Source organism: Triturus cristatus, chromosome 1_1, assembly GCF_964204655.1.
Source record: "Triturus cristatus chromosome 1_1, aTriCri1.1, whole genome shotgun sequence".
Taxonomy (NCBI): domain Eukaryota; kingdom Metazoa; phylum Chordata; class Amphibia; order Caudata; family Salamandridae; genus Triturus; species Triturus cristatus.
In genome coordinates, this window is record NC_140579.1 from 247,534,032 (window position 1) to 247,678,210 (window position 144,179).

Genomic DNA, 144,179 nt, shown 5'->3' on the forward strand with positions numbered 1-144,179 from the left:
CCCCCAGCACGACCCAGTAAACTACCAGAACACCACTGCACTGCCCTAAAACACCACCCCCAGCACGACCCCCTACACTGCCCGAACACCACTGCACTGCCCTAAATCCTAAAACACCACCCCCAGCACAACGCCCAACCCCCAACACGACCCCATAAAGTGCCCGAACACCACTGCACTGCCCTATACCTCGAAAGACCACCCCCTGCAAGACCCCCTACACTGCCCGAACACCACTGCACTGCCCTAAACCCTGTAACACCACCCCCAGAACAACCCCCTACACAGTCCGAACACCACTACGCTGCCCTAAACCCTGAAACACCACCCACAGCGCGACCCACTACACTGCACGAACACCACTGCACTGCCCTAAACTCTAAAACACCACACCCAGCGCCAACCCCTACACTGCCCGAACACCACTGCACTGTCGTATACCCTGAAACACCAGCCCCAGCACGACCCCCTACAATGCCCGAACACCACTGCACTGCCCTAAACCCTGAAATATCAGCCCCAGCACGACTCCCTACAATGCCTGAACACCACTGCCCTAAAACCTGAAACACCACGCCCAGCAAGACCCCCTACACTTCCCAAACACCAATGACCTAAACCCTGAAACACCACCCCCAGCATGCCCCCTTCTCTGCCTGAACACCACTGCACTGCCCCAAACCCTGAAACACTACCCCATGCACGACCCCCTACACTGCCATAAACCCTGAAACGCCATCCCCAGCATGACCCCCTACACTGCCTGAACACCACTGAACTGCCCTAAACCCTAAAACACCACCCTTAGCAAGACCCCCTACACTGCCCGAACACCACTGCACCACTGCCCTAAACCCTGAAACACCACCCCCTTCACGACCCTCTACACTGCCCAAACACCATTGCCCTAAACCCTGAAACACCACCCCCTGCAAGACCCCCTACACTGCCCGAACACCACTGCACTGCCCTAAACCCTGAAACACCATCCCCTGCACGACCCACTACACTGCCCAAACACCACTGCACTGCCCTAAACCCTGAAACACAACCCCCAGCACGACCCAGTAAACTACCAGAACACCACTGCACTGCCCTAAAACACCACCCCCAGCACGACCCCCTACACTGCCCGAACACCACTGCACTGCCCTAAACCCTGTAACTCCACCCCCAGAACAACCCCCTACACAGTCCGAACACCACTGCGCTGCCCTAAACCCTGAAACACCACCCCCAGCGCGACCCACTACACTGCACGAACACCACTGCACTGCCCTAAACTCTAAAACACCACCCCCAGCACCAACCCCTACACTGCCCGAACACCACTGCACTGTCGTATACCCTGAAACACCAGCCCCAGCACGACCCCTACAATGCCCAAACACCACTGCACTGCCCTAAACCCTGAAATATCAGCCCCAGCACGACTCCCTACAATGCCTGAACACCACTACCCTAAAACCTGAAACACCACGCCCAGCAAGACCCCCTACACTTCCCAAACACCAATGACCTAAACCCTGAAACACCACCCCCAGCATAACCCCTTCTCTGCCTGAACACCACTGCACTGCCCCAAACCCTGAAACACTACCCCATGCAGGTCCCCCTACACTGCCCTAAACCCTGAAACACCATCCCCAGCAAGACCCCCTACTCTGCCTGAACACCACAGCACTAAACCCTGAAACACCACCCCCAGCAGGACCCCCTACACTGCCCGAATACCACTGCCCTAAACTCTGAAACACCACCCCCTACGGGACCCCCTACACTGCCCAAACACCACTGCACCACTGCCCTAAACCTTGAAACACCACCCCCAGCGTGACCCACTACACTGCACGAACACCTCTGCGCTGCCCTAAACCCTGAAACACCAACCCCAGCGCGACCCTAAACCCTAAAACACCACCCCCAGCGTGACCCACTACACTGCACGAACACCACTGCACTGCCCTAAACTCTAAAACACCACCCCCAGCATGACCCCCTACACTGCCCGAACACCACTACACTGCCCTAAACCCTAAAGCACCAGCCCAGCACGACCCCCTACACTGCTCGAACACCACTGCACTGCCCTAAAACCTGAATAACCCCTACACTGCCCGAATACCACTGTACTGCCCTAAACCCTGAAACAGCCCCAGAATGACCCCCTACACTGCCCGAAGACCAATGCCCTAAACCCAGAAACACCACCCCCAGCACAACCCCCTACACTGCCTTAACACCAGTGCACTATCCTAAACCCTAAAACACCACCCCCAGCATGACCCCCTACACTTCTCGAACACCACTGCCCTATACCTGAAACACCCTCCCCAGCAAGATACCCTACACTGTCCGAATACCACTGCCGTAAACCCTGAAACACCACCCCCTGCAATACCCCCTACACTGCCCGAACACCACTGCACCACTGCCCTAAACCCTGAAATACCACCCCCTGCATGACCCCCTACACTGCCTGAACACAACTGCCCTAAGCCCAGAATCACCACCCCCTGCAAGACCCCCTACACTGTCCGAACACCACTGCACTGCCCTAAACCCTGGAACACCACCCCCAGCACAACCCCCTACACTGTCAGAACACCTCTGCGCTGCCCTAAACCCTGAAACACCAACCCCCGCGCGACCCACTACACTGCACGAACACCACTGCACTGCCCTAAACTCTAAAACACCACTCCCAGCACCACCCCCTACAATGCCGGAACACCACTGCACTACCCTAAACCCTGAAATATCAGCCCCAGCACGACTCCCTACAATGCCTGAACACCACTGCCCTAAAACCTGAAACACCACACCCAGCAAGACCCCCTACACTGCCCAAACACCAATGACCTAAACCCTGAAACACCACCCCCAGCATGCCCCCTTCCCTGCCTGAACACCACTGCACTGTCCCAAACCCTGAAACACTACCCCATGCACGACCCCCTACACTGCCCTAAACCCTGAAACACCATCCCCAGCAAGACCCCCTACACTGCCTGAACACCACAGCACTGCCCTAAACCCTGAAACACCACCCCTGCAAGACCCCCTACACTGCCTGAACACCACTGCACTGCCCTAAACCCTAAAACACCACCCCCTACACTGTCCGAACACCACTGCGCTGCCCTAAACCCTAAAACACCACCCCCAGCGCGACCCACTCCACTGCACGAACACCACTGCACTGCCCTGAACTCTAAAACACCACCCCCAGCACCACCCCCTACACTGCCCGAACACCACTGCACTGCCCTATACCCTGAAACACCAGCCCCAGCACGACCCCCTACAATGCCCGAACACCACTGCACTGCCCTAAACCCTGAAATATTAGCCCCAGCACGTCTCCCTTCACTGCCTGAACACCACTGCCATAAAAACCTGAAACACCACGCCCAGCAAGACCCCCTACACTGCCCAGACACCAATGACCTAAACCCTGAAACACCACCCCCAGCATGCCCCCTTCTCTGCCTGAACACCACTGCACTGCCCCAAACCCTGGACCACTACCCCATGCACGACTCCCTACACAGCCCTAAACCCTGAAACACCATCCCCAGCAAGACCCCCTACACTGCCTGAACACCACTGCACTGCCCTAAACCCGTGAAACACCACCCCCTATGTGACCCCCTACACTGCCCGAGCACCACTGCCCTATACCCTGAAACACCCTCCCCAGCAAGATCCCCTACACTGCCCGAATACAACTGCCCTAAACTCTGAAACACCATACCCTGCACGACCCACTACACTGCCCAGACACGACTGCACTGCCCTAAACCCTGAAACACCATTCCCTGCACAACCCCCGACACTGTCCGAACACCACTGCACTGCCCTAATCCCTGAAACACCACCCCCAGCATGACCCCTTACACTGCCCGAACAGCACTGCACTGCCCTAAACCCTGAAACACCACCCACAGCATGTCCCCCTACACTGCCCGAACACCACTGCACTGCCCTAAACCCTGAAACACCAGCTCGACAACCTACACTGCCCGAACGCCACTGCACTCCCCTAATCCCTGAAACACCAGCCCCAGCACAACCCCATACACTGCCCGAACACCACTGCACTGCCCTAAACCCTGAAACACCAGCCCCAGCACAAACCCCTACACTGCCCGAACACCACAGCCCTACCCTAAACCTTAAAACAACAGCCACAGCACAACCCCCTACACTGCCTGAACCCCACTGCACTGCCCTAAACCCTAAAACACCAGCCTCTACATGACCCACTACACCGCCCGAACACCACTGCACTGCCCTAAACCCTGAAACACCCCTACACTGCCCGAACACCACTGCACTGCCCTATAACCTGAAACACCACCCCCAGCAAAACCCCCTACACTGTCCGAACACCACTGACCTAAATCCTGAAACCCTAAAACACCACCCCCAGCATGACCACCTACACTGCCAGACTACCACTACCCTGCCCTAAACCCTAAAACACCCCTGCACTGCCCAAACACCACTGCACTGCCCTAATCTCTGAAACACCCCCCTCAGCACGACCCCCTACACTTCCCAAAAACCACTGCACTGCCCTAAACCCTAAAACACCACACCCAGCACGACCCCCTACACTGCCCAAACACCACTGCACTGCCCTAAACCCTTAAACACAACCCCAGCACGACCACCTACACTACCTGAACACCACTGCACTGCCCTAAACCCAAAAACACCCCCGACACGACCCCTACACTGCCCGAACACCACTGCACTGCCCTAAACCCTGAAATACCAGCCCTAGCATGACCCCTACTCTGCCCGAACACCACTGCACTGCCCTAAACACTGAAACACCACCCCCAGCACCACCATCTACACTGCCCGAACACCACTGCGCTGCCCTATACCCTGAAACACCAGCCCCAGCACGACCCCCTACAATGCCCGAAGACCACTGCACTGCCCTAGACCCTGAAATATCAGCCCCAGCACGACTCCCTACACTGCCTGAACACCACTGCCCTAAAACCTGAAACACCACCCCCAGCAAGAACCCCTACACTGCCCAAACACCACTGACCTAAACCCTGATACACCACCCCCAGCATATCCCCTTCTCTGCCTGAACACCACCGCACTGCCCCAAACCCTGAAACACTACCCCATGCACGACCCCCTACACTGCCCTAAACCCTGAAACACCACCCCAGCAAGATCCCCTACACTGCCTGAACACCACTGCACTGCCCTAAACCCTGAAACACCACCCCCAGCAGGACCCCCTACACTGCCTGAACACCACTGCCCTAAACTCTGAAACACCACCCCCTAAGGGACCCCCTACACAGCCCGAACACCACTGCACCACTGCCCTAAACATTGAAACACCACCCCCTGCACGACCCTTTACACTGCCCGAACACCACTGCCCTAAACCCTGAAACGCCACCCCCTGCAAGACCCCCTACACTGCCTGAACACAACAGCACTGACCGAAACCCTGAAAAACCATCCCCCGCACGACCCACTACACTGCCCAAACACCACTGCACTGCACTAAGCCCTGAAACACAACCCCCAGCACGACCCACTAAACTACCTGAACACCACTGCACTGCCCTAAAACACCACCCCCAGCACGACCCCCTACACTGCCCGACCACCACTGCACTGCCCTAAACCCTAAAACACCACCCCCAGCACAACGCCCAACCCCCAACATGACCCCCTACACTGCCCGAACACCACTGCACTGCCCTATACCCTGAAAGACCACCCCCTGCAAGACCCCCTACACTGCCCGAACACCACTGCACTGCCCTAAACCCTGAAACACCACCCCCTGCACAACCCCCTACACTGTCCGAACACCACGGTGCTGCCCTAAACCCTAAAACACCACACCCAGCACGACCCACTACACTGCACGAACACCACTGCACTGCCCTAAACTCTAAAACACCACCCCCAGCATGACCCCCTACACTGCCCAAATACCACTACACTGCCCTAAACCCTAAAACACCAGCCCAGCACGACCCCCTATACTGCTCAAACACCACTGCACTGCCCTAAAGCCTGAATCACCCCTACACTGCCCGAACACCACTGTACTGCCCTAAACCCTGAATCAGCCCCAGCATGACCCCCTACACTGCCCGAACACCAATGCCCTAAACCCAGAAACACCACCCCCAGCACAACCCCCTACACTGCCAGAACACCAGTGCACTATCCTAAACCCTAAAACACCACCCCCAGCATGACTCCCTACACTGCCCGAACACCACTGCCCTATACCCTGAAACACCCTCCCCAGCAAGATCCCCTACACTGCCTGAATACCACTGCCCTAAACCCTGAAACACCACCCCCTGCAAGACCCCCTACATTGCCCGAAAACCACTGCACTGCCCTAAACCCTGAAACACGACCCACTGCACAACCCCATACACTGCCCTATCACCACTGCACTGCCCTAAACCCTGAAACACCACCCCCAGCATGACCCCCGACACTGCCTGAACACCACTGCACTGCCCTAAACCCTAAAACACCACCCTTAGCACGACCCTCTACACTGCCTGAACACCACTGCACCACTGCCCTAAACCCTGAAACACCACCCCCTGCAGGACCCTCTACACTGCCTGAACACCATTGCAATAAACCCTGAAACACCACCCCCTGCAAGACCCCCTACACTGCCCGAACACAACTGCACTGCCCTAAACCCTGAAACACCATCCCCTGCACGACCCACTACACTGCCCAAACACCACTGCACTGCCCTAAACCCTGAAACACAACCCCCAGCATGACCCAGTAAACTACCAGAACACCACTGCACTGCCCTAAAACTCCACCCCCAGCACGACCCCCTACACTGCCCGAACACCACTGCACTGCCCTAAACCCTAAAACACCACCCCCAGCACAATGCCCAACCCCCAACACGACCCCATACAGTGCCCGAACACCACGGCACTGCCCTATACCCTGAAAGACCACCCCCTGCAAGACCCCCTACACTGCCCGAACACCACTGCACTGCCCTAAACCCTGAAACACCACCCCCAGCATGACCCCCGACACTGCCTGAACACCACTGCACTGCCCTAAACCCTAAAACACCACCCTTAGCACAACCCTCTACACTGCCTGAACACCACTGCACCACTGCCCTAAACCCTGAAACACCACCCCCTGCAGGACCCTCTACACTGCCTGAACACCATTGCAATAAACCCTGAAACACCACCCCCTGCAAGACCCCCTACACTGCCCGAACACAACTGCACTGCCCTAAACCCTGAAACACCATCCCCTGCACGACCCACTACACTGCCCAAACACCACTGCACTGCCCTAAACCCTGAAACACAACCCCCAGCATGACCCAGTAAACTACCAGAACACCACTGCACTGCCCTAAAACTCCACCCCCAGCACGACCCCCTACACTGCCCGAACACCACTGCACTGCCCTAAACCCTAAAACACCACCCCCAGCACAACGCCCAACCCCCAACACGACCCCATACAGTGCCCGAACACCACTGCACTGCCCTATACCCTGAAAGACCACCCCCTGCAAGACCCCCTACACTGCCCGAACACCACTGCACTGCCCTAAACCCTGAAACACCACCCCCAGCACAACCCCCTACACTGTCCGAACACCAATGCGCTGCCCTAAACCCTGAAACACCACCCCCAGCGCGACCCACTACACTGCACGAACACCACTGCACTGCCCTAAACTCTAAAACACCACCCCCAGCACCACCCCCTACACTGCCCGAACACCACTGCACTGCCCTATACCCTGAAACACCAGCCCCAGCACGACCCCCTACAATGCCCGAACACCACTGCACTGCCCTAAACCCTGAAATATCAGCCCCAGCATGACTCCCTACACTGCCTGAACACCACTGCCCTAAAACCTGAAACACCACGCCCAGCAAGACCCCCTACACTGCCCAAACACCAATGACCTAAACCCTGAAACACCACCCCCAGCATGCCCCCTTCTCTGCCTGAACACCACTGCACTGCCCCAAACCCTGAAACACTACCCCATGCACGACCCCCTACACTGCCCTAAACCCTGAAACACCATCCCCAGCAAGACCCTTTACACTGCCTGAACACCACAGCACTGCCCTAAACCCTGAAACACCACCCCTGCAAGACCCCCTACACTGCCTGAACACCACTGCACTGCCCTAAACCCTAAAACACCACCCCCTACACTGTCCGAACACCACTGCGCTGCCCTAAACCCTAAAACACCACCCCCAGCGCGACCCACTCCACTGCACGAACACCACTGCACTGCCCTGAACTCTAAAACACCACCCCCAGCACCACCCCCTACACTGCCCGAACACCACTGCACTGCCCTATACCCTGAAACACCAGCCCCAGCACGACCCCCTACAATGCCCGAACACCACTGCACTGCCCTAAACCCTGAAATATCAGCCCCAGCACGTCTCCCTTCACTGCCTGAACACCACTGCCATAAAAACCTGAAACACCACGCCCAGCAAGACCCCCTACACTGCCCAAACACCAATGACCTAAACCCTGAAACACCACCCCCAGCATGCCCCCTTCTCTGCCTGAACACCACTGCACTGCCCCAAACCCTGGACCACTACCCCATGCACGACTCCCTACACAGCCCTAAACCCTGAAACACCATCCCCAGCAAGACCCCCTACACTGCCTGAACACCACTGCACTGCCCTAAACCCGTGAAACACCACTCCTATGGGACCCCCTACACTGCCCGAGCACCACTGCCCTATACCCTGAAACACCCTCCCCAGCAAGATCCCCTACACTGCCCGAATACAACTGCCCTAAACTCTGAAACACCATACCCTGCACGACCCACTACACTGCCCAGACACGACTGCACTGCCCTAAACCCTGAAACACCATTCCCTGCACAACCCCCGACACTGTCCGAACACCACTGCACTGCCCTAATCCCTGAAACACCACCCCCAGCATGACCCCTTACACTGCCCGAACAGCACTGCACTGCCCTAAACCCTGAAACACCACCCACAGCATGTCCCCCTACACTGCCCGAACACCACTGCACTGCCCTAAACCCTGAAACACCAGCTCGACACCCTACACTGCCCGAACGCCACTGCACTCCCCTAATCCCTGAAACACCAGCCCCAGCACAACCCCATACACTGCCCGAACACCACTGCACTGCCCTAAACCCTGAAACACCAGCCCCAGCACAAACCCCTACACTGCCCGAACACCACAGCCCTACCCTAAACCTTAAAACAACAGCCACAGCACAACCCCCTACACTGCCTGAACCCCACTGCACTGCCCTAAACCCTAAAACACCAGCCTCTGCATGACCCACTACACCGCCCGAACACCACTGCACTGCCCTAAACCCTGAAACACCCCTACACAGCCCGAACACCACTGCACTGCCCTATAACCTGAAACACCACCCCCAGCAAAACCCCCTACACTGTCCGAACACCACTGACCTAAATCCTGAAACCCTAAAACACCACCCCCAGCATGACCACCTACACTGCCAGACTACCACTACCCTGCCCTAAACCCTAAAACACCCCTGCACTGCCCGAACACCACTGCACTGCCCTAATCTCTGAAACAACCCCTCAGCACGACCCCCTACACTGCCCAAAAACCACTGCACTGCCCTAAACCCTAAAACACCACACCCAGCATGACCCCCTACACTGCCCAAACACCACTGCACTGCCCTAAACCCTTAAACACAACCCCAGCACGACCACCTACACTACCTGAACACCACTGCACTGCCCTAAACCCTAAAACACCCCCGACATGACCCCTACACTGCCCGAACACCACTGCACTGCCCTAAACCCTGAAATACCAGCCCTAGCACGACCCCTACTCTGCCCGAACACCACTGCACTGCCCTAAACACTGAAACACCAACCCCAGCACCACCATCTACACTGCCCGAACACCACTGCGCTGCCCTATACCCTGAAACACCAGCCCCAGCACGACCCCCTACAATGCCCGAAGACCACTGCACTGCCCTAGACCCTGAAATATCAGCCCCAGCACGACTCCCTACACTGCCTGAACACCACTGCCCTAAAACCTGAAACACCACCCCCAGCAAGAACCCCTACACTGCCCAAACACCACTGACCTAAACCCTGAAACACCACCCCCAGCATACCCCCTTCTCTGCCTGAACACCACCGCACTGCCCCAAACCCTGAAACACTACCCCATGCACGACCCCCTACACTGCCCTAAACCCTGAAACACCACCCCAGCAAGATCCCCTACACTGCCTGAACACCACTGCACTGCCCTAAACCCTGAAACACCACCCCCAGCAGGACCCCCTACACTGCCCGAACACCACTGCCCTATACCCTGAAACACCCTCCCCAGCAAGATCCCCTACACTGCCCGAATACCACTACTCTAAACCCTGAAACACCACCCCCTGCAATACCCCTACACTGCCCGAGCACCACTGCACCACTGGCCTAATCCCTGAAATACCACCCCCTGCATGGCCCCCTACACTGCCTGAACACCACTGCCCTAAGCCCAGAATCACCACCCCCTGCAAGTCCCCCTACACTGCCCAAACACCACTGCACTGCCCTAAACCCTGAAACACAACCCCCTGCACGACCCACTAAACTACCAGAACACCACTGCACTGCCCTAAAACACCACCCTCAGCACGACCCCCTACACTGCCCGAACACCACTGTACTGCCCTAAACCCTAAAACACCACCCCCAGCACAACGCCCAACCCCCAACACGACCCCCTACAGTGCCCGAACACCAAGGCACTGCCCTATACCCTGAAAGACCAACCCCTGCAAGACCCCCTAAACTGCCTGAACACCACTGCACTGCCCTAAATCCTGAAACACCACCCCCTGCACAACCCCTACACTGTCCGAACACCACTGCGCTGCCCTAAACCCTGAAACACCACCCTCAGTGCGACCCACTACACTGCACGAACACCACTGCACTGCCGTAAACTCTAAAACACCACCCCCAGCACCACCCTCTACACTGCCCGAACACCACTGCACTGCCCTATACCCTGAAACACCAGCCCCAGCACGACCCCCTACAATGCCCGAACACCAATGCACTGCCCTAAACCCTGAAATATCAGCCCCAGCATGACTCCCTACACTGCCTGAACACCACTGCCCTAAAACCTGAAACACCACGCCCAGCAAGACCCCCTACACTGCCCAAACACCAATGACCTAAACCCTGAAACACCACCCCCAGCATGCCCCCTTCTCTGCCTGAACACCACTGCAATGCCCCAAACCCTGAAACACTACCCCATGCACGACCCCCTACACTGCCCTAAACCCTGAAACACCATCCCCAGCAAGACCCCCTACACTGCCTGGACACCACAGCACTGCCCTAAACCCTGAAACACCACCCCCAGCAGGACCCCCTACACTGCCCGAACACCACTGCCCTATACCCTGAAACACCCTCCCCAGCAAGATCCCCTACACTGCCCGAATACCACTGCCCTAAACTCTGATACACCACCCCCTACGGGACCCCCTACACTGCCCGAACACCACTGCACCACTGCCCTAAACCTTGAAACACCACCCCCTGCACGACCCTCTACACTGCCCGAACACCACTGCTCTAAACCCTGAAACGCTATCCCCTGCAAGACCCCATACACTGCCCGAACACAACAGCACTGCCCTAAACCCTGAAACACCATCCCCTGCACGACCCACTACACTGCCCAAACACCACTGCACTGCCCTAAACCCTGAAACACAACCCCCAGCACGACCCACTAAACTACCTGAACTCCACTGCACTGCCATAAAACACCACCCCCAGCATGACCCCCTACACTGCCCGAACACCACAGCACTGCCCTATACCCTGAAAGACCACCCCCTGCAAGACCCCCTACACTGCCCGAACACCAATTCACTGCCCTAAACCCTGAAACACCACCCCCTGCACAACCCCCTACACTGTCCGAACACCACTCCGCTGCCCTAAACCCTAAAACACCATCCCCAGCGCAACCCACTACACTGCACGAACACCACTGCACTGCCCTCATCTCTAAAACACCACCCCCAGCATGATCCCCTACACTGCCCGAACACCACTACACTGCCCTAAACCCTAAAGCACCAGCCCAGCATGACCCCCTACACTGCCCTAAACCCTGAATCACCTCTACACTGCCCGAACACCACTGTACTGCCCTAAACCCTGAAACAGCCCCAGCATAACCCCCTACACTGCCCGAACACCAATGCCCTAAACCAGAAACACCACCCCCAGCACAACCCCCTACACTGCCAGAACACCAGTGCACTATCCTAAACCCTAAAACACCACCCCCAGCATGACCCCCTACACTGCCCGAACACCACTGCTCTATACCCTGAAACACCCTCCCCAGCAAGATCCCCTACACTGCTTGAATACCACTGCCCTAAACCCTGAAACACCACCCACTGCAATACCCCCTACACTGCCCGAACACCACTGCACCACTGCCCTAAACCCTGAAATACCACCCCCTGCATGACCCCCTACACTGCCTGAACACCACTGCCCTAAGCCCAGAATCACCACCCCCTGCAAGACCCCCTACACTGCCCGAAAACCACTGCACTGCCCTAAACCCTGAAACACCACCCCCTGCACGACCCCATATACTGCACTGCCCTAAACCCTGAAACACCACCCCCAGCATGACCCCCTACACTGCCTGAACACCACTGAACTGCCCTAAACCCTAAAACACCACCCTTAGCACGACCCCCTGCACTGCCCGAACACCTCTGCACCACTGCCCTAAACCCTGAAACACCACCCCCTTCACGACCCTCTACACTGCCCAAACACCATTGCCCTAAACCCTGAAACACCACCCCCTGCAAGACCCCCTACACTGCCCGAACACTACTGCACTGCCCTAAACCCTGAAACACCATCCCCTGCTCGACCCACTACACTGCCCAAACACCACTGCACTGCCCTAAACCCTGAAACACAACCCCCAGCACGACCCAGTAAACTACCAGAACACCACTGCACTGCCCTAAAACACCACCCCAAGCACGACCCCCTACACTGCCCGAACACCACTGCACTGCCCTAAATCCTAAAACACCACCCCCAGCACAACGCCCAACCCCCAACACGACCCCATAAAGTGCCCGAACACCACTGCACTGCCCTATACCTCGAAAGACCACCCCCTGCAAGACCCCCTACACTGCCCGAACACCACTGCACTGCCCTAAACCCTGTAACACCACCCCCAGAACAACCCCCTACACAGTCCGAACACCACTGCGCTGCCCTAAACCCTGAAACACCACCCCCAGTGGGACCCACTACACTGCACGAACACCACTGCACTGCCCTAAACTCTAAAACACCACCCCCAGCACCAACCCCTACACTGCCCGAACACCACTGCACTGCCGTATACCCTGAAACACCAGCCCCAGCACGACCCCCTACAATGCCCGAACACCACTGCACTGCCCTAAACCCTGAAATATCAGCCCCAGCACGACTCCCTACAATGCCTGAACACCACTGCCCTAAAACCTGAAACACCACACCCAGCAAGACCCCCTACACTTCCCAAACACCAATGACCTAAACCCTGAAACACCACCCCCAGCATGGACCCTTCTCTGCCTGAACACCACTGCACTGCCCCAAACCCTGAAACACTACCCTATACACGACCCCCTACACTGCCCTAAACCCTGAAACTCCATCCCCAGCAAGACCCCCTACTCTGCCTGAACACCACAGCACTAAACCCAGAAACACCACCCCAGCAGGACCCCCTACACTGCCCGAACATCACTGCCCTATACCCTGAAACACCCTCCCCAGCAAGATCCCCTTCACTGCCCGAATACCACTGCCCTAAACTCTGAAACACCACCCCCTACGGGACCCCCTACACTGCCCGAACACCACTGCACCACTGCCCTAAACCTTGAAACACCACCCCCTGCATGACCCTCTACACTGCCCGAACACCACTGCCATAAACCCTGAAACGCCACCCCCTGCAAGACCCCCTACACTGCCCGAACACAACAGCACTGCCCTAAACCCTGAAACACCAACCCTGCATGACCCACTACACTGCCCAAACACCACTGCACTGCCCTAAACTCTGAAACACAAACCCCAGCACGACCCACTAAACTACCTGAACACCACTGCACTGCCCTAAAACACCACCCCCAGCACGACCGCCTACACTGCCGAACACCACTGCACTGCCCTATACCCTAAAGGACCACCCCCTGCAAGACCCCCTACACTGCCCGAACACCACTGCACTGCCCTAAACCCTGAAACACCACCCCCTACACAACCCCCCACACTGTCCGAACACCACTGCGCTGCCCTAAACACTAAAACACCACCCCCAGCGTGACCCACTACACTGTGCGAACACCACTGCACTGCCCTAAACTCCAAAACACCACCCCCAGCATGACCCCCTACACTGCCCGAACACCACTACACTGCCCTAAACCCTAAAGCACCAGCCCAGCACGACCCCCTACACTGCTCGAACACCACTGCACTGCCCTAAAACCTGAATCACCCCTACACTGCCCGAAAACCACTGTACTGCCCTAAACCCTGAAACAGCCCCAGAATGACCCCCTACACTGCCTGTAGACCAATGCCCTAAACCCAGAAACACCACCCCCAGCACAACCCCCTACACTGCCATAACACCAGTGCACTATCCTAATTCCTAAAACACCACCCCCATCATGACCCCCTACACTTCCCGAACACCACTGCCCTATACCTGAAACACCCTCCCCAGCAAGATCCCCTACACTGTCCGAATACCACTGCCGTAAACCCTGAAACACCACCCCCTGCAATACCCCCTACACTGCCCAAACACCACTGCACCACTGCCCTAAACCCTGAAATACCACCCCCTGCATGACCCCCTACACTGCCTGAACACAACTGCCCTAAGCCCAGAATCACCACCCCCTGCAAGACCCCCTACACTGTCCGAACACCACTGCACTGCCCTAAACCCTGGAACACCACCCCCATCACAACCCCCTACACTGTCAGAATACCTCTGCGCTGCCCTAAACCCTGAAAAACTAACCCCAGCGCGACCCACTACACTGCCCGAACACCACTGCACTGCAGTATACCCTGAAAAACCAGCCCCAGCATGACCCCCTACAATGCCCGAACACCACTGCACTACCCTAAACCCTGAAATATCAGCCCCAGCACGACTCCCTACAATGCCTGAACACCTCTGCCCTAAAACCTGAAACACCACGCCCAGCAAGACCCCCTACACTGCCCAAACACCAATGACCTAAACCCTGAAACACCACCCCAGCATGCTCCTTCTCTGCCTGAACACCACTGCACTGCCCCAAACCCTGAAACACTACCCCTGCACGACCCCCTACACTGCCCTAAACCCTGAAACACCATCCCCAGCAAGACCCCCTACACTGCCTGAACACCACAGTACTGCCCTAAACTCTGAAACACCACCCCCAGCAGGACCCCCTACACTGCCCGAACACCACTGCCCTATACCCTGAAACACCCCCCCAGCAAGATCCCCTACACTGCCCGAATACCACTGCCCTAAACTCTGAAACACCACCCCCTAAGGGACCCCCTACACAGCCCGAACACCACTGCACCACTGCCCTAAACCTTGAAACACCACCCCCTTCACGACCCTCTACACTGCCCGAACACCACTGCCCTAAACCCTGATACGCCACCCCCTGCAAGACCCCCTACACTGCCCGAACACAACAGCACTGCCCTAAACCCTGAAACACCATCCCCTGCACGACCCACTACACTGCCCAAACACCACTGCACTGCCCTAAACCCTGAAACACAACCCCCAGCACGACCCACTAAACTACCTGAACACCACTGCACTGCCCTAAAACACCACCCCAGCACGACCCCCTACACTGCCAGAACCCCACTGCACTGCCCTAAACCCTAAAACACCACCCCCAGCACAACGCCCAACCCCCAACATGACCCCCTACACTGCACGAACACCACTGCACTGCCCTATACCCTGAAAGACCACCCCCTGCAAGACCCCCTACACTGCCCGAACACCACTGCACTGCCCTAAACCCTGAAACACCACCCCCTGCACAACCCCCTACACTGTCCGAACACCACTGCGCTGCATTAAACCCTAAAACACCACCCCCAGCATGACCCACTACACTGCACGAACACCACTGCACTGCCCTAAACTCTAAAACACCACCCCCAGCATGACCCCCTACACTGCCCAAATACCACTACACTGCCCTAAACCCTAAAGCACCAGCCCAGCACGACCCCTACACTGCTCGAACACCACTGCACTGCCCTAAACCCTGAATCACCCCTACACTGCCCGAACACCACTGTACTGCCCTAAACCCTGAAACAGCCCCAGCATGAACCCCTACACTGCCCAAACACCAATGCCCTAAACCCAGAAACACCACCCCCAGCACAACCCCCTACACTGCCAGAACACCAGTGCACTATCCTAAACCCTAAAACACCACCCCCAGCATGACCCCCTACACTGCCCGAACACCACTGCCCTATACCCTGAAACACCCTCCCCAGCAAGATCCCCTACACTGCCCAAATACCACTGCCCTAAACCCTGAAACGCCACCCCCTGCAATACCCCCTACACTGCCCAAACACCACTGCACCACTGCCCTAAACCCTGAAATACCACCCCCTGCATGACCCCCTACACTGCCTGAACACCACTGCCCTAAGCCCAGAATCACCAACCCCTGCAAGACCCCCTACACTGCCCAAAAACCACTGCACTGCCCTAAACCCTGAAACACCACTCCCTGCACGACCCCATACATTGCCTGATCACCACTGCACTGCCCTAAACCCTGAAACACCACCCCCAGCATGACCCCCTACATTGCCTGAACACCACTGCACTGCCCTAAACCCTAAAACACCACCCTTAGCACGACCCTCTACACTGCCTGAACACCACTGCACTACTGCCCTAAACCCTGAAACACCACCCCCTGCACGACCCTCTACACTGCCCGAACACCATTGCAATAAACCCTGAAACACCACCCCCAGCACGACCCACTACACTGCACGAACACCACTGCACTGCCCTAAACTCTAAAACACCACCCCCAGCATGACCCCCTACACTGCCCAAATACCACTACACTGCCCTAAACCCTAAAGCACCAGCCCAGCACGACCCCCTACACTGCTCGAACACCACTGCACTGCCCTAAACCCTGAATCACCCCTACACTGCCCGAACACCACTGTACTGCCCTAAACCGTGAAACAGCCCCAGCATGAACCCCTACACTGCCCAAACACCAATGCCCTAAACCAGAAACACCACCCCCTGCACAACCCCCTACACTGCCAGAACACCAGTGCGCTATCCTAAACCCTAAAACACCACCCCCAGCATGACCCCCTCCACTGCCCGAACACGACTGCCCTATACCCTGAAACACCCTCCCCAGCAAGATCCCCTACACTGCCCAAATACCACTGCCCTAAACCCTGAAACGCCACCCCCTGCAATACCCCCTACACTGCCCAAACACCACTGCACCACTGCCCTAAACCCTGAAATACCACCCCCTGCATGACCCCCTACACTGCCCGAACACCACTGCACTGCCCTAAACCCTGAAACACCACCCCCTGCACAACCCCCTACACTGTCCGAACACCACTGCGCTGCATTAAACCCTAAAACACCACCCCCAGCATGACCCACTACACTGCACGAACACCACTGCACTGCCCTAAACTCTAAAACACCACCCCCAGCATGACCCCCTACACTGCCCAAATACCACTACACTGCCCTAAACCCTACAGCACCAGCCCAGCACGACCCCTACACTGCTCGAACACAACTGCACTGCCCTAAACCCTGAATCACCCCTACACTGCCCGAACACCACTGTACTGCCCTAAACCCTGAAACAGCCCCAGCATGAACCCCTACACTGCCCAAACACCAATGCCCTAAACCCAGAAACACCACCCCCAGCACAACCCCCTACACTGCCAGAACACCAGTGCACTATCCTAAACCCTAAAACACCACCCCCAGCATGACCCCCTACACTGCCCGAACACCACTGCCCTATCCCCTAAACACCCTCCCTAGCAAGATCCCCTACACTGCCCAAATACCACTGCCCTAAACCCTGAAACGCCACCCCCTGCAATACCCCCTACACTGCCCAAACACCACTGCACCACTGCCCTAAACCCTGAAATACCACCCCCTGCATGACCCCCTACACTGCCTGAACACCACTGCCCTAAGCCCAGAATCACCAACCCCTGCAAGACCCCCTACACTGCCCGAAAACCACTGCACTGCCCTAAACCCTGAAACACCACCCCCTGCACGACCCCATACATTGCCTGATCACCACTGCACTGCCCTAAACCCTGAAACACCACCCCCAGCATGACCCCCTACACTGCCTGAACACCACTGCACTGCCCTAAACCCTAAAACACCACCCTTAGCACGACCCTCTACACTGCCTGAACACCACTGCACTACTGCCCTAAACCCTGAAACACCACCCCCTGCACGACCCTCTACACTGCCCGAACACCATTGCAATAAACCCTGAAACACCACCCCCAGCACGACCCACTACACTGCACGAACACCACTGCACTGCCCTAAACTCTAAAACACCACCCCCAGCATGACCCCCTACACTGCCCAAATACCACTACACTGCCCTAAACCCTAAAGCACCAGCCCAGCACGACCCCCTACACTGCTCGAACACCACTGCACTGCCCTAAACCCTGAATCACCCCTACACTGCCCGAACACCACTGTACTGCCCTAAACCGTGAAACAGCCCCAGCATGAACCCCTACACTGCCCAAACACCAATGCCCTAAACCAGAAACACCACCCCCTGCACAACCCCCTACACTGCCAGAACACCAGTGCGCTATCCTAAACCCTAAAACACCACCCCCAGCATGACCCCCTACACTGCCCGAACACGACTGCCCTATACCCTGAAACACCCTCCCCAGCAAGATCCCCTACACTGCCCAAATACCACTGCCCTAAACCCTGAAACGCCACCCCCTGCAATACCCCCTACACTGCCCAAACACCACTGCACCACTGCCCTAAACCCTGAAATACCACCCCCTGCATGACCCCCTACACTGCCTGAACACCACTGCCCTAAGCCCAGAATCACCAACCCCTGCAAGACCCCCTACACTGCCCGAAAACCACTGCACTGCCCTAAACCCTGAAACACCACCCCCTGCACGACCCCATACATTGCCTGATCACCACTGCACTGCCCTAAACCCTGAAACACCACCCCCAGCATGATCCCCTGAATGAATGAATGAATGAATTTTGGGACTTTTATAGCGCATGGCTGCCCGGAAGCGTCCCAGCGCTGAGATTGCAGACAAACACCTGAGGGTAGAAGCAGACGGGGAGAGGGGAGAGGTTATTGCGGAAAGAGGTGGGTTTTGAGAAGTTTTCGGAATCTCATGTGATTAGGCTCAGACCGGAGTTGGATTGGAAGAGAATTCCAGAGGGTTGCAGCGATCACCGAAAAACGGCGTCCACCGGTTCGAGCTCTTTTAATTCGTTGGACCTTTGCCAAGTTGCTCTGCGCTGATCGTAAGGGTCTATTAGGTAAGTATGGGCAGATCATAGATTTCAACATTGGGGGTCCTTGATTTTGCATGGCTCTGTGGGTGGTACATAAGGTTTTAAATTTGACCCTTTCTCGGATCGGCAGCCAGTGCAATGCCTTTAGGGCAGGCTTGGCTGAAACTCTGCGGGATGTTCCCGTGAGTATCCTTGCAGCGGCATTTTGTGTTCGCTGCAGGACATTGAGCGTAGCTTCAGGGGCGGCCAAAAAAAGGGCATTGCAGTAGTCTAATCTTGACAGTATTAGACCTTGCATGAGCATTTTTTGTGAGGTTGTGGGGAGTAGTGGAAGAATCTTCCTAGTTGATCGAAGTAGACCAACACAGGTGCCGGCTGTTTTTTTTGCCTGTGTTGTCATGGAGAGATTCTGTTCCAGCCAGAACCCTAGACTTTTAATTTCAGTCTTGGGCTGGGGGAGGGGTCCTAGGCATGAAGGCCACATCGCAATGGGGAGAGATGGTAGTTGTTGTCCCAGGAGCATAAGCTCGGTCTTTGAGCCGTTGAGCTTAAGCCTTGAATTGGCCATCCAAACGTATATGCCTTCTAGGCAGTCATGGAGGTTTTTGATTTTTTCTTCTTCAAGTGAGAATGATACGATCATTTGGGTGTCGTCAGCGTAGGTGACGGCTTTAATCCCAAATGGGGTGACCACATCCTCCAGGGGGGCCATATATGTGTTAAAGAGTGTAGGGCTCAGTGAAGAGCCCTGTGGAACCCCGCACTGGAGGGAAAGAATATCTGATCGAACATTCCCTTCACAAACCTGGAAGGTATGGTTTTCTAGGAAAGATGAGAGCCAACAGAGTGCAGTGCCTCTCACTCCTAGCTCAGATAGTCGTTGGATAAGGATCTTGTGGTCCACCGTATCAAATGCAGCGCTTAGATCCAGGAGGAGCAGTAAAACCGATCCCCCTGAATCCAAGATGCATCTGGCCTCCTCTACCACTTTCAGGAGGGCTGTCTCGGTCCCCTGGCCTGGACGGAAGCCTGTTTGTGAGGGTCGAAGGAGATTATTGGATTCGAGGAAGGCTGACAATTGCTGGTTGACTGCCTTCTCTGCGATCTTACTCATGCCAGGCAAGAGGGAGATCGGTCGGAGGTTGGATAGATCTGAGGGGTCATGGCCTACACTGCCGGAACACCACTGCACTGCCCTAAACCCTAAAACACCACCCTTAGCACGACCCTCTACACTGCCTGAACACCACTGCACTACTGCCCTAAACCCTGAAACACCACCCCCTGCACGACCCTCTACACTGCCCGAACACCATTGCAATAAACCCTGAAACACCACCCCCAGCACGACCCACTACACTGCACGAACACCACTGCACTGCCCTAAACTCTAAAACACCACCCCCAGCATGACCCCCTACACTGCCCAAATACCACTACACTGCCCTAAACCCTAAAGCACCAGCCCAGCACGACCCCTACACTGCTCGAACACCACTGCACTGCCCTAAACCCTGAATCACCCCTACACTGCCCGAGCACCACTGTACTGCCCTAAACCCTGAAACAGCCCCAGCATGACCCCCTACACTGCCCGAACACCAATGCCCTAAACCCAGAAACACCACCCCCAGCACAACCCCCTACACTGCCAGAACACCAGTGCACTATCCTAAACCCTAAAACACCACCCCCAGCATGACTCCCTACACTGCCCGAACACCACTGCCCTATACCCTGAAACACCCTCCCCAGCAAGATCCCCTACACTGCCTGAATACCACTGCCCTAAACCCTGAAACGCCACCCCCTGCAATACCCCCTACACTGCCCAAACACCACTGCACCACTGCCCTAAACCCTGAAATACCACCCCCTGCATGACCCCCTACACTGCCTGAACACCACTGCCCTAAGCCCAGAATCACCAACCCCTGCAAGACCCCCTACACTGCCCGAAAACCACTGCTCTGCCCTAAACCCTGAAACACCACCCCCTGCACGACCCCATACACTGCCCGATCACCACTGCACTGCCCTAAACACTGAAACACCACCCCCAGCATTGAGGAAATTAAAATATTATAAGGCCTATGTGTCCCCGTGTGTTCCCCACCACTCATGTGCACATACATGTAACCTGTGTATTTCCCCTCCTTGGCCTGTCTATCATGATGCTTATGCTATAACGTGGCCTGCCATAATCCAGTCTCCCATGAGAGAAACGACAAATCTGCTCTGAGGCCTACACGTTTTGCATCATGTTTTCCCGCATTTCCATTATTGTGGCTCAGCCAGAGCCGAAAAGAAGTTTCAGGCCTCAGAACGCTCTGAAAGCTGCAGCTGCGTATCCTTGGCCTTGCACACTTGGGCCTCAGCCAAAGGGGCCCCGACCGAGGTGCCGAGACAGTATTGAGCACGGTTATCTGCTTACTCCTACCGAAACCACATTCCTGCCTGGAGAAGGAGGGATAAACATGACCCATCTGCAAAGGAGAAAGCCTAGCCTTCCTGTCTCTTTTTGTGCGATTACAAAGCTCACGTCAGTGAAAAGCCCATAGCCCCCATGTAAGACTTCAGCAGTAAACGAAGAAATAAATGCCACATTGGCTCTTGGTGATGGGCAACCTAGGTCACGAATCAGTCCCTGCTCCAGACTTTAGATATCAGATAATACAAGATGTGCTGGTCGCCCTGACACTGAAGGCCTCACTTCCAGACTCCAGACTCCCCGGTTGCATAGCAACCCTTTCACACGTCAGTTACACGTCATGCTCGAGTTGAGCACAAGTAAGGCAAAGTTCCAGTAAAGTTCCAGCTGATCACGCAACCCCCTCCAGGTATCCACCCACCTATGACACTTACCTATTTTCACCGAGTGGACGCCCACCTTCACGCCTACTTACACACCCACATGCTCTTATCTCATTCTCTCTTGCTCCGCCTGAAGCACTACTGCTTACGTATATTATTACAACGTATATATACTGTACTCTGCGAATAAAGTTTGAGAATATATTTTTGAGAATCCTGGTCCTGATCCCTTGTGGTGATGGAACTATTCTCCCTATAACTCGAGTTATTTGAATAAAGCCCTTTTTGAACCTGATACCACGGACTCAGCCTCTTGCTTCATGCATGATCATATTGATATATAGAAATTCAGAGCGCGTAATATTTTATTTACGACATTAATGGCGCCCGAATAGGGACAAATCTCCTTCCCCATGCGCCGGAGATGAAGGTCCAGTTTTGCCCCCTTCCACAGCCGTGACGGACTTCGAGTGTACACGCCGCAGGTTTTCCCGCCAACTCCCTCAGGCCAACGAAGGAGACGGACTGCGACCAGGCATCCATACGAGGCGGTGAGGATTGCGGATCGTCCCGACCCAGAGCCCACCCTGCGAGAGAGCTGTGTCCGAGGTTTCTAGAGATCCACCTAGGATACGCCATTCCCTGCGCAGCGTCAAGTGTCCGAGGCCTTCAAGTTCAAGTTCAAGTTCTGCTTCCCGGTGAGTTTCTCATGGGGGTTGCAATAATGACGGGTTCATTTAATGAACACGGTAAAGACGTGTCTCACTTGTGAGACCGGTATGTTCAAGAGCATGCATTCAAGAATTAATGTTTTCAAGAATTAAAGTCCAAGTTTTCAGGTGCACCGATATAACTGTATGAATGTTATTGTCTTAGTAAGGTTCAGTTAGGTTTGAATGTGTCAGGTTTTTGTGTAAATTTGTTTCATTGTGATTTTTGGTTTTTTTGTTCATTGTGATTTTTGTTTTCGGTTACATGCCAACATGCCGTTATTTTCAAAACTGCGTAAGATATGTACCAGGAAAGGTGTACTAGAGGAACCAGTTAACATTCCGCCTAGAGACACACCTGGACATTACATGTACTGTAAGCATGGTTTAGATGCCGTGTTGTTTTTAGAACTATGGGTGGATTACACGAAGGATTTAGAGACAAAGTATAAATGGCCCATTACGGGAACGTGGGATGCGGAATGCATTATGAAGGTAGAGGAAGAGATATGGAAGAGAAAATCTAGATCTGCTCAGAAGGATGCCATTGAGTTATGGCGCAAGGAGTCACATAGAAGAACAGAGAAAGAGTTCCACAAAGCAGAGAGAAGTAGACAGGAGTCCGAAAAAGCCCAAGAAGAGAAATTACAGGAAGAAGGGGAGCGGGTAAAAAGAGAGCAGGCTGAAAGAGAAAGAAATACTGTCGTTGCTGGTATTTATCCCGTCCTCTCAGAGGAACTAGCAAAAGTGACCCCAGTAGAAAGACCAGTTAGAGTGCCACCGCAAGTACCCCGAAAAATAAAACAAACAGCATCCGAAACGTTCATTAACACCTACCTAGAGGAATCCCCACCAGCATACGTGGATGGATTTTTCCCTGCACCCCCAACGCAAGAACAACTCCAGGAGCTCGAGGACGGCGGGGAGGGAGGATCCGGGGCAACATCAGGAGGGGGGCCGACAGTAAAAGTAGACATCTCCGAATGTATATATGACCCAGATCCAGGAAAGGGCAGAATGCTCGTGTTTTCACTACGGCTTAGATGAGCAGTCGCAGATTTGGAAAAATTACCAGATATGGATAAACATCTAAAGAAAATGTACACATTCATAAGAACAGGGGAAGGTTCTGAGTGTATAGCAGAAGCTGTACAAAATAGAAAGGTAATTATTAAGAACTATATCCTTCGCTTCCTAATTAATTGTCTGATCAGGGAAAAAGACGAAGGCGACGGGGACGTAGACCGTTGTTATATTGGTTGGACTGATCGCATAGATGCCGGTCAGCATGATAAATCAGGCCAGACAGACAACATGTTGACCAAAATTCGAAAGGCAATAATAGCGTCACACGAAGGAGGCCCGAACGAAAAGGCTGAGTTATCATCTGTTGACGAAGCAGGGGACAAAGACAGAATACATTATGTGGGCCGTGCCCGGCGATTCGAAAGGCCCAAGGGCCTCAATCACCGTAAACAGGGAACTGCCATAAAAGAAAGATATTCCCTTGAAAGTTTGTTCCAGATCACCGAAAAAGCGGTGAATAAATGGCTAGGTAACGATCAGCCCCTCACCCCGACCGAAAATGAATTAGCACGGTCAGCCACCCTGTGGATATCCCAATATGATATATATAATAATGATATCGTAGCACAAACGTTCTTGAGCCTCCCACCAAACGAACAGCGCATAGCTGGTGTTTACATGGTCCAACATTTGATCACGTTATATGAGAGTCAATATTCTGGTCCTGGTCTATTGTATAAGTTGCTGGACGACATAATACTAGACAGATGGATGAACATGAGTACTGAACTGATTAATGTCATCCTGGATCAGCGACACAAGTATATAGTATACGTGACTAGATCCCTTCTTCCCGCTCCACCACAGGTTAAGGGACAGTCATACGACAAGCTGAACCCCCTACGAGAGGTTCATCCTGTAAAGGATGCAAACAATGAACTGCAACGGGTGTATGTCTACACCCCCTTGTCGAAATTAGAGATACTGGAAATGAAAAAAATGTTACCATCCCATGATAAAGACCCGGGGGGTTTTCACCGAGAACTAAAGGACATTCTTCGCTTAGGAGAATATACATATGCTGACATTCTAAAGTTATTAAAAGTACTATTGCCTGCTGGTATTTACGAGAAGCTGAAAGGACAGGACTGGGAGGTGGGAGAGAAAAGGCTCAGCTGGGATCTGTTGGAAAGAGAGGAAGAGGGAAGAGGCCCGGGGGTTGGTCTGGGTCCCCGAGCTAAAGACCTACCTGAACTCCTTGTACAAGTTTTGCCCAGATTACTAATTACCAAGAAAGAAGACTGGGATGCTATTTCAGCCTGTAAACAGAAACCAGACGAGGACACTAGCAATTTTTACTCTAGGTTTGAGAAATGTTTCACTATCAATAGTGGTCTTAAGCCCGGTAGTGATTCATATCCCCATCTTTTCGTGAGCAAACTAGTAGAAAATTCCCTACCAGAGGTGAAGTATAGGGTACTGAAGGTTGAGAGTACTTGGCAAGCAAACAGCCCTTCACAAATGTTACAGATGTTACAATACCACCAGAACAGAATTAGAGAAGAACACGACCAGGACAAGAGACGCATGAGAGACACAAAGATGAAGATGCTGGTGGCCCAATCGACACCGGCAAACACAAACACGAACAAGAATAGCACGAAACAAAGTAATGGGACCTGTAATTATTGCAAGAAGCCAGGCCACTTCGTAAATGAATGTGCGGTCCTGAAACACAATATAGCGATAGGTAAAACAAAGCCACGTCCTTATCCTCCCAAAGAAAATAACACACATCAGACATCAGATACATTTCCACCGCCGCCGCCGCCTGTCCATGCACCTGCACCAGCCCACGCCACAACACAAATGTATGAGCACGCAGAATACCAAGCATATTCGTGAAGAAGCCCAGAGAGGGAATTCGACTTGCCCCTTATTCCAGTTCCTGTGGACCAAGCGGGTCCCTATGTGCATGCACGTTTACTAGGAAAAAATAAAAAGTTTTTGATTGACACTGGGGCAAGTAGAACTACCATCAGTCATTCTGAGGTTCCAGGGGCACCCCTCTCGGGCTCAAAGAGTATATCCCTGGGCTTTTCAGGAAAACCTATTATTAATGAGGTTTCAGAACCAGTCTCTTTAGGAGTTGGTCCACTAATACATACAACAGACTTACTGCTTACTAAATCATGTCCAGAAAACTTACTCGGCATAAAAACGTTAAAGAAACTGGGGGCAATTATCTGTTGCTCGCCAGAAGGAGTGCGACTGTATTTACGTGATTTCAAGGGACATTTTGTTATGAAAGATATTGACATCAGGCTTCAAAATGTACCACAGCACCTATGGGCACAAGGCCCGACTGACGTAGGTTTCATGAACATTACACCATACCAGGTCACCCTCAAGGAAGGAGTGGTGCTGCCACGGATTAGACAATATAAAATTCCACCTGAAGCTGAAGTAGGGTTGCTGAAAATTATCGATGAACTCATCGCACAAGGGGTGGTGATAGAGACAGATTCAAACATATGCAATTCACCTGTTCTTCCTATTCTTAAAAGAACTGATCCCAATGCATCACCTGTCTATAGATTAGTTGTGGACCTGCGAGAATTAAACAAATGTGTGGTGCCACAGCACCCTGTGGTCCCGGACATTTCTTCATTATTGACTGCCATTGATGCGAAGGCTACGTTCTTTACAGTTATCGATCTGAAGAACGCCTTTTTCAGTATCCCAATACATCCGGACAGCCAATATCTTTTTGGTTTCAGTTTAAAAGGCCGCAGCTTCAGATTCACAAGAGCACCACAGGGCTTCACGGAAAGTCCTAGCATCTACAGTCAGGCACTCAAAAGACAACTAGACAGTATTCATATGCCTACCACTACAGCACTGATACAGTATGTAGATGACATTCTCATTACTGCACGATCGGAAACTGACTGTGAAAATGCATCACTCACTGTTTTACATTTCCTAGCTGACAAGGGGCACAAAGTGTCCCCTTCGAAGTTACAATTCTGTGAACAGCAAGTGGCGTACCTTGGGCACTTGCTATCCAAGGAGGGTAGGCGACTGACACCAGAACGTATTCAATTGATTTCTGGCCTTTCACAGCCCAAGACACAAAAGGAGGTACGTGCATTCATTGGCCTCACTTCATATTGCAGGCAGTGGATTCCCCAGTATGCTCACATAGCCAAGCCCCTAATACAGTTGACGACACAGGAGGTAGCTTCTACTAAAGTCCTCCCTTGGACACAAGAACACACTGTGGCATTTGAAGAATTAAAAAGAGCTTTATGTCAAGAACCAGTTTTAGCGATCCCTGATTACAACAAATCTTTTATGCTTTTTGTGACAGAGCGAGATGGAACAGCACTATCTGTCCTAACACAAAATCATGCAGGAAAACACAAGCCCTGTGCTTATTTCTCTAGTACATTGGACCCAGTAGCACAGGCTTTGCCTGCGTGCCTAAAATCTGTTGCAGCAACAGCCTTAGCCATAAGACAAAGTGACTCGATAGTACTGGGCCACCCCCTGACAGTACAAGTACCACACGCAGTAGAGGTTCTCTTGAACCGAACACAAACACAACACCTGACTGTAGCGAGACTGACAGGTTATGAGCTGACGTTATTTCAACCACACATAGAGATCAGACGATGCAACATACTGAATTCTGCTACTCTTTTGCCCTCCAGTACAGAAAACGTTTCCCCACATGACTGTGTTGAAGTGATACATACCGTGACTAAACCAAGACAAGACTTGACAGATGTTGCACTCCCAGACCCTGACCTAACACTCTATGTTGACGGCTCATGCATGAGGACGGGGGCGGGAGAATTAGTGGCAGCATATGCAGTGACCACTGCTACTGAAATCATAGAGACTAAAAGAATAGACATACTGTCAGCACAAGCAGCACAAGCAGCAGAGCTCATCGCTCTGACACAAGCGTGCATAAGAGCTAAGCACCTGAGAGTAAACATTTACACTGACTCACAATACGCATATGGGGTAGTTCATGACTTTGGAGTACTATGGAGGGAAAGCGGTTTCTTGACCTCTCACGGGGCCAAGATACAGCATGGCCCCCTTATTCAAGCCCTTCTGGATGCTATACATTTACCAACAGCCATAGCGATCCTGAAATGCAAAGCACATACTAAAGTCATAGATACCATTTCCCAAGGCAATGATCTGGCAGACCGAACAGCTAAACAGACAGCTCAGACCCCACTAGACATGACAAAATCACAGGTACCATTAATGACCAAAGCCATGACAGTCAGGGATCCTTCCAAGGATGTACAAGACATACAGACACATGCTACTCTAGACGAATTGAAGAAATGGTCGGAACAAGGAGGGGTACTGACTGATCAGGGTTGGATGACTAAGGGCAAAGAAACATGGTTTCTTCCTGATGCGATGGTACAAGTGATCATAAATACCGCACATAGTCCTGCACACCTAGGAGAGAAAGCAATGCTAGACAGCTTGCAGAATATATGGTTCAACAAGCACCTACGTGCAGCAGCGAAACAAAAGGTCAGAACATGTATGATCTGTTGCCAATTCAATCCAGGTAAAGGCATTCCGATGGAACAAGGTGGATTCCATCCACCTGACCACCCTTTTGAAGTCCTCCAAATGGATTATATCCAAATGGACAGATGCAGAGGTTACAAATATGTCCTGGTAGTAGTATGTTCACTATCAAGATGGACAGAGGCCTATCCAGTCCCTGATTATACTGCTGTAACTACCGCCAGACAATTGGTACGAGAGTTTTTCCCACGTTATGGATTACCGCGTGTCGTATATTCCGACAACGGTCAGCCTTTCTCCTCTGAACTCATGAAACAGGTGTCCCTTCTGTTAGGATATAACTGGAAGTTCCATTGTGTACGACATCCTGAGGCAGCTGGCCTTGTAGAAAGACACAATCAGACTTTAAAGATAAAACTAGCAAAGATATGCGCAGACAAAGGTGTAGATTGGATGGTAGCCCTGCCGGTTGCCCTCTTTTACATGTGAATGGTAGCCCATTCTAGAACAGGCTTATCTCCCTATGAAGTGGTCTTTGGTAGACCACCGAATATGTGGGGCACTCCAATGCCTAAAAAGATCACTGATGTTGATAGTAACATGCTGACAGATTACCTGGCTTCCTTGATGTCTGCACTACTCTCTTGTCGTTCGCAGGTTGCTGCCGCCTTCCCTGACAACACCCAGGTCAAGGAACATTCCCTCGTTCCTGGGGATTACGTAGTAATACGGAACTTTGATAGAACGAGCCCTCTTGAGCCAAGGTGGAAGACGCCCAAGTTGGTATTATTGACCACGAGGACCGCTGTTAAAGTCGAAGGACGGAAAGGATGGGTTCATCTTCATCATTGTAAACGCTACTTTGGAAATAACGATTCGTTTAAAAAGGACATAAACTTTTCAGACTTTGAGCCCCCTTTACTAGAGGAGACTCCCCAGCAGGAGTACAAAGCTAAACTTAGATCTAAAAAGTCAGAACCCGTTTGATCAATTAAGTCCACTAGGTGGTGAAGCGGTTGAACATGTATTCTGGCTTGCATAAGATCTTGGATACTACTGATGAGAAAAAGAGCAAGATGAAAAGCAAATACTGTAAAATATTACGTGGTAGATGTATAGTGACTTTGATTTTTTTATTTCTTCTGTGCATCACGATGATATGTATCAGCTTAATACTACATGCTATTTTTCCTCCTATTGCCTCACTCTTACACTCTCCTACTAATGATACCATAAAGCACACATTTAGTGATCTGCCATCCCATGAGCTATCATATCGACTTGCCTTACGCAACAATACCTTTATTCAGATGCTGCACCATTCACATCAGACTAGCAATGCTACAGACTGCTGGGTCTGTGGCCGGCTTCCCCCGTATCAGAAGGTGAAGGGAGTGTTGCCTCTTTTCCCTTTTCCATTCTCCCATAATGGTTCTTGCGGAGCATGGTTTGCCTTAATGACATCCATCAACGGTGATGCCAAAGAATGTCAAGACAAGGAGTGTAGGGGCGACTGGGTATGGGGTAACTTGAATAAAGTCATGAATAAAGCATGTTTCCCAGATGAAGAAGGTTTTCCCCAAAGGAAAGGTACAGATCTAGAAAATGAAGAGTATCTGCAAGGAAATGCGACCCTCGACTTTATAGTGTTGAATGTCAAGCCCATACACAATTTAGGTCCATCCTCAATCACAGTCCTGCCAGTAAAAGGGAACTTGTGTGTCAGAAAAGAAGGCTCAGTACATTTGGGGCACAGCGAGTTTAACACTATAATAGTGTTTAAAGACAAAGGAAAGTCTTACTTCAGAGCATCACGACACACCTACTTTATTTGTGGCCAGACAGCCTATGTGCAACTGCCCTTAGACTGGGGTGGGACGTGCTATATATCATTCCTTTTACCACCCGTTTTCTTGGCCCCATCGGACTATCATCAAAATCTCCAACTAGCACTTATCAGACACAGACGAGGGCTCGATGCCTCCGGCATTGACCAGACTGAAACAGCTTGGGAGCAATATACAGATTTCAACAAAGGATTCTTTTTCTTCATAGGTCCCGTCCAGAATAGTAAACTTATCCGCAGACTAACAAGGATTCTAGAAACAGTTGCTAATGAGACTGCATCAGCCCTGGGGAACTTGACCCAGGAACAGTCTGCTATGAGAATGGTCGTTCTTCAGAATCGTCTTGTTCTTGACGTCATCCTAGCGGATAGGGGCGGGGCCTGTAGGGTCACCGGTTCCAGCTGTTGCGTTTTCATTCCTAATAACGCACCGTCTGTATACAAAGCAATAACAAGACTCCACAAGATTGCCCAAAGCATACACCAAGACCCAGGCACGTGGACTTGGTCCAGTTGGCTCTGGGAAATAATATCAGCATGGGGATGGAAAGTGTTGACAGTCTGTGGACTAATACTACTGATGATATTCAGTTGTTGCCTATGTCTGCAGTGTGGCCCGGCCATTTGCGGCCTGTGTGCTGCTGCATGTGTTCCACATCCCCATTTACAGAGCATTGAAAATGGTAAAATAATGCTGCAAGAACAGATTGACTGTCTCATGAGAATAGATATGACATGAGGGTCCACCAGGGGACAAGGAGGGAATGAGGAAATTAAAATATTATAAGGCCTATGTGTCCCCGTGTGTTCCCCACCACTCATGTACACATACATGTAACCTGTGTATTTCCCCTCCATGGCCTGTCTATCATGATGCTTATGCTATAACGTGGCCTGCCATAATCCAGTCTCCCATGAGAGAAACGACAAATCTGCTCTGAGGCCTACACGTTTTGCATCATGTTTTCCCGCAATTCCATTATTGTGGCTCAGCCAGAGCCGAAAAGAGGTTTCAGGCCTCAGAACGCTCTGAAAGCTGCAGCTGCGTATCCTTGGCCTTGCACACTTGGGCCTCAGCCAAAGGGGCCCCGACCGAGGTGCCGAGACAGTATTGAGCACGGTTATCTGCTTACTCCTACCGAAACCACATTCCTGCCTGGAGAAGGAGGGATAAACATGACCCATCTGCAAAGGAAAAAGCCTAGCCTTCCTGTCTCTTTTTGTGCGATTACAAAGCTCACGTCAGTGAAAAGCCCATAGCCCCCATGTAAGACTTCAGCAGTAAACGAAGAAATAAATGCCACATTGGCTCTTGGTGATGGGCAACCTAGGTCACGAATCAGTCCCTGCTCCAGACTTTAGATATCAGATAATACAAGATGTGCTGGTCGCCCTGACACTGAAGGCCTCACTTCCAGACTCCAGACTCCCCGGTTGCATAGCAACCCTTTCACACGTCAGTTACACGTCATGCTCGAGTTGAGCACAAGTAAGGCAAAGTTCCAGTAAAGTTCCAGCTGATCACGCAACCCCCTCCAGGTATCCACCCACCTATGACACTTACCTATTTTCACCGAGTGGACGCCCACCTTCACGCCTACTTACACACCCACATGCTCTTATCTCATTCTCTCTTGCTCCGCCTGAAGCACTCCTGCTTACGTATATTATTACAACGTATATATACTGTACTCTGCGCATAAAAATTGAGAATATATTTTTGAGAATCCTGGTCCTGATCCCTTGTGGTGATGGAACTATTCTCCCTATAACTCGAGTTATTTGAATAAAGCCCTTTTTGAACCTGATACCACGGACTCAGCCTCTTGCTTCATGCATGATCATATTGATATATAGAAATTCAGAGCGCGTAATATTTTATTTACGACAGCATGACCCCCTACACTGCCTGAACACCACTGCACTGCCCTAAACCCTAAAACACCACCCTTAGTACGACCCTCTACACTGCCTGAACACCACTGCACCACTGCCCTAAACCCTGAAACACCACCCCCTGCAAGACCCCCTACACTGCCCGAACACCACTGCACTGCCCTAAAGCCTGAAACACCATCCCCTGCCCGACCCACTACACTGCCCAATCACCACTGCACTGCCCTAAACCCTGAAACACAACCCCCAGCACGACCCAGTAAACTACCAGAACACCACTGCAGTGCCCTAAAACACCACCCCCAGCACGACCCCCTACACTGCCCGAACACCACTGCACTGCCCTAAACCCTAAAACACCACCCCCAGCACAACGCCCAACCCCCAACACGACCCCATACAGTGCCCGAACACCACTGCACTGCCCTATACCCTGAAAGACCACCCCCTGCAAGACCCCCTACACTGCCCGAACACCACTGCACTGCCCTAAACCATGAAACACCACCCCCAGAACAACCCCCTACACTGTCCGAACACCACTGCGCTGCCCTAAACCCTGAAACACCACCCCCAGCGCGACCCACTACACTGCACGAACACCACTGCACTGCCCTAAACTCTAAAACACCACCCCCAGCACCACCCCCTACACTGCCCGAACACCACTGCACTGCCCTATACCCTGAAACACCAGCCCCAGCACGACCCCCTACAATGCCCGAACACCACTGCACTGCCCTAAACCCTGAAATATCAGCCCCAGCACGACTCCCTACACTGCCTGAACACCACTGCCCTAAAACCTGAAACACCACGCCCAGCAAGACCCCCTACACTGCCCAAACACCAATGACCTAAACCCTGAAACACCACCCCCAGCATGCCCCCTTCTCTGCCTCAACACCACTGCACTGCCCCAAACCCTGAAACACTACCCCATACACAACCCCCTACACTGCCCTAAACCCTGAAACACCATCCCCAGCAAGACCCCCTACACTGCCTGAACACCACAGCACTGCCATAAACCCTGAAACACAACCCCCAGCAGGACCCCCTACACTGCCCGAACACCACTGCCCTATACCCTGAAACACCCTTCCCCAGCAAGATCCCTTACACTGCCCGAAAACCACTGCCCTAAACTCTGAAACACCACCCCCTGCGGGACCCCCTACACTGCCCGAACACCACTACACCACTGCCCTAAACCTTGAAACACCACCCCCTGAACGACCCTCTACACTGCCCGAACACCACTGCCCTAAACCCTGAAACGCCATCCCCTGCAAGACCCCCTACACTGCCCAAACACCACTGCACTGCCCTAAACCCTGAAACACAACCCCCAGCACGACCCACTAAACTACCTGAACACCACTGCACTGCCCTAAAACACCACCCCCAGCACAACCCCCTACACTGCCCGAACACCACTGCACTGCCCTAAACCCTAAAACACCACCCCCAGCACAACGCCCAACTCCCAGCACGACCCCCCACAGCACTGCCCTATACCCTGAAAGACCACCCCCTGCAAGACCCCTTACACTGCCCGAACACCAATGCACTGCCCTAAACCCTGAAACACTACCCCCTGCAGAACCCCCTACACTGTCCGAACACCACTGCGCTGCCCTAAACCTTAAAACACCACCCCCAGCATGAACCCCTACACTGCCCGAACACCACTACACTGCCCTAAACCCTAAAGCACCAGCCCAGCACGACCCCCTACACTGCTCGAACACAACTGCACTGCCCTAAACCCTGAATCACCTCTAAACTGCCCGAACACCAATGCCCTAAACCCAGACACACCACCCCCAGCACAACCCCCTACACTGCCAGAACACCAGTGCACTATCCTAAACTCTAAAAAAAAAACAGCATGACCCCCTACACTGCCCGAACACCACTGCCCTATACCCTGAAACACCCTCCCCAGCAAGATCCCCTACACTGCCCGAATACCACTGCCCTAAACCCTGAAGCACCACCCCCTGCAATACACCCTACACTGCCCGAACACCACTGCACCACTGCCCTAAACCCTGAAATACCACCCCCTGCATACCCCCTACACTGCCTGAACACCACTGCCCTAAGCCCAGAATCACCACCCCCTGCAAGACCCCCTACACTTCCCGAAAACCACTGCACTGCCCTAAACCCTGAAACACCACCCCCTGCACGACCCCATACACTGCCCGATCACCACTGCACTGCCCTAAACCCTGAAACACCACCCCCAGCATGACCCCCTACACTGCCTGAACACCACTGCACTGCCCTAAACCCTAAAACACCACCCTTAGCATGACCCCCTACACTGCCCGAACACCACTGCAACACTGCCCTAAACCCTGAAACACCATCCCCTGCACGACCCACTACACTGCCCAAACACCACTGCACTGCCCCAAACCCTGAAACACTACCCCATGCACGACCCCCTACACTGCCCTAAACCCTGAAACACCATCGACAGCAAGACCCCCTACACTGCCTGAACACCACAGCACTGCCCTAAACCCTGAAACACCACCCCCAGCAGGACCCCCTACACTGCCCGAACACCACTGCCCTATACCCTGAAACACCCTTCCCCAGTAAGATCCCTTACACTGGCCAAAAACCACTGCCCTAAACTTTGACACACCACCCCCTGCGGGACCCCCTACACTGCCCGAACACCACTACACCACTGCCCTAAACCTTGAAACACCACCCCCTGAACGACCCTCTACACTGCCCGAACACCACTGCCCTAAACCCTGAAATGCCATCCCCTGCAAGACCCCCTACACTGCCCAAACACCACTGCCCTAAACCCTGAAACACAACCCCCAGCACGACCCACTAAACTACCTGAACACCACTGCACTGCCCTAAAACACCACCCCCAGCACGACCCCCTACACTGCCCGAACACCACTGCACTGCCCTAAACCCTAAAACACCACCCCCAGCACAACGCCCAACCCCCAACACGACCCCCTACACTGCCCACACACCACAGCACTGCCCTATACCCTGAAAGACCACCCCCTGCAAGACCCCCTACACTGCCCGAACACCAATGCACTGCCCTAAACCCTGAAACACCACCCCCTGCAGAACCCCCTACACTGTCCGAACACCACTGCGCTGCCCTAAACCCTAAAACACCACCCCCAGCATGAACCCCTACACTGCCCGAACACCACTACACTGCCCTAAACCCTGAATCACCTCTACACTGCCCGAACACCACTGTACTGCCCTATACCCTGAAACAGCCCCAGCATGACCCCTACACTGCCCGAACACCAATGCCCTAAACCCAGAAACACCACCCCCAGCACAACCCCCTACACTGCCAGAACACCAGTGCACTATCCTAAACTCTAAAAAAAAAACAGCATGACCCCCTACACTGCCCGAACACCACTGCCCTATACCCTGAAACACCCTCCCCAGCAAGATCCCCTACACTGCCCGAATACCACTGCCCTAAACCCTGAAGCACCACCCCCTGCAATACACCCTACACTGCCCGAACACCACTGCACCACTGCCCTAAACCCTGAAATACCACCCCCTGCATACCCCCTACACTGCCTGAACACCACTGCCCTAAGCCCAGAATCACCACCCCCTGCAAGACCCCCTACACTTCCCGAAAACCACTGCACTGCCCTAAACCCTGAAACACCACCCCCTGCACGACCCCATACACTGCCCGATCACCACTGCACTGCCCTAAACCCTGAAACACCACCCCCAGCATGACCCCCTACACTGCCTGAACACCACTGCACTGCCCTAAACCCTAAAACACCACCCTTAGCATGACCCCCTACACTGCCCGAACACCACTGCAACACTGCCCTAAACCCTGAAACACCATCCCCTGCACGACCCACTACACTGCCCAAACACCACTGCACTGCCCCAAACCCTGAAACACTACCCCATGCACGACCCCCTACACTGCCCTAAACCCTGAAACACCATCGACAGCAAGACCCCCTACACTGCCTGAACACCACAGCACTGCCCTAAACCCTGAAACACCACCCCCAGCAGGACCCCCTACACTGCCCGAACACCACTGCCCTATACCCTGAAACACCCTTCCCCAGTAAGATCCCTTACACTGCCCAAAAACCACTGCCCTAAACTTTGACACACCACCCCCTGCGGGACCCCCTACACTGCCCGAACACCACTACACCACTGCCCTAAACCTTGAAACACCACCCCCTGAACGACCCTCTACACTGCCCGAACACCACTGCCCTAAACCCTGAAATGCCATCCCCTGCAAGACCCCCCACACTGCCCAAACACCACTGCCCTAAACCCTGAAACACAACCCCCAGCACGACCCACTAAACTACCTGAACACCACTGCACTGCCCTAAAACACCACCCCCAGCACGACCCCCTACACTGCCCGAACACCACTGCACTGCCCTAAACCCTAAAACACCACCCCCAGCACAACGCCCAACCCCCAACACGACCCCCTACACTGCCCACACACCACAGCACTGCCCTATACCCTGAAAGACCACCCCCTGCAAGACCCCCTACACTGCCCGAACACCAATGCACTGCCCTAAACCCTGAAACACCACCCCCTGCAGAACCCCCTACACTGTCCGAACACCACTGCGCTGCCCTAAACCCTAAAACACCACCCCAGGCATGAACCCCTACACTGCCCGAACACCACAACACTGCCCTAAACCCTAAAGCACCAGCCCAGCATGACCCCCTACACTGCTCGAACACCACTGCACTGCCCTAAACCCTGAATCACCTCTTGTTACAGTCTGTTGTAACAACCATGCTCGAACCCATCTGGAAGAATCACCTTGTAATTATGTACAGAAATAGTAATGTTAGTTTGTTTTCCTTTGTACGTTTTGCCAATGCTTGTTGTTAAACTGTGCATCAGTCTTGAATGACAAAAACTCGATGGCAATAATGGTAAAGTCTTTTCATTGGTCTTGTGTGCTAAAACTCCTCACAGGTGCACGTTTTGGTAGCAATGAAATCATTAGGCTTTTGTCTTTTGCTCCTGCTGCTGTAAACGTGGGGCACATGGAATAATTCTTATTTGCACAGTTTAGAGGCGCACGTTACAGAACATGCTGTATTTCTGACAGTTGTGCTCACGTTCCCTTCAGACAGTTGAGCTCACTTTCCCTACTCACGTTCCCTGCAGGCAAACCAGCATTAAACCAAACACGTGGAACACTGGTTCCTCCGCATGCTAACCCCACCCTCCAGCTACTGTATTTAAAGCCTGAAACCCCTACAAAAGTGCTTACGCTCGTTTTTCTACCAACGCTTACCTGAAGGCAGAAAACTCTCCTCTGTGATCCTGCATCGGCTCCCGAGTCCTGCGAGGCATCCGGTCCGGTTCCAAAGTTCTTCCCTCGTTGCCACGGAGACGCCTCATGCTTCCCTTCTGCAAATCTGGAGTCACATTAAAAAGATTCCTACGGAGAAAAGGAAACAAAAGAGAAAGCATTCAGCAATCAGTGAGTAACCGGCTGGCTACTACAAAATAACTGTAAGTTTCTCGGACATCGTTTCATTATTCTAGTTTAACTAATACTTGGCCAAGTGTTAGAGTTAGTGATTAAACAAGCACAGAACAATGCAAATATAAAAGACAATACTTATCTAAAGTGGATTTTCACTCTGGCGCAGCGCATTCTCCTAATCCAAGGTGCAAAAAATCAACCCTACAGAACAGAAAAAAGAGACATTTGGATTGATAACTTTTGGCATTTCTTAGACTATTACTTGTGAGTATTTACAAAGCAACTTTGAGCATCATTCAACAGCACCTTGGCATAATCAGGTTAACCATTCAACAATAATCAAGAGTTTTACTTTTATCTTTGCAGATGTATATTCCACATTGTGTTCAGGTGTAGATCAGAATATTGGGCCAACAAGGTACTAAATATATGTAGATATATGTATATCTAATTCTTGCAAATCTTATGTGCTATGTGCTAAAATCATGTTGTTCTTTATTTATTACTAGAACTGTGTTTTCATGAGAAGCCTGACAAGAGAGCACAGAGCACACTGAAAGTCGGAGTGTCTTTTTGTTTATTATTTTGTCCCAATTCCCCCTTCCCTTAGGAACTTAACTTGGTCCAACTGTGTTAAATATTCAGTTGAGTCCAGAGAAAGTTCTTGGGGGAAGTCGAGAGCTATCCACGCATCTCTCAAGTTGAACAGCCTGCCTTTCAGGTGAGTGAAGGTTAACAGAAGCGTAAGCCTTCACAACAACTTAAGTTCTCCTTGAGAGATATGGATTCTGATACAGAGATCATTGATGGACAAGCAATGGCACAAGCACTGGCTGACGATGTTTTGCGAAATCAATCTTTAGCAGAGACTTTACAAAAAATGCAAATTGAAATGGAAAACTTGAGACATGAAAATTCAGAATTAAGACAGGAAGTTCTTCGTTTTAAACCAAGAGATTCTGTATGGGGAAAACCTGTTTTGTCTCCACATTTAGATTCATCCATGTTTGGTAGTAAGTCTAAAGTCTCTAAATCAGTCACGAGTCCTGATTCTGCTTCCTCACCAGTACAAGTAACGGTGGCCGTTCCTAATGTTGTTCCTTTGGCTGCTCCGGAACGCTATTTTGGCGATTCTGGAAAATTTACCATATTTCTCAGTCAATGTCAATTACATTTTACTTGTAAACCACAGTTATTTCCCACAGATGCTACTAAGGTAGCCTTTGTACTTTCCTATTTGGGAGGCACGGCTGCAAACTGGGCTATACCGTTTATCGATCGAGATGATCCCATTTTACATAACTGGTCAATGTTTAAAAACACCATGACTAAATTATTTGCAAAACATACATATGTGCAAGCCAGTGACAATGAGTTACTAAACTTAAAACAAGGTAAACAAGATTTACTAACTTATGTAACTCAATTTAACAGACTTTTGGCCGAAACTCAGTGGCCAGAAGAAAAGCGCACGTCGCTCTTTTATAGAGGGTTGCGTGATGACTTAAAAGATGCCTTGGCACTTATTGTGGACCTTCCTGAAGAGTATTCAGACTTTGTGGAGATGGTGGTCAAATTAGATCATCGAATAGGTGAAAGAAAAGGAGATAAAACCCGATTTGAACCAAGATTTTCAGTATATAAAAATGAGAAGAAGGAAAGTGATTCCAAGGTATCTGAGTCAGAACCTATGCAGATTGGGACAATTAAAGGACCCCTGTCAGTTGAGGAAAAGGATAGACGGAGAAAACTAAACCTTTGTTTATATTGTGCAAAATCCGGACATTTTGCAAAAGAATGTCCAATAAAACCTAAAGGGACAAAGAAAGTTAATTCCTTAGTCACAAACATTACAGGAGGACAGGAAAACTAACAAACTCGGCAAGAAGGGGGGTCTCTTGTACGAGTAAAGAATCGTTGTTGACCTCCAATGTTTCCACTAATGTGGTACCAAAAATACCTCGACATTTCATGATCCATGTAGTTTTGATAATTAGTACCCATGTGCGGCATTCCGTCCCAGTCTTATTAGATTGTGGGGCCACAGGGAATTTCATGGATATTAAAATGGCAGAAAAATTACAGATTCCAACTGAGTGGAAAACGCAACCCGAATCTGTGTGCGCAGTAGACGGGTCGGCTTTGTCTTCTGGGATGATTACCAAGAAAACAACTCCCTTGATTATGGTGTGTCAAAATGGACATACGGAAAGAATAGGCTTTGATTTAATTGATACACCTGCTTTTGGGTTAATTCTAGGAGTACCATGGTTAACTCAGCATAATCCTAAAATTAATTGGGCTTTGAGAACAGTAACTTTGGATTCCACTTTCTGTCGTGAGACTTGTTATCAAGAAGCACTCACTGAATCTATGACTATGTTACATTGTGCGGCTGCGCAAACGCAGGTGGTTCATCTACCAGTTGAATACCAAGAGTTTAAAGATGTTTTTGACCCAATAAAGGCTGGCTCTTTGCCACCACACAGGTCGTATGATTGTCGAATTGACCTAATACCCGGAGCTACCTTGCCTAACTCTAGAGTATATGCCCTCACAGAAGAGGAAACAAAATATTTGAGGACTTATCTTGATGAGTTATTGGCATCAGGGTTTATAAGACACTCTACCTCTCCTGTATCCTCGCCACTATTTTTTATTCCTAAACCTGATGGAAGTCTCCGCGCTTGTATTGACTACCGCGGATTAAACAAGGCCACAATAAAGAATAAATATCCATTGCCCTTAATACCTGTTCTCTTGGACCAATTACGTCATTCCACAATATACACAAAATTAGATTTGAGAGGTGCATATCACCTGGTTAGAGTTAAGGAAAACGATGAATGGAAGACCGCATTTAAAACTAAATTTGGCTTATTTGAATATGCAGTGATGCCTTTCGGTCTATGTAATGCACCCGCAGCATTTCAATTTTTTATTAATGAGGTGTTGCATGAATTCCTTGATGTTTGTGTCATTGTGTATATTGATGATATACTTATCTATTCAAAGACAAGAGCAGAACATGTGCAGCAAGTTAAAGCAGTGTTGCAGAAATTGTTGACAAACCATCTTTTTGCTAAACTTGAAAAATGTATTTTCAACACAGATACAGTGGATTTTCTTGGGTATTGTCTGTCCCCAGCAGGTATAATGATGGATGTTAAAAAGGTAAATGCTATTAAGGAGTGGCCAGAACCTACGACAGTTAAGGAAGTACAAAAGGTTTTAGGTTTTGCCAATTTTTATAGGCGTTTTATTCCTTGTTTTGCAGAAACTGTAGTACCTCTGACCAAATTGTTACATAAGGGACAAACGTTTGTATGGACAGAATGCACAGCTCAGGCGTTCAAAACCCTCAAAGAAAAGTTCACCTCTGCACCCTTATTAAAACACCCAGATCCAGATCTTCCATTTTTTGTAGAGGCAGATGCTTCACAGGTGGCGGTGGGAGCAGTATTATCTCAAAGGGACATCCAGGATGGTCAGCTACATCCTGTAGCTTTCTATTCTAAAAAACTGCTACCTGCTGAACAAAATTATACAGTGGCAGAGCGTGAACTGCTGGCAATCAAATTGGCTTTTACTGAATGGAGACACCACTTGATGGGCTCAAAATTCCCAGTCACTATATTTAGTGATCACAAAAATTTACAGTTTTTTAGTTCTGTAAGAGCTTTGACACCTCGACAGATGCGTTGGCTAAATTTTTTTAGTGCATTTGATTTTGTTATTACGTATCGACCAGGTGCACAGCAAATTCAGTCAGATGTCTTATCTAGATATGGGTACACAGCTGATTTAAAGAAAGAAGGAATTGGCCCTCCCATAATTCCTCCACAAAAAATTCTGGCTCCAATTATACAACAAGATTTTTTAAAACAAATCAGGGAGGAACATTTAAAAGTAACAGCCCAGGAGTGGTTAAAAAATCCTCACAATTCTATTCAAGATGGTTTAATGTACCATAATTCTTTGTTATATGTGCCAACTAAGAATTTACAAGAAAGAATTATATCTTGGCATCATGATTCTCTTTTAGCGGGGCATCCAGGATCACAAAAAACCTTGGAAAATTGCAAAAAACATTTTTGGTGGTCTTCCATGATTGAAGACATTAAAAGATATGTCAATTCCTGCCCCATCTGTGCAAGAAATAAATCTGTACACAAAGCACCCATGGGTTTATTACAGCCATTGCCAACTCCTCCGAGTCCCTGGCATACAATCAGTTTGGACTTCATTGTCAATCTTCCTAAGGCAAATATGTATACCACTATTTTGGTGGTAGTAGACTATTTGTCAAAAATGGCACATTTTATCCCTTTGATTAAACTCCCCACTGCAGCACAGTTGACAGATGTTTTTATTAAGGAAGTAGTGAGGTTACATGGATTACCAGCAAAAATCCTTTCGGACAGGGGGACTCAATTTACCTCAAAATTTTGGACCAATTTAGGAAAAAGTCTAAAAATGGATATAGCTCTTTCGACGGCCTTTCACCCAGAAACTGACGGCCAAACAGAAAGAGTTAATCAAACGTTATTGCAGACTCTACGCTGTTTAATGGCGGAATTCCCTACTGATTGGGATAAAATCTTACCTATTGCAGAATTCATTTATAATAACAATGTGCATTCTGCAACACAATGTACACCGTTTTATTTTTTACACGGGTATCATCCGCAAGCATTACCTATTTCTGTGACTCCCTCTTTAACACCAGGGGTCACAGAGCGACTCACCTCGTTACTGGACATACAAGCAAAAGCTATAAAACATTTAAATAAATACAAAGACTCTATGAAGAAGCAAGCGGATAAACATAGAATAGCTCCTCCGCTATATCAGGTAGGAGATAGTGTTTGGCTTTCTACTAAAAACTTGAAGTTGACAGGACCTAGAAAATTGATGCCAAGATATATAGGTCCATTTGTAATTGAAAAAATCATCAACCCAGTAACTGTTAAATTGGACTTACCCCAAGAATATCCTGTACACCCTGCTTTTCATGTATCCCTATTAAAACCCTACAATCCACAAACCAGATCAGAACCTCCACCCTCTCCTATTCAAGTTGACGGACATTTAGAATATGAAGTTCAGAAGATTTTAGATGCAAAAAGAATGCGAGGTAAATTGTATTATTTAATAGCCTGGAAAGGTTTTGATGCTACTGAGAACTCATGGGAACCAGCATCATATGTTCATGCTCCACGACTTTTGAGACAGTTTCACTTACGTTTCCCTCTCAAGCCACGTCCGGTGGGGCGCTCTTTGAGGGGAGCGACTGTTACAGTCTGTTGTAACAACCATGCTCGAACCCATCTGGAAGAATCACCTTGTAATTATGTACAGAAATAGTAATGTTAGTTTGTTTTCCTTTGTACGTTTTGCCAATGCTTGTTGTTAAACTGTGCATCAGTCTTGAATGACAAAAACTCGATGGCAATAATGGTAAAGTCTTTTCATTGGTCTTGTGTGCTAAAACTCCTCACAGGTGCACGTTTTGGTAGCAATGAAATCATTAGGCTTTTGTCTTTTGCTCCTGATGCTGTAAACGTGGGGCACATGGAATAATTCTTATTTGCACAGTTTAGAGGCGCACGTTACAGAACATGCTGTATTTCTGACAGTTGTGCTCACGTTCCCTTCAGACAGTTGAGCTCACGTTCCCTACTCACGTTCCCTGCAGGCAAACCAGCATTAAACCAAACACGTGGAACACTGGTTCCTCCGCATGCTAACCCCACCCTCCAGCTACTGTATTTAAAGCCTGAAACCCCTACAAAAGTGCTTACGCTCGTTTTTCTACCAACGCTTACCTGAAGGCAGAAAACTCTCCTCTGTGATCCTGCATCGGCTCCCGAGTCCTGCGAGGCATCCGGTCCGGTTCCAAAGTTCTTCCCTCGTTGCCACGGAGACGCCTCAAGCTTCCCTTCTGCAAATCTGGAGTCACATTAAAAAGATTCCTACGGAGAAAAGGAAACAAAAGAGAAAGCATTCAGCAATCAGTGAGTAACCGGCTGGCTACTACAAAATAACTGTAAGTTTCTCGGACATCGTTTCATTATTCTAGTTTAACTAATACTTGGCCAAGTGTTAGAGTTAGTGATTAAACAAGCACAGAACAATGCAAATATAAAAGACAATACTTATCTAAAGTGGATTTTCACTCTGGCGCAGCGCATTCTCCTAATCCAAGGTGCAAAAAATCAACCCTACAGAACAGAAAAAAGAGACATTTGGATTGATAACTTTTGGCATTTCTTAGACTATTACTTGTGAGTATTTACAAAGCAACTTTGAGCATCATTCAACAGCACCTTGGCATAATCAGGTTAACCATTCAACAATAATCAAGAGTTTTACTTTTATCTTTGCAGATGTATATTCCACATTGTGTTCAGGTGTAGATCAGAATATTGGGCCAACAAGGTACTAAATATATGTAGATATATGTATATCTAATTCTTGCAAATCTTATGTGCTATGTGCTAAAATCATGTTGTTCTTTATTTATTACTAGAACTGTGTTTTCATGAGAAGCCTGACAAGAGAGCACAGAGCACACTGAAAGTCGGAGTGTCTTTTTGTTTATTATTTTGTCCCAATTCCCCCTTCCCTTAGGAACTTAACTTGGTCCAACTGTGTTAAATATTCAGTTGAGTCCAGAGAAAGTTCTTGGGGGAAGTCGAGAGCTATCCACGCATCTCTCAAGTTGAACAGCCTGCCTTTCAGGTGAGTGAAGGTTAACACCTCTACACTGCCCGAACACCACTGTACTGCCCTATACCCTGAAACAGCCCCAGCATGACCCCTACACTGCCCGAACACCAATGCCCTAAACCCAGAAACACCACCCCCAGCACAACCCCCTACACTGCCAGAACACCAGTGCACTATCCTAAACTCTAAAAAAAAAAAACAGCATGACCCCCTACACTGCCCGAACACCACTGCCCTATACCCTGAAACACCCTCCCCAGCAAGATCCCCTACACTGCCCGAATACCACTGCCCTAAACCCTGAAGCACCACCCCCTGCAATACCCCCTACACTGCCCGAACACCACTGCACCACTGCCCTAAACCCTAAAATACCACCCCCTGCATGACCCCCTACACTGCCTGAACACCACTGCCCTAAGCCCAGAATCACCACCCCCTGCAAGACCCCCTACACTGCCCGAAAACCACTGCACTGCCCTAAACCCTGAAACACCACCCCCTGCACGACCCCATACACTGCCCGATCACCACTGCACTGCCCTAAACCCTGAAACACCACCCCCAGCATGACCCCCTACACTGCCTGAACACCACTGCACTGCCCTAAACCCCAAAACACCACCCTTAGCATGACCCCCTACACTGCCCGAACACCACTGCAACACTGCCCTAAACCCTGAAACACCATCCCCTGCATGACCCACTACACTGCCCAAACACCACTGCACTGCCCTAAACCCTGAAACACAACCCCAGCACAACCCAGTAAACTACCAGAGCACCACTGCACAGCCCTAAAACACCACCCCCAGCACGACCCCCTACACTGCCCGAACACCACTGCACTGCCCTAAACCGTAAAACACTACCCCCAGCACAATGCCCAACCCCCAACACGAACCCATACAGTGCCCGAACACCACTGCACTGCCCTATACCCTGAAAGACCACCCCCTGCAAGACCTCCTACACTGCCCGAACACTACTGCGCTGCCCTAAACCCTAAAACACCACCCTAGCACATCCCTCTACACTGGCCAAACACCACTGCACTGCTCTACACTCTGAAACACCAGCCCCCGCACGTCCCCCTACACTGCCTGAACACCACTGTACTGCCCTAAACCCTGAAACACCAGACCCAGCACGACCCCCTACACTGCCCGAACACCACTGTACTGCCCTAAACCCTGAAACACCACCCTCAGCAAGACCCCCTACACTGCCCGAACACCACTGCACTGCCCTAATCCCTGAATCACCACTCCCCTGCATGACCCCCTACACTGCCCAAACACCAATGACCTAAACCCTGAAACACCACCCCCAGCATGCCCCCTTCTCTGCCTGAACACCACTGCACTGCTCCAAACCCTGAAACACTACCCCATGCACGACCCCCTCACTGCCCTAAACCCAAAAACACCACCCCCAGCATGACCCCCTACACTGCCCAAACACCACTGCCCTATACCCTGAAACACCCTCCCCAGCAAGATCCCCTACACTGTCCGAATACCACTGCCCTAAACTCTGAAACACCACCCGCTATGGGACCCCCTACACTGCCCGAACACCACTGCACCACTGCCCTAAACCTGGAAACACCACCCCCTGCACGACCCTCTACACTGCCCGAACACCACTGCCCTAAACCCTGAAACGCCACCCCCTGCAAGACCCCTACACTACCCGAACACAACAGCACTGCCCTAAACCCTGAAACACCATCCCCTGCACGACCCACTACACTGCCCAAACATCACTGCACTGCCCTAAACCCTGAAACACAACCCCCAGCACGACACACTAAACTACCTGAACACCACTGCACTGCCCTAAAACACCACCCCCAGCATGCCCCCTACACTGCCCGAACACCACTGCACTGCCCTAAATCACCACCCCAGCACAACTCCCTACCCCCAACACGACCCCTAAACTGCCTGAACACCACTGCCCTGCCCTGTACCCTGAAAGACCACCCCCTGCAAGACCCCCTACACTGCCCGAACACCACTGCACTGCCCTAAACCCTGAAACACCCCCCCTACACAACCCCCTACACTGTCCGAACACCACTGCGTGGCCCTAAACCCTAAAACACCACCCCCAGCATGACCCCCTACTCTGCCCGAACACCACTACACTGCCCTAAACCCTAAAGCACCAGCCCAGCACGACCCCCTACACTGCTCGAACACCACTGCACTGCACTGCCCTAAACCCTGAATCACTCCTACTCTGCCCAAACACCACTGTACTGCCCTAAACCCTGAAACAGCCCCAGCATGACCCCCTACACTGCCCAAACACCAATGCCCTAAACCCAGAAACACCACCCCCAGCACAACCCCCTACACTGCCAGAACAACAGTGCACTATCCTAAACCCTAAAACACTACCCCCAGCATTACCACCTACACTTTCCGAACACCACTGCCCTATACCTTAAACACCCTCCCCAGCAAGATCCCCTTCAATGTCCGATTACCACTGCCATAAACACTGAAACACCACCCCCTGCAATACCCCCTACACTGCCCGAACACCACTGCACCACTGCCCTAAACCCTGAAATACCACCCCCTGCATGACCCCCTACACTGCCTGAACACAACTGCCCTAAGTCCAGAATCACCACCCCCTGCAAGACCCCCTACACTGTCCGAACACTTCTGCACTGCCCTAAACCCTGAAACACCACCCCAGCACAATCCCCTACACTGTCCGAACACCTCTGCGCTGCCCTAAACCCTGAAACACCACCCCCAGCGTGACCCACTACACTGCACGAACACCACTGCACTGCCCTAAACTCTAAAACACCACCCCCAGCACCACCCCCTACACTGCCCGAACACCACTGCACTGCCGTATACCCTGAAACACAAGCCCCAGCACGACCCCCTACAATGCCCGAACACCACTGCACTGCCCTAAACCCTGAAATATCAGCCCCAGCATCACTCCCTACAATGCCTGAACACCACTGCCCTAAAACCTGAAACACCATGCCCAGCAAGACCCCCTACACTGCCCAAAGACCAATGACCTAAACCCTAAAGCACCAGCCCAGCATGACCCCCTACACTGCTCGAACACCACTGCACTGCCCTAAACCCTGAATCACCCCTACACTGCCCCAACACCACTGTACTGCCCTAAACCCTGAAACAGCCCCAGCATGACCCCCTACACTGCCCGAACACCAATGCCCTAAACCCAGAAACACCACCCCCAGCACAACCCCCTACACTGCCAGAACACCAGTGCACTATCCTAAACCCAAAAACACCACCCCCAGCATGACCCCCTACACTGCCCGAACACCACTGCCCTATACCCTGAAACACCCTCCCCAGCAAGATCCCCTACACTGTCCGAATACCACTGCCCTAAACCCTGAAACACCACCCCCTGCAATACCCCCTACACTGCCCAAACACCACTGCACCACTGCCCTAAACCCTGAAATACCACCCCCTGCATGACCCACTACACTGCCTGAACACCACTGCCCTAAGGCCAGAATCACCACCCCCTGCAAGACCCCCTACACTGCCCGAAAACCACTGCACTGCCCTAAACCCTGAAACACCACCCCCAGCACAATCCCCTACACTGTCCGAACACCTCTGCACTGCCCTAAACCCTGAAACACCACCCCCAGCGTGACCCACTGCACTGCACGAACACCACTGCACTGCCCTAAACTCTAAAACACCACCCCCAGCACCACCCCCTACACTGCCCGAACACCACTGCACTGCCATATACCCTGAAACACTAGCCCCAGCACGACCCCCTACAATGCCCGAACACCACTGCACTGCCCTAAACCCTGAAATATCAGCCCCAGCATGACTCCCTACAATGCCTGAACACCACTGCGCTAAAACCTGAAACACCACGCCCAGCAAGACCCCCTACACTGACAAAAAGACCATTGACCTAAACCCTGAAACACCACCCCCAGCATGCCCCTTCTCTGCCTGAACACCACTGCACTGCCCCAAACCCTGAAACACTACCCCCTGCACGACCCTCTACACTGCCCGAACACCACTGCCCTAAACCCTGAAACGCCACCCCCTGCAAGACCCCCTACACTGCCCGAACACAACAGCACTGCCCTAAACCCTGAAACACCATCCCCTGCACGACCCACTACACTGCCCAAACACCACTGCACTGCCCTAAACCCTGAAACACAACCCCCAGCACCACCCACTAAACTACATGAACACCACTGCACTGCCCTAAAACACCACCCCCAGCACGACACCCTACACTGCCAGAACACCACTGCACTGCCCTAAACCCTAAAACACCACCCCAGCACAATGCCCAACCCCCAACACGACCCCCTACACTGCCCGAACACCACTGCACTGCCCTATACCCTGAAAGACCACCCCCTGCAAGACCCTCTACACTGCCCGAACACCACTGCACTGCCCTAAACCCTGAAACACCACCCCCTGCACAACCCCCTACACGGTCCGAACACCACTGAGCTGCCCTAAACCCTAAAACACCACCCCCAACACAACCCACTACACTGCACGAACACCACTGCACTGCCCTAAACTCTAAAACACAACCCCCAACATGACCCCCTACACTGCCCTAATACTACTACACTGCCCTAAACCATAAAGCACCAGCCCAGCACGACCCCCTACACTGCTCGAACACCACTGCACTGCCCTAAACCCTGAATCACCCCTACACTGCCCGAACACCACTGTACTGCCCTAAACCCTGAAACAGCCCCCCTACACTGCCCGAACACCAATGCCCTAAACCCAGAAACACCACCCCCAGCACAACCCCCTACACTGCCAGAACACCAGTGCACTATCCTAAACCCAAAAACACCACCCCCAGCATGACCCCCTACACTGCCCGAACACCACTCCCCTATACCCTGAAACACCCTCCCCAGCAAGATCCCCTACACTGTCCGAATACCACTGCCCTAAACCCTGAAACACCACCCCCTGCAATACCCCCTACACTGCCCGAACACCACTGCACCACTGCCCTAAACCCTGAAATACCACCCCCTGCATGACCCACTACACTGCCTGAACACCACTGCCCTAAGCCCAGATTCACCACCCCCTGCAAGACCCCCTACACTGCCCGAAAAGCACTGCACTGCCCTAAAACCCTGAAACACCACCCCCTGCACGACTCATACACTGCCTGATCACCACTGCACTGCCCTAAACCCTGAAACACCACCTCCAGCATGACCCCCTACACTGCCTGAACACCACTGCACTGCCCTAAACCATAAACACCTGCCTTAGCACGAGCCCCTACACTGCCCGAACACCACTGCACTGCCCTAAACCCTGAAACACCATCCCCTGCACGACCCACTACACTGCCCAAACACCACTCCACTGCCCTAAAACACCACCCCCAGCACGACCCCCTACACTGCCCGAACACCACTACACTGCCCTAAACCCTAAAACACCACCCCCAGCACAACGCCCAACCCCCAACACGACCCCATACAGTGCCCGAACACCACTGCACTGCCCTATACCCTGAAAGACCACCCCCTGCAAGACCCGCTACACTGCCCGAACACCACTGCACTGCCCTAAACCCTGAAACACCACCCACAGCACAACCCCCTACAATGTCCAAACTCCACTGCGCTGCCCTAAACCCTGAAACACCACCCCCAGCGCGACCCACTACAGTGCACGAACACCACTGCACTGCCCTAAACTCTAATACACCACCCCCAGCACCACCCCTACACTGCCCGAACACCACTGCTCTGCCGTATACCCTGAACCACCAGCCCCAGCACGACCCCCTTCAATGCCCGAACACCACTGCACTGCCCTATACCCTGAAACACCCTCCCCAGCAAGATCCCCTACACTGTCCGAATACCACTGCCCTAAAACCTGAAACACAACCCCCTGCAATACCCCCTACACTGCCCGAACACCAGTGCACCACTGCCCTAAACCCTGAAATACCACCCCCTGCATGACCCACTACACTGCCTGAACACCACTGCCCTAAGCCCAGAATCACCACCCCCTGCAAGACCCCTACACTGCCCGAAAACAACCGCACTGCCCTAAACACTGAAACACCACCCCCTGCACGACTCATACACTGCCCGATCACCACTGCACTGCCCTAAACCCTGAAACACCACCCCCAGCATAACCCCCTACACTGCCTGAACACCACTGCACTGCCCTAAACCCTAAAACACCTGCCTTAGCACGACCCCCTACACTGCCCAAACACCACTACACTGCCCTAAACCCTGAAACACCATCCCATGCACGACCCACTGCACTGCCCTAAACCCTGAAACACAACCCCCAGCACGACCCAGTAAACTACCAGAACACCACTGCTCTGCCCTAAAACACCACCCCCAGCACGACCCCCTACACTGCCCGAACACCACTACACTGCCCTAAACCCTAAAACACCACCCCCAGCACAACGCCCAACCCCCAACATGACCCCATACAGTGCCCGAACACCACTGCACTGCCCTATACCCTGAAAGACCACCCCCTGCAAGACCCGCTACACTGCCCGAACACCACTGCACTGCCCTAAACCCTGAAACACCACCCCCAGCACAACCCCCTATACTGTCCGAACACCACTGCGCTGCCCTAAACCCTGAAACACCACCCCCAGCGCGACCCACTACTGTGCACGAACACCACTGCACTGCCCTAAACTCTAATACACCACCCCCAGCACCACCCCTACACTGCCCAAACACCACTGCACTGCCGTATACCCTGAAACACCAGCCCCAGCACGATCCCCTACAATGCCCGAACACCACTGCCCTAAAACCTGAAACACCACGCCCAGCAAGACCCCCTACACTGCCCAAACACCAATGACCTAAACCCTGAAACACCACCCCCAGCAAGACCCCCTACACTGCCTGAACACCACTGCACTGCCCTAAACCCTGAAACACCACCCCCAGCAGGACCCCCTACACTGCCTGAACACTACTGCCCTATAACCTGAAACACCCTTCCCAGCAAGATCCCCTAGACTGCCCAAATACCACTGCCCTAAACTCTGAAACACCACCCCCTACGGGACCCCCTACACTGCCCGAACACCACTGCCCTAAACCTTGAAATACCACCCCCTGCACGACCCTCTACACTGCCTGAACACCACTGCCCTAAACCCTGAAACGCCACCCCCTACAAGACCCCCTACACTGCCCGAACACAACAGCACTGCCCTAAACCCTGAAACACCATCCCCTGCCTGACGCACTACACTGCCCAAACACCACTGCACTGCCCTAAACCCTGAAGCACAACGCCCAGCATGACCCACTAAACTACCCGAACACCACTGCACTGCCCTAAAACACCACCCCCAGCACAACCCCCTACACTGCCCGAACACCACTGCACTAAGCCCTAAAACACCACCCCCCAAGCACAACTCCCTACCCCCAACATGACCCCCTACACTGCCCGAACACCACTGCACTGCCCTATACCCTGAAATACCACCCCCTGCAAGACACCCAACACTGCCCGAACACCACTGCACTGCCCTAAACCACCACCCCCTGCACAACACCCTACACTGTCCGAACACAACTGCGCTCCCCTAAACCCTGAATCACCCCTACACTGCCCGAACACCACTGTACTGTCCTAAACCCTGAAACAGCCCCAGCATGACCCCCTACACTGCCCGAAAACCAATGCCCTAAACCCAGAAACACCACCCCCAGCAAGACCCCCTACACTGCCCTAAACCCTGAAACACCATCCCCTGCACGACCCACTACACTGCCCAAACACCACTGCACTGCCCTAAACCCTGAAACACAACCCCCAGCACGACCCAGTAAACTACAAGAACACCACTGCACTGCCCTAAAACATCACCCCCAGCACGACCCCCTACACTGCCCGAACACCACTGCACTGCCCTAAACCCTAAAACACCACCCCCAGCACAACGCTCAACCGCCAACACGACCCCATACAGTGCCCGAACACCACTGCACTGCCCTATACCCTGAAAGACCACCCCCTGCAAAACCCCCTACATTGCCCGAACACCACTGCACTGCCCTAAACCCTGAAACACCACCCCCAGCACAACCCCTTACACTGTCCGAACACCACTGTGTTGCCCTAAACCCTGAAACACCACCCCCGGCGCGACCCACTACACTGCACGAACACCACTGCACTGCCCTAAACTCTAAAACACCACCCCCAGCACCACCCCTACACTGCCCGAACACCACTGCACTGCCGTATACCCTAAAACACCAGCCCCAGCACGACCCCCTACAATTCCCGAACACCACTGCACCGCCCTAAACCCTGAAATATCAGCCCCAGCACGACTCCCTACAATGCCTGAACACCACTGCCCTAAAACCTGAAACACCACGCCCAGCAAGACCCCCTACAATGCCCAAACACCAATGACCTAAACCCTGAAACACCACCCCCAGCAAGACCCCCTACACTGCCTGAACACCACTGCACTGCCCTAAACCCTGAAACACCACCCCCAGCAGGACCCCCTACACTGCCCAAACACCACTGCCCTATAATCTGAAACACCCTCCTCAGCAAGATCCCCTACACTGCCCGAATGCCACTGCCCTAAACTCTGAAACACCACCCCCTACGGGACCCCCTACACTGCCCGAACACCACTGCACCACTGCCGTAAACCTTGAAACACCACCCCCTGCATGACCCTCTACACTGCCCGAACACCACTGCCCTAAACCCTGAAACGCCACCCCCTGCAAGACCCCCTACACTGCCCGAACACAACAGCACTGCCCTAAACCCTGAAACACCATCCCCTGCACGACCCACTACACTGCCCAAACACCACTGCACTGCCCTAAACCCTGAATCACAAACCCCAGCACAACCCACTAAACTACCCGAACACCACTGCACTGCCCTAAAACACCACCCCCAGCACGACCCCCTACACTGCCCGAACACCACTGCACTGCCGTAAGCCCTAAAACACCACCCCCAGCACAATGCCCAACCCCCAACATGATCCCCTACACTGCCCGAACACCACTGCACTGCCCTATACCCTGAAAGACCACTGTTAGAATCCGGGGTCTCTGGTTGGCGCAGGTATGCACTTGCGACAAGCAGGAACCCTTTCCTCTAAGTCAGGGCGTAGGATTACCTCTTTAAAAATAACCCCTGCTCACCCTCTAGGTAACGTGGCGCGAGCAGTCAGGCTAGATTTCCAGAGGGCATTAGGTTAAGCGTTCAAGATATCCCACACAATAATCACCACCCCACCACACAAAGACACAAGGCTGTATTTATATCAAAATAAAGTTCTTTATATAAAAGATTTCTTCAAGCAGGATGTCAAAATACAGTTTGTTCACTTAAATAAGGTTCCAGTTACTTTTAAATGCTTTTAGGCAGTCCAGAGTTCTTAAAATGGCACTTTTCTATTCAAAATAAGCTTCTTTGGGGTATTGTGCACTTCGTAGCGCCCCCTCGTAGGTACACGTCGTACACGTTCGGGACGTCTCGTGCCAAACCTCACGCTTCCTGCGTGAGCGACGGCAATGCTTTTGGTGCTGTACGGTCCGTACAGATGCAGGGACGCGCCGCACACGGACGGCAGAGCAGGTACGGCTCGTACAAAGGTCAGTACGGCTCGTACAAAGGCGCGCTGGTCACAATACCTTGGTTCTTTGTAGAGGAGGTTCGTGGCGGCCTCGTAGTCCCGCACAAAGGTGTCCCACGTCGCGATTCAGTCCCGGATCTCCAGGGGACGGTGAGGCTTCGTGGGGCGCTCGGGGAGGATCTCAGTGGCCACGATGATTTCAGGAGCGGGAGGGGCGGCTCGGGAGTGATTCTTAGCGCTTGGCAGCGCTGTCGGCTTTCCTCAGGGTGGCGAACCAGCTGCTCGGTGCCCTCACAGGGATCTCAACTGCACAGGGTCACAGAGGCTCGGCGTTTGGACGTCCGGGGTCTCTTCTTTGCATTGCGAGCTATGGCTCGGGGGCAGTTGCTTGCTGGGCTAGGGCCAGGTAGGCCGGCCTTGGCAGTGATCACAGCAGCCCCGGTGGCAGACGTCGCGGTGCTCGGAGAGAGAGGGGAGCACACAGGTTCTCTGGGGGTCAGCGTGACAGGATCACCTCCAGCAGCTCCTCTTTTCCTTGGGGGAAGGTAGTGCCCACTGTTCCTGGGGCGCAGTTCAGGGGGCAAGTTCACCAGCAAGCCCTTGGAGATTGTTCAAAGCACAAGTTGATTCAATAGTCTTTTCCTTTAGTCTTTTCCTCTCCTTCTTGCAGCAAGGCACCCACCGCAGGCCAGTCTCACAGGTCAGAGACAGTAGTCCTCCATGCAGCTTTCCCAGGTCCTTCCCTCCAAGCAGAGTTTCTTGTTGGCGCAAACAGGATCTGATTTCTTAGAAGCAGGGCTCCTTCTTTTATAGCACAATTCTTTTGTTCTTTGTCGCCAGGGGGCCTGGGCCTGGCTCAGTCCAGTTTTGGAGCACTTTGTTGTGGTGACTCTGCTCTTTCCTTTCAGCATCAGGGCAGAAACATCAGCCGCTCCACAGGGGGCGGAGCCGGCATTGTGGTGGCAGAGCACAGGTCTATTCAGAGTCAAAGGTGTACTCCTCCCACCCATCCTGGTGTAATCTTTCTACCCACCACCTGGCAGCCAGCCTGTCTCCTGGAATTCCCCAGCCCTGCTCCTTTACTGTTACTAGGCAGAACACACACACACAGCAGAGGCGGACTGAAATGGCCAGGTCAGTAAATACTAACTTTCTAAAAGTATTATTTACAAACAAAGGATATTAAAATAAACTTTACTAAAATAAGTATTTTATTATTCTGAGTTCAGGCATACTAAACTTGACTTTCTACCATGCTCTCTGAGTCCACTGGGATTACAGCGTGTAGTAATTCCAGCAGCCCATTCTGGCCTATGGAGAGCAGGTAGCCTTCAATAGTGAAAAACGAAAATGGCTGTAATTCACTATTAGGGCATGCCACATACATCAGGGCATGTCCTACCTTATACCTACAATGCACCCTGCCCTTGGGCCTACCAGAGGGGTGTCTAATATGTAGTTAAGGGAAGGTTCGGGGACTGGCAAGTAGGTGCACTTGCGCAATCAGCGCGACAGTACCAGACCGCGCGCAGGTTCTGCAGTGGCAGACCCTAGACACATTTTACTAGGCCGCTTCTGTGGGTGGCACAACCAGTGCTGCAAGCCCACCAGCAGCATTTGTATTTACAAGCCCTGGCACTCCTGGTGCACTTTACTAGGGCTGATAGTAAACCAAATAAGCCAAACACGGACACCAATCAATGTATACATTTTTCCAAAGGGAGCACTTGCACTGTGACACTGATTAGCAGTGGCACAGTGCCCTGAGTAGCTAACACCAACAAAACACAATGAAGCACATCAGCAAAAAGTGGAAGGGAAACTCACGCCATGGTGCCAGGTCTAACAACCACCCCCTGCAAGACCCCCTACACTGCCCAAACACCACTGCACTGCCCTAAACCCTGAAACACCACCCCCTGCACAACCCCCTACACTGTCCGAACACCACTGCGCTGCCCTAAACCCTGAAGCTCCACCCCCAGCGTGACCCACTACACTGCACGAACACCACTGCTCTGCCCTAAACTCTAAAACACCACCCCCAGCAAGACCCCCTACACTGCCCGAACACCACTACACTGCCCTAAAGCACCAGCCCAGCAGGACCCCCTACACTGCTCGAACACCATTGCACTGCCCTAAACCCTGAATCACCCCTACACTGCCTGAACACCACTGTACTGCCCTAAACCCTGAAACAGCCCCAGCAGACCCCCTACACTGCCCGAACACCAATGCCCTAAACCCAGAAACACCACCCCCAGCACAACCCCCTACACTGCCAGAACACCAGTGCACTATCCTAAACCCAAAAACACCACCCCCAGCATGACCCCCTACACTGCCCGAACACCACTGCCCTATACCCTGAAACACCCTCCCCAGCAAGATCCCCTACACTGTCCGAATACCACTGCCCTAAACCCTGAAACACCACCCCCTGCAATACCCCTTACACTGCCCGAACACCTCTGCACCACTGCCCTAAACCCTGAAATACCACCCCCTGCATGACCCACTACACTGCCTGAACACCACTGCCCTAAGCCCAGATTCACCACCCCCTGCAAGACCCCCTACACTGCCCGAAAAGCACTGCACTGCCCTAAACCCTGAAACACCACCCCCTGCACGACTCATACACTGCCTGATCACCACTGCACTGCCCTAAACCCTGAAACACCACCTCCAGCATGACCCCCTACACTGCCTGAACACCACTGCACTGCCCTAAACCATAAAAAACCTGCCTTAGCACGAGCTCCTACACTGCCCGAACACCACTGCACTGCCCTAAACCCTGAAACACCATCCCCTGCACGACCCACTACACTGCCCAAACACCACTCCACTGCCCTAAAACACCCCCCCCAGCACGAACCCCTACACTGCCCGAACACCACTACACTGCCCTAAACCCTAAAACACCACCCCCAGCACAATGCACAACCCCCAACACGACCCCATACAGTGCCCGAACACCACTGCACTGCCCTATACCCTGAAAGACCACCCCCTGCAAGACCCGCTACACTGCCCGAACACCACTGCACTGCCCTAAACCCTGAAACACCACCCACAGCACAACCCCCTACAATGTCCGAACTCCACTGCGCTGCCCTAAACCCTGAAACACCACCCCCAGCGTGACCCACTACAGTGCACGAACACCACTGCACTGCCCTAAACTCTAATACACCACCCCCAGCACCACCCCTACACTGCCCGAACACCACTGCTCTGCCGTATACCCTGAACCACCAGCCCCAGCACGACCCCCTTCAATGCCCGAACACCACTGCACTGCCCTATACCCTGAAACACCCTCCCCAGCAAGATCCCCTACACTGTCCGAATACCACTGCCCTAAAACCTGAAACACCACCCCCTGCAATACCCCCTACACTGCCCGAACACCAGTGCACCACTGCCCTAAACCCTGAAATACCACCCCCTGCATGACCCACTACACTGCCTGAACACCACTGCCCTAAGCCCAGAATCACCACCCCCTGCAAGACCCCTACACTGCCCGAAAACAACTGCACTGCCCTAAACACTGAAACACCACCCCCTGCACGACTCATACACTGCCCGATCACCACTGCACTGCCCTAAACCCTGAAACACCACCCCCAGCATGACCCCCTACACTGCCTGAACACCACTGCACTGCCCTAAACCCTAAAACACCTGCCTTAGCACGACCCCCTACACTGCCCAAACACCACTGCACTGCCCTAAACCCTGAAACACCATCCCATGCACGACCCACTGCACTGCCCTAAACCCTGAAACACAACCCCCAGCACGACCCAGTAAACTACCAGAACACCACTGCACTGCCCTAAAACACCACCCCCAGCACGACCCCCTACACTGCCCGAACACCACTACACTGCCCTAAACCCTAAAACACCACCCCCAGCACAACGCCCAACCCCCAACATGACCCCATACAGTGCCCGAACACCACTGCACTGCCCTATACCCTGAAAGACCACCCCCTGCAAGACCCGCTACACTGCCCGAACACCACTGCACTGCCCTAAACCCTGAAACACCACCCCCAGCACAACCCCCTACACTGTCCGAACACCACTGCGCTGCCCTAAACCCTGAAACACCACCCCCAGCGCGACCCACTACTGTGCACGAACACCACTGCACTGCCCTAAACTCTAATACACCACCCCCAGCACCACCCCTACACTGCCCAAACACCACTGCACTGCCGTATACCCTGAAACACCAGCCCCAGCACGATCCCCTACAATGCCCGAACACCACTGCACTGCCCTAAACCCTGAAATATCAGCCCCAGCACGACTCCCTACAATGCCTGAACACCACTGCCCTAAAACCTGAAACACCACGCCCAGCAAGACCCCCTACACTGCCCAAACACCAATGACCTAAACCCTGAAACACCACCCCCAGCAAGACCCCCTACACTGCCTGAACACCACTGCACTGCCCTAAACCCTGAAACACCACCCCCAGCAGGACCCCCTACACTGCCTGAACACTACTGCCCTATAACCTGAAACACCCTTCCCAGCAAGATCCCCTAGACTGCCCGAATACCACTGCCCTAAACTCTGAAACACCACCCCCTACGGGACCCCCTACACTGCCCGAACACCACTGCCCTAAACCTTGAAATACCACCCCCTGCACGACCCTCTACACTGCCTGAACACCACTGCCCTAAACCCTGAAACGCCACCCCCTGCAAGACCCCCTACACTGCCCGAACACAACAGCACTGCCCTAAACCCTGAAACACCATCCCCTGCCTGACGCACTACACTGCCCAAACACCACTGCACTGCCCTAAACCCTGAAGCACAACCCCCAGCATGACCCACTAAACTACCCGAACACCACTGCACTGCCCTAAAACACCACCCCCAGCACAACCCCCTACACTGCCCGAACACCACTGCACTAAGCCCTAAAACACCACCCCCCAAGCACAACTCCCTACCCCCAACATGACCCCCTACACTGCCCGAACACCACTGCACTGCCCTATACCCTGAAAGACAACCCCCTGCAAGACACCCAACACTGCCCGAACACCACTGCACTGCCCTAAACCACCACCCCCTGCACAACACCCTACACTGTCCGAACACAACTGCGCTCCCCTAAACCCTGAATCACCCCTACACTGCCCGAACACCACTGTACTGTCCTAAACCCTGAAACAGCCCCAGCATGACCCCCTACACTGCCCGAACACCAATGCCCTAAACCCAGAAACACCACCCCCAGCAAGACCCCCTACACTGCCCTAAACTCTGAAACACCATCCCCTGCACGACCCACTACACTGCCCAAACACCACTGCACTGCCCTAAACCCTGAAACACAACCCCCAGCACGACCCAGTAAACTACAAGAACACCACTGCACTGCCCTAAAACATCACCCCCAGCACGACCCCCTACACTGCCCGAACACCACTGCACTGCCCTAAACCCTAAAACACCACCCCCAGCACAACGCTCAACTGCAAACACGACCCCATACAGTGCCCGAACACCACTGCACTGCCCTATACCCTGAAAGACCACCCCCTGCAAAACCCCCTACATTGCCCGAACACCACTGCACTGCCCTAAACCCTGAAACACCACCCCCAGCACAACCCCTTACACTGTCCGAACACCACTGTGTTGCCCTAAACCCTGAAACACCACCCCCGGCGCGACCCACTACACTGCACGAACACCACTGCACTGCCCTAAACTCTAAAACACCACCCCCAGCACCACCCCTACACTGCCCGAACACCACTGCACTGCCGTATACCCTAAAACACCAGCCCCAGCACGACCCCCTACAATTCCCGAACACCACTGCACTGCCCTAAACCCTGAAATATCAGCCCCAGCACTGTGGAATCTGAAATATAAGCAAGAAATGAATCCACACAAACGGTCCTCAGTCAAGGGTAAGATAACAGCGTTTATTAGAAACCAACAACAGATTAGCGTGCAGCACGGGGGCACCCAGCAAAGTCACTGAGTGCCCAAAGATGTGACATTGGTGATAGCTTTTATAAGCCAAAACCACAAAGGATACGGCATCATCACATACGTAGCACAAATTAAGCATAGTTCATTTGACCAATTTGCAAGGGCCTAGATAGTTATATACCATTTAAGGTCCGAAAAGTACTGTTGCAGACTGCGTGACCTAGGTCTGCTTCTGGGACTTTCCACTGTAATGTAAGATAAAGGTCTGGTGCTTTTTCAGTTAATAGTTGCAACATAATAGAATGTCCCAGACATATTACAAAATGTGCTATGCTGAAATGTCTGTGTCTACATGAGCATCTTCTGTATTATTCTTGATCGAACCGTGTGTTACAAAAGCTGTGTCTCTGAAGCGAATGGTAAAGTACAGGCATTTTGTGCACTGCTCTCCATGTCAACTTAGCAGGGCCTAGAAGCTTACAGCATTTGGTATCATACAAAAAAGATGGCTTCTACATTGCCCCATCTGATACCAAATCACTATCTTCTAACCCCCCACCTCCCTGCCGGCCATTGATGAACAGTATTTCAATTGTTTTTTTTGCAAATATTATTATCAGTGCAGTCACTTTTATCCCTGGGACTGGTGTCAATATGGCTCCTAACACTGATGGCCATGTTCTGTCCCTTCTTCTTGTACTGGGCATTGTTCCTTTCTTTCACTTTTTAGTTAATGTCTCTGATAAGACCAGATCAGATCTCTTCTATTGCATAAATCACGCAATCCAAAATGTCAAGTCAAATGTCTGCTATTTCTTGTGCTATTGTTTGATGTCCAAAAAAGTGGGGAACAAGATGTCTTGCAAGATCAGGTCTCTTAACACACTCAATAGCGGAGTATTTGGCACAGTTAGTTCCAGCACACTATTTAATTTTATTCCAGGACACAAGAACCTCATATGAATTATTAGTTGTTACTCTTCTACCCTCACTTGTATAGATCTAAGCCTTCCAGATCTTGTTGCTGGCATTTGTCGTAATTGGTGTGTACTTAGGTAGTTACATACTCTTAACCAAGTGTTCAATTCAGTTCTTTGATGTTCCAAAGCCTTGTTTTTGATATCTAACTAGCGGGTGATGCACCTCCTAGGGGTCTATTGGTGCAGACACCAGTCAACCATTTAGAAGAAAACGTTGGTGCCTTGATGGTGTACTGTCAGAGGTTACTAGCACATGACAGTTGGCACTCCCTTGGAAAGTAGCTGGTACAGACGTCTTTGGAGTGATGATACCCAGAGGCCTGGGCTTGTTGTGCGCATTATGTTACTGCCTCTGGTGTCTTCTGTTTTCTGTTGGAGGCCCAGCCTGCCCGAGCAGGTGTCTGCCTCTATCTCCTGTTGTTCTTGTCTTGCGTGGTGGATCGAAGGTTGTACCTGCGAGGTGCCTCAGCTTATTCTCTGCTGTCTGGTCCGTCTGCTTTGGAGCTGTGGATCCAGGATGTCAGCCCTTGGCACTTCACTGCTGTTACTGTACTGAGGATGATCTGGTGACGTCCCTTCCACCTTGGCTGGAAGCAGTGCCGTTGGGTGTGGGCTTTTACCCAGATCCAGTCACCAGGCTACAGGTCATGTGGCAGTGGAGTTGTTGCCTCTGGAAGAGCCTGCAGTACCTGGTGGTGAAGATAACGTAAGTTCTCTGTTAATTTCTTGCAGTAACATAAAAGCAGGTAGTCTGTTAATGATAGTGGAGCTGTGGACATATGGCCTGCAATGTTCATGGGGTGGCCAAATATTATTTGCTGGGCTGGGCTTTGTTACCCTATCTGGCGTGCTCCTCATAGTCAGCAGGGCTAGTGGTGGTGCACCTAGCCACGAAAGTTCAGTTGATGCACACATTTTTCCAATCTTATTCCAAAGCGTGGGATAAGTTCCTGTAGGAGGCATTTGGCAACCGTATGTGCATCACAGTTCTCTGTTGGGTATGCTTCGGTCCACTTACTGAACATGCACACAATTACCATCACATGTTTGTACTTGTGGGTGAGGGACATGTCTATGAAGTCCATCTGGAGGCTTTCAAATGGTCTTGGGGAGGTGGGAAATGACCATGTGCAGTTGGTGTGCCCTTTCCAGTATTGTATTGTGCGCAAACAGTGCATTGCCTGCAAAGTCTTTCTGCTATTTGGCGGAACTTGGAGTTGTACCAGCATTGGGAAAACAGTCTCATTCATGCCATCTCGGCCAACATGTGAGAGATCGTGAAAAAAGGCATGTGATAGAAGGAAGCATTGCTGAGGGCAGGCATATCTTCCCATTGGGCCCTGTCCATAACCCCTCCTTTGTTTGCACACATCCTCCTTTGGCCCATTTCTCTTTTTCATCCTCCCCTACCTTCCTCTTAATATAAATTGGGTCAGAGTGTACTGAGTCACTGTTATATTTAGTATTCTTCTCGCTGCTTGTTATTTGTACCATTGCTAACTGGCAGCCTGTCAGTGCTATTGTCTTTTCTTCTCCATCAATAAATGCGTTGCCCTTTGATACATATTCCATTGATGATGTGTGCGCTGCACATTTTATTATAGCCACTGTGGTTGGTCTTAGTAATGCTTGGAGGAAGCCACTGATCAACTGTGCATGTTATATTTGTTGGCCTGTGGGTGTGAGGAATCCCCTCATGGAGAGAGAGGGAAAGAGACAACATTTTGATAAACACAGAAGGTCACTGTTAATGCCAGACCTAATTAGGGGCTGAGTTATGAAATAAAGTGCACCCACGTACTCTGATTAAGTGCAGATATACATCTGTGGTTATTTCACAAGACTTTACAGAAGCAGGACAGGAAATAGTACTCCTAGAAAATATTTGTGAACTGCATTTAATCATGAGCAAATGTGCAGGTGTAGATCTACTCATGCGAAAATCTGAGTGTTTGCAAGCACACTTTTCCTCCATCCACTTTTAGCCAACCTTGGAAGAAGTATTATGTCTGCCATTTTCAGGAGTAAAAAATCCAACCTGTCTCAGCATTCCTACCATTACCTCCATCCTCTGTATGTAGATCTGTGGAACGTGGCAGCATAAGGTAATAGTTAGTATTCAAACCCTACTATGGAAGGAGCCCTGGCATAATCAGAAATGCTCATTTAGAGATCTTATATAATGATATTGCTGCCATAATTTGTCGCCGCATTGCGTGGCATAAAAGGGACAAGTGGTTTTTGTCACAGGACACCTATTCACTAACACCCCTAAAGACTGCACCTGTACATTAAAAGACATAATAAATTTGTACACATTGTATCCTTAAAACATCATAATACGAAGCACAGTCATTCAATGCGCACTATCCTTCTGCATTGGCATATACTCATTACTAAAGAACAATAAATAAACATAATATCACTACTCTTTGTCCAGTCCTTTGTAGCCCCTGGCGAATGCACTGCTTTCAAAAGCATTTTAGCGCATTCCCCTTACAATATAAATTGTTATATATCCTGCAACTCTGAAGAACCTAGAAATGAAAAACATTAATATACATACACAATATTTCTTCTAGATGCATACATAACATAGTACGTCTCCTTGCTCCATTCTATTAGGCAAAACCCTTTAAGAGCGCAATATACCCAGTGCTATTCTATATGTGCTTGTGAGGATGGTGACGTTATATGTTAGGCTGCCGTCTGTGGAGTGAGAAATGGGGAAAACAAGCCAGCTACCTAACATGACGTAATTGTGTTATCTTGGGCATTTCATTTTCATCATAGCAACTTACAACATCTTTCTTAATAATGGGAACCCAGGCCACCCAGATCATTCATCTTTTAGCTCAATAGCTAATATGTTCAAATGCACACATTGAAAAACCAGCACTTGAAACAGGGACAATACCTATCAATGCACGGAAATATCCTGATAACTGGCAGGAGGGTCCTCTGTTCCCCCTGCTTTTTAATTAAGTAGCCTTTGCGCAATGTAATGGAATCTTTTGTCCTTTAAAATAGCAAATGTCTCCTGTTGTAAATCACTCTGGGAGATGGGGTGGGAGACCTGTGGATAACATCACTCTGGCCCTCACAATGTCAATTGACAAGACACCAAACAGACACGTACGACACACATCTTTTCTCTGACGTTCTTGCATCTGAAAATGTTGAACCAAAACTTATTAAAGAGCATATACACAAAATAACATTTCCCTTCATCAATCTTTAAATGAACCTTAAACAATAATAATTTCTAACAGTTATTCAATCCTATTTTGTTAATATACCCTTAAGAATTGGCATTTCCTTCCATTCTCCGCTGCGAAGAATACATATTTTTTTTTATAACCAGTTCTGTTTATACCCACAGAAAACTGTTGTAGTGTGTGGTGTAGTCTTGGCGCAATGCCCAGAATCTGTGGCCAGCCCACGATCGTTATTTCAAAGCCAGTCCACAAGAGTTTTCTTTAACCCCTTAATGTATCATATAATCAAAGGCCGTGCTGGCCATTTCTCAGTAACTATTGCTTTATATTTTATTTTTTTTTCTCACTCTTTCTACTCTACAAAATTATCAGGCGTTGCCTTCCATCTATTTGTCTCCCTTCCTGTCTCATTAGTTCTATGTACCCTCTTCTTTGTTCTACATGTAATTTCATAAATACTTTGGTAAAGGACATGAGATCTGCTCTGGACCATGAGACATGTACAAATTCCACTTTATTCTCCTTTTCCCCAGGTGGAGGGGGCACATTTCACAGGGGCATTATCAATGTGGTGCGTTGTGGGCACTTGGAAAGAAATCAGGGAACGTAAATTTGACAACATCGCAACTATATTATGGAGAGAGGGGGGCTGTTCCCTTATTCTGTGTTAGTCTTAGGGCCAAAGCTTTCTGCTTAGAAGCACAGTGGGCCTCAGGACCTTAGCCCATTAAGACGCGGTATTGTATTTTATTTTTCTGTGCATAATTTTAACAGCTTATTTTTCTTTCTGCAGAACTTGAAAGGTGCATAGGCTGCTTCCTGTCCCATAGTTACAAGAGAAGCAGTATTTTGAAACATCCTGTCAAAAGTTCTATTTGGTTAACTTCCCCATTTATGAGTTTGTGCACGAGAAATTTGCAAAAGGTCTGCTCATCATGGGACAGCTCGGTGGGTTGTGCCCCTGTGGTAGAGAATACCAGTGCATAAATATGTGTTTAGCACGCACAATGTATCCTCTCTAAAAACACATTTACTTTGCACTGGTAAGGGTAAACACACTTCAGCGCGCCTCCCACTTCCTCACAGAGGAGAAGCGTGCTCACTCATGTACATTAATCTAACTGAAGGGATGTCTATCAACCCCTTACTGATGATAGAGTGGGCCTGCCCAAAATTTGTTGTGCAAGCTCAGGGTCCAAGAGCCCTGTTGCTAGAGTATTACAAAACAAACCCTATAATTAAATAAAAGCACTTCAAATAAATGCACACAATACAATAACAGATCTTCAAATTAATGCATATAATGCAATACCAACACCAACACCCTCCTTGTTGTGAGTAGGTGGGCACCTATTCACATCTGGAGACCACCCTTGGTATCCATCAGGAGGCAGTGCACCAGAACCGGCTGATCTCCGGCAACTATTTCCCCTAAACTAGTCCCACACCGTAATCTTCTATTCCCTTTAGTTTCAACATCTGTCTCAAATATAACAATTTTTTTATGTCTTACGTTCCCTGACACGGGAACTGTAAGTCCGGTCTTCTAGCTGTCATGTCATGCCATTTGTATACAAACAATATGGAGTGAAGTCCTTGGCTTAGGGCCACATTGTACACCGTGGAGTCTTTCGGGGGGGCTGGCTGACTGCTATCTAATTTATATTTACCAAGTGAATTTCCCATTGTGAAAGGTCAGTGTGCAGTGTGTTGCGTGCAAGCGCTAAACAGGGACAGGGCAGACACACCGGACAGATGGGTGGGGGCCTCGCGCTGGACAATGGACAGACACCACCACAGTGGGTTAACGTACGTGATCATACTCTTCTCAGCCACTCTCCAGCTGATGTGATAGCAGAGGGAGCCATTCGTCAGGCAAACAGACAGATCAGTTACTTCAAGTTCACCCAAGCGGTTTTAAGTGAGAATGAGAAATAGTTCTGGGTGCTAAATACTGGCGTCCCATGAACGGAAGAAAAGGTGACAGAATAGTGTCGGAAGGAAGGTTAGTAATTCCGCCTCCTTGCAGTCTTCTGTTATCCCATAAGCTGGGATAACGGCTAGGCGGAATTGGAGTCTGTCAGGCAATCCACTAGATAGTGCAGGGTGGTGAACTCTACATTCAGTGCAGGCAAACATATGAAACAAAACACATCCCTGCGCGCAGCGCTGTCAAAGAGGCTGTGTACTAAGAGTATGTGTATTGCCCTTACGCTAATCCCAAAATAGTAACGGGGGGACTTTTATTACGTCAAGAGGTCTCAGGGACAGGACGCAGAGGGTCACTTGCCCTGTATATTATTATTGAACGATGGCGTACAGGACAATTGATATGGGGCAGTCAGACAGATTAGCAGCATCAAATGTTAGTGGTGTTAGCGTCACAATACCCAAAGAAGAGATAACATCATACAGAGACTAGTAAAGCTCTGGAACCCTAACCAAACCTTGCCACTATATATAAGAGGCCTATGTAGTACACAAAAAAATGCAAGGAATTCCCATAGCAACAAACAAATCAGCAACCACGAATAAATCAACAACAACAAACAGGTCAACTACAACAAATAGGTCAACTGATACTCCCCCCCCCTGTGCCTAGGAAATTCCCTAGGCACAGCTGGAGACCGCCTCAGGCGTCCAGTAGGAGGCAGCGCCCCACTGGGTACCCGGGTCCAGTGGCGCTGAGGTGAGGCAACTTGGCCCAGACCTGAGTACAGGGACCTGGAGAACTGGCGCCCTAAGAAACCGTTGCAACCAAAAGAGCGGCAGTCCAGGGACCGCCACTCCCACGATATTGTACCTGTACCAAACAGGATGCGCGCTGTCAGGGGTGCAAAACCGCCACCACCTGAACCTGGGGAGCCAAACCGCCACAACTCTAAAACGAGGGGCTAACTGCTACCACCCAAAACCTGGGGAGCATAACTGCTACAACTCTAAAACGAGGAGCTACCTGCTACCACCCAAACTGGAGTACATAACTCCCAAAGGAAACTTACCGGCGTCTGTTGAGTCTGGCAAAGCGTACCGACCTCTGTTCAAGTCCACGGGAAAAATCCGTGAATGTCCTGCCCCCCCCCAACGGCCGGGGACTCTCTGCTAGCAAGACAGGGGGGTGCAGTAGGTCGCCCTCCTCGGCACGCCATCAGCCAGGTGCTGCCTGGCACCAGGGAGTCACTGCGTGCTGGGAACCTGCAGAAGGGCGCTGTCACCGGCCAGGTGGGGAGGGAATCCGGACCAGGAACTGAACGGTAGAGCAAAAATGCACATGTAAAAATTCAGGCAGAGAGCGGCAGCAATGTCAGAGATCAAGAGCTACGCACGGAACCAGAGGAGAAAGCCTGTCTGCATCCTCTAACGAGGGGCAGACACAAAACAGGAACTCAGTCCACATCCGAATGATGACAGACCGCAAAGTAAATCACAAGAGCCACAAAAAGAACACAGAAGAAAGTGATAAGTACAGGCGTAATGATAGCCATTGAGGTGTCCCACAAGTCGGGGAAGCAGACCTTATATATGTCGCCCGGGCACAAGCATATTACCCTTGACATAGGAGAGAGAGAGAGAGAGAAAGGAAAAGGGAGCAGGAGCCAGAGGCAAAGCGAAGTCAACATACGGGCAGACAGTCCCCCAGCGTTCCAAGGGAGGCGGAGGAGAGAGGAAGGCAAATGGAAATCGTCCTTGATCCTCATGTCTCCGAACACTGATGGAAGCTGGAGTCCAGGCCGCCAGTCCGTGAAATCGCCAGTGGTCTGGAAGCTGCATTCTCCACCAAATGTGGAATCTGAAATATAAGCAAGAAATGAATCCACACAAACGGTCCTCAGTCAAGGGTAAGATAACAGCGTTTATTAGAAACCAACAACAGATTAGCGTGCAGCACGGGGGCACCCAGCAAAGTCACTGAGTGCCCAAAGATGTGACATTGGTGATAGCTTTTATAAGCCAAAACCACAAAGGATACGGCATCATCACATACGTAGCACAAATTAAGCATAGTTCATTTGACCAATTTGCAAGGGCCTAGATAGTTATATACCATTTAAGGTCCGAAAAGTACTGTTGCAGACTGCGTGACCTAGGTCTGCTTCTGGGACTTTCCACTGTAATGTAAGATAAAGGTCTGGTGCTTTTTCAGTTAATAGTTGCAACATAATAGAATGTCCCAGACATATTACAAAATGTGCTATGCTGAAATGTCTGTGTCTACATGAGCATCTTCTGTATTATTCTTGATCGAACCGTGTGTTACAAAAGCTGTGTCTCTGAAGCGAATGGTAAAGTACAGGCATTTTGTGCACTGCTCTCCATGTCAACTTAGCAGGGCCTAGAAGCTTACAGCATTTGGTATCATACAAAAAAGAAGACCCCCTACACTGCCCGAACACCACTGCACTGCCCTAAACCCTAAAACACCACCCCCAGCACAACGCTCAACTGCAAACACGACCCCATACAGTGCCCGAACACCACTGCACTGCCCTATACCCTGAAAGACCACCCCCTGCAAAACCCCCTACATTGCCCGAACACCACTGCACTGCCCTAAACCCTGAAACACCACCCCCAGCACAACCCCTTACACTGTCCGAACACCACTGTGTTGCCCTAAACCCTGAAACACCACCCCCGGCGCGACCCACTACACTGCACGAACACCACTGCACTGCCCTAAACTCTAAAACACCACCCCCAGCACCACCCCTACACTGCCCGAACACCACTGCACTGCCGTATACCCTAAAACACCAGCCCCAGCACGACCCCCTACAATTCCCGAACACCACTGCACTGCCCTAAACCCTGAAATATCAGCCCCAGCACGACTCCCTACAATGCCTGAACACCACTGCCCTAAAACCTGAAACACCACGCCCAGCAAGACCCCCTACAATGCCCAAACACCAATGACCTAAACCCTGAAACACCACCCCCAGCAAGACCCCCTACACTGCCTGAACACCACTGCACTGCCCTAAACCCTGAAACACCACCCCCAGCAGGACCCCCTACACTGCCCAAACACCACTGCCCTATAATCTGAAACACCCTCCTCAGCAAGATCCCCTACACTGCCCGAATACCACTGCCCTAAACTCTGAAACACCACCCCCTACGGGACCCCCTACACTGCCCGAACACCACTGCACCACTGCCGTAAACCTTGAAACACCACCCCCTGCATGACCCTCTACACTGCCCGAACACCACTGCCCTAAACCCTGAAACGCCACCCCCTGCAAGACCCCCTACACTGCCCGAACACAACAGCACTGCCCTAAACCCTGAAACACCATCCCCTGCACAACCCACTACACTGCCCAAACACCACTGCACTGCCCTAAACCCTGAATCACAAACCCCAGCACGACCCACTAAACTACCCGAACACCACTGCACTGCCCTAAAACACCACCCCCAGCACGACCCCCTACACTGCCCGAACACCACTGCACTGCCGTAAGCCCTAAAACACCACCCCCAGCACAATGCCCAACCCCCAACACGACCCCCTACACTGCCCGAACACCACTGCACTGCCCTATACCCTGAAAGACCACTGTTAGAATCCGGGGTCTCTGGTTGGCGCAGGTATGCACTTGCGACAAGCAGGAACCCTTTCCTCTAAGTCAGGGCGTAGGATTACCTCTTTAAAAATAACCCCTGCTCACCCTCTAGGTAACGTGGCGCGAGCAGTCAGGCTAGATTTCCAGAGGGCATTAGGTTAAGCGTTCAAGATATCCCACACAATAATCACCACCCCACCACACAAAGACACAAGGCTGTATTTATATCAAAATAAAGTTCTTTATATAAAAGATTTCTTCAAGCAGGATGTCAAAATACAGTTTGTTCACTTAAATAAGGTTCCAGTTACTTTTAAATGCTTTTAGGCAGTCCAGAGTTCTTAAAATGGCACTTTTCTATTCAAAATAAGCTTCTTTGGGGTATTGTGCACTTCGTAGCGCCCCCTCGTAGGTACACGTCGTACACGTTCGGGACGTCTCGTGCCAAACCTCACGCTTCCTGCGTGAGCGACAGCAATGCTTTTGGTGCTGTACGGTCCGTACAGATGCAGGGACGCGCCGCACACGGACGGCAGAGCAGGTACGGCTCGTACAAAGGTCAGTACGGCTCGTACAAAGGCGCGCTGGTCACAATACCTTGGTTCTTTGTAGAGGAGGTTCGTGGCGGCCTCGTAGTCCCGCACAAAGGTGTTCCACGTCGCGCTTCAGTCCTGGATCTCCAGGGGACGGTGAGGCTTCGTGGGGCGCTCGGGGAGGATCTCAGTGGCCACGATGATTTCAGGAGCGGGAGGGGCGGCTCGGGAGTGATTCTTAGCGCTTGGCAGCGCTGTCGGCTTTCCTCAGGGTGGCGAACCAGCTGCTCGGTGCCCTCACAGGGATCTCAGCTGCACAGGGTCGCAGAGGCTCGGCGTTTGGACGTCCGGGGTCTCTTCTTTGCGTTGCGAGCTATGGCTCGGGGACAGTTGCTTGCTGGGCTAGGGCCAGGTAGGCCGGCCTTGGCAGTGCTCACAGCAGCCCCGGTGGCAGACGTCGCGGTGCTCGGAGAGAGAGGGGAGCACACAGGTTCTCTGGGGGTCAGCGTGACAGGATCACCTCCAGCAGCTCCTCTTTTCCTTGGGGGAAGGTAGTGCCCACTGTTCCTGGGGCGCAGTTCAGGGGGCAAGTTCACCAGCAAGCCCTTGGAGATTGTTCAAAGCACAAGTTGATTCAATAGTCTTTTCCTTTAGTCTTTTCCTCTCCTTCTTGCAGCAAGGCACCCACCGCAGGCCAGTCTCACAGGTCAGAGACAGTAGTCCTCCATGCAGCTTTCCCAGGTCCTTCCCTCCAAGCAGAGTTTCTTGTTGGCGCAAACAGGATCTGATTTCTTAGAAGCAGGGCTCCTTCTTTTATAGCACAATTCTTTTGTTCTTTGTCGCCAGGGGGCCTGGGCCTGGCTCAGTCCAGTTTTGGAGCACTTTGTTGTGGTGACTCTGCTCTTTCCTTTCAGCATCAGGGCAGAAACATCAGCCGCTCCACAGGGGGCGGAGCCGGCATTGTGGTGGCAGAGCACAGATCTATTCAGAGTCAAAGGTGTACTCCTCCCACCCATCCTGGTGTAATCTTTCTACCCACCACCTGGCAGCCAGCCTGTCTCCTGGAATGCCCCAGCCCTGCTCCTTTACTGTTACTAGGCAGAACACACACACACAGCAGAGGCGGACTGAAATGGCCAGGTCAGTAAATACTAACTTTCTAAAAGTATTATTTACAAACACAGGATATTAAAATAAACTTTACTAAAATAAGTATTTTATTATTCTGAGTTCAGGCATACTAAACTTGACTTTCTACCATGCTCTCTGAGTCCACTGGGATTACAGCGTGTAGTAATTCCAGCAGCCCATTCTGGCCTATGGAGAGCAGGTAGCCTTCAATAGTGAAAAACGAAAATGGCTGTAATTCACTATTAGGGCATGCCACATACATCAGGGCATGTCCTACCTTATACCTACAATGCACCCTGCCCTTGGGCCTACCAGAGGGGTGTCTAATATGTAGTTAAGGGAAGGTTCGGGGACTGGCAAGTAGGTGCACTTGCGCAATCAGCGCGACAGTACCAGACCGCGCGCAGGTTCTGCAGTGGCAGACCCTAGACACATTTTACTAGGCCGCTTCTGTGGGTGGCACAACCAGTGCTGCAAGCCCACCAGCAGCATTTGTATTTACAAGCCCTGGCACTCCTGGTGCACTTTACTAGGGCTGATAGTAAACCAAATAAGCCAAACATGGACACCAATCAATGTATACATTTTTCCAAAGGGAGCACTTGCACTGTGACACTGATTAGCAGTGGCACAGTGCCCTGAGTAGCTAACACCAACAAAACACAATGAACCACATCAGCAAAAAGTGGAAGGGAAACTCACGCCATGGTGCCAGGTCTAACAACCACCCCCTGCAAGACCCCCTACACTGCCCAAACACCACTGCACTGCCCTAAACCCTGAAACACCACCCCCTGCACAACCCCCTACACTGTCCGAACACCACTGCGCTGCCCTAAACCCTGAAACTCCACCCCCAGCGTGACCCACTACACTGCACGAACACCACTGCTCTGCCCTAAACTCTAAAACACCACCCCCAGCAAGACCCCCTACACTGCCCGAACACCACTACACTGCCCTAAAGCACCAGCCCAGCAGGACCCCCTACACTGCTCGAACACCATTGCACTGCCCTAAACCCTGAATCACCCCTACACTGCCTGAACACCACTGTACTGCCCTAAACCCTGAAACAGCCCCAGCAGACCCCCTACACTGCCCGAACACCAATGCCCTAAACCCAGAAACACCACCCCCAGCACAACCCCCTACACTGCCAGAACACCAGTGCACTATCCTAAACCCAAAAACACCACCCCCAGCATGACCCCCTACACTGCCCGAACACCACTGCCCTATACCCTGAAACACCCTCCCCAGCAAGATCCCCTACACTGTCCGAATACCACTGCCCTAAACCCTGAAACACCACCCCCTGCAATACCCCCTACACTGCCCGAACACCACTGCACCACTGCCCTAAACCCTGAAATACCACCCCCTGCATGACCCACTAAACTGCCTGAACACCACTGCCCTAAGCCCAGATTCACCACCCCATGCAAGACCCCCTACACTGCCCGAAAAGCACTGCACTGCCCTAAACCCTGAAACACCACCCCCTGCACGACTCATACACTGCCTGATCACCACTGCACTGCCCTAAACCCTGAAACACCACCTCCAGCATGACCCCCTACACTGCCTGAACACCACTGCACTGCCCTAAACCATAAAACACCTGCCTTAGCACGAGCCCCTACACTGCCCGAACACCACTGCACTGCCCTAAACCCTGAAACACCATCCCCTGCACGACCCACTACACTGCCCAAACACCACTCCACTGCCCTAAAACACCACCCCCAGCACGACCCCCTACACTGCCCGAACATCACTACACTGCCCTAAACCCTAAAACACCACCCCCAGCACAACGCACAACCCCCAACACGACCCCATACAGTGCCCGAACACCACTGCACTGCCCTATACCCTGAAAGACCACCCCCTGCAAGACCCGCTACACTGCCCGAACACCACTGCACTGCCCTAAACCCTGAAACACCACCCACAGCACAACCCCCTACAATGTCCGAACTCCACTGCGCTGCCCTAAACCCTGAAACACCACCCCCAGCGCGACCCACTACAGTGCACGAACACCACTGCACTGCCCTAAACTCTAATACACCACCCCCAGCACCACCCCTACACTGCCCGAACACCACTGCTCTGCCGTATACCCTGAACCACCAGCCCCAGCACGACCCCCTTCAATGCCCGAACACCACTGCACTGCCCTATACCCTGAAACACCCTCCCCAGCAAGATCCCCTACACTGTCCGAATACCACTGCCCTAAAACCTGAAACACCACCCCCTGCAATACCCCCTACACTGCCCGAACACCAGTGCACCACTGCCCTAAACCCTGAAATACCACCCCCTGCATGACCCACTACACTGCCTGAACACCACTGCCCTAAGCCCAGAATCACCACCCCCTGCAAGACCCCTACACTGCCCGAAAACAACTGCACTGCCCTAAACACTGAAACACCACCCCCTGCACGACTCATACACTGCCCGATCACCACTGCACTGCCCTAAACCCTGAAACACCACCCCCAGCATGACCCCCTACACTGCCTGAACACCACTGCACTGCCCTAAACCCTAAAACACCTGCCTTAGCACGACCCCCTACACTGCCCAAACACCACTGCACTGCCCTAAACCCTGAAACACCATCCCATGCACGACCCACTGCACTGCCCTAAACCCTGAAACACAACCCCCAGCATGACCCAGTAAACTACCAGAACACCACTGCACTGCCCTAAAACACCACCCCCAGCACGACCCCCTACACTGCCCGAACACCACTACACTGCCCTAAACCCTAAAACACCACCCCCAGCACAACGCCCAACCCCCAACATGACCCCATACAGTGCCCGAACACCACTGCACTGCCCTATACCCTGAAAGACCACCCCCTGCAAGACCCGCTACACTGCCCGAACACCACTGCACTGCCCTAAACCCTGAAACACCACCCCCAGCACAACCCCCTACACTGTCCGAACACCACTGCGCTGCCCTAAACCCTGAAACACCACCCCCAGCGCGACCCACTACTGTACACGAACACCACTGCACTGCCCTAAACTCTAATACACCACCCCCAGCACCACCCCTACACTGCCCAAACACCACTGCACTGCCGTATACCCTGAAACACCAGCCCCAGCACGATCCCCTACAATGCCCGAACACCACTGCACTGCCCTAAACCCTGAAATATCAGCCCCAGCACGACTCCCTACAATGCCTGAACACCACTGCCCTAAAACCTGAAACACCACGCCCAGCAAGACCCCCTACACTGCCCAAACACCAATGACCTAAACCCTGAAACACCACCCCCAGCAGGACCCCCTACACTGCCTGAACACTACTGCCCTATAACCTGAAACACCCTTCCCAGCAAGATCCCCTAGACTGCCCGAATACCACTGCCCTAAACTCTGAAACACCACCCCCTACGGGACCCCCTACACTGCCCGAACACCACTGCCCTAAACCTTGAAATACCACCCCCTGCACGACCCTCTACACTGCCTGAACACCACTGCCCTAAACCCTGAAACGCCACCCCCTGCAAGACCCCCTACACTGCCCGAACACAACAGCACTGCCCTAAACCCTGAAACACCATCCCCTGCCTGACGCACTACACTGCCCAAACACCACTGCACTGCCCTAAACCCTGAAGCACAACCCCCAGCATGACCCACTAAACTACCCGTACACCACTGCACTGCCCTAAAACACCACCCCCCAAGCACAACTCCCTACCCCCAACATGACCCCCTACACTGCCCGAACACCACTGCACTGCCCTATACCCTGAAAGACCACCCCCTGCAAGACACCCAACACTGCCCGAACACCACTGCACTGCCCTAAACCACCACCCCCTGCACAACACCCTACACTGTCCGAACACAACTGCGCTCCCCTAAACCCTGAATCACCCCTACACTGCCCGAACACCACTGTACTGTCCTAAACCCTGAAACAGCCCCAGCATGACCCCCTACACTGCCCGAACACCAATGCCCTAAACCCAGAAACACCACCCCCAGCAAGACCCCCTACACTGCCCTAAACCCTGAAACACCATCCCCTGCACGACCCACTACACTGCCCAAACACCACTGCACTGCCCTAAACCCTGAAACACAACCCCCAGCACGACCCAGTAAACTACAAGAACACCACTGCACTGCCCTAAAACATCACCCCCAGCACGACCCCCTACACTGCCCGAACACCACTGCACTGCCATAAACCCTAAAACACCACCCCCAGCACAACGCTCAACCGCCAACATGACCCCATACAGTGCCCGAACACCACTGCACTGCCCTATACCCTGAAAGACCACCCCCTGCAAAACCCCCTACATTGCCCGAACACCACTGCACTGCCCTAAACCCTGAAACACCACCCCCAGCACAACCCCTTACACTGTCCGAACACCACTGTGTTGCCCTAAACCCTGAAACACCACCCCCGGCGCGACCCACTACACTGCACGAACACCACTGCACTGCCCTAAACTCTAAAACACCACCCCCAGCACCACCCCTACACTGCCCGAACACCACTGCACTGCTGTATACCCTAAAACACCAGCCCCAGCACGACCCCCTACAATTCCCGAACACCACTGCACTGCCCTAAACCCTGAAATATCAGCCCCAGCACGACTCCCTACAATGCCTGAACACCACTGCCCTAAAACCTGAAACACCACGCCCAGCAAGACCCCCTACAATGCCCAAACACCAATGACCTAAACCCTGAAACACCACCCCCAGCAAGACCCCCTACACTGCCTGAACACCACTGCACTGCCCTAAACCCTGAAACACCAGCCCCAGCAGGACCCCCTACACTGCCCAAACACCACTGCCCTATAATCTGAAACACCCTCCTCAGCAAGATCACCTACACTGCCCGAATACCACTGCCCTAAACTCTGAAACACCACCCCCTACGGGACCCCCTACACTGCCCGAACACCACTGCACCACTGCCGTAAACCTTGAAACACCACCCCCTGCACGACCCTCTACATTGCCCGAACACCACTGCCCTAAACCCTGAAACGCCACCCCCTGCAAGACCCCCTACACTGCCCGAACACAACAGCACTGCCCTAAACCCTGAAACACCATCCCCTGCACGACCCACTACACTGCCCAAACACCACTGCACTGCCCTAAACCCTGAATCACAAACCCCAGCACGACCCACTAAACTACCCGAACACCACTGCACTGCCCTAAAACACCACCCCCAGCACGACCCCCTACACTGCCCGAACACCACTGCACTGCCGTAAGCCCTAAAACACCACCCCCAGCACAAAGCCCAACCCCCAACACGACCCCCTACACTGCCCGAACACCACTGCACTGCCCTATACCCTGAAAGACCACTGTTAGAATCCGGGGTCTCTGGTTGGCGCAGGTATGCACTTGCGACAAGCAGGAACCCTTTCCTCTAAGTCAGGGCGTAGGATTACCTCTTTAAAAATAACCCCTGCTCACCCTCTAGGTAACGTGGCGCGAGCAGTCAGGCTAGATTTCCAGAGGGCATTAGGTTAAGCGTTCAAGATATCCCACACAATAATCACCACCCCACCACACAAAGACACAAGGCTGTATTTATATCAAAATAAAGTTCTTTATATAAAAGATTTCTTCAAGCAGGATGTCAAAATACAGTTTGTTCACTTAAATAAGGTTCCAGTTACTTTTAAATGCTTTTAGGCAGTCCAGAGTTCTTAAAATGGCACTTTCCTATTCAAAATAAGCTTCTTTGGGGTATTGTGCACTTCGTAGCGCCTCCGGTACGCTTCGTACCGCTATTTGGGCTCGTCGTGCCGTTTCTCACACTTCTCGCGTGAGGACGCGATGCTGGCCGTGAACCGAACGGACCGTACCCTCGTAGGTACGCGTCGTACACGTTCGGGACGTCTCGTGCCAAACCTCACGCTTCCTGCGTGAGCGACGGCAATGCTTTTGGTGCTGTACGGTCCGTACAGATGCAGGGACGCGCGGCACACGGACGGCAGAGCAGGTACGGCTCGTACAAAGGTCAGTACGGCTCGTACAAAGGCGCGCTGGTCACAATACCTTGGTTCTTTGTAGAGGAGGTTCGTGGCGGCCTCGTAGTCCCGCACAAAGGTGTCCCACGTCGCGCTTCAGTCCCGGATCTCCAGGGGACGGTGAGGCTTCGTGGGGCGCTCGGGGAGGATCTCAGTGGCCACGATGATTTCAGGAGCGGGAGGGGCGGCTCGGGAGTGATTCTTAGCGCTTGGCAGCGCTGTCGGCTTTCCTCAGGGTGGCGAACCAGCTGCTCGGTGCCCTCACAGGGATCTCAGCTGCACAGGGTCGCAGAGGCTCGGCGTTTGGACGTACGGGGTCTCTTCTTTGCGTTGCGAGCTATGGCTCGGGGACAGTTGCTTGCTGGGCTAGGGCCAGGTAGGCCGGCCTTGGCAGTGCTCACAGCAGCCCCGGTGGCAGACGTCGCGGTGCTCGGAGAGAGAGGGGAGCACACAGGTTCTCTGGGGGTCAGCGTGACAGGATCACCTCCAGCAGCTCCTCTTTTCCTTGGGGGAAGGTAGTGCCCACTGTTCCTGGGGCGCAGTTCAGGGGGCAAGTTCACCAGCAAGCCCTTGGAGATTGTTCAAAGCACAAGTTGATTCAATAGTCTTTTCCTTTAGTCTTTTCCTCTCCTTCTTGCAGCAAGGCACCCACCGCAGGCCAGTCTCACAGGTCAGAGACAGTAGTCCTCCATGCAGCTTTCCCAGGTCCTTCCCTCCAAGCAGAGTTTCTTGTTGGCGCAAACAGGATCTGATTTCTTAGAAGCAGGGCTCCTTCTTTTATAGCACAATTCTTTTGTTCTTTGTCGCCAGGGGGCCTGGGCCTGGCTCAGTCCAGTTTTGGAGCACTTTGTTGTGGTGACTCTGCTCTTTCCTTTCAGCATCAGGGCAGAAACATCAGCCGCTCCACAGGGGGCGGAGCCGGCATTGTGGTGGCAGAGCACAGGTCTATTCAGAGTCAAAGGTGTACTCCTCCCACCCATCCTGGTGTAATCTTTCTACCCACCACCTGGCAGCCAGCCTGTCTCCTGGAATTCCCCAGCCCTGCTCCTTTACTGTTACTAGGCAGAACACACACACACAGCAGAGGCGGACTGAAATGGCCAGGTCAGTAAATACTAACTTTCTAAAAGTATTATTTACAAACACAGGATATTAAAATAAACTTTACTAAAATAAGTATTTTATTATTCTGAGTTCAGGCATACTAAACTTGACTTTCTACCATGCTCTCTGAGTCCACTGGGATTACAGCGTGTAGTAATTCCAGCAGCCCATTCTGGCCTATGGAGAGCAGGTAGCCTTCAATAGTGAAAAACGAAAATGGCTGTAATTCACTATTAGGGCATGCCACATACATCAGGGCATGTCCTACCTTATACCTACAATGCACCCTGCCCTTGGGCCTACCAGAGGGGTGTCTAATATGTAGTTAAGGGAAGGTTCGGGGACTGGCAAGTAGGTGCACTTGCGCAATCAGCGCGACAGTACCAGACCGCGCGCAGGTTCTGCAGTGGCAGACCCTAGACACATTTTACTAGGCCGCTTCTGTGGGTGGCACAACCAGTGCTGCAAGCCCACCAGCAGCATTTGTATTTACAAGCCCTGGCACTCCTGGTGCACTTTACTAGGGCTGATAGTAAACCAAATAAGCCAAACATGGACACCAATCAATGTATACATTTTTCCAAAGGGAGCACTTGCACTGTGACACTGATTAGCAGTGGCACAGTGCCCTGAGTAGCTAACACCAACAAAACACAATGAACCACATCAGCAAAAAGTGGAAGGGAAACTCACGCCATGGTGCCAGGTCTAACAACCACCCCCTGCAAGACCCCCTACACTGCCCAAACACCACTGCACTGCCCTAAACCCTGAAACACCACCCCCTGCACAACCCCCTACACTGTCCGAACACCACTGCGCTGCCCTAAACCCTGAAACTCCACCCCCAGCGTGACCCACTACACTGCACGAACACCACTGCTCTGCCCTAAACTCTAAAACACCACCCCCAGCAAGACCCCCTACACTGCCCGAACACCACTACACTGCCCTAAAGCACCAGCCCAGCAGGACCCCCTACACTGCTCGAACACCATTGCACTGCCCTAAACCCTGAATCACCCCTACACTGCCTGAACACCACTGTACTGCCCTAAACCCTGAAACAGCCCCAGCAGACCCCCTACACTGCCCGAACACCAATGCCCTAAACCCAGAAACACCACCCCCAGCACAACCCCCTACACTGCCAGAACACCAGTGCACTATCCTAAACCCAAAAACACCACCCCCAGCATGACCCCCTACACTGCCCGAACACCACTGCCCTATACCCTGAAACACCCTCCCCAGCAAGATCCCCTACACTGTCCGAATACCACTGCCCTAAACCCTGAAACACCACCCCCTGCAATACCCCCTACACTGCCCGAACACCACTGCACCACTGCCCTAAACCCTGAAATACCACCCCCTGCATGACCCACTAAACTGCCTGAACACCACTGCCCTAAGCCCAGATTCACCACCCCCTGCAAGACCCCCTACACTGCCCGAAAAGCACTGCACTGCCCTAAACCCTGAAACACCACCCCCTGCACGACTCATACACTGCCTGATCACCACTGCACTGCCCTAAACCCTGAAACACCACCTCCAGCATGACCCCCTACACTGCCTGAACACCACTGCACTGCCCTAAACCATAAAACACCTGCCTTAGCACGAGCCCCTACACTGCCCGAACACCACTGCACTGCCCTAAACCCTGAAACACCATCCCCTGCACGACCCACTACACTGCCCAAACACCACTCCACTGCCCTAAAACACCACCCCCAGCACGACCCCCTACACTGCCCGAACACCACTACACTGCCCTAAACCCTAAAACACCACCCCCAGCACAACGCACAACCCCCAACACGACCCCATACAGTGCCCGAACACCACTGCACTACCCTATACCCTGAAAGACCACCCCCTGCAAGACCCGCTACACTGCCCGAACACCACTGCACTGCCCTAAACCCTGAAACACCACCCACAGCACAACCCCCTACAATGTCCGAACTCCACTGCGCTGCCCTAAACCCTGAAACACCACCCCCAGCGCGACCCACTACAGTGCACGAACACCACTGCACTGCCCTAAACTCTAATACACCACCCCCAGCACCACCCCTACACTGCCCGAACACCACTGCTCTGCCATATACCCTGAACCACCAGCCCCAGCACGACCCCCTTCAATGCCCGAACACCACTGCACTGCCCTATACCCTGAAACACCCTCCCCAGCAAGATCCCCTACACTGTCCGAATACCACTGCCCTAAAACCTGAAACACCACCCCCTGCAATACCCCCTACACTGCCCGAACACCAGTGCACCACTGCCCTAAACCCTGAAATACCACCCCCTGCATGACCCACTACACTGCCTGAACACCACTGCCCTAAGCCCAGAATCACCACCCCCTGCAAGACCCCTACACTGCCCGAAAACAACTGCACTGCCCTAAACACTGAAACACCACCCCCTGCACGACTCATACACTGCCCGATCACCACTGCACTGCCCTAAACCCTGAAACACCACCCCCAGCATGACCCCCTACACTGCCTGAACACCACTGCACTGCCCTAAACCCTAAAACACCTGCCTTAGCACGACCCCCTACACTGCCCAAACACCACTGCACTGCCCTAAACCCTGAAACACCATCCCATGCACGACCCACTGCACTGCCCTAAACCCTGAAACACAACCCCCAGCACGACCCAGTAAACTACCAGAACACCACTGCACTGCCCTAAAACACCACCCCCAGCACGACCCCCTACACTGCCCGAACACCACTACACTGCCCTAAACCCTAAAACACCACCCCCAGCACAACGCCCAACCCCCAACATGACCCCATACAGTGCCCGAACACCACTGCACTGCCCTATACCCTGAAAGACCACCCCCTGCAAGACCCGCTACACTGCCCGAACACCACTGCACTGCCCTAAACCCTGAAACACCACCCCCAGCACAACCCCCTACACTGTCCGAACACCACTGCGCTGCCCTAAACCCTGAAACACCACCCCCAGCGCGACCCACTACTGTGCACGAACACCACTGCACTGCCCTAAACTCTAATACACCACCCCCAGCACCACCCCTACACTGCCCAAACACCACTGCACTGCCGTATACCCTGAAACACCAGCCCCAGCACGATCCCCTACAATGCCCGAACACCACTGCACTGCCCTAAACCCTGAAATATCAGCCCCAGCACGACTCCCTACAATGCCTGAACACCACTGCCCTAAAACCTGAAACACCACGCCCAGCAAGACCCCCTACACTGCCCAAACACCAATGACCTAAACCCTGAAACACCACCCCCAGCAGGACCCCCTACACTGCCTGAACACTACTGCCCTATAACCTGAAACACCCTTCCCAGCAAGATCCCCTAGACTGCCCGAATACCACTGCCCTAAACTCTGAAACACCACCCCCTACGGGACCCCCTACACTGCCCGAACACCACTGCCCTAAACCTTGAAATACCACCCCCTGCACGACCCTCTACACTGCCTGAACACCACTGCCCTAAACCCTGAAACGCCACCCCCTGCAAGACCCCCTACACTGCCCGAACACAACAGCACTGCCCTAAACCCTGAAACACCATCCCCTGCCTGACGCACTACACTGCCCAAACACCACTGCACTGCCCTAAACCCTGAAGCACAACCCCCAGCATGACCCACTAAACTACCCGTACACCACTGCACTGCCCTAAAACATCACCCCCAGCACAACCCCCTACACTGCCCGAACACCACTGCACTAAGCCCTAAAACACCACCCCCCAAGCACAACTCCCTACCCCCAACATGACCCCCTACACTGCCCGAACACCACTGCACTGCCCTATACCCTGAAAGACCACCCCTGCAAGACACCCAACACTGCCCGAACACCACTGCACTGCCCTAAACCACCACCCCCTGCACAACACCCTACACTGTCCGAACACAACTGCGCTCCCCTAAACCCTGAATCACCCCTACACTGCCCGAACACCACTGTACTGTCCTAAACCCTGAAACAGCCCCAGCATGACCCCCTACACTGCCCGAACACCAATGCCCTAAACCCAGAAACACCACCCCCAGCAAGACCCCCTACACTGCCCTAAACCCTGAAACACCATCCCCTGCACGACCCACTACACTGCCCAAACACCACTGCACTGCCCTAAACCCTGAAACACAACCCCCAGCACGACCCAGTAAACTACAAGAACACCACTGCACTGCCCTAAAACATCACCCCCAGCACGACCCCCTACACTGCCCGAACACCACTGCACTGCCCTAAACCCTAAAACACCACCCCCAGCACAACGCTCAACCGCCAACATGACCCCATACAGTGCCCGAACACCACTGCACTGCCCTATACCCTGAAAGACCACCCCCTGCAAAACCCCCTACATTGCCCGAACACCACTGCACTGCCCTAAACCCTGAAACACCACCCCCAGCACAACCCCTTACACTGTCCGAACACCACTGTGTTGCCCTAAACCCTGAAACACCACCCCCGGCGTGACCCACTACACTGCGCGAACACCACTGCACTGCCCTAAACTCTAAAACACCACCCCCAGCACCACCCCTACACTGCCCGAACACCACTGCACTGCCGTATACCCTAAAACACCAGCCCCAGCACGACCCCCTACAATTCCCGAACACCACTGCACTGCCCTAAACCCTGAAATATCAGCCCCAGCACGACTCCCTACAATGCCTGAACACCACTGCCCTAAAACCTGAAACACCACGCCCAGCAAGACCCCCTACAATGCCCAAACACCAATGACCTAAACCCTGAAACACCACCCCCAGCAAGACCCCCTACACTGCCTGAACACCACTGCACTGCCCTAAACCCTGAAACACCACTCCCAGCAGGACCCCCTACACTGCCCAAACACCACTGCCCTATAATCTGAAACACCCTCCTCAGCAAGATCCCCTACACTGCCCGAATACCACTGCCCTAAACTCTGAAACACCACCCCCTACGGGACCCCCTACACTGCCCGAACACCACTGCACCACTGCCGTAAACCTTGAAACACCACCCCCTGCACGACCCTCTACATTGCCCGAACACCACTGCCCTAAACCCTGAAACGCCACCCCCTGCAAGACCCCCTACACTGCCCGAACACAACAGCACTGCCCTAAACCCTGAAACACCATCCCCTGCACGACCCACTACACTGCCCAAACACCACTGCACTGCCCTAAACCCTGAATCACAAACCCCAGCACGACCCACTAAACTACCCGAACACCACTGCACTGCCCTAAAACACCACCCCCAGCACGACCCCCTACACTGCCCGAACACCACTGCACTGCCGTAAGCCCTAAAACACCACCCCCAGCACAATGCCCAACCCCCAACACGACCCCCTACACTGCCCGAACACCACTGCACTGCCCTATACCCTGAAAGACCACTGTTAGAATCCGGGGTCTCTGGTTGGCGCAGGTATGCACTTGCGACAAGCAGGAACCCTTTCCTCTAAGTCAGGGCGTAGGATTACCTCTTTAAAAATAACCCCTGCTCACCCTCTAGGTAACGTGGCGCGAGCAGTCAGGCTAGATTTCCAGAGGGCATTAGGTTAAGCGTTCAAGATATCCCACACAATAATCACCACCCCACCACACAAAGACACAAGGCTGTATTTATATCAAAATAAAGTTCTTTATATAAAAGATTTCTTCAAGCAGGATGTCAAAATACAGTTTGTTCACTTAAATAAGGTTCCAGTTACTTTTAAATGCTTTTAGGCAGTCCAGAGTTCTTAAAATGGCACTTTCCTATTCAAAATAAGCTTCTTTGGGGTATTGTGCACTTCGTAGCGCCTCCGGTACGCTTCGTACCGCTATTTGGGCTCGTCGTGCCGTTTCTCACACTTCTCGCGTGAGGACGCGATGCTGGCCGTGAACCGAACGGACCGTACCCTCGTAGGTACGCGTCGTACACGTTCGGGACGTCTCGTGCCAAACCTCACGCTTCCTGCGTGAGCGACGGCAATGCTTTTGGTGCTGTACGGTCCGTACAGATGCAGGGACGCGCCGCACACGGACGGCAGAGCAGGTACGGCTCGTACAAAGGTCAGTACGGCTCGTACAAAGGCGCGCTGGTCACAATACCTTGGTTCTTTGTAGAGGAGGTTCGTGGCGGCCTCGTAGTCCCGCACAAAGGTGTCCCACGTCGCGCTTCCGTCCCGGATCTCCAGGGGACGGTGAGGCTTCGTGGGGCGCTCGGGGAGGATCTCAGTGGCCACGATGATTTCAGGAGCGGGAGGGGCGGCTCGGGAGTGATTCTTAGCGCTTGGCAGCGCTGTCGGCTTTCCTCAGGGTGGCGAACCAGCTGCTCGGTGCCCTCACAGGGATCTCAGCTGCACAGGGTCGCAGAGGCTCGGCGTTTGGACGTCCAGGGTCTCTTCTTTGCGTTGCGAGCTATGGCTCGGGGGCAGTTGCTTGCTGGGCTAGGGCCAGGTAGGCCGGCCTTGGCAGTGCTCACAGCAGCCCCGGTGGCAGACGTCGCGGTGCTCGGAGAGAGAGGGGAGCACACAGGTTCTCTGGGGGTCAGCGTGACAGGATCACCTCCAGCAGCTCCTCTTTTCCTTGGGGGAAGGTAGTGCCCACTGTTCCTGGGGCGCAGTTCAGGGGGCAAGTTCACCAGCAAGCCCTTGGAGATTGTTCAAAGCACAAGTTGATTCAAAAGTCTTTTCCTTTAGTCTTTTCCTCTCCTTCTTGCAGCAAGGCACCCACCGCAGGCCAGTCTCACAGGTCAGAGACAGTAGTCCTCCATGCAGCTTTCCCAGGTCCTTCCCTCCAAGCAGAGTTTCTTGTTGGCGCAAACAGGATCTGATTTCTTAGGAGCAGGGCTCCTTCTTTTATAGCACAATTCTTTTGTTCTTTGTCGCCAGGGGGCCTGGGCCTGGCTCAGTCCAGTTTTGGAGCACTTTGTTGTGGTGACTCTGCTCTTTCCTTTCAGCATCAGGGCAGAAACATCAGCCGCTCCACAGGGGGCGGAGCCGGCATTGTGGTGGCAGAGCACAGGTCTATTCAGAGTCAAAGGTGTACTCCTCCCACCCATCCTGGTGTAATCTTTCTACCCACCACCTGGCAGCCAGCCTGTCTCCTGGAATTCCCCAGCCCTGCTCCTTTACTGTTACTAGGCAGAACACACACACACAGCAGAGGCGGACTGAAATGGCCAGGTCAGTAAATACTAACTTTCTAAAAGTAGTATTTACAAACACAGGATATTAAAATAAACTTTACTAAAATAAGTATTTTATTATTCTGAGTTCAGGCATACTAAACTTGACTTTCTACCATGCTCTCTGAGTCCACTGGGATTACAGCGTGTAGTAATTCCAGCAGCCCATTCTGGCCTAAGGAGAGCAGGTAGCCTTCAATAGTGAAAAACGAAAATGGCTGTAATTCACTATTAGGGCATGCCACATACATCAGGGCATGTCCTACCTTATACCTACAATGCACCCTGCCCTTGGGCCTACCAGAAGGGTGTCTAATATGTAGTTAAGGGAAGGTTCGGGGACTGGCAAGTAGGTGCACTTGCGCAATCAGCGCGACAGTACCAGACCGCGCGCAGGTTCTGCAGTGGCAGACCCTAGACACATTTTACTAGGCCGCTTCTGTGGGTGGCACAACCAGTGCTGCAAGCCCACCAGCAGCATTTGTATTTACAAGCCCTGGCACTCCTGGTGCACTTTACTAGGGCTGATAGTAAACCAAATAAGCCAAACATGGACACCAATCAATGTATACATTTTTCCAAAGGGAGCACTTGCACTGTGACACTGATTAGCAGTGGCACAGTGCCCTGAGTAGCTAACACCAACAAAACACAATGAAGCACATCAGCAAAAAGTGGAAGGGAAACTCACGCCATGGTGCCAGGTCTAACAACCACCCCCTGCAAGACCCCCTACACTGCCCAAACACCACTGCACTGCCCTAAACCCTGAAACACCACCCCCTGCACAACCCCCTACACTGTCCGAACACCACTGCGCTGCCCTATACCCTGAAACTCCACCCCCAGCGTGACCCACTACACTGCACGAACACCACTGCTCTGCCCTAAACTCTAAAACACCACCCCCAGCAAGACCCCCTACACTGCCCGAACACCACTACACTGCCCTAAAGCACCAGCCCAGCAGGACCCCCTACACTGCTCGAACACCATTGCACTGCCCTAAACCCTGAATCACCCCTACACTGCCTGAACACCACTGTACTGCCCTAAACCCTGAATCAGCCCCAGCATGACCCCCTACACTGCCCAAGCACCAATGCCCTAAACCCAGAAACACCACCCCCAGCACACCCCCTACACTGCCAGAACACCAGTGCACTATTCTAAACCCTAAAACACCACCCCCAGCATGACCCCCTACACTGCCCGAACACCACTACACTACCCTAAACCCTAAAGCACCAGCCCAGCACGACCACCTACACTGCTCGAACACCACTGCACTGCCCTAAACCCTGAATCGCCCCTACACTGCCCGAACACCACTGTACTGCCCTAAACCCTGAAACAGCCCCAGAATGACCCCCTACACTGCCCGAAGACCAATGCCCTAAACCCAGAAACACCACCCCCAGCACAAACCCCTACTCTGCCCGAACACCACTGCCCTAAACACTGAAACACTACCCACAGTAAGAACCCCTACACTGCCCGAACACCACTGCCCTAAATCCTGAAACACCACCCCAGCACAAACCCCTACTCTGCCCGAACACCGCTGCACTGCCCTAAACCCTGAAACACCACCCTCTGCACAACCCCCTACACTGCCAGAACACCGCTGCACTGCCCTAAACCCTGAAACACCACCCCCAGAATGACCTACTACACTGCCCAAACTCCACTGCTCTGCCATTAATCCTGAAACATCACCCCCAGCACGACACCCTACTCTGCCCAAACACCACTGCACTGCCCTAAACCCTGAGACACCTCCTCTAGCAAGACCCCCTACACTGCCCGAACACCACTGCACTGCTCTAAACCCTGAGACACCACCCCTAGCAAGACCCCCTACACTGCCCAAACACCACTGCCCTATACCCTGAAACACCACCCCCAGCAAGACCCCCTACACTGCCCGAATACCACTGCCCTAAACCCTGAAACACCACCCCCTGCAATAACCCCTACACTGCCCGAACACCACTGCACCACTACCCTAAACCCTGAAACACCACCCCCTGCATGACCCCCTACACTGCCCGAACACAACTGCCCTAAACCCTGAAACACCACCCCCTGCACAACCCCCTACACTGCCCAAACACCACTGCACTGCCCTAAACCCTAAAACACCACCCCCAGCACAACCCCCTACACTGCCTGAACACCACTGCACTGCCCTAAAGCCTGAAACACCAGCCCCCGCACGACCCCCTACACTGCCTGAACACCACTTCACTGCCCTAAACCCCGAAACACCAGCCCCCGCTCGACCCCCTACACTGCCCGAACACCACTGCACTGCCCTAAACTCTGAAACACCACCCCTGCACGATCCCCTACACTGCCCGAACACCACTGCCATATACCCTGAAACAACACCCCCAGCACCACCCCCTACTCTGCCCGAACACCGCTGCACTGTCCTAAACTCTGAAACACCACCCCCTGCACGACCCCCTACACTGCCCGAACACCACTGCACTGCCCTAAACACTGAAACACCAGCCCCAGCACGACCCCCTACACTTCATAGACACCACTGCACTGCCCTAAACACTGAAACACCACCCCCAGCAAGAATACCTACAGTGCCCGAACACCACTGCATGGCCCTAAATCCTGAAACACCACCAACAGCAAGACCCCCTACAATGCCCGAACACCACTGCCCTATACCCTGAAACACCACCCCCAGCAAGACCCCCTACACTGCCCGATCACCACTTCCCTACACCTTGAAACACCATCCCCTGCAAGACCCCCTACTTTGCCCGAACACCACTGCACCACTGCCCTAAAACCTGAAACACCTCCCCCTGCATGACTCCCTACAGTGCCCGAACACCACTGCACTGCCCTAAATCCTGAAAAACTAGCCCCAGCACGATCCCCTACACTGCCCGAACACCACTGCACTGCCCTAAACCCTAAAATACCACCAACCAGCACGACCCCCTACACTGCCTGAACACCACTACTCTACCCTAAACCCTAAAACACCACCTCAGCTTGACCCCCTTCTCTACCCAAACACCACTGCCCTAAACCACCACCCCAGCAAGACCCCCTACACTGCCCGAACACCACTTCCCTAAATCCTGAAACACCACCCCCAGGACGACCTCCTTCTCTACCCGAACACCACTGTACTGCCCCAAACCCTGAAACACCACCCCATGCACAACCCCCTACACTGCCCGAACACCACTGCGCTGCCCTAAACCCTGAAACACCACCCCCAGCACGACCCCCTACTGTGCCCGAACACCACTGCACTGCCCTGAACCCTGAAATACCACCCCCAGCAAGAGCCCCTACACTGCCCGAACACCACTGCCCTAATCCCTGAAATACCACCATCAGCACGACCCACTTCTCTCCCGAATACCGCTGCACAGCCCAAACCCTGAAACACCACCCCATGCATGACCCCCTACACTGTCCGAACACCACTACACTGCCCTAAACCCTGAAATGCCACCCGCAGCAAGACCCCCTACACTGCCCGAATACCACTGCCCTAAACCCTGAAACAACACCCCCTGCAATACCCCCTACACTGCCCGAACACCACTGCACCACTGCCCTAAACCCTGAAATACCACCCCCTGCATGACTCCCTACACTGCCCGAACACCACTGCACTGCCCTAAATCTTGAAAAACTAGCCCCAGCACGATCCCCTACACTGCCCGAACACCACTGCACTGCCCTAAACCCTAAAACACCACCAACCAGCACGACCCCCTACACTGCCTGAACACCACTACACTACCCTAAACCCTAAAACACCACCCCAGCATGACCCCCTTCTCTACCCAAGCACCACTGCCCTAAACCACCACCCCAGCAAGACCCCCTACACTGCCCGAACACCACTTCCCAAAATCCTGAAACACCACCCCCAGGACGACCTCCTTCTCTACCCGAACACCACTGCACTGCCCCAAACCCTGAAACACCACCCCATGCACAACCCCCTACACTGCCCGAACACCACTGCGCTGCCCTAAACCCTGAAACACCACCCCCAGCACGACCCCCTACTGTGCCCGAACACCACTGCACTGCCCTGAACCCTGAAATACCACCCCCAGCAAGAGCCCCTACACTGCCCGAACACCACTGCCCTAATCCCTGAAATACCACCATCAGCACGACCCACTTCTCTCCCCGAATACCGCTGCACAGCCCAAACCCTGAAACACCACCCCATGCATGACCCCCTACACTGTCCGAACACCACTGCACTGCCCTAAACCCTGAAATGCCACCCGCAGCAAGACCCCCTACACTGCCCGAATACCACTGCCCTAAAACCTGAAACAACACCCCCTGCAATACCCCCTACACTGCCCGAACACCACTGCACCACTGCCCTTAACCCTGAAATACCACCCCCTGCATGACCCCCTACACTGCCTGAACACCACTGCCCTAAGCCCAGAATCACCACCTCCTGCAAGACCCCCTACACTGCCCGAACACCACTGCACTGCCCTAAATCTGAAACACTACCCCCTGCATGACCCCATACTCTGCCCGATCACCACTGCACAGCCCTAAACCCTGAAACACCACCCACAGCATGACCCCTTACACCGCCAGAACACCACAGCACTGCCCTAAACCCTGAAACACCACCCCCTGCTCGACCCTCTACACTGCCCGAACATCACTGCCCTAAACCCTGAAACACCACCCCCTGCAAGACCCCCTACACTGCCCGAACACCACTGCACTGCCCTAAACCCTGAAACACAACCCCCAGCACGACCCAGTAAACTACCAGAACACCACAGCACTGCCCTAAAACACCACCCCCAGCACAACACCCAACCCCCAACACGACCCCCTACAGTGCCTGAACACCACTGCACTGCCCTATACCCTGAAACACCACCCCCTGCAAGACCCCCTACACTGCCCGAACACCACTGCACAGCCCTAAACCACCACCCCCAGCACAACACCCAACCCCAACACGACCCCCTACAGTGCCTGAACACCACTGCACTGCTCTATACCCTGAAATACCACCCCTGCAAGACCCCCTACACTGCCCAAACACCACTGCACTTCCCTAAACCCCTGAAACACCACCCCCTGCACAACCCCCTACACTGTCCGAACACCACTGCGCTGCCCTAAACCCTGAAACACCACCCCCAGCGTGACCCACTCCCCTGCACGAACACCACTGCACTGCCCTAAGCTCTAAAACACCACTCCCAGCACCACCCCCTACACTGCCCGAACACCACTGCACTGCTGTATACCCTGAAACCCAAGCCCCAGCACGACCCCCTACAATGCCCGAACACCACTGCACTGCCCTAAACCCTGAAATATCAGCCCCAGCACGACTCCCTACAATGCCAGAACACCACTGCCCTAAAACCTGAAACACCATGCCCAGCAAGACCCCCTGCACTGCCCAAACACCAATGACCTAAACCCTGAAACACCACCCCCAGCAAGACCCCCTACACTGCCTGAACACCACTGCACTGCCCTAAACCCTGAAACACCACCCCCAGCACGACCCTCTACACTGCCCGAACACCACTGCCCTATAACCTGAAACACACTCCCCAGCAAGATCCCTTACACTGCCCGAATACCACTGCCCTAAACTCTGAAACACCACCCCCTACGGGACCCCCTACACTGCCCGAACACCACTGCCCTAAACCCTGAAACGCCACCCCCTGCAAGACCCCCTACACTGCCTGAACACAACAGCACTGCCCTAAACCCTGAAACACCATCCCCTGCACGACCCACTACACTGCCCAAACACCACTGCACTGCCCTAAACCCTGAAACACAACCCCCAGCATGACCCACTAATCTACCCGAACACCACTGCACTGCCCTAAAACACCACCCCCAGCACGACCCCCTACACTGCCCGAACACCACTGCACTGCCCTAAGCCCTAAACCACCACCCCCAGCACAACACCCAACCCCCAACACGACCCCCTACAGTGCCTGAACACCACTGCACTGCTCTATACCCTGAAAGACCACCCCTGCAAGACCCCCTACACTGCCCAAACACCACTGCACTTCCCTAAACCCCTGAAACACCACCCCCTGCACAACCCCCTACACTGTCCGAACACCACTGCGCTGCCCTAAACCCTGAAACACCACCCCCAGCGTGACCCACTCCCCTGCACGAACACCACTGCACTGCCCTAAGCTCTAAAACACCACTCCCAGCACCACCCCCTACACTGCCCGAACACCACTGCACTGCTGTATACCCTGAAACCCAAGCCCCAGCACGACCCCCTACAATGCCCGAACACCACTGCACTGCCCTAAACCCTGAAATATCAGCCCCAGCACGACTCCCTACAATGCCAGAACACCACTGCCCTAAAACCTGAAACACCATGCCCAGCAAGACCCCCTGCACTGCCCAAACACCAATGACCTAAACCCTGAAATGCCACCCCCTGCAAGACCCCCTACACTGCCCGAACACAACAGCACTGCCCTAAACCCTAAAACACCATCCCCTGCATGACCCACTACGCTGCCCAAACACCACTGCACTGCCCTAAACCCTGAAACACAACCCCAGCACGACCCACTAAAGTACCCGAACACCACTGCACTGCCCTAAAACACCACCCCCAGCACGAACCCCCTACACCGCCCGAAGACCACTGCACTGCCCTAAGCCCTAAAACACCACCCCCAGCACAACGCCCAACACCCAACGCAACCCCCTACACTGCCCGACCACCACTGCACTGCCCTATACCCTGAAAGACCACCCCCTGCAAGACACCCTACCCTTCCCAAACACCACTGCACTGCCCTAAACCCTGAAACACCACCCCCTGCACAACCCCCTACACTGTCCGAACACCACTGCGCTGCCCTAAACCCTGAAACTCCACCCCCAGCATGACCCACTACACTGCACGAACACCACTGCACTGCCCTAAACTCTAAAACACCACCCCCAGCATGACCCCCTACACTGCCCGAACACCACTACACTGCCCTAAACCACCAGCCCAGCACGACCCCCTACACTGCTCGAACACCACTGCACTGCCCTAAACCCTGAATCACCCCTACACTGCCCGAACACCACTGTACTGCCCTAAACCCCGAAACAGCCCCAGCATGACCCCCTACACTGCCCAAACACCAATGCCCTAAACCCAGAAACACCACCCCCAGCACAACCCCCTACACTGCCAGAACACCAGTGCACTATCCTAAACCCTAAAACACCACCCCCAGCATGACCCCCTACACTGCCCAAACACCACTACACTGCCCTAAAACCTAAAGCACCAGCCCAGCACGACCACCTACACTGCTCGAACACCACTGCACTGCCCTAAACCCTGAATCACAACTACACTGCCCGAACACCACTGTACTGCCCTAAACCCTGAAACAGCCCCAGCATGACCCCCTACTCTGCCCAAACTCCACTGCCCTAAACACTGAAACACCACCCACAGCAAGAACCCCTACACTGCCCGAACACCACTGCCCTAAATCCTGAAACACCACCCCGGCACAAACCCCTACTCTGCCCGAACACCGCTGCACTGCCCTAAACCCTGAAACACCACCCTCTGCACAACCCCCTACACTGCCAGAACCCTGCTGCACTGCCCTAAACCCTGAAACACCACCCCCAGAATGACCTACTACACTGCCCGAACTCCACTGCTCTGCCATTAATCCCGAAACACCGCCCCCAGCACGACACCCTACTCTGCCCAAACACCACTGCACTGCCCTAAACCAAGAGACACCTCCTCTAGCAAGACCCCCTACACTGCCCGAACACCACTGCACTGCCCTAAACCCTGAGACACCACCCCTAGCAAGACCCCCTACACTGCCCAAACACCACTGCCCTATACCCTGAAACACCACCCCCAGCAAGACCCCCTACACTGCCCGAATACCACTGCCCTAAACCCTGAAACACCACCCCCTGCAATAACCCCTACACTGCCCGAACACCACTGCACCACTACCCTAAACCCTAAAACACCACCACCTGCATGACCCCCTACACTGCCCGAACACAACTGCCCTAAACCCTGAAACACCCCCCCCTGCACGACCCCCTACACTGCCTGAACACCACTGCACTGCCCTAAACCCTGAAACACCAGCCCCCGCTCGACCCCCTACACTGCCCGAACACCACTGCACCGCCCTAAACCCTGAAACACCAGCCCCTGCACGACCCCTACACTGCCCAAACACCACTGCACCACTGCCCTAAACTCTGAAACACCACCCCTGCATGATCCCCTACACTGCCCGAACACCACTGCCCTATACCCTGAAACAACGCCCCCAGCATGACCCGCTACTCTGCCCCAACACCGCTGCACTGTCCTAAACTCTGAAACACCACCCCCTGCACGACCCCTACACTGCCCGAACACCACTGCACTGCCCTAAACCCTGAAACACCAGCCCCAGCACGACCCCCTACACTTCCTAAACACCACTGCACTTCCCTAAACACTGAAACACCACCCCCAGCAAGAATACCTACAGTGCCCGAACACCACTGCATGGAACTAAATCCTGAAACACCACCAACAGCAAGACTCCCTACAATGCCCGAACACCACTGCCCTATAACCTGAAACACCACCCCCAGCAAGACCCCCTATACTGCCCGATCACCACAGCCCTAAACCTTGAAACACCATCCCCTGCAAGACCCCCTACTTTGCCCGTACACCACTGCACCACTGCCCTAAAACCTGAAACACCTCCCCCTGCACGACCCCCTACACTGTCCGAACACCACTGCACTGCCCTAAATCCTGAAAAACTAGCCCCAGCATGATCCCCTACACTGCCCGAACACCACTGCACTGCTCTAAACCCTAAAACACCACCAACCAACACGACCCCCTACACTGCCCAAACACAACTACACTACCCTAAACCCTAAAACACCACCCCAGCACGAACCCTACACTGCCCGAACACCACTGCTCTAAACCATGAAACACCAGCCCAACCCCCTGCACTGCCCGAACACCACTGCACTGCCCTAAACCCTGAAACACCAGCCCCATCATGACCCCCTTCTCTGCCCAAACACCACTGCCCTAAACCCTGAAACACCACCCCAGCAAGACCCCCTACACTGCCCGAACACCACTGCCCTAAATCCTGAAACAGCACCCCCAGCATGACCTCCTTCTCTGCCCGAACACCACTGCACTGCCCCAAACCCTGAAACACCACCCCATGCACAACCCCCTACACTGCCCGAACACCACTGCGCTGCCCTAAACCCTGAAACACCACCCCCAGCACGACCCCCTACACTGCCCGAACACCACTGCACTGCCCTAAGCCCTAAAACACCACCCACAGCACAACACCCAACCCCCAACGTGACCCCCTACACTGCCCGAACACCACTGCACTGCCCTATACCCTGAATGACCACCCCCTGCAAGACCCCCTACACTGCCCAAACACCACTGCACTGCCCTAAACCCTGAAACACCACCCCCTGCACAACCCCCTACACTGTCCGAACACCACTGCGCTTCCCTAAACCCTGAAACTCCACCCCCAGCGTGACCCACTACACTGCACGAACACCACTGCACTGCCCTAAACTCTAAAACACCACCCCCAGCATGACCCCCTACACTGCCCGAACACCACTACACTGCCCTAAAGCACCAGCCTAGCACGGCCCCCTACACTGCCCAAACACCAATGCCCTAAACCCAGAAACACCACCCCCAGCACAACCCCCTACACTGCCAGAACAGCAGTGCACTATCCTAAACCCTAAAACACCACCCCCAGCATGACCCCCTACACTGCCCAAACACCACTACACTGCCCTAAACCCTAAAGCACCAGCCCAGCACGACCACCTACACTGCTCGAACACCACTGCACTGCCCTAAACCCTGAATCACCCCTACACTGCCCGAACACCACTGTACTGCCCTAAACCCTGAAACAGCCCCAGCATGACCCCCTACTCTGCCCAAACTCCACTGCCCTAAACACTGAAACACCACCCACAGCAAGAACCCCTACACTGCCCGAACACCAGTGCCCTAAATCCTGAAACACCACCCCAGCACAAACCCCTACTCTGCCCGAACACTGCTGCACAGCCCTAAACCCTGAAACACCACCCTCTGCACAACCCCCTACACTGCCAGAACACCGCTACACTGCCCTAAACCCTGAAACACCACCCCCAGAATGACCCACTACACTGCCCGAACTCCACTGCTCTGCCATTAATCCTGAAACACCACCACCAGCACGACACCCTACTCTGCCCAAACACCACTGCACTGCCCTAAACCCTGAGACACCTCCTCTAGCAAGACCCCCTATACTGCCCGAACACCACTGCACTGCCCTAAACCCTGAGACACCAGCCCTAGCAAGACCCCCTACACTGCCCAAACACCACTGCCCTATACCCTGAAACACCACCCCCAGCAAGACCCCCTACACTGCCCGAATACCACTGCCCTAAACCCTGAAACACCACCCCCTGCCCGAACACCACTGCACCACTACCCTAAACCCTAAAACACCACCCCCTGCATGACCCCCTACACTGCCCGAACACAACTGCACTGCCCTATACCCTGAAAGACCACCCCCAGAATGACCCACTACACTGCCCGAACTCCACTGCTCTGCCATTAATCCTGAAACACCACCCCCAGCACAACACCCTACTCTTCCCAAACACCACTGCACTGCCCTAAACCCTGAGACACCTCCTCTAGCAAGACCCCCTACACTGCCCGAACACCACTGCACTGCCCTAAACCCTAAAACACCACCCCTAGCAAGACCCCCTACACTGCCCAAACACCACTGCCCTATACCCTGAAACACCACCCCCAGCAAGACCCCCTACACTGCCCGAATACCACTGCCCTAAACCCTGAAACACCACCCCCTGCAATAACTAGGCCTGGGCAAAAATTTCGTTCCGTTCGCGGAAATTGCGATAATTTGACATTTTTGCGTTCCGCGGAGAGCGCGAAAATGTCAAAAATTCCGGTTTCCGCAGCTTGGCGATAATTTGTTTCTTGCTCGCGCTGTAAAATAATACATTCTCGCGCGCGCGCGATCGCCTTACCTGAATCCCTGCGTTCGCCGACAAGTTTTCTTGATCCGGTCGCGTTCTCCATGAGATGTTGTATTGTTTTTAGCCATTTGCGCTGTCTCGCGACAGTTCGCGCCCGCAGTGACGTCATGCGTCGCGCGATCACGTCTTTCTTCTCGCGATCATGCACCGCGAGAACAACTCAAATCAAGATGGCCGCGCCCGCAAGCAACCACATGGGTAAGTTGGCGACCCGCAACCATGCAGAAAATCTCGCGAACATGCCGGAAAAAAACTTCCGCATCTTCGCGATATTTCTGCTTGTTTGCGATAATTTTAAACATTCTCGCGATAATTTGCGAAGGTTAATTCCGCAAATTCCGCCCACCCCTAGCAATAACCCCTACACTGCCCGAACACCACTGCACCACTACCCTAAAACCTGAAACACCTCCCCCTGCATGACCCCCTACACTGTCCGAACACCACTGCACTGCCCTAAATCCTGAAAAACTAGCCCCAGCATGATCCCCTACACTGCCCGAACACCACTGCACTGCTCTAAACCCTAAAACACCACCAACCAGCACGACCCCCTACACTGCCCAAACACAACTACACTACCCTAAACCCTAAAACACCACCCCAGCATGACCCCCTACACTGCCCGAACACCACTGCACTGCCCTAAACTCTAAAACACCAGTCCCAGCACGAACCCTACACTGCCCGAACACCACTGCTCTAAACCATGAAACACCAGCCCAACCCCCTGCACTGCCCGAACACCACTGCACTGCCCTAAACCCTGAAACACCAGCCCCAGCATGACCCCCTTCTCTGCCCAAACACCACTGCCCTAAACCCTGAAACACCACCCCAGCAAGACCCCCTACACTGCCCGATCACCACTGCCCTAAATCCTGAAACAGCACCCCCAGCATGACCTCCTTCTCTTCCCGAACACCACTGCACTGCCCCAAACCCTGAAACACCACCCCATGCACAACCCCCTACACTGCCCGAACACCACTGCGCTGCCCTAAACCCTGAAACACCACCCCCAGCACGACCCCCTACACTGCCCGAACACCACTGCACTGCCCTAAGCCCTAAAACACCACCCCCAGCACAACGCCGAACCCCCAACGCGACCCCCTACACTGCCCGAACACCACTGCACTGCCCTATACCCTGAATGACCACCCCCTGCAAGACCCCCTACACTGCCCAAACACCACTGCACTGCCCTAAACCCTGAAACACCACCCCCTGCACAACCCCCTACACTGTCCGAACACCACTGCGCTGCCCTAAACCCTGAAACTCCACCCCCAGCGTGACCCACTACACTGCACGAACACCACTGCACTGCCCTAAACTCTAAAACACCACCCCCAGCATGACCCCCTACACTGCCCGAACACCACTACACTGCCCTAAAGCACCAGCCTAGCACGGCCCCCTACACTGCCCAAACACCAATGCCCTAAACCCAGAAACACCACCCCCAGCACAACCCCCTACACTGCCAGAACAGCAGTGCACTATCCTAAACCCTAAAACACCACCCCCAGCATGACCCCCTACACTGCCCAAACACCACTACACTGCCCTAAACCCTAAAGCACCAGCCCAGCACGACCACCTACACTGCTCGAACACCACTGCACTGCCCTAAACCCTGAATCACCCCTACACTGCCCGAACACCACTGTACTGCCCTAAACCCTGAAACAGCCCCAGCATGACCCCCTACTCTGCCCAAACTCCACTGCCCTAAACACTGAAACACCACCCACAGCAAGAACCCCTACACTGCCCGAACACCAGTGCCCTAATCCTGAAACACCACCCCAGCACAAACCCCTACTCTGCCCGAACACCGCTGCACTGCCCTAAACCCTGAAACACCACCCTCTGCACAACCCCCTACACTGCCAGAACACCGCTACACTGCCCTAAACCCTGAAACACCACCCCCAGAATGACCCACTACACTGCCCGAACTCCACTGCTCTGCCATTAATCCTGAAACACCACCACCAGCACGACACCCTACTCAGCCCAAACACCACTGCACTGCCCTAAACCCTGAGACACCTCCTCTAGCAAGACCCCCTACACTGCCCGAACACCACTGCACTGCCCTAAACCCTGAGACACCACCTCTAGCAAGACCCCCTACACTGCCCAAACACCACTGCCCTATACCCTGAAACACCACCCCCAGCAAGACCCCCTACACTGCCCGAATACCACTGCCCTAAACCCTGAAACACTACCCCCTGCCCGAACACCACTGCACCACTACCCTAAACCCTAAAACACCACCCCCTGCATGACCCCCTACACTGCCCGAACACAACTGCACTGCCCTATACCCTGAAAGACCACCCCCAGAATGACCCACTACACTGCCCGAACTCCACTGCTCTGCCATTAATCCTGAAACACCACCCCCAGCACGACACCCTACTCTGCCCAAACACCACTGCACTGCCTAAACCCTGAGACACCTCCTCTAGCAAGACCCCCTACACTGCCCGAACACCACTGCACTGCCCTAAACCCTAAAACACCACCCCTAGCAAGACCCCCTACACTGCCCAAACACCACTGCCCTATACCCTGAAACACCACCCCCAGCAAGACCCCCTACACTGCCCGAATACCACTGCCCTAAACCCTGAAACACCACCCCCTGCAATAACCCCTACACTGCCCGAACACCACTGCACCACTACCCTAAAACCTGAAACACCTCCCCCTGCACGACCCCCTACACTGTCCGAACACCACTGCACTGCCCTAAATCCTGAAAAACTAGCCCCAGCATGATCCCCTACACTGCCCGAACACCACTGCACTGCTCTAAACCCTAAAACACCACCAACCAGCACGACCCCCTACACTGCCCAAACACAACTACACTACCCTAAACCCTAAAACACCACCCCAGCATGACCCCCTACACTGCCCGAACACCACTGCACTGCCCTAAACTCTAAAACACCAGTCCCAGCACGAACCCTACACTGCCCGAACACCACTGCTCTAAACCATGAAACACCAGCCCAACCCCCTGCACTGCCCGAACACCACTGCACTGCCCTAAACCCTGAAACACCAGCCCCAGCATGACCCCCTTCTCTGCCCAAACACCACTGCCCTAAACCCTGAAACACCACCCCAGCAAGACCCCCTACACTGCCCGAACACCACTGCCCTAAATCCTGAAACAGCACCCCCAGCATGACCTCCTTCTCTGCCCGAACACCACTGCACTGCCCCAAACCCTGAAACACCACCCCATGCACAACCCCCTACACTGCCCGAACACCACTGCGCTGCCCTAAACCCTGAAACACCACCCCCAGCACGACCCCCTACACTGCCCGAACACCACTGCACTGCCCTAAGCCCTAAAACACCACCCCCAGCACAACGCCCAACCCCCAACGCGACCCCCTACACTGCCCGAACACCACTGCACTGCCCTATACCCTGAATGACCACCCCCTGCAAGACCCCTTACACTGCCCAAACACCACTGCACTGCCCTAAACCCTGAAACACCACCCCCTGCACAACCCCCTACACTGTCCGAACACCACTGCGCTGCCCTAAACCCTGAAACTCCACCCCCAGCGTGACCCACTACACTGCACGACCACTGCATTGCCATAAACTCTAAAACACCACCCCCAGCATGACCCCCTACACTGCCCGAACACCACTACACTGCCCTAAAGCACCAGCCTAGCACGGCCCCCTACACTGCCCAAACACCAATGCCCTAAACCCAGAAACACCACATCCAGCACAACCCCCTACACTGCCAGAACAGCAGTGCACTATCCTAAACCCTAAAACACCACCCCCAGCATGACCCCCTACACTGCCCAAACACCACTACACTGCCCTAAACCCTAAAGCACCAGCCCAGCACGACCACCTACACTGCTCGAACACCACTGCACTGCCCTAAACCCTGAATCACCCCTACACTGCCCGAACACCACTGTACTGCCCTAAACCCTGAAACAGCCCCAGCATGACCCCCTACTCTGCCCAAACTCCACTGCCCTAAACACTGAAACACCACCCACAGCAAGAACCCCTACACTGCCCGAACACCAGTGCCCTAAATCCTGAAACACCACCCCAGCACAAACCCCTACTCTGCCCGAACACCGCTGCACTGCCCTAAACCCTGAAACACCACCCTCTGCACAACCCCCTACACTGCCAGAACACCGCTACACTGCCCTAAACCCTGAAACACCACCCCCAGAATGACCCACTACACTGCCCGAACTCCACTGCTCTGCCATTAATCCTGAAACACCACCACCAGCACGACACCCTACTCTGCCCAAACACCACTGCACTGCCCTAAACCCTGAGACACCTCCTCTAGCAAGACCCCCTACACTGCCCGAACACCACTGCACTGCCCTAAACCCTGAGACACCACCCCTAGCAAGACCCCCTACACTGCCCAAACACCACTGCCCTATACCCTGAAACACCACCCCCAGCAAGACCCCCTACACTGCCCGAATACCACTGCCCTAAACCCTGAAACACCACCCCCTGCCCGAACACCACTGCACCACTACCCTAAACCCTAAAACACCACCCCCTGCATGACCCCCTACACTGCCCGAACACAACTGCACTGCCCTATACCCTGAAAGACCACCCCCAGAATGACCCACTACACTGCCCGAACTCCACTGCTCTGCCATTAATCCTGAAACACCACCCCCAGCACGACACCCTACTCTGCCCAAACACCACTGCACTGCCTAAACCCTGAGACACCTCCTCTAGCAAGACCCCCTACACTGCCCGAACACCACTGCACTGCCCTAAACCTTAAAACACCACCCCTAGCAAGACCCCCTACACTGCCCAAACACCACTGCCCTATACCCTGAAACACCACCCCCAGCAAGACCCCCTACACTGCCCGAATACCACTGCCCTAAACCCTGAAACACCACCCCCTGCAATAACCCCTACACTGCCCAAACACCACTGCACCACTACCCTAAACCCTGAAACACCACCCCCTGCATGACCCCCTACACTGCCCGAACACAACTGCCCTAAACCCTGAACCACCACCCCCTGCACGACCCCCTACACTGCCTGAACACCACTGCACTGCCCTAAACCCTGAAACACCACCCCCAGCACGACCCCCTACACTGCCCGAACACCACTGCACTGCCCTAAACGCTAAAACACCAGCCCCCGCACAACCCCCTACACTGCCTGAACACCATTGCACTGCCCTAAACCCCGAAACACCAGCTCCCGCTCGACCCCCTACACTGCCCGAACACCACTGTACTGCCCTAAACCCTGAAACAGCCCCAGCATAACCCCCTACTCTGCCCAAACTCCACTACCCTAAACACTGAAACACCACCCACAACAAGAACCCCTACACTGCCCGAACACCACTGCCCTAAATCCTGAAACACCACCCCAGCACAAACCCCTACTCTGCCCGAACACCGCTGCACTGCCCTAAACCCTGAAACACCACCCTCTGCACAACCCCCTACACTTCCAGAACACCGCTGCACTGCCCTAAACCCTGAAACACCACCCCCAGAATGACCCACTACACTGCCCGAACTCCACTGCTCTGCCATTAATCCTGAAACACCACCCCCTGCACGACACCCTACTCTGCCCAAACACCACTGCACTGCCCTAAACCCTGAGACACCTCCTCTAGCAAGACCCCCTACACTGCCCAAACACCACTGCCCTAAACACTGAAACACCACCCACAGCAAGAACCCCTACACTGCCCGAACACCAGTGCTCTAAATCCTGAAACACCACCCCAGCACAAACCCCTACTCTGCCCGAACACCGCTGCACTGCCCTAAACCCTGAAACACCACCCTCTGCACAACCCCCTACACTGCCAGAACACCGCTACACTGCCCTAAACCCTGAAACACCACCCCCAGAATGACCCACTACACTGCCCGAACTCCACTGCTCTGCCATTAATCCTGAAACACCACCCCCAGCACGACAACCTACTCTGCCCAAACACCACTGCACTGCCCTAAACCCTGAGACACCTCCTCTAGCAAGACCCCCTTCACTGCCCGAACACCACTGCACTGCCCTAAACCCTGAAACACCACCCCTAGCAAGACCCCCTACACTGCATAAACACCACTGCCCTATACCCTGAAACACCACCCCCAGCAGGACCCCCTACCCTGCCCAAATACCACTGCCCTAAACCCTGAAACACCACCCCCTGCCCGAACACCACTGCACCACTACCCTAAACCCTAACACTCCACCCCCTGCATGACCCCCTACACTGCCCGAACACAACTGCCCTAAACCCTGAACCACCACCCCCTGCACGACCCCCTACACTGCCTGAACACCACTGCACTGCCCTAAACCCTGAAACACCACCCCCAGCACGACCCCCTACACTGCCCGAACACCACTGCACTGCCCTAAACGCTAAAACACCAGCCCCCGCACAACCCCCTACACTGCCTGAACACCATTGCACTGCCCTAAACCCTGAAACAGCCCCAGCATGACCCCCTACTCTGCCCAAACTCCACTGCCCTAAACACTGAAACACCACCCCAGCACACACCCCTACTCTGCCCGAACACCGCTGCACTGCCCTAAACCCTGAAACACCACCCTCTGCACAACCCCCTACACTTCCAGAACACCGCTGCACTGCCCTAAACCCTGAAACACCACCCCCAGAATGACCCACTACACTGTCCGAACTCCACTGCTCTGCCATTAATCCTGAAATACCACCCCCTGCACGACACCCTACTCTGCCCAAACACCACTGCACTGCCCTAAACCCTGAGACACCTCCTCTAGCAAGACCCCCTACACTGCCCAAACACCACTGCCCTAAACACTGAAACACCACCCACAGCAAGAACCCCTACACTGCCCGAACACCAGTGCCCTAAATCCTGAAACACCACCCCAGCACAAACCCCTACTCTGCCCGAACACCGCTGCACTGCCCTAAACCCTGAAACACCACCCTCTGCACAACCCCCTACACTGCCAGAACACCGCTACACTGCCCTAAACCCTGAAACACCACCCCCAGAATGACCCACTACACTGCCCGAACTCCACTGCTCTGCCATAAATCCTGAAACACCACCCCCAGCACGACACCCTACTCTGCCCAAACACCACTGCACTGCCCTAAACCCTGAGACACCACCCCTAGCAAGACCCCCTACACTGCTCAAACACCACTGCCCTATACCCTGAAACACCACCCCCAGCAAGACCCCCTACACTGCCCGAATACCACTGCCCTAAACCCTGAAACACCACCCCCTGCCCGAACACCACTGCACCACTACCCTAAACCCTAAAACACCACCCCCTGCATGACCCCCTACACTGCCCGAACACAACTGCCCTAAACCCTGAACCACCACCCCCTGCACGACCCCCTACACTGCCTGAACACCACTGCACTGCCCTAAACCCTGAAACACCAGCCCCCGCACAACCCCCTACACTGCCTGAACACCATTGCACTGCCCTAAACCCCGAAACACCATCTCCCGCTCGACCCCTACACTGCCCGAACGCCAATGCACCACTGCCCTAAACTATGAAACACCACCCCTGCACGATCCCCTACACTGCCCGAACACCACTGCCTTATACCCTGAAACAATGCCCCCAGCACGACCCGCTACTCTGCCCCAACACCGCTGCACTGTCTTAAACTCTGAAACACCACCCCCTGCACGACCCCTACCCTGCCCGAACACCACTGCACTGCCCTAATCCCTGAAACACCAGCCCCAGCACGACCCCCTACACTTCCTAGACACCACTGCACTGCCCTAAACACTGAAACACCACCCCAGCAAGAAAACCTACAGTGCCCGAACACCACTGCATGGCCCTAAATCCTGAAACACCACCAACAGCAAGACTCCCTACAATGCCCGAACACCACTGCCCTATACCCTGAAACACAACCCCCAGCATGACCCCCACACTGCTGAACACCACTGCACTGCCCTAAACCATGAAGCATGACCCCCTACACTGCCCGAACACCATTGCACTGCCCTAAACCCTGAAACACCACCAACAGCAAGACCACCTACAATGCCCGAACACCACTGCCCTATACCCTGAAACACAACCCCCAGCATGACCCCCACACTGCTGAACACCACTGCACTGCCCTAAACCATGAAGCATGACCCCCTACACTGCCCGAACACCATTGCACTGCCCTAAACCCTGAAACACCACCCCCCTGCATGACCCCCTACACTGCCCGAACACCACTGCACTGCCCTAAACCCTGAAACACCACCCCCTGCAAGACCCCCTACACTGCCCGAGCAGCACTGCACTACCCGAAACCCTAAAACACCACCCCCAGCATGACCCCCTACACTGCCCAAACACCACTGTACTAAACCTTAAAACACCACCCCAGCACGACCCCCTACACTGCCCGAACACCACTGCACTGCCCTAAACCCTGAAACACCACTCCCCTGCACGACCCCCTACACTGCCCGAACACCACTGCACTGCCCTAAACCATTGAAAACCACTCCCCTGCACGACCCCCTACACTGCCCGAACACCACTGCACTGCCCTAAACCCTGAAACACGACCCCCTACACTGCCCGAACACCACTGCTCTGTCCTAAACCCTAAAACACCACCCCGCACATCCCCATACACTGCCCGAACACCACTGCTCTGCCCTAAACCCTAAAACACCAGCCCCAGCACGACCCCCTACACTGCCCGAACACCACTGCACTGCCCTAAGCCCTAAAACACCCCCCCAGCACGACCCCCTACACTGCCCGAACACCACTGCACGGCCCTAAACTCTGAAACACCACCCCCCAGCACGACCCCCTACACTGCCCGAACACCACTGTACTGCCCTAAACCCTGAAACACCACCCCCATCAAGACCCCCTATACTGCCCGAATACCACTGCCCTAAACCCTGAAACACCACCCCCATCAAGACCCCCTATACTGCCCGAATACCACTGCCCTAAACCCTGAAACACCAGCCCCAGCATGACCCCCTACACTGCCCGAACACCACTGCACTAAACCCTGAAACACCACCCCCAGCATGGTCTCCTACAATGCCCGAACACCACTGCACTGCCCTAAACCCTGAAACACCAGCCCCAGCACGACCCCCTACAATGCCTGAACATGCACTGTCCTACACCCTGAAACACCAGCCCCAGCACGACCCCCTACACTCCCCGTACACCACTGCACTGCCCTAAACCCTGAAACACCAACCCCTGCACGACCGCCTACACTGCCTGAACACCACTGCCCTAAACCCTGAAACACCACCCCCAGCAACACCCCCAGCACTGCCCGAACATCACTGCACTGCCCTAAACCCTGAAACACCATCCCCTGCATGACCCCCTACACTACCCGAACACCACTGCATTGCCCTAAACACTGAAACACCACCCCTGCACATCTCCATACACTGACCGAACACCACTGCTCTGCCCTAAACCCAGAAACACCACTCTGAGCACGACCCCCTACACTGCCTGAACACCACTGCACTGCCCTAAACCCTGAAACACCACTCCCCTGCATGACCCCCTACACTGCCCGAACACCACTGCCCTAAACCCTGAAACACCACCCCAGCATGACCCCCTACTTTGCCTGAACACCACTGCACTGCCCTAAACCCTGAAACCCATCCCCCGCACAACACCCTACACTGCCCAAACACCACTGCACTGCCCTAAACCCTAAAACACCACCCCCAGCATGACCCCCTACACTGCCCGAACACCACTCCTCTGCCCTATACCTGAAACACCACAGCGAGCACAACCCCCTCCTCTGCCCGAACACCACTGCTCTGCCCTAAACCCTAAAACACCACCCCAGCACATCCCTCTACACTGCCCGAATATCACTGCACTGCTCTAAACTCTGAAACACCAGCCCCCGCAAGTCCCCCTACACTGCTTGAACACCACTGCACTGCCCTAAACCCTGAAACACCAGACCCAGCATGACCCCCTACACTGCCCGAACACCACTGTACTGCCCTAAACCCTGAAACACCACCCCCAGCATGGTCTCCTACACTGCCCGAACACCACTGCACTGCCCTAAACACTTAAACACCAGCCCCAGCAAGACCCCCTACACTGCCTGAACATGCACTGTCCTAAACCCTGAAACACCAGCCCCAGCACGACCCACTACAATGCCCGAACACCACTGCACTACCCCAAACCCTAAAACACCACCCCCAGCACGACCCCCTACACTGGCCAAACACCACTGTACTAAACCTTAAAACACCACCCCAGCACGACCCACTACACTGCCCGAACACCACTGCACTGCCCTAAACCCTGAAACACCACCCCCCTGCATGACCCCCTACACTGCCCGAATACCACTGTCCTGCCCTAAACCCTGAAACACCACTCCCTTGCACGACCCCCTACATTGCCCGAACACCACTGCACTGCCCTAAACCCTGAAACACGACCCCATACACTGCCCGAACACCACTGCTCTGTCCTAAACCCTAAAACACCACCCCGCACATCCCCATACACTGCCCGAACACCACTCCTCTGCCCTAAACCCTAAAACACCAGCCCCAGCACGACCCCCTACACTGCCCGAACACCACTGCAATGCCCTAAGCCCTAAAACACCCCCCTAGCACAACCCCATACACTACCCGAACACCACTGCACGGCCCTAAACCCTGAAACACCACCCCCCAGCACGACCCCCTACACTTCCCGAACACCACTGCACTGCCCTAAACCATGAAACACGACCACCCTACACTGCCCGAACACCAGTGCTCTGTCCTAAACCCTAAAACACCACCCCGCACATCCCCATACACTGCCCGAACACCACTGCTCTGCCCTAAACCCTAAAACACCAGCCCCAGCACGACACCCTACACTGCCCGAACACCACTGCACTGCCCTAAGCCCTAAAACACCCCCCAGCACGACCCCCTACACTGCCCGACCACCACTGCACGGCCCTAAACCCTGAAACACCACCCCCAAGCACGACCCCCTACACTGCCCGAACACCACTGTACTGCCCTAAACCCTGAAACATCACCCCCATCAAGACCCACTATACTGCCCGAATACCACTGCCCTAAACCCTGAAACACCAGCCCCAGCACGACCCCCTACACTGCCCGAACACCACTGCACTAAACCCTGAAACACCACCCCCAGCATGGTCTCCTACACTGCCCGAACACCACTGCACTGCCCTAAACCCTGAAACACCAGCCCCAGCAGGACCCCCTACACTGCCTGAACATGCACTGTCCTACACCCTAAAACACCAGCCCCAGCACGACCCCCTACACTTCCCAAACACCACTGCACTGCCCTAAACCCTGAAACACCAACCCTAGCACGACCCCCTACACTGCCCGAACACCACTGCATTGCCCTAAACACTGAAACACCACCCCTGCACATCTCCATACACTGAACGAACACCACTGCTCTGCCCTAAACCCAGAAACACCACTCTGAGCATGACCCCCTACACTGCCCGAACACCACTGCACTGCCCTAAACCCTGAAACACCACTCCCCTGCATGACCCCCTACACTGCCCGAACACCACTGCCCTAAACCCTGAAACACCACCCCAGCATGACCCCCTACTCTGCCTGAACACCACTGCACTGCCCTAAACCCTGAAACCCACCCCCCGCACAACACCCTACACTGCCCAAACACCACTGCACTGCCCTAAACCCTAAAACACCACCCCCAGCATGACCCCCTACACTGCCCGAACACCACTCCTCTGCCCTATACCTGAAACACCACAGCGAGCACAACCCCCTCCTCTGCCCGAACACCACTGCTCTGCCCTAAACCCTAAAACACCATCCCAGCACATCCCTCTACACTGCCCGAATATCACTGCACTGCTCTAAACTCTGAAACACCAGCCCCCGCAAGTCCCCCTACACTGCCTGAACACCACTGCACTGCCCTAAACCCTGAAACACCAGACCCAGCATGACCCCTACACTGCCCGAACACCACTGTACTGCCCTAAACCCTGAAACACCACCCCCAGCATGGTCTCCTACACTGCCCGAACACCACTGCACTGCCCTAAACACTTAAACACCAGCCCCAGCAAGACCCCCTACACTGCCTGAACATACACTGTCCTAAACCCTGAAACACCAGCCCCAGCACGACCCACTACAATGCCCGAACACCACTGCACTACCCCAAACCCTAAAACACCACCCCCAGCACGACCCCCTACACTGGCCAAACACCACTGTACTAAACCTTAAAACACCACCCCAGCACGACCCACTACACTGCCCGAACACCACTGCACTGCCCTAAACCCTGAAACACCACCCCCCTGCATGACCCCCTACACTGCCCGAATACCACTGTCCTGCCCTAAACCCTGAAACACCACTCCCTTGCACGACCCCCTACATTGCCTGAACACCACTGCACTGCCCTAAACCCTGAAACACGACCCCATACACTGCCCGAACACCACTGCTCTGTCCTAAACCCTAAAACACCACCCCGCACATCCCCATACACTGCCCGAACACCACTCCTCTGCCCTAAACCCTAAAACACCAGCCCCAGCACGACCCCCTACACTGCCCGAACACCACTGCAATGCCCTAAGCCCTAAAACAACCCCCTAGCACAACCCCCTACACTACCCGAACACCACTGCACGGCCCTAAACCCTGAAACACCACCCCCCAGCACGACCCCCTACACTTCCCGAACACCACTGCACTGCCCTAAACCCTGAAACACGACCACCCTACACTGCCCGAACACCAGTGCTCTGTCCTAAACCCTAAAACACCACCCCGCACATCCCCATACACTGCCCGAACACCACTGCTCTGCCCTAAACCCTAAAACACCAGCCCCAGCACGACACCCTACACTGCCCGAACACCACTGCACTGCCCTAAGCCCTAAAACACCCCCCAGCACGACCCCCTACACTGCCCGAACACCACTGCACGGCCCTAAACCCTGAAACACCACCCCCAAGCACGACCCCCTACACTGCCCGAACACCACTGTACTGCCCTAAACCCTGAAACATCACCCCCATCAAGACCCACTATACTGCCCGAATACCACTGCCCTAAACCCTGAAACACCAGCCCCAGCACGACCCCCTACACTGCCCGAACACCACTGCACTAAACCCTGAAACACCACCCCCAGCATGGTCTCCTACACTGCCCGAACACCACTGCACTGCCCTAAACCCTGAAACACCAGCCCCAGCAGGACCCCCTACACTGCCTGAACATGCACTGTCCTACACCCTAAAACACCAGCCCCAGCACGACCCCCTACACTTCCCAAACACCACTGCACTGCCCTAAACCCTGAAACACCAACCCTAGCACGACCCCCTACACTGCCCGAACAACACTGCCCTAAACCCTGAAACACCATCCCCTGCATGACCCCCTACACTACCCAAACACCACTGCACTGCCCTAAACCCTGAAACACCACCCCCTGCACATCCCCATACACTGCCCGAACATCACTGCTCTGCCCTAAACCCTGAAACACCACCCTGAGCACGACCCCCTACACTGCCCGAACACCACTGCACTGCCCTAATCCCTGAATCACCACTCCCCTGCATGACCCCCTACACTGCCCGAATACCACTGCCCTAAACCCTGAAACACCACCCCCTGCAATCACCCCTACACTGCCCGAACACCACTGCACCACTACCCTAAACCCTAAAACACCACCCCCTGCATGACCCCCTACAATGCCCGAACACAACTGCCCTAAACCCTGAAACACCACCCCCTGCACGACCCCCTACACTGCCTGAACACCACTGCACTGCCCTAAACCCTGAAACACCACCCCCAGCACGACCCCCTACACTGCCCGAACACCACTGCACTGCCCTAAACCCTAAAACACCACCCCCAGCACGACGCACTGCACTGCCTGAACACCACTGCACTGCCCTAAACCCTGAAACACCCGCCCCCACACAACCCCCTACACTGCCTGAACACCATTGCACTGCCCTAAACCCCGAAACACCAGCTCCCGCTCGACCCCTACACTCTCCGAACGCCAATGCACCACTGCCCTAAACTATGAAACACCACCCCTGCACGATCCCCTACACTGCCCGAACACCACTGCCTTATACCCTGAAACAATGCCCCCAGCACGACCCGCCACTCTGCCCCAACACCGCTGCACTGTCCTAAACTCTGAAACACCACCCCCTGCACGACCCCTACACTGCCCGAACACCACTGCACTGCCCTAAACCCTGAAACACCAGCCCCAGCACGACCCCCTACACTTCCTAGACACCACTGCACTGCCCGAAACACCACCCCCAGCAAGAAAACCTACAGTGCCCGAACACCACTGCATGGCCCTAAATCCTGAAACACCACCAACAGCAAGACTCCCTACAATGCCCGAACACCACTGCCCTATACCCTGAAACACAACCCCCAGCATGACCCCCACACTGCTGAACACGACTGCACTGCCCTAAACCATGAAGCATGACCCCCTACACTGCCCGAACACCATTGAACTGCCCTAAACCCTGAAACACCACCCCCCTGCATGACCCCCTACACTGCCCGAACACCACTGCACTGCCCTAAACCCTGAAACACCACCCCCAGCACGACCCCCTACACTGCCCGAACACCAATGCACCACTGCCCTTAACCCTGAAACACGACCCCCTGCATGGCCCCCTACACCCCCGAACACCACTGCACTAAACCCTGAAATTCCACCCCCTACACTGCCCGAGCAGCACTGCACTACCCAAAACCCTAAAACACCACCCCCAGCATGACCCCCTACACTGTCCAAACACCACTGTACTAAACCTTAAAACACCACCCCAGCACGACCCCCTACACTGCCCGAACACCACTGCACTGCCCTAAACCCTGAAATACCACTCCCCTGCACGACCCCCTACTCTGCCCGAACACCACTGCACTGCCCTAAACCTTTGAAAACCACTCCCCTGCACGACCCCCTACACTGCCCGAACACCACTGCACTGCCCTAAACCCTGAAACACGACCCCCTACACTGCCCGAACACCACTGCTCTGTCCTAAACCCTAAAACACCACCCCGCACATCCCCATACACTGCCCGAACACCACTGCTCTGCCCTAAACCCCAAAACACCAGCCCCAGCACGACCTCCTACACTGCCCGAACACCACTGCACTGCCCTAAGCCCTAAAACACCCCCCCAGCACGACCCCCTACACTGCCCGAACACCACTGCACGGCCCTAAACTCTGAAACACCACCCCCCAGCACGACCCCCTACACTGCCCGAACACCACTGTACTGCCCTAAACCCTGAAACACCACCCCCATCAAGACCCCATATACTGCCCGAATACCTCTGCCCTAAACCCTGAAACACCAGCCCCAGCATGACCCCCTACACTGCCCGAACACCACTGCACTAAACCCTGAAACACCACCCCCAGCATGGTCTCCTACAATGCCCGAACACCACTGCACTGCCCTAAACCCTGAAACACCAGCCCCAGCACGACCCCCTACACTGCCTGAACACCACTGCCCTAAACCCTGAAACACCACCCCCAGCAACACCCCCAGCACTGCCCGAACATCACTGCACTGCCCTAAACCCTGAAACACCATCCCCTGCATGACCCCCTACACTACCCGAACACCACTGCACTGCCCTAAACCCTGAAACACCACCCCTGCACATCCCCATACACTGACCGAACACCACTGCTCTGCCCTAAACCCAGAAACACCACTCTGAGCACGACCCCCTACACTGCCCGAACACCACTGCACTGCCCCAAACCCTGAAACACCACTCCCCTGCATGACCCCCTACACTGCCCGAACACCACTGCCCTAAACCCTGAAACACCACCCCAGCATGACCCCCTACTCTGCCTGAACACCACTGCACTGCCCTAAACCCTGAAACCCACCCCCCGCACAACACCCTACACTGCCCAAACACCACTGCACTGCCCTAAACCCTAAAACACCACCCCCAGCATGACCCCTACACTGCCCGAACACCACTCCTCTGCCCTATACCTGAAACACCACAGCGAGCACAACCCCCTCCTCTGCCCGAACACCACTGCTCTGCCCTAAACCCTAAAACACCACCCCAGCACATCCCTCTACACTGCCCGAATATCACTGCACTGCTCTAAACTCTGAAACACCAGCCCCCGCAAGTCCCCCTACACTGCCTGAACACCACTGCACTGCCCTAAACCCTGAAACACCAGACCCAGCATGACCCCCTACACTGCCCGAACACCACTGTACTGCCCTAAACCCTGAAACACCACCCCCAGCATGGTCTCCTACACTGCCCGAACACCACTGCACTGCCCTAAACACTTAAACACCAGCCCCAGCAAGACCCCCTACACTGCCTGAACATGCACTGTCCTAAACCCTGAAACACCAGCCCCAGCACGACCCACTACAATGCCCGAACACCACTGCACTACCCCAAACCCTAAAACACCACTCCCCTGCATGACCCCCTACACTGCCCGAACACCACTGCACTGCCCTAAACCCTTGAAAACCACCCCCCTGCATGACCCCCTACACTGCCCGAATACCACTGTCCTGCCCTAAACCCTGAAACACCACTCCCTTGCACGACCCCCTACATTGCCCGAACACCACTGCACTGCCCTAAACCCTGAAACACGACCCCATACACTGCCCGAACACCACTGCTCTGTCCTAAACCCTAAAACACCACCCCGCACATCCCCATACACTGCCCGAACACCACTGCTCTGCCCTAAACCCTAAAACACCAGCCCCAGCACGACCCCCTACACTGCCCGAACACCACTGCAATGCCCTAAGCCCTAAAACACCCCCCCCCAGCACAACCCCCTACACTACCCGAACACCACTGCACGGCCCTAAACCCTGAAACACCACCCCCCAGCACGACCCCCTACACTTCCCGAACACCACTGCACTGCCCTAAACCCTGAAACATGACCCCCTACACTGCCCGAACACCAGTGCTCTGTCCTAAACCCTAAAACACCACCCCGCACATCCCCATACACTGCCCGAACACCACTGCTCTGCCCTAAACCCTAAAACACCAGCCCCAGCACGACACCCTACACTGCCCGAACACCACTGCACTGCCCTAAGCCCTAAAACACCCCCCAGCACGACCCCCTACACTGCCCGAACACCACTGCACGGCCCTAAACCCTGAAACACCACCCCCAAGCACGACCCCCTACACTGCCCGAACACCACTGTACTGCCCTAAACCCTGAAACATCACCCCCATCAAGACCCACTATACTGCCCGAATACCACTGCCCTAAACCCTGAAACACCAGCCCCAGCACGACCCCCTACACTGCCCGAACACCACTGCACTAAACCCTGAAACACCACCCCCAGCATGGTCTCCTACACTGCCCGAACACCACTGCACTGCCCTAAACCCTGAAACACCAGCCCCAGCAGGACCCCCTACACTGCCTGAACATGCACTGTCCTACACCCTAAAACACCAGCCCCAGCACGACCCGCTACACTCCCCAAACACCACTGCACTGCCCTAAACCCTGAAACACCAACCCTAGCACGACCCCCTACACTGCCCGAACAACACTGCCCTAAACCCTGAAACACCATCCCCTGCATGACCCCCTACACTACCCGAACACCACTGCACTGCCCTAAACCCTGAAACACCACCCCCTGCACATCCCCATACACTGCCCGAACATCACTGCTCTGCCCTAAACCCTGAAACACCACCCTGAGCACGACCCCCTACTCTGCCTGAACACCACTACACTGCCGTAAACCCTGAAACCCACCCCCTGCACAATCCCCTAAACTGCCCAAACAGCACTGCACTGCCCTAAACCCTAAAACACCACCCTCAGCACAACCCCCTACATTGCCCGAACACCACTCCTCTGCCCTATACCCTGAAACACTACCCCGAGCACAACCCCCTACTCTGCCCGAACACCACTGCTCTGCCCTAAACCCTAAAACACCACCCCAGCACGTCCCTCTACACTGCCCGAACACCACTGCACTGCTCTGAACTCTGAAACACCAGCCCCTGCACGTCCCCCTACACTGCCCGAACACCACTGCACTGCCCTAATCCCTGAATCACCACTCCCCTGCATGACCCCCTACACTGCCCGAACACCACTGCCCTAAACCCTGAAACACCACCCCCAGCACGACCCCCTACTCTGCCTGAACACCACTACACTGCCGTAAACCCTGAAACCCACCCCCTGCACAATCCCCTACACTGCCCAAACAGCACTGCACTGCCCTAAACCCTAAAACACCACCCTCAGCACAACCCCCTACATTGCCCGAACACCACTCCTCTGCCCTATACCCTGAAACACTACCCCGAGCACAACCCCCTACTCTGCCCGAACACCACTGCTCTGCCCTAAACCCTAAAACACCACCCCAGCACGTCCCTCTACACTGCCCGAACACCACTGCACTGCTCTGAACTCTGAAACACCAGCCCCTGCACGTCCCCCTACACTGCCTGAACACCACTGCAATGCCCTAATCCCTAAAACACCCCCCCAGCACGACCCCCTACACTGCCTGAACACCACTGCACGGCCCTGAACCCTGAAACACCACCCCCCAGCACGACCCCCTACACTGCCCGAACACCACTGTACTGCCCTAAACCCTGAAACACCACTCCCATCAAGACCCCCTATACTGCCCGAATACCACTGCCCTAAACACTGAAACACCAGCCCCAGCACGACCCCCTACACTGCCCGAACACCACTGCACTAAACCCTGAAACACCACCCCCAGCATGGTCTCCTACACTGCCCGAACACCACTGCACTGCCCTAAACCCTGAAACACCAGCCCCAGCACGACCCCCTACAATGCCTGAACATGCACTGTCCTACACCCTGAAACACCAGCCCCAGCACGACCCCCTACACTCCCCGTACACCACTGCACTGCCCTAAACCCTGAAACACCAACCCCTGCACGACCGCCTACACTGCCTGAACACCACTGCCCTAAACCCTGAAACACCACCCCCAGCAACACCCCCAGCACTGCCCGAACATCACTGCACTGCCCTAAACCCTGAAACACCATCCCCTGCATGACCCCCTACACTACCCGAACACCACTGCTCTGCCCTAAACCCAGAAACACCACTCTGAGCATGACCCCCTACACTGCCCGAACACCACTGCACTGCCCTAAACCCTGAAACACCACTCCCCTGCATGACCCCCTACACTGCCCGAACACCACTGTCCTAAACCCTGAAACACCACCCCAGCATGACCCCCTACTCTGCCTGAACACCACTGCACTGCCCTAAACCCTGAAACCCACCCCCCGCACAACACCCTACACTGCCCAAACACCACTGCACTGCCCTAAACCCTAAAACACCACCCCCAGCATGACCCCCTACACTGCCCGAACACCACTCCTCTGCCCTATACCTGAAACACCACAGCGAGCACAACCCCCTCCTCTGCCCGAACACCACTGCTCTGCCCTAAACCCTAAAACACCACCCCAGCACATCCCTCTACACTGCCCGAAAATCACTGCACTGCTCTAAACTCTGAAACACCAGCCCCCGCAAGTCCCCCTACACTGCCTGAACACCACTGCACTGCCCTAAACCCTGAAACACCAGCCCCAGCAAGACCCCCTACACTGCCTGAACATGCACTGTCCTAAACCCTGAAACACCAGCCCCAGCACGACCCACTACAATGCCCGAACACCACTGCACTACCCCAAACCCTAAAACACCACCCCCAGCACGACCCCCTACACTGGCCAAACACCACTGTACTAAACCTTAAAACACCACCCCAGCACGACCCCCTACACTGCCCGAACACCACTGCACTGCCCTAAACCCTGAAACACCACTCCCCTGCATGACCCCCTACACTGCCCGAACACCACTGCACTGCCCTAAACCCTTGAAAACCACCCCCCTGCATGACCCCCTACACTGCCCGAATACCACTGTCCTGCCCTAAACCCTGAAACACCACTCCCCTGCACGACCCCCTACATTGCCCGAACACCACTGCACTGCCCTAAACCCTGAAACACGACCCCATACACTGCCCGAACACCACTGCTCTGTCCTAAACCCTAAAACACCACCCTGCACATCCCCATACACTGCCCGAACACCACTGCTCTGCCCTAAACCCTAAAACACCAGCCCCAGCACGACCCCCTACACTGCCCGAACACCACTGCAATGCCCTAAGCCCTAAAACACCCCCCAGCACAACCCCCTACACTACCCGAACACCACTGCACGGCCCTAAACCTTGAAACACCACCCCCCAGCACGACCCCCCACACTTCCCGAACACCACTGCACTGCCCTAAACCCTGAAACACGACCTCCTACACTGCCCGAACACCAGTGCTCTGTCCTAAACCCTAAAACACCACCCCGCACATCCCCATACACTGCCCGAACACCACTGCTCCGCCCTAAACCCTAAAACACCAGCCCCAGCACGACACCCTACACTGCCCGAACACCACTGCACTGCCCTAAGCCCTAAAACACCCCCCAGCACGACCCCCTACACTGCCCGAACACCACTGCACTGCCCTAATCCCTGAAACACCACTCCCCTGCATGACCCCCTACACTGCCCGAACACCACTGCCCTAAACCCTGAAACACCACCCCCAGCACGACCCCCTACTCTGCCTGAACACCACTAAACTGCCGTAAACCCTGAAACCCACCCCCTGCACAATCCCCTAAACTGCCCAAACAGCACTGCACTGCCCTAAACCCTAAAACACCACCCCCAGCACAACCCCCTACATTGCCCGAACACCACTCCTCTGCCCTATACCCTGAAACACTACCCCGAGCACAACCCCCTACTCTGCCCGAACACCACTGCTCTGCCCTAAACCCTAAAACACCACCCCAGCACGTCCCTCTACACTGCCCGAACACCACTGCACTGCTCTGAACTCTGAAACACCAGCCCCTGCACGTCCCCCTACACTGCCTGAACACCACTGCAATGCCCTAATCCCTAAAACACCCCCCCAGCACGACCCCCTACACTGCCTGAACACCACTGCACGGCCCTGAACCCCGAAACACCACCCCCCAGCACGACCCCCTACACTGCCCGAACACCACTGTACTGCCCTAAACCCTGAAACACCACTCCCATCAAGACCCCCTATACTGCCCGAACACCACTGCCCTAAACACTGAAACACCAGCCCCAGCACGACCCCCTACACTGCCCGAACACCACTGCACTAAACCCTGAAACACCACCCCCAGCATGGTCTCCTACACTGCCCGAACACCACTGCACTGCCCTAAACCCTGAAACACCAGCCCCAGCATGACCCCCCACAATGCCTGAACATGCACTGTCCTACACCCTGAAACACCAGCCCCAGCACGACCCCCTACACTCCCCGTACACCACTGCACTGCCCTAAACCCTGAAACACCAACCCCTGCACGACCGCCTACACTGCCTGAACACCACTGCCCTAAACCCTGAAACACCACCCCCAGCAACACCCCCAGCACTGCCCGAACATCACTGCACTGCCCTAAACCCTGAAACACCATCCCCTGCATGACCCCCTACACTACCCGAACACCACTGCACTGCCCTAAACCCTGAAACACCACCCCTGCACATCCCGATACACTGACCGAACACCACTGCTCTGCCCTAAACCCAGAAACACCACTCTGAGCATGACCCCCTACACTGCCCGAACACCACTGCACTGCCCTAAACCCTGAAACACCACTCCCCTGCATGACCCCCTACACTGCCCGAACACCACTGCCCTAAACCCTGAAACACCACCCCAGCATGACCCCCTACTCTGCCTGAACACCACTGCACTGCCCTAAACCCTGAAACCCACCCCCCGCACAACACCCTACACTGCCCAAACACCACTGCACTGCCCTAAACCCTAAAACACCACCCCCAGCATGACCCCCTACACTGCCCGAACACCACTCCTCTGCCCTATACCTGAAACACCACAGCGAGCACAACCGCCTCCTCTGCCCGAACACCACTGCTCTGCCCTAAACCCTAAAACACCACCCCAGCACATCCCTCTACACTGCCCGAATATCACTGCACTGCTCTAAACTCTGAAACACCAGCCCCCGCAAGTCCCCCTACACTGCCTGAACACCACTGCACTGCCCTAAACCCTGAAACACCAGACCCAGCATGACCCCCTACACTGCCCGAACACCACTGTACTGCCCTAAACCCTGAAACACCACCCCCAGCATGGTCTCCTACACTGCCCGAACACCACTGCACTGCCCTAAACACTTAAACACCAGCCCCAGCAAGACCCCCTACACTGCCTGAACATGCACTGTCCTAAACCCTGAAACAACAGCCCCAGCACGACCCACTACAATGCCCGAACACCACTGCACTACCCCAAACCCTAAAACACCACCCCCAGCACGACCCCCTACACTGGCCAAACACCACTGTACTAAACCTTAAAACACCACCCCAGCACGACCCCCTACACTGCCCAAACACCACTGCACTGCCCTAAACCCTGAAACACCACTCCCCTGCATGACCCCCTACACTGCCCGAACACCACTGCACTGCCCTAAACCCTTGAAAACCACCCCCCTGCATGACCCCCTACACTGCCCGAATACCACTGTCCTGCCCTAAACCCTGAAACACCACTCCCCTGCACGACCCCCTACATTGCCTGAACACCACTGCACTGCCCTAAACCCTGAAACACGACCCCATACACTGCCCGAACACCACTGCTCTGTCCTAAACCCTAAAACATCACCCCGCACATCCCCATACACTGCCCGAACACCACTGCTCTGCCCTAAACCCTAAAACACCAGCCCCAGCATGACCCCCTACACTGCCCGAACACCACTGCATGGCCCTAAACCTTGAAACACCACCCCCCAGCATGACCCCCACACTTCCCGAACACCACTGCACTGCCCTAAACCCTGAAACACAACCTCCTACACTGCCCGAACACCAGTGCTCTGTCCTAAACCCTAAAACACCACCCCGCACATCCCCATACACTGCCCGAACACCACTGCTCTGCCCTGAACCCTAAAACACCAGCCCCAGCACGACACCCTACACTGCCCGAACACCACTGCACTGCCCTAAGCCCTAAAACACCCCCCAGCACGACCCCCTACACTGCCCGAACACCACTGCACGGCCCTAAACCCTGAAACACCACCCCAAGCACGACCCCCTACACTGCCCGAACACCACTGTACTGCCCTAAACCCTGAAACATCACCCCCATCAAGACCCACTATACTGCCCGAATACCACTGCCCTAAACCCTGAAACACCAGCCCCAGCACGACCCCCTACACTGCCCGAACACCACTGCACTAAACCCTGAAACACCACCCCCAGCATGGTCTCCTACACTGCCCGAACACCACTGCACTGCCCTAAACCCTGAAACACCAGCCCCAGCAGGACCCCCTACACTGCCTGAACATGCACTGTCCTACACCCTAAAACACCAGCCCCAGCACGACCCCCTCCACTCCCCGAACACCACTGCACTGCCCTAAACCCTGAAACACCAACCCTAGCACGACCCCCTACACTGCCCGAACAACACTGCCCTAAACCCTGAAACACCATCCCCTGCATGACCCCCTACACTACCCGAACACCACTGCACTGCCCTAAACCCTGAAACACCACCCCTGCACATACCCATACACTGACCGAACACCACTGCTCTGCCCTAAACCCAGAAACACCACCCTGAGCACGACCCCCTACACTGCCCGAACACCACTGCACTGCCCTAAACCCTGAAACACCACTCCCCTGCATGACCCCCTACACTGCCCGAACACCACTGCCCTAAACCCTGAAACACCACCCCCAGCACGACCCCCTACTCTGCCTGAACACCACTGCACTGCCCTAAACCCCGAAACCCACCCCCTGCACAACCCCCTACACTGCCCAAACACCACTGCACTGCCCTAAAGCTTAAAACACCACCCCCAGCATGACCCCCTACTCTGCCCGAACACCACTGCACTGCCCTATACCCTGAAACTCCACAGCGAGCACAACCACCTCCTCTGCCCGAACACCACTGCTCTGCACTAAACCCTAAAACACCACCCCAGCACGTCCATCTACACTGCCTGAATACCACTGCACTGCTCGAAACTCTGAAACACCAGCCCCCACAAGTCCCCCTACACTGCCTGAACACCACTGCACTGCCCTAAACCCTGAAACACCAGCCCCAGCACGACCCCCTACACTGCCCGAACACCACTGTACTGCCCTAAACCCTGAAACACCACCCCCTGCACATCCCCATACACTGCCTGAACATCACTGCTCTGCCCTAAACCCTAAAACACCACCCCCAGCAAGACCCCCTATACTGCCCGAATACCACTACCCTAAACCCTGAAACACAAGCCCCAGCATGACCCCCTACTCTGCCCGAACACCACTGCACTGCCCTAAACCCTGAAACACCACCCCCAGCATGGTCTCCTACACTGCCCGAACACCACTGCACTGCCCTGAACACAGAAACACCAGCCCCAGCACGACCCCCTACACTGCCTGAACATACACTGTCCTAAACCCTGAAACACCAGCCCCAGCACGACCCCCTACACTCCCCGATCACTACTGCACTGCCCTAAACTCTGAAACACCAACGCCAGCACGACCCCCTACACTGCCCGAACACCACTGCCCTAAACCCTGAAACACCACCCCCAGCAATACCCCCAGCAATACCCCCAGCACTGCCCGAACACCACTGCACTGCCCTAAACCCTGAAACACCATCCCCTGCATGACCGCCTACACTACCAGAACATCACTGCACTGCCCTAAACCCTGAAACACTACCCCCTGCACATCCCCATACACTGCCTGAACACCACTGCTCTGCCCTAAACCCTAAAACACCAGCGCCAGCACAACCTCCCTACACTGCCCAAACACCACTGCACTGTCCTAAACCCTGAAACACCAGCCCCAGCACAACCCCCTACACTGCCCGAAACACCACTGCACTGCCTTAAACTCTGAAACACCACCCCCAGCACGACCCCCTACACTGCCCGAACACCATTGCACTGCCCTAAACTCTAAAACACCAGCCTCAGCACGACCCCCTTCACTGCCCGAACACCACTGCACTGCCCTAAGCCCTAAAACACCACCCCCAGCACAACGCCCAACCCCCAACGCGACCCCCTACACTGCCCGAACACCACTGCACTGCCCTATACCCTGAATGACCACTGTTAGAACTGGGATTTCTGGTTGGCTAAGGCTTGCGCCAAAGTCAGGCAGAAACCACCACTCTAGTCAGGGCAAGGAAGTTACACGCCAAAGATAACCCCTGCTCACCCCATTGGTAGCTTGGCACGAGCAGTCAGGCTTATCTCTGAGGTGATGTGTAAAGCGGTTGCGCGCGCACCCAGCAACAACACCCAAGGCCCACCACAAAGGAAACTCCACACAAGGTATTCTATAAAAATAGCCTTTGTATTATACACAACACATTAGATAAAAACACACACTCTACAATGTGCCAACAGGCACGGGCAGAATTTACAAGGGATTATATGTACAGGGGACAGGGCCACATGGACCACTGTCAGGAATTAGCACTTAGAACATAGCACAAATCACCAATAGTAAACGTAGAACATAACACAAAGTAACTGTAGAGCACAACCAGTCTCTACTGGCGCAATAATGACCTCAGCGTCATCACACTAGCATCAGGTATAAAACCTATCCTGCATCTATCACAGGGGCATAAATCACATTATGCAATTCTCGCAAGTCTAACGCCTTAGACCTAGCCACCTAAGTATACCTACACTAGGGGCGTACATAACACAGGGAAGTACATTCTCCCTACCATCAACCTAAACAAGGTAAAACAACCTCCTAGGCAGAAATCCTATCTAGAGGTATGAAATACAGGGAGCGCAAAATATACTATACACAGTACATTTCCCAACCCCATAAGCATGAACACAAGGTGCGCAAAACATACTATATACAGTACATTTCCTAGCACCAAAATCACATCAGAGTCCAGGTTGCGCCAGAACCTAAACGTAGCAGCTGCCCACTACTTGCTGGGCAGCTGGGGACAAGCACAGGGCCTAAACGCTGCAGCTGGCACTAAGTGCTGCGCAGCTGGGAAGGCAAATGAAGCAGGGGCCCTCAATCGCCCCTGAAACAATATCCACAACGTTGGAGCCACCTAGGCTCGACACACACCATGTCCCCAAGTTGGAGCCTCTCTGGGCTCTAGAATAATCATGTTCCCATACGAGGAACTGGCACCCGTCGTTGGAGCGCAGGAGCGCTCTAAAACAAATCAGTCCCCCATGTTGGAGCCTCTCTGGGCTCTAAAAACAATTATGGCCCCATCGTTGCAGCTGCCCACTGAGTAGCGGGGCAGCTGTGAGTATCGCGGCCAAAAGGGAACTTGAAATTACTCTGCCCCCAGGTTGGAGCCGCGCACGGGCTCTGAAACTAATCACCCCCCATCGTTGCAGCTGACCCCTGCAAAGTGGGGCAGCTGGAGACTACTGCTCAACGTGGGGCAGCACGGGACCTCGGGACCCCCACAGGGGCCCTTAAAATAAACATCGCCACGTTGGAGCGGCCCGCTGCGCAAACGGGGCCGCTCTGACCGTGTGCCTCTGCCAGGCACCCTTGAATGCGAGCCCAACTCACCTGGGCTCTTCAGCGGCAGGACTCCGGTCTCCGCTCTTCGCACGCGGTGGGGGCAGGCACCGGCAATGTGCCTCGAGCCCCCTCCGCCTTCAGTCTCTACTTGCTGGTGCCCGCGGGGCTCTCCCTCAGCCATGGGAGCCCCGCACAGGCAGGCACCATCACCTTCACTCCGGGCAGCTTCTCAGGCGGCGGCGTGCGCGGGACTTCCTTCGCAAAACCGGAAGTCCCGCCCGCCGCCAGGCACATTCTCGCCTGACTTCCGTTTTTGGCCGCGACTCGGGCCGCAGCGGTGATCTTCAAGAATCGCGGGGTGGGCACCCGCAATAAAACAAAGCAGTTCAGCGGGGTGGGCACCCGAAATAATATGAACATAAGTGGGGTGGCACCCGCATTGGCTCACAACTAGCGGGGTGGGCACCCGTGACAGGACACGACGAGGGGGAATCCCTACGCCGGGGATTCCCTCCAAGGACTTCGCAGCACCGCAGGCGGCAGAGAGGCGCTCGGGGAAACCAGGGAAGCGCTCCTCCATAATCATAAGCGCTCCTCAGCAGTTTGGAGACACAGCGCTCCCCAAGCGCTAGGCAGGCTGTAACAAGCCTTGGCAAAGGGATAAGTTGTAAGCAGTCCTGGCCATCAGAAGCTGGAGCACAGCAGCTCCCAGCAAAGGAAAAAGGTCCAGTAAGTCCATCTGGCATCCAGGGGCTGGGCAGGGCCCAGGGAGGCAAGCCTTCCCCTGGGCCCCAGCAGCAGCACGCCCCTGGTAGATTCGAGTTAGAACAAGAACATTTTGTAAGGGGACACAGCCCCTTTTTATACACCAAATTCCTTTGTTCTGGGTTCAGGGTGAGGGGGAAAACCAGTCGCAGCTGGTTGGGGAGCACCCTTGATGTGCTCAGCCCCTCACTCTATTCACTGGCAGGGCTAGGGTCGTCAGTCGCACCACAGGGGGCGGAGCCAGCAGTGTGTGGGGAAAACCCTGCCCTATTCAGGTCCAAGGTGCACTCCTCTCCAGCCATCAGCATGCTAATCTCACACTCACCACTGGGGCAGACCCAACCAGACTCCTGGAGCCAGGCTCACCAGCCAGCTCCAGCCAATCACACGCCAGACGCACTGCACACAGAAGTGCCCACTTCTAGAAGTGGCACTTCCACACTAGGTACATGCACGCCGCACACATCATCGCGCAGCATTCACTCCCACGAGTCCGCACATACCAAACTCGGGCCTGCACACCCCACACCTCAGGAACTACTAGGGACACATACATTCCCCATGCATTCCTATGGGAGGGCAGGCCTATCTCACCACATGCACTCAGAGCACGCACGCACTTTACCCTGGGACACAGGGAAAGTGCGCAGGAACCAAACAAATCACCAATAAAAAGCAAAAAGTTCAGGGGTGAACCTGCCAGAAGGGCCAAGTCCAACACAACCCCCTTCCAGCCAAAACGCAGGGCAGACCAATCACCACTGTGATGGTCTTCCCTGCTTGGGGCGATAGAACACGGACGCAGGCCCGCACTGCAGGGACACTCTCCGGTTCTACGCCATTCTCAATCAACATGGTTCCATCTGAAAAAAAAACAACCGCAAAGAACTCAGGCCCAACTAGGCTACCCCACTGGTACTACCTAGTTGTCCACGGCCAGGACCAGGCCCTAGGCCACCCAGATACCACTGGTCCTTGCCAAACCCAGAGTGGGGGGTAGTAACCCCTGGCTTACAAGCCATTCTCCACTCTCCCTCTCAGTGTAGTTCCCAACTACCACTGATCCTTCAACCTAGGGTCCGCACCCTCAGGCTGACCAGAGGTCACGGGCAAGAATGCCCCACCCTACCTCTACTTCTGGGGTTCCGCACCCTCCCAGGGAAGCACCCACCAGAACACAACTCTCCCACCAGTTCAGGACCTCTCTCCACCAACTGGTCTACCACCTGGGATCCAAGGGGTCAGAGGCGAGGACTCCCTCCCTCTGCACCCCCTTCCACTGTAAAGCAGGGTCTCTTCACTTAAGATGAGCCCCACCTGCCCTCAGGACTACAGCCGCCCTTACGTCCAGATCCGGAAACACCGACTACTGGCTCCCCAACCGAGGGACGTACCCTTTGGTCAGATGCCTGGCGAACCAGGACTTAACGAGGGTGACACATAACTAATGGGTCGTGTGACAGTCTGCCTGGCGCTGATCTCACTACCTCCTGTCCATCTGACAGTGCGTGCAGACCCCCCAGGACAGAAGTGGCGACACCACGGTCACTCAGTGGCGACACAGCCCTCCCGGCTGGTCCCTGACCTACTGGTTCCCACTGGGGAATCCCTCTCCCTCTCACCCCTCCCTCTGGACTTCTGCACCCTCCCAACTGGAGCGGTACCGCCAGACACCAGGACTACTGGAGCTCTGATTACAGACGCTCCACGTCCTCTAGACACTGGGAGATCCTCCTCAAGTGACCTATTGGTACAGCCTAGGCCCCCGACCTGATGTTCCCTAAAGAAACCATCCAGGCCCTGACACTGGGTTTCGGGCACCTGGAGACACGCAGTCCCACCCACTCCTTCTCCGCAGAGACAGGCCGTGAGCCCCTACACCGAGACCTAGCTGGGCTACTCTGAACCTCTTCCACCACGCTGGGCTGGAAGACACCTCAGCCACTACTTTTGGAATCACTCCCCAATGCAAGTGCCCCATCCCAGAGAACTCACACCCAATCAACTAGCAAGCTCCTTATTTCAGAGAACTCACACCAAAGAATTCAGCAAGCTCCTTATTTCAGAGAACTCACACCATTCATCCACACACACACCCCCCAGACTAGTAAGACAGTTTCTACCGCCCCTGATTTTCTCAACTTGACCACCACGTGACACAGGTACTATTACTCTGGGAACTGGGAATGGGACATTCACATTCATCCAGCGCATTACACATTCATCCCCAAACCCCTCCCAAGACTGGTAAGACAGTTTCTACCGCCCCTGATTTCTCAACCTGACCACCACGTGACACAGGTACCACTACCCCTGGAACTGGGAATGGGAATACATGCACTGGACACACATCTGCTGCCACCACTGGATCCCACCCTCTGGTGAATCCAGAAAACACAATGCACTAAGGGGGATGATCTACCCTCCCGAGCTAGGGACACCTAACTCACAGTGCACAAAAAAAACACATTTCCAAAGAAATGACATTTAAAAGCAACCTTAGAACAATAATCCCAATACCATGTGATTCATCTAAATGCAGAGTTTTGTAGTGCGGCCAGTTGCTGCTGCGGTACAGCGCAAACGCAAGTCCAAATCCCACCGCTGATCACCAATGTTAGAAATGGGATTTCTGGTTGGCTAAGGCTTGCGCCAAAGTCAGGCAGAAACCACCACTCTAGTCAGGGCAAGGAAGTTACACGCCAAAGATAACCCCTGCTCACCCCCTTGGTAGCTTGGCACGAGCAGTCAGGCTTATCTCTGAGGTGATGTGTAAAGCGGTTGCGCGCGCACCCAGCAACAACACCCAAGGCCCACCACAAAGGAAACTCCACACAAGGTATTCTATAAAAATAGCCTTTGTATTATACACAACACATTAGATAAAAACACACACTCTACAATGTGCCAACAGGCACGGGCAGAATTTACAAGGGATTATATGTACAGGGGACAGGGCCACATGGACCACTGTCAGGAATTAGCACTTAGAACATAGCACAAATCACCAATAGTAAACGTAGAACATAACACAAAGTAACTGTAGAGCACAACCAGTCTCTACTGGCGCAATAATGACCTCAGCGTCATCACACTAGCATCAGGTATAAAACCTATCCTGCATCTATCACAGGGGCATAAATCACATTATGCAATTCTCGCAAATCTAACGCCTTAGACCTAGCCACCTAAGTATACCTACACTAGGGGCGTACATAACACAGGGAAGTACATTCTCCCTACCATCAACCTAAACAAGGTAAAACAACCTCCTAGGCAGAAATCCTATCTAGAGGTATGAAATACAGGGAGCGCAAAATATACTATACACAGTACATTTCCCAACCCCATAAGCATGAACACAAGGTGCGCAAAACATACTATATACAGTACATTTCCTAGCACCAAAATCACATCAGAGTCCAGGTTGCGCCAGAACCTAAACGTAGCAGCTGCCCACTACTTGCTGGGCAGCTGGGGACAAGCACAGGGCCTAAACGCTGCAGCTGGCACTAAGTGCTGCGCAGCTGGGAAGGCAAATGAAGCAGGGGCTCTCAATCGCCCCTGAAACAATATCCACAACGTTGGAGCCACCTAGGCTCGACACACACCATGTCCCCAAGTTGGAGCCTCTCTGGGCTCTAGAATAATCATGTTCCCATACGAGGAACTGGCACCCGTCGTTGGAGCGCAGGAGCGCTCTAAAACAAATCAGTCCCCCATGTTGGAGCCTCTCTGGGCTCTAAAAACAATTATGGCCCTATCGTTGCAGCTGCCCACTGAGTAGCGGGGCAGCTGTGAGTATCGCGGCCAAAAGGGAACTTGAAATTACTCTGCCCCCAGGTTGGAGCCGCGCACGGGCTCTGAAACTCTATCACCCCCCATCGTTGCAGCTGACCCCTGCAAAGTGGGGCAGCTGGAGACTACTGCTCAACGTGGGGCAGCACGGGACCTCGGGACCCCCACAGGGGCCCTTAAAATAAACATCGCCACGTTGGAGCGGCCCGCTGCGCAAACGGGGCCGCTCTGACCGTGTGCCTCTGCCAGGCACCCTTGAATGCGAGCCCAACTCACCTGGGCTCTTCAGCGGCAGGACTCCGGTCTCCGCTCTTCGCACGCGGTGGGGGCAGGCACCGGCAATGTGCCTCGAGCCCCCTCTGCCTTCAGTCTCTACTTGCTGGTGCCTGCGGGGCTCTCCCTCAGCCATGGGAGCCCCGCACAGGCAGGCACCATCACCTTCACTCCGGGCAGCTTCTCAGGCGGCGGCGTGCGCGGGACTTCCTTCGCAAAACCGGAAGTCCCGCCCGCCGCCAGGCACATTCTCGCCTGACTTCCGTTTTTGGCCGCGACTCGGGCCGCAGCGGTGATCTTCAAGAATCGCGGGGTGGGCACCCGCAATAAAACAAAGCAGTTCAGCGGGGTGGGCACCCGAAATAATATGAACATAAGTGGGGTGGCACCCGCATTGGCTCACAACTAGCGGGGTGGGCACCCGTGACAGGACACGACGAGGGGGAATCCCTACGCCGGGGATTCCCTCCAAGGACTTCGCAGCACCGCAGGCGGCAGAGAGGCGCTCGGGGAAACCAGGGAAGCGCTCCTCCATAATCATAAGCGCTCCTCAGCAGTTTGGAGACACAGCGCTCCCCAAGCGCTAGGCAGGCTGTAACAAGCCTTGGCAAAGGGATAAGTTGTAAGCAGTCCTGGGCATCAGAAGCTGGAGCACAGCAGCTCCCAGCAAAGGAAAAAGGTCCAGTAAGTCCATCTGGCATCCAGGGGCTGGGCAGGGCCCAGGGAGGCAAGCCTTCCCCTGGGCCCCAGCAGCAGCACGCCCCTGGTAGATTCGAGTTAGAACAAGAACATTTTGTAAGGGGACACAGCCCCTTTTTATACACCAAATTCCTTTGTTCTGGGTTCAGGGTGAGGGGGAAAACCAGTCGCAGCTGGTTGGGGAGCACCCTTGATGTGCTCAGCCCCTCACTCTATTCACTGGCAGGGCTAGGGTCGTCAGTCGCACCACAGGGGGCGGAGCCAGCAGTGTGTGGGGAAAACCCTGCCCTATTCAGGTCCAAGGTGCACTCCTCCCCAGCCATCAGCATGCTAATCTCACACTCACCACTGGGGCAGACCCAACCAGACTCCTGGAGCCAGGCTCACCAGCCAGCTCCAGCCAATCACACGCCAGACGCACTGCACACAGAAGTGCCCACTTCTAGAAGTGGCACTTCCACACTAGGTACATGCACGCCGCACACATCATCGCGCAGCATTCACTCCCACGAGTCCGCACATACCAAACTCGGGCCTGCACACCCCACACCTCAGGAACTACTAGGGACACATACATTCCCCATGCATTCCTATGGGAGGGCAGGCCTATCTCACCACATGCACTCAGAGCACGCACGCACTTAACCCTGGGACACAGGGAAAGTGCGCAGGAACCAAACAAATCACCAATAAAAAGCAAAAAGTTCAGGGGTGAACCTGCCAGAAGGGCCAAGTCCAACACAACCCCCTTCCAGCCAAAACGCAGGGCAGACCAATCACCACTGTGATGGTCTTCCCTGCTTGGGGCGATAGAACACGGACGCAGGCCCGCACTGCAGGGACACTCTCCGGTTCTACGCCATTCTCAATCAACATGGTTCCATCTGAAAAAAAAACAACCGCAAAGAACTCAGGCCCAACTAGGCTACCCCACTGGTACTACCTAGTTGTCCACGGCCAGGACCAGGCCCTAGGCCACCCAGATACCACTGGTCCTTGCCAAACCCAGAGTGGGGGGTAGTAACCCCTGGCTTACAAGCCATTCTCCACTCTCCCTCTCAGTGTAGTTCCCAACTACCACTGATCCTTCAACCTAGGGTCCGCACCCTCAGGCTGACCAGAGGTCACGGGCAAGAATGCCCCACCCTACCTCTACTTCTGGGGTTCCGCACCCTCCCAGGGAAGCACCCACCAGAACACAACTCTCCCACCAGTTCAGGACCTCTCTCCACCAACTGGTCTACCACCTGGGATCCAAGGGGTCAGAGGCGAGGACTCCCTCCCTCTGCACCCCCTTCCACTGTAAAGCAGGGTCTCTTCACTTAAGATGAGCCCCACCTGCCCTCAGGACTACAGCCGCCCTTACGTCCAGATCCGGAAACACCGACTACTGGCTCCCCAACCGAGGGACGTACCCTTTGGTCAGATGCCTGGCGAACCAGGACTTAACGAGGGTGACACATAACTAATGGGTCGTGTGACAGTCTGCCTGGCGCTGATCTCACTACCTCCTGTCCATCTGACAGTGCGTGCAGACCCCCCAGGACAGAAGTGGCGACACCACGGTCACTCAGTGGCGACACAGCCCTCCCGGCTGGTCCCTGACCTACTGGTTCCCACTGGGGAATCCCTCCCCCTCTCACCCCTCCCTCTGGACTTCTGCACCCTCCCAACTGGAGCGGTACCGCCAGACACCAGGACTACTGGAGCTCTGATTACAGACGCTCCACGTCCTCTAGACACTGGGAGATCCTCCTCAAGTGACCTATTGGTACAGCCTAGGCCCCCGACCTGATGTTCCCTAAAGAAACCATCCAGGCCCTGACACTGGGTTTCGGGCACCTGGAGACACGCAGTCCCACCCACTCCTTCTCCGCAGAGACAGGCCGTGAGCCCCTACACCGAGACCTAGCTGGGCTACTCTGAACCTCTTCCACCACGCTGGGCTGGAAGACACCTCAGCCACTACTTTTGGAATCACTCCCCAATGCAAGTGCCCCATCCCAGAGAACTCACACCCAATCAACTAGCAAGCTCCTTATTTCAGAGAACTCACACCAAAGAATTCAGCAAGCTCCTTATTTCAGAGAACTCACACCATTCATCCACACACACACCCCCCAGACTAGTAAGACAGTTTCTACCGCCCCTGATTTTCTCAACCTGACCACCACGTGACACAGGTACTATTACTCTGGGAACTGGGAATGGGACATTCACATTCATCCAGCGCATTACACATTCATCCCCAAACCCCTCCCAAGACTGGTAAGACAGTTTCTACCGCCCCTGATTTCTCAACCTGACCACCACGTGACACAGGTACCACTACCCCTGGAACTGGGAATGGGAATACATGCACTGGACACACATCTGCTGCCACCACTGGATCCCACCCTCTGGTGAATCCAGAAAACACAATGCACTAAGGGGGATGATCTACCCTCCCGAGCTAGGGACACCTAACTCACAGTGCACAAAAAAAACACATTTCCAAAGAAATGACATTTAAAAGCAACCTTAGAACAATAATCCCTATACCATGTGATTCATCTAAATGCAGAGTTTTGTAGTGCGGCCAGTTGCTGCTGCGGTACAGCGCAAACGCAAGTCCAAATCCCACCGCTGATCACCAATGTTAGAAATGGGATTTCTGGTTGGCTAAGGCTTGCGCCAAAGTCAGGCAGAAACCACCACTCTAGTCAGGGCAAGGAAGTTACACGCCAAAGATAACCCCTGCTCACCCCCTTGGTAGCTTGGCACGAGCAGTCAGGCTTATCTCTGAGGTGATGTGTAAAGCGGTTGCGCGCGCACCCAGCAACAACACCCAAGGCCCACCACAAAGGAAACTCCACACAAGGTATTCTATAAAAATAGCCTTTGTATTATACACAACACATTAGATAAAAACACACACTCTACAATGTGCCAACAGGCACGGGCAGAATTTACAAGGGATTATATGTACAGGGGACAGGGCCACATGGACCACTGTCAGGAATTAGCACTTAGAACATAGCACAAATCACCAATAGTAAACGTAGAACATAACACAAAGTAACTGTAGAGCACAACCAGTCTCTACTGGCGCAATAATGACCTCAGCGTCATCACACTAGCATCAGGTATAAAACCTATCCTGCATCTATCACAGGGGCATAAATCACATTATGCAATTCTCGCAAATCTAACGCCTTAGACCTAGCCACCTAAGTATACCTACACTAGGGGCGTACATAACACAGGGAAGTACATTCTCCCTACCATCAACCTAAACAAGGTAAAACAACCTCCTAGGCAGAAATCCTATCTAGAGGTATGAAATACAGGGAGCGCAAAATATACTATACACAGTACATTTCCCAACCCCATAAGCATGAACACAAGGTGCGCAAAACATACTATATACAGTACATTTCCTAGCACCAAAATCACATCAGAGTCCAGGTTGCGCCAGAACCTAAACGTAGCAGCTGCCCACTACTTGCTGGGCAGCTGGGGACAAGCACAGGGCCTAAACGCTGCAGCTGGCACTAAGTGCTGCGCAGCTGGGAAGGCAAATGAAGCAGGGGCTCTCAATCGCCCCTGAAACAATATCCACAACGTTGGAGCCACCTAGGCTCGACACACACCATGTCCCCAAGTTGGAGCCTCTCTGGGCTCTAGAATAATCATGTTCCCATACGAGGAACTGGCACCCGTCGTTGGAGCGCAGGAGCGCTCTAAAACAAATCAGTCCCCCATGTTGGAGCCTCTCTGGGCTCTAAAAACAATTATGGCCCTATCGTTGCAGCTGCCCACTGAGTAGCGGGGCAGCTGTGAGTATCGCGGCCAAAAGGGAACTTGAAATTACTCTGCCCCCAGGTTGGAGCCGCGCACGGGCTCTGAAACTAATCACCCCCCATCGTTGCAGCTGACCCCTGCAAAGTGGGGCAGCTGGAGACTACTGCTCAACGTGGGGCAGCACGGGACCTCGTGACCCCCACAGGGGCCCTTAAAATAAACATCGCCACGTTGGAGCGGCCCGCTGCGCAAACAGGGCCGCTCTGACCGTGTGCCTCTGCCAGGCACCCTTGAATGCGAGCCCAACTCACCTGGGCTCTTCAGCGGCAGGACTCCGGTCTCCGCTCTTCGCACGCGGTGGGGGCAGGCACCGGCAATGTGCCTCGAGCCCCCTCTGCCTTCAGTCTCTACTTGCTGGTGCCCGCGGGGCTCTCCCTCAGCCATGGGAGCCCCGCACAGGCAGGCACCATCACCTTCACTCCGGGCAGCTTCTCAGGCGGCGGCGTGCGCGGGACTTCCTTCGCAAAACCGGAAGTCCCGCCCGCCGCCAGGCACATTCTCGCCTGACTTCCGTTTTTGGCCGCGACTCGGGCCGCAGCGGTGATCTTCAAGAATCGCGGGGTGGGCACCCGCAATAAAACAAAGCAGTTCAGCGGGGTGGGCACCCGAAATAATATGAACATAAGTGGGGTGGCACCCGCATTGGCTCACAACTAGCGGGGTGGGCACCCGTGACAGGACACGACGAGGGGGAATCCCTACGCCGGGGATTCCCTCCAAGGACTTCGCAGCACCGCAGGCGGCAGAGAGGCGCTCGGGGAAACCAGGGAAGCGCTCCTCCATAATCATAAGCGCTCCTCAGCAGTTTGGAGACACAGCGCTCCCCAAGCGCTAGGCAGGCTGTAACAAGCCTTGGCAAAGGGATAAGTTGTAAGCAGTCCTGGCCATCAGAAGCTGGAGCACAGCAGCTCCCAGCAAAGGAAAAAGGTCCAGTAAGTCCATCTGGCATCCAGGGGCTGGGCAGGGCCCAGGGAGGCAAGCCTTCCCCTGGGCCCCAGCAGCAGCACGCCCCTGGTAGATTCGAGTTAGAACAAGAACATTTTGTAAGGGGACACAGCCCCTTTTTATACACCAAATTCCTTTGTTCTGGGTTCAGGGTGAGGGGGAAAACCAGTCGCAGCTGGTTGGGGAGCACCCTTGATGTGCTCAGCCCCTCACTCTATTCACTGGCAGGGCTAGGGTCGTCAGTCGCACCACAGGGGGCGGAGCCAGCAGTGTGTGGGGAAAACCCTGCCCTATTCAGGTCCAAGGTGCACTCCTCCCCAGCCATCAGCATGCTAATCTCACACTCACCACTGGGGCAGACCCAACCAGACTCCTGGAGCCAGGCTCACCAGCCAGCTCCAGCCAATCACACGCCAGACGCACTGCACACAGAAGTGCCCACTTCTAGAAGTGGCACTTCCACACTAGGTACATGCACGCCGCACACATCATCGCGCAGCATTCACTCCCACGAGTCCGCACATACCAAACTCGGGCCTGCACACCCCACACCTCAGGAACTACTAGGGACACATACATTCCCCATGCATTCCTATGGGAGGGCAGGCCTATCTCACCACATGCACTCAGAGCACGCACGCACTTTACCCTGGGACACAGGGAAAGTGCGCAGGAACCAAACAAATCACCAATAAAAAGCAAAAAGTTCAGGGGTGAACCTGCCAGAAGGGCCAAGTCCAACACAACCCCCTTCCAGCCAAAACGCAGGGCAGACCAATCACCACTGTGATGGTCTTCCCTGCTTGGGGCGATAGAACACGGACGCAGGCCCGCACTGCAGGGACACTCTCCGGTTCTACGCCATTCTCAATCAACATGGTTCCATCTGAAAAAAAAACAACCGCAAAGAACTCAGGCCCAACTAGGCTACCCCACTGGTACTACCTAGTTGTCCACGGCCAGGACCAGACCCTAGGCCACCCAGATACCACTGGTCCTTGCCAAACCCAGAGTGGGGGGTAGTAACCCCTGGCTTACAAGCCATTCTCCACTCTCCCTCTCAGTGTAGTTCCCAACTACCACTGATCCTTCAACCTAGGGTCCGCACCCTCAGGCTGACCAGAGGTCACGGGCAAGAATGCCCCACCCTACCTCTACTTCTGGGGTTCCGCACCCTCCCAGGGAAGCACCCACCAGAACACAACTCTCCCACCAGTTCAGGACCTCTCTCCACCAACTGGTCTACCACCTGGGATCCAAGGGGTCAGAGGCGAGGACTCCCTCCCTCTGCACCCCCTTCCACTGTAAAGCAGGGTCTCTTCACTTAAGATGAGCCCCACCTGCCCTCAGGACTACAGCCGCCCTTACGTCCAGATCCGGAAACACCGACTACTGGCTCCCCAACCGAGGGACGTACCCTTTGGTCAGATGCCTGGCGAACCAGGACTTAACGAGGGTGACACATAACTAATGGGTCGTGTGACAGTCTGCCTGGCGCTGATCTCACTACCTCCTGTCCATCTGACAGTGCGTGCAGACCCCCCAGGACAGAAGTGGCGACACCACGGTCACTCAGTGGCGACACAGCCCTCCCGGCTGGTCCCTGACCTACTGGTTCCCACTGGGGAATCCCTCCCCCTCTCACCCCTCCCTCTGGACTTCTGCACCCTCCCAACTGGAGCGGTACCGCCAGACACCAGGACTACTGGAGCTCTGATTACAGACGCTCCACGTCCTCTAGACACTGGGAGATCCTCCTCAAGTGACCTATTGGTACAGCCTAGGCCCCCGACCTGATGTTCCCTAAAGAAACCATCCAGGCCCTGACACTGGGTTTCGGGCACCTGGAGACACGCAGTCCCACCCACTCCTTCTCCGCAGAGACAGGCCGTGAGCCCCTACACCGAGACCTAGCTGGGCTACTCTGAACCTCTTCCACCACGCTGGGCTGGAAGACACCTCAGCCACTACTTTTGGAATCACTCCCCAATGCAAGTGCCCCATCCCAGAGAACTCACACCCAATCAACTAGCAAGCTCCTTATTTCAGAGAACTCACACCAAAGAATTCAGCAAGCTCCTTATTTCAGAGAACTCACACCATTCATCCACACACACACCCCCCAGACTAGTAAGACAGTTTCTACCGCCCCTGATTTTCTCAACTTGACCACCACGTGACACAGGTACTATTACTCTGGGAACTGGGAATGGGACATTCACATTCATCCAGCGCATTACACATTCATCCCCAAACCCCTCCCAAGACTGGTAAGACAGTTTCTACCGCCCCTGATTTCTCAACCTGACCACCACGTGACACAGGTACCACTACCCCTGGAACTGGGAATGGGAATACATGCACTGGACACACATCTGCTGCCACCACTGGATCCCACCCTCTGGTGAATCCAGAAAACACAATGCACTAAGGGGGATGATCTACCCTCCCGAGCTAGGGACACCTAACTCACAGTGCACAAAAAAAACACATTTCCAAAGAAATGACATTTAAAAGCAACCTTAGAACAATAATCCCTATACCATGTGATTCATCTAAATGCAGAGTTTTGTAGTGCGGCCAGTTGCTGCTGCGGTACAGCGCAAACGCAAGTCCAAATCCCACCGCTGATCACCAATGTTAGAAATGGGATTTCTGGTTGGCTAAGGCTTGCGCCAAAGTCAGGCAGAAACCACCACTCTAGTCAGGGCAAGGAAGTTACACGCCAAAGATAACCCCTGCTCACCCCCTTGGTAGCTTGGCACGAGCAGTCAGGCTTATCTCTGAGGTGATGTGTAAAGCGGTTGCGCGCGCACCCAGCAACAACACCCAAGGCCCACCACAAAGGAAACTCCACACAAGGTATTCTATAAAAATAGCCTTTGTATTATACACAACACATTAGATAAAAACACACACTCTACAATGTGCCAACAGGCACGGGCAGAATTTAAAAGGGATTATATGTACAGGGGACAGGGCCACATGGACCACTGTCAGGAATTAGCACTTAGAACATAGCACAAATCACCAATAGTAAACGTAGAACATAACACAAAGTAACTGTAGAGCACAACCAGTCTCTACTGGCGCAATAATGACCTCAGCGTCATCACACTAGCATCAGGTATAAAACCTATCCTGCATCTATCACAGGGGCATAAATCACATTATGCAATTCTCGCAAATCTAACGCCTTAGACCTAGCCACCTAAGTATACCTACACTAGGGGCGTACATAACACAGGGAAGTACATTCTCCCTACCATCAACCTAAACAAGGTAAAACAACCTCCTAGGCAGAAATCCTATCTAGAGGTATGAAATACAGGGAGCGCAAAATATACTATACACAGTACATTTCCCAACCCCATAAGCATGAACACAAGGTGCGCAAAACATACTATATACAGTACATTTCCTAGCACCAAAATCACATCAGAGTCCAGGTTGCGCCAGAACCTAAACGTAGCAGCTGCCCACTACTTGCTGGGCAGCTGGGGACAAGCACAGGGCCTAAACGCTGCAGCTGGCACTAAGTGCTGCGCAGCTGGGAAGGCAAATGAAGCAGGGGCTCTCAATCGCCCCTGAAACAATATCCACAACGTTGGAGCCACCTAGGCTCGACACACACCATGTCCCCAAGTTGGAGCCTCTCTGGGCTCTAGAATAATCATGTTCCCATACGAGGAACTGGCACCCGTCGTTGGAGCGCAGGAGCGCTCTAAAACAAATCAGTCCCCCATGTTGGAGCCTCTCTGGGCTCTAAAAACAATTATGGCCCTATCGTTGCAGCTGCCCACTGAGTAGCGGGGCAGCTGTGAGTATCGCGGCCAAAAGGGAACTTGAAATTACTCTGCCCCCAGGTTGGAGCCGCGCACGGGCTCTGAAACTCTATCACCCCCCATCGTTGCAGCTGACCCCTGCAAAGTGGGGCAGCTGGAGACTACTGCTCAACGTGGGGCAGCACGGGACCTCGGGACCCCCACAGGGGCCCTTAAAATAAACATCGCCACGTTGGAGCGGCCCGCTGCGCAAACGGGGCCGCTCTGACCGTGTGCCTCTGCCAGGCACCCTTGAATGCGAGCCCAACTCACCTGGGCTCTTCAGCGGCAGGACTCCGGTCTCCGCTCTTCGCACGCGGTGGGGGCAGGCACCGGCAATGTGCCTCGAGCCCCCTCTGCCTTCAGTCTCTACTTGCTGGTGCCTGCGGGGCTCTCCCTCAGCCATGGGAGCCCCGCACAGGCAGGCACCATCACCTTCACTCCGGGCAGCTTCTCAGGCGGCGGCGTGCGCGGGACTTCCTTCGCAAAACCGGAAGTCCCGCCCGCCGCCAGGCACATTCTCGCCTGACTTCCGTTTTTGGCCGCGACTCGGGCCGCAGCGGTGATCTTCAAGAATCGCGGGGTGGGCACCCGCAATAAAACAAAGCAGTTCAGCGGGGTGGGCACCCGAAATAATATGAACATAAGTGGGGTGGCACCCGCATTGGCTCACAACTAGCGGGGTGGGCACCCGTGACAGGACACGACGAGGGGGAATCCCTACGCCGGGGATTCCCTCCAAGGACTTCGCAGCACCGCAGGCGGCAGAGAGGCGCTCGGGGAAACCAGGGAAGCGCTCCTCCATAATCATAAGCGCTCCTCAGCAGTTTGGAGACACAGCGCTCCCCAAGCGCTAGGCAGGCTGTAACAAGCCTTGGCAAAGGGATAAGTTGTAAGCAGTCCTGGGCATCAGAAGCTGGAGCACAGCAGCTCCCAGCAAAGGAAAAAGGTCCAGTAAGTCCATCTGGCATCCAGGGGCTGGGCAGGGCCCAGGGAGGCAAGCCTTCCCCTGGGCCCCAGCAGCAGCACGCCCCTGGTAGATTCGAGTTAGAACAAGAACATTTTGTAAGGGGACACAGCCCCTTTTTATACACCAAATTCCTTTGTTCTGGGTTCAGGGTGAGGGGGAAAACCAGTCGCAGCTGGTTGGGGAGCACCCTTGATGTGCTCAGCCCCTCACTCTATTCACTGGCAGGGCTAGGGTCGTCAGTCGCACCACAGGGGGCGGAGCCAGCAGTGTGTGGGGAAAACCCTGCCCTATTCAGGTCCAAGGTGCACTCCTCCCCAGCCATCAGCATGCTAATCTCACACTCACCACTGGGGCAGACCCAACCAGACTCCTGGAGCCAGGCTCACCAGCCAGCTCCAGCCAATCACACGCCAGACGCACTGCACACAGAAGTGCCTACTTCTAGAAGTGGCACTTCCACACTAGGTACATGCACGCCGCACACATCATCGCGCAGCATTCACTCCCACGAGTCCGCACATACCAAACTCGGGCCTGCACACCCCACACCTCAGGAACTACTAGGGACACATACATTCCCCATGCATTCCTATGGGAGGGCAGGCCTATCTCACCACATGCACTCAGAGCACGCACGCACTTTACCCTGGGACACAGGGAAAGTGCGCAGGAACCAAACAAATCACCAATAAAAAGCAAAAAGTTCAGGGGTGAACCTGCCAGAAGGGCCAAGTCCAACACAACCCCCTTCCAGCCAAAACGCAGGGCAGACCAATCACCACTGTGATGGTCTTCCCTGCTTGGGGCGATAGAACACGGACGCAGGCCCGCACTGCAGGGACACTCTCCGGTTCTACGCCATTCTCAATCAACATGGTTCCATCTGAAAAAAAAACAACCGCAAAGAACTCAGGCCCAACTAGGCTACCCCACTGGTACTACCTAGTTGTCCACGGCCAGGACCAGGCCCTAGGCCACCCAGATACCACTGGTCCTTGCCAAACCCAGAGTGGGGGGTAGTAACCCCTGGCCTACAAGCCATTCTCCACTCTCCCTCTCAGTGTAGTTCCCAACTACCACTGATCCTTCAACCTAGGGTCCGCACCCTCAGGCTGGCCAGAGGTCACGGGCAAGAATGCCCCACCCTACCTCTACTTCTGGGGTTCTGCACCCCCCCAACTGGAGTGGTACCCCTAGAAGGCAAACCGGCCAGGACACTGACTACAGTCGTCCTTACGTCTAGATCCGGAACCACCGGCTACTGGCTCCCCAACCGAGGGACGTACCCTTTGGTCAGATGCCTGGCGGACCAGGACTTCCCAAGGGTGACACATACCTAGCGTGTCGTGTGACAGTCTGCCTGTCGCAGAGCTCACGACCTCCTGTCCCTCTGACAGTACGTGAAGATGCCCCAGGACAGAAGTGGCGTCACCATGGTCACTCATTGGTGGCCCAGCCCTTCTGGCCGGCCCCTGACCCACTGGCTCCCACTGGGGACTCTTCCCCCTCTCACCCCTCAAAACTGAACCTCTGCACCCTCCACCTAGGAGTGGCACTGCTCGACACCAAAACTGATGGAGGCCTGACTACAGACACTCCCAGCTTACCTCAAACAGGAAGAACCACCTCGAAGAACAGTCCAACAGGACAGACTAGGCTCCCTACCTGGTGTTCCCTCATGGAACCAACCACTCCTGGAGACTGAGGTTGGGGTTGGGAATACAACCCAGGGTCACGCCCTCAACCAGTTCAGGCGTGAGACCACTCAACCTCCTCACAAATAAGGGTACCTAGCTGGGCTACTCTAAACCATCTCCGCCGCAAGGGTTTGTGGAGATACCTGCACCATTCTTCTAGGGTTACTCCCAAAAACAAGCTCAAAATAATTTACACACACCATTTAACACTCAATCTTCCAGTGCAACACAACATTCATCCACACTCACACCCCCCAGACTAGTAAGACAGTTTCTACCGCCCCTGATTTCTCAACCTGACCACCACGTGACACAGGTACTATTACTCTGGGAACTGGGAATGGGACATTCACATTCATCCAGCGCATTACACATTCATCCCCAAACCCCTCCCAAGACTGGTAAGACAGTTTCTACCGCCCCTGATTTCTCAACCTGACCACCACGTGACACAGGTACCACTACCCCTGGAACTGGGAATGGGAATACATGCACTGGACACACATCTGCTGCCACCACTGGATCCCACCCTCTGGTGAATCCAGAAAACACAATGCACTAAGGGGGATGATCTACCCTCCCGAGCTAGGGACACCTAACTCACAGTGCACAAGAACACATTTCCAAAGAAATGACATTTAAAAGCAAACTTTAAAACAATAATCCCTATACCATGTGATTATCTAAATGCAGAGTTTTGTAGTGCGGCCAGTTGCCGCTGCGGTACAGTGCAAACGCAAGTCCAAATCCCACCGCTGCCACCAATGTTAGAAATGGGATTTCTGGTTGGCTGAGGCTTGCGCCAAAGCCAGACAGAAACCACCACTCTAGTCAGGGCTGGGGAGTTACACGCCAAAGATAACCCCTGCTCACCCCCTTGGTAGCTTGGCACGAGCAGACAGGCCTATCCCGGAGGCAATGTGTAAAGCGTTTGCGCGCGCACCCAGCAACAACACCCAAGGCCCACCACAAAAGAAACTCCACACGAGGTATTCTATAAAAATAGCCTTTGTATTATAGCAAAACACATTAGATAATAAATATACTCTTTACAGGGTGCCACTGGTACGGGTAGAATTTACAAGGGATATGTACAAGACAGGGCCACCCGGACCACTGTCAGGAATAAGCACTTTTTGGACATGGCACGTTTTGTAGAACTAGTACTTTGCAGGAATTAATACTTGGTAGAAATAATACTTTTAGAACATAGCACATATAATCACTGTATCACCAATTAGAAGTCATAGCGTACAACCAGTAACCACTGGTAACAGGTAATTGCCCCCTACGCAACCCTAACCACTTTAGGAGAATCTCACGCAGGGAACCAGTACCACTATGCTAGGTAACACAACCTCCTAGGGATAAAAATACATCTAGAGGGGTACACAAAGCATGGTATAAATCACATTAGGAAGGCATCAAGCATCACAGCAATGCACAGGCGCAAAAGCGCATAAGTAACAATGATCAGGAAAAGTTCCTTCTTTAGGAGATAGTTCCTTAGCAACCAAATTAAATATTCTTCTGAACACAGTTCGTTGGCAACAATGTGACCCCCACGGGAGTCAAACGACGTCGAGTCTACGATATTCCCACGGTTCGGCGTCGACCGCGAGGAGCGCTGCGTTGAGCCTGGAGTTACAACAGACCCCATAAACACAGTACCTTTGGAAAATGAAGAAACGATGGTCCACGGCGTCGAGAGGTCGGCGTCGAGGTCGGCGTCGATCGTGCCTCGGAGTCGGGTCGATCTGCAGCGGCGTCGAGAGATGTCGGGCCGGAGCAGCACTCACGGCGTCGAGAAGGGCGTCGAGTCGATGCGATCAGCAGCGGCGTCGAGACGGGGTCACTTGGAGCCGGGGCCGATACCCACTGCTCACTGGCGTTGATACCGGCGTCAAGACGGGGTCACTTGGAACTGGGGCCGATACCCACTGCTCACTGGCGATGCTGCTGGCGTCGATCGGGCCCGGCGGCCGGCGTCGAAGGCTCAGAACACTGGGGCCGTTACCCACGATGTCGAGCTGGATTCGGCGGCGTCCGGCGGCGTCGAGACTGCAGATTTTCCCTTGGGTACTGGAGACAACACTTTCCAGCAACCAGCAATTCAGCAGAAGGGGGAATTCCTTTGGCCCTGTGACTTCAACAGGAGGCTGGCACTCTTCCAGCCCTTGGAGATTTTCTTAGCAAGATTGAGAGTACACACACAGTTCCTCTCTCCTGGTCCCTAGGCAAAAATAAAGAAGCAGCTTTCAGGTTCCTCCACAGCAAAACAGCACTCTGGCAGAAAGGGGAGGCAAGTCCTTAGATCAGCAGGCTTCTTGTCCTTGGTACAGGTTTCTTTGTCAGAAGGGATCTCAAGAAAAGCAAAAGGTCCTAAAAGTCCTGGAGGTATCAGAGGGGCAAAACAGCCCCCAGCAAAGGCAGAAGGGTCCCAAGAGGTCCTGGGCATAAAGACATGGGGCAGAAAAAAGCTCCCAGCAAAGAAAAGTCCTCCAGGCAACCAGGGGCAGGGCAGGGCCCAGGGAGGCAAGCCTTCCCCTGAGCCCCAGCAGCAGCACGCCCCTGGTAGATTCAAGTCCAGAACAAGAACAGAACAAGAACATTTTCATGGGGTCACAGCCCCTCTTTTATACACCGAATCCCTTTGTCTCAAGGGTGCAGGGAAGGGGCGAACCAGATCCAACTGGTTCCTGAGCACTTTGTTTTGCTCAGCCCCTCTCCCTATTCAGAGGACAGGCCAGGGTCATCAGTCGCACCACAGGGGGCGGAGCCA